At 34.2% G+C, this 144179-nt stretch overlaps 1 protein-coding gene across 1 annotated transcript; it reads left to right on the top strand.

The window, feature by feature from the left end:
* The first annotated feature begins 59585 nt into the window (after positions 1-59585).
* Positions 59586-92822, top strand: LOC149419351 (uncharacterized). Its single transcript, XM_089638247.1, has 3 exons — positions 59586-59881; positions 86854-86974; positions 88097-92822. Exons 1-3 carry the CDS (start codon positions 59840-59842, stop codon positions 88312-88314), a joined length of 381 nt encoding a protein of 126 aa, XP_089494373.1. The 5' UTR covers positions 59586-59839; the 3' UTR covers positions 88315-92822.
* Positions 92823-144179: the final 51357 nt, after the last annotated feature.

The following is a 144179-nucleotide window of genomic DNA, read 5'->3' as shown; positions in this document are numbered from 1 at the left end:
CCTTTACCGAATCCGTTACGATACAAGTAAAAAGGTTTGAATGATGGGAAAGTGGTACTAATTTCATGCAAGTAGCTAGGCTTCCTTTAGCTTTTGATTTGACGAGTTGTGAGCTGAAAATGGTCGCTTTGAACTAGAAACTTCAAAGAAAAAAGCGGTTAATCATAAGCTCTGTCTTGATTGATATTCATGTTCACACATTTTTAAAATTTTATTTATCGTTTCAATGAATTCTAGCAAACTTTTAATTTAAGCTTCAACAGAAAATTGTTGAAAACCACTTTAAAAACTGGAACTATCCCAATGTTTTGATGGGACACTTTTTACCTCAAATTAGTCCAATTTGACCTCCAACGCACTAACACCGAACGACCGGAAACTACCCGATTCGGTCCCCGTGCACTGCAACTCCCGTTTTAAAAGTTGAACACATTTTAACACTAGATGAGATAATTTCGCAATAGCGCCTCAATGACCATCCCGTGATTTTTCACGGGTCTGCGCTAGTATTATAAAAAAATACAAAAAACAAAAGAAGGGACATGTTATCATTAGTTTTTTTGTTACGTCAGTAATCCAAGAAAGAATCAGTTTTTACAGTTTTTGTAAATCTTTGCCTTTTCTACTTGGGTCTTGGGTCTTTATTTACATTAAATTTGAACCAGACGCCATAGAGAGATACGGTAAAGAGATCTGTCTTATCTGCCCAGGGGTGCAAGAGGGATGCTGACATCATCCCTCAGGTAGACAGGGAACACCCCTCAACGGCTTACAGGTGGGAGCGGTATTATTTTAGGGGATGGTTTATATTTTATGGGAGGGTGGAGATAGCAAGTGCATGGCCAAGGGATGAATTTCAGTGGCGTAGAAGCCTGTTTTTTATTCAAATAGAAATATATTATAATACGTCCGTTGCTTGTTCAGGTATTGAGTGAATTATATGCAAGACATTGCCAACAGTTTTTGGTAGTTGGCAATGTCTTGCATATAATACACTCAATACCTGAACAAGCAACGGACGTATTATAATATATATCCATTTGAATAAAAAAGGCTTAAATATATTTGATTTGATGAAAAAAAGTTGATTTAAATTTTTTGTCGGATTCCATACACAGGAAATATCAAGCTGAGAGTTTGTGTGATATCTGAAGCAGCAAAAACTCTGTAATTGTGTGCTCTGGCGTCACTTGCACAGATATTTTTGACTTATATTTGTCATTATCTTAATGAAATATGGAGCTTTGAAATTTTCTACAAAAAATGATACAAATATTAAAAAAAATTATATTCGACAAAATGGTTTTTTCAGTATTTTTCAAAGGACCAATAACGAAAAACATTTTCGAAACACTGTTAATTATATTCTTGAGATTGAGAGAGCTTTGCTTCAGATTTTTTTTGTCTTGCAAACATCAATTAACTTTTCAATGAAATGTGACGGAAGATCAAATAATGTAAACAATATAATATAAAACATGCACGGAGAAAACTATTATATTAAAAAGATTTTTTAATATTTATTAAAATCAGAAAAATCACAAAAACAGAATTGCGGGCCTTTAACGAATGAATTGACAGGTTTCCTAATAAACTTTCAGTAAAACACCCAAATGTGCTATCGCGACTTAGGAACGTTTAGTCATTACGTGCATGAACACGTGTTCCAATATTTATTATGAATGTACTAAAAGTTTATTATTTTGAACAGGGTTTTAATAAATCAGCAATACTAATTTTTCTCCGTGCTGGCGAAACCGGGCAATATGATTACTAGAAAAATAGTTAATTATTCTAAAAATATGTTAATACATTTTAAAACAAATGTTTTTATTTTTTTACGACCCACACAACGGGAACACTAGAACTTTGTCTAAAGCTTGGTGTATCTATTATGAAGTCTTCAAGTTCAGGTTGTCTTTCTTCGACTAAATGATTTTCAATTTAGTCAGAGAAGGGAGGCTGCGCTCTGTATCGGAGAAGGAGGTACCAGGGGGTGATAACTCCGAGGAGATCACAAGACGAGATAGACGGTGAACAAAGGATGTCAAAACCTAGACATGGCAATGGATTTGACGGGTATTCTTGAACTACCTTCGTACAATAGATGATAAACCAGTCGAATCGGATGAGATTTGATAGAAACTTCATTGAGAACTGACCATCTTTCTACTAAGATGGTTTAATTTTTTGTGAATACCTCAAAATAATCCGAACTGCTGCTCGGAGCTAATAGTGTAAGAGATGTGAAAGAGAAATGTTGGGAAGAACCTAGCTATTTAGAACTGTTAGTTAGAACCAGGGCGATACTCAGATTATCTAGAACTCGATCAACACAATCATCTAATAAGCCCGTCGTCCCACGGGTCGGTGAGCAATTAACATTAAGGCGATGCACTACGTCGTGTAATATTTTAAATTGAGCCGCTATCAATAACAACCCTAACGCAGATGGCGATAAGGTTTATATTCCCGCTTAACACCATCCGCCTGTTTTGATTTATGCAAGAAAAAAACATGGCCAAAAAGTGCCTTTTATTTTATTTTGTGGATGTTCAGGCATAAATATTTTTTTTTTTTAGATCATTTTATAAATAACTTAATTTTCCACATTATACAATAAAATCATAACCGAAAATGGGTTCGTAAGTAGGAGATTTTGTACTTTCAAACAGTTTTCATAGGCCTTGTACATAATTTTTTTCTGGGCTTATAAAAAGACGTATCTAAAAAATACTCGATTATTTCAAAGGCCAGGATGTATTTTACTTGCAGTATTTAATAAAAGCATCTGAAACATTTCTAGGCGACCAAATTTTCAAACCATAAACACATGATTTTGCATTACTACGTATGGCATCGCCTTAACAAAATGATGTTAGACCCTGCGAAGAAATGTTCCACACTAAACTGCGCTGCAGACTTTTACCTTACAAAAGTAAACTTATTTTTCAGTGCAGGATTTTACAGCACTCGGTTTATTGTAGTGCTGTAAAATCTTCACTCATGTGCCAAAAAATTAGACGAAACCCCGTATTGACCGTTTCGCATTTTCAAACAGACAAAAATAAATAATAATTAAATTAATAAATTAGTAAATCCGAGCATATACAAGTCTTTAAAAAAAAATAATAACTATCCCGCCAAAGTTCGTATCAGCGTGGATCCGTACTTCGGAGCTTTCAAATCGAAATAATCAATATTATGGTACCAAATACACAGGCATGAAGAATGTTTGAAAAAGTATTGTCATTGAGATGGTGACGTTTCTTTGGACAAATTTTAAATTTCCGTATTTAAAATTTAAAATTAGATTATTAAATATTTTTGATAACTAGCTGACGTGTACCCGGTTTTGCTGGGGGTTATCCTTTGGAGATAGGACATAGACCATGGCGGACTTTGCTGTAGGCCTTTTTAAGGTATACAATTTCGTACTACATTATTTTGATGTATCTCATGAGGTTTAGCCAACATCAGCAATGTAGTGCCCGAAAATATATTTTTACGACTTGATCATAAAACATCGACATTTCTCTACTTTCTATAAATACAATATGCATGTATTATAATGTAAACCTTCCAGAAGAAATTTTCTAAATGATAGTGAAAACTCTATCAAAATACGTTGCGTAGTTTAGAAGAACTGAGCTCACAAACAGACTTTATTTTAGACTATTTTTATAACTAATTAGGGAAATTTCAGTTTCGATTTTTTGAATAATAGAAAAATATAAACATTTTTTGGAAGCGAGATCTGCTCACAGGAATACTGGTAAATACAGCAACCTGTACGCATGCAAATGCAAATCTGTGCATAATATACACGTGTGTATAAATTGCATGCAGCATGCACCACTCCAATCCTGTGGGCATCTAGCCCGGGGCCAGGAAAGGTTACTGCATTTTAAGGCCATTTCCGATTCGTGCAATCATTTGAATGCACCATGTTCAACAGGTGCTGTACCATGTTCAACAGATCATAACAACACGTACCAAAACTACGCTAAAAGGGCAAGGAAAAAATGACAACCTCACAAAAAACACCACCACATAATAAGATAATATATTTTAAATCATACAGATAATTTTAAATTTTTTGTGAGTGCACTTAAGCTTGTTTTAGAAGTTTAGTATTGGATGAAAAAAATATGGAAACATTCTAGTTAAGTTAAAAATGACCGTCTCATAAAAAAGTTCTAACACATAATAAGATAATCGATTCTTGACCACATATGTGTTTTGCTTTTGTTTGAGTGTTCTTTAGCTTGCGAGGTGTTGCTTTTCGTTGCAGTATTTAATTTTAATAACATTCGCAAAAGAAACATCTAATTTACGTGAGAGATTTAATGGAGCAATCGGATATTTGGGTTTTTCATGCTTTGTTTAATATATCTGTCTATTTTTATCGGCAGGTGCATTTGAGCTATTACAGTTTAATCGCAAAGTGCCCTTGGGGCATTGTTCATGCAAAAAATACAAATTAATGCAATAATATAATCGCAGATGCTTTAATAGTACCTACACAACAGCTGAAATGTAGAAATCGCAAGTGCGTCTTCCATTGAATTTAGCAGTCACCTCTGTATAAAATACTTGAAAAAAACACTCTTAACCACAGACATAGGAATTAATAGACGAGAAGATAATGGCGAGGGGTAAAATCAACTGTTGAAGAACGAAGGGAGTAAGGCTGACTGTGATTCGTCAATAAATCAATCTGACAGTAAATAGGCATCTCGCATTATAATATCACCATTTACTTCTTAAAAGTAAAATCTGATTTTGAATGAATAGACATTTTTACATGGGAGCGCAAATTACTCGCCACGTTATGAACAAATTTGCGAAGTCCAAATTCGGCAAAAAAATTCGGTTCTATTTTCAGAGTCGAATATTTCGTTTAGTTAAGACACTTTTATAAATGTTCATAATTTACTTCCCAGCAACCAACCAGCTTGTGTTTCGCGTCCAGACGTTTCTCGATGTGATAGTATATGTTTCTAAAACTGATCTATATTATACGATGTGAATATGCTTAAAATAAAGTAAAATAATGCTTATATATGGAATGTAATACGACAATTGGGTTTATTCTCTTTTTCAAATCTATTTTTACAAGTTTTCGTAGTACAAGTCAACATTTTGTCGTGTTATTTCGTAAAATGAACCGATGATGCCTCGACCATAGTTCGCACAAGAATGATGACGTCACGTTTTCAAATTTCACTTGAGGCCATACACGAGCACAGCCGGCTCCAATGGAACCGGTATGGGGAGTGGGGATAATACGCTTTTAATCACTTAGGGCAGGTCTACTAATATTCATATGTCTATGCTCTTAACCATATTAACTCATCCCCAGTGTTAATTCAAATTAACACGAGCTGTTTTTTTACCGTAATGGTAGCGATTTAGAAATGCCATGTTTTTCTTTTCTTATAGCTTGTAATCTTTTCTGTGGTGTCTATTTTTTCCGCTCGGTTTAAATCCTATTCCCACCACAAAAACGATAAATATTTTGATATTTGCTAATTGTGAGTTTCATCGAATTTCTGCCGTCATTGAATACTTCATTTAAGGTGAGGTATCAATATATTCTATTCGAATTACAAATATTTTAATGCATAAAGATGTGTTCTATAATAATAACATCAGTTCAATTCACTGTTCACAGTCATTTGCCAGTTTATCGTAAATGAATTTAAATGTTCATTCAAATTAACACTGGTAGTGACGGACATATTTTCGACTAGTATGGCGAATTTTTAAAGATTTTTATCCTAGATTATTTCTTTATTTCTAAATGAATTTTAGTTAAAATTTTATTTGTTTCAAACCTCAGAGATTATCACTACATTGTAAATGTGCATTTTTGACATGAAACAGTTATTTGTATTACTTTTTTGTTATGTTTATTTTACCTTACTATTTAAAAAATACCCTCTGACGTCCAATAATATGCCAAATTTGCCGGCTTCTATATGTCCTCCTACAACACGGATCTCTTCAAGACTCATGTTCAGTCCTTCCTCTCCTCAAAAACACCCAACACACAGCATCCCTAAAGATGGCATAAATCCTGAGGGAAATTATTTCCCTCAAAGCCTAATAGAGTTAATTTAAAAAAACTTAGAATCTGCTACAATAATATCTCCTGGTACCTTCATATACATTGAGACTCGAGAAAAGAATCTGCGTCTAGCAACAATTCACAGGTCTGCAAATTGACATTTTTGAATTTTTTTTAAATGGTAATGGTTGAATTATATGTATTTCGGAATGCTGAATTCGAGAATGCCATCCATTTTGACCCATCACGTAAGGATTTTCCGCAAAGTGGAAATTAAAATATAGGCAAAACCCGCCTTACACTACTTCTGTAAGGAATGTTCAAAAGAAAAAAATCATAAAATTATATAAATTTAATTAATTTTAAGTCATAATATATTTTATTTACATCATATGCAATTATAAATCTTTATAAAATATGCTTTTTTAGTTTGGAAGCTTCGTTTTGTGCTTTTTAGTTTGTGGGACGTTATATTTTCCCTATGCAGCATCCAGCAGTAGTCGCCCATCATATTTGTATCCCATCGACCTTGATACCTTCTCTCCATTTCCTTGATATCTTGGTGAAACTTCTCACCTTGCTCTTCACTAACTGCACCAAGATTTTAAATCTCGGATCAGGTCATTTAATTCAGCTTGAGAAAATTGTTGAGGTCCACTGGAGTCGCCTACTTGAAACTCGTCACTAGAACTTTCTTCTGATTCACTTTCTGATGATGGCAAATCGTCCAGGCTTTGGGGTTCTTGTGGTGTAGGAATGCCAGGTCCGTGAGGGACTGGGCGGAGTGCTGAATCCATGTTTGGGTAGCAAATTGTTTTTTTTTTTTTTGGTACTATAACCTTGCACATTGCACGAACAAAAGTAGCAGTCATCGCTGTAGTTTCGAGGCTCTCTCCCAATATATATGATTCAAAGCTGACTAATTTTATCGTTATGAGTTACTAAATGTTTTGTTTCAGTCTATAAAACTTAATATTATCTTATAATAAGTTGTAAATAATAAAAAATATATATTTCGGCAATAAACCCCGTTTTGCGACTTAAGATAGGCAATCCCACAGTATTTTGCGTTTTGCGGAAAAACCTTACGTGATGGAATTTTTTTGATAATTTTCCCGAATTCAGCAACCAAAAATACATGGGAATTACCTCTTATTTCAAAGAAAAAAAACGTTGCAGACCTGTGATTATTCATGCCCAAAGTACGGCTGCCTGCTGTACTTACCGCTTAAGACTTCCATACATTTTAAAATGCAGGCATCTGCGCTTTCAATCAGTCAAATTATAATAACCTCTGAAGTAGTCTGCAAGTAAATAGCTATGTTATTGCATAATGCGCTTTGTGAGTCGCTGATATCGGATGGTTTTTCAAGTTTTATGGCATATTATTTATTGATGTTTGAAGAGCAGAATTTAATTAGAAGCTCCTACTCAATATACATATTTAGGTATTGTTGTGAATGTTTCTTGATAAATTTAATAATATTCGCCTTCTTGACTACAAAACACTTTCTTTATTTAGACTGGAAACTCTTATAATCGAGAAGGAGTGTGTAGGACTGCGTGGAGGTCAATGGCCTCTCTGTTGTGCTCTCGAAATCTCTCTGTTTGCAAGAAACCAAACTCTTAACCCTTTCACACCCGCATTATTGTTTCCACACATATAAAATATGTAATGCTTGATAATACCTCAGAAAATTATTTGAAAATTTGGCATTTAATTTTTGTTTTTTTAGATTAATTGGATTAACATTGGGCGTCAGAGGGTATTTTTTAAATAGTAACGTAAAATAAACATAACACAAAAGTAATACAAATAACTGTTTCATGTCAAAAATGCTAATTGACAATGTAGTGATAATCTCTAAGGTACAAACAAATAACATTTTAACTAAAATTCATTCATAAATAAAAAAATAATCTCTTAAAAAATTCGCCATACTAGTTGAAAACATGTCCGTCACTACCAGTGTTAATTTTAATGAACATTGAAATTCATTTACAATATTCTGGGAAATGACTGTGATCAGTGAATTGAACTGATGTTATTATTATAGAACACATCTTAATGCGTTAAAATATTTATAATTCGAGTATAAAATATTGATATCTCACCTTAAATTAAGTGATCAATGACGGCAGAAATTCGATGAAACTCACAATCAGCAGATGTCAAAATATTTATCGTTGTTGTGGCGGGAATAAGGATTTAAACCGAGCGGAAAAAATAGACGCCACAGAAAAGACTACAAACTATAAGAAAACGAAAACGTGGCTTTTCTAAATCGCTACAGTTACGGTAAAAAAATTCACAAAGTTCGTGTTAATTTGAATTAACACTGGGGTTGAAAGGGTTAACTCACGTTGCTGTTACACTAGAGGGGCGAACCTTTATACTAGAGACATCTCTTACCACTGAGAAAATTTATATATTTACTTATGTGATATACAATATTGAAAACAAATTAGTATAAGCAATAATTAGTCGCCTGAAATATCATTACAAATTGAAAATATTTCCAGAGAAAAAATAAATGCCGCCGACGGGAATTGAACCGGCACCTTCTGATGTCCGGTCAGGTGCTCTGGACCACTGAGTCACGTCGGCTTATTAATTTTGCAACCTTATCCAATACCACAAAAATGTTAATTATCTACATAATTATAAGTATAATTAGCAAACCAGTTCAAAGAAACTTCGATCAGTAGGGCACGGAGCTAATAATAGTGCTTTGAAGTTTTGTTTTAGACTTGAGAGAGCGCCCTTAATCATTAATCTATCGGAGAATAGAATATCTAAGTTCACTTTCAAAGACTACTTGCTGCGCATGCACGTATTTAGAAAAGCGTAAGATGTAGATTTGTTGGTAAAAGTAATAAGTTATAGGTATAGGTATACAAGGATTAAAATTAATTTATAACAATGTAATAGCACGTACAGACATCCTAATGCCGAGTTCACACACTGACAATACAATGTTGTCTTATCCTAGCTTCGTAAACAATCTCGACCGCACAGGACAGGACAATGTGTCAATACAACAGTTTGACCATTGTTTCAAATGGAAACCCAACGACGTTCGAGAAAAATATTATGCTACGTATATACCTGCGAGCCGAACTGCCGAACTTATTGGTAAGAAACGAAGCAACCGCAAATGGTGCGAAACCCAGCTTGCAGTTGATTCGTTCCTTTCCCGTAATTCGTGGTATGGTTCGCGTTCCGGTACGCAAATGTATACGTACCCTTAAGCCGCGTCCAAATACGTGGCAAGCCTCTGCAAGCGTCCACAAGTCCCAGCGTCTGGTGCCGCGCGTGTGGCTTGGCTTGCGTAGGCTTGCAAGAGCTTGCGAGAGCTTGCCGCCGATCCGATCGAGGTCGGATATTTTGGCCCAAGCGGCAAGCGCTTGCGGCAAACGCTGGCGTGGCATCCACACGTTGGTACAACTTACGGACTAATAAACAAAAATTAGAATATTAAATGAATTATTTGGTACGCTTTCTATGGATTTTAATCATCCACCATCTTCTCTTTCGAATTCTTCGCTTTCTTTCGTTTTGTTTCGCTTTAAAATAGAAATAGGTTAGCGCAAAAATGACAGCTGATAACAGCTGCTTCGACGTCCGCCATCTTTGGGCGCTGCGAATAGTGCAAATGTACTGGCGCGCTTGCAAGTGTGGGGTCGCCAGCCATTCGCTTGCCAGAGCTTGCCTGAGCTTGCGACAAGCAGCTTGTCGCAAGGATCTGGACGTAGCATTAGGTCTTTTATATCTAGGTGTATTGATTTGGCTAATGACCTACTGTTTTCGTGTTTACACACGGACGATGTGGCCGGGCGCAGTGGTTGTGGTAAGACAGTGTCCTGCGGAGATACGAGTAGACAATCGTAGCCTTCCCGTCTTTTTCTAGGACAATGTAATTAAATTGTCTTATTTCTATTTCTAGGACAATGAATATCATTGTGTGTTCTGTTCATTGTCTTGTCCTCTAATCTTCAGATTCAGTTTAAGCTCTATCTTAGAGCAGTCACGTTTTCCCCAGTGGTCTGTGCCGGTTATTTGTATTTCGAAAAATCGTCGTGAAAACTAGAAAAATTCTAAGTTCTATTATTGTGCTTCTCTTTTAATTACCATCCTCGGTAGTGTGTTTAAAAAAACAGTGTTTTGCCCCCAAAAAGGGGCGCTAAGCCCGGGATTAATTCTCAAAGTTTGAACAACCGCGTGGTGAAATTTAATTTTTAAAAGATAATTATTTCAAATTGACTAAAACTCTATCCGCCCGATTCAAAAATATTTTATTCAATACCACAAAAACTAACGCCATAATCTGTGTAAATATCATCTGTTACCGTTCAGCTGGAATGAGTCGGAGCGATACGCGCTCTGTCTCGTCAGTTACGGAGCTGCTGGAACGAACCTGAGTGCGTTTCATTGCACTCGCTAGGCTGTATGTAACCAACTCTCCAGTGACGACGTGTGATGAAAAATATTTTTTTTCTTTGTTTTAAAGCAAAATGACATCTACGTTTTTAACTTCAAATATACATATTTTTATAAGCAATAATTATTAGCCTGAAACACTCCTCCACATTGAAAAATCTCTTGATAAAAGATACATGACGCCAACGGGACTTGAACCCGTGTCCTTTCGATTTCCGGTGGACAGCTCTGACCACTGAGCTATGGCGGCTTATCTCTTATCCGCGAAATAATTCAATATATACTAGTGTTTCATTCAACAATTACTGCTTGTTAGTGGATGAGTGTTTCAGGCTAATAATTATTGCTTATAAAAATATTTGTTACCCTTTGTGCTATGCATAAAAAATCTTGTCTTAAACATTAGTTTACCAAAAAAAATAATCAAATATACTTAAAAAAAACTCTGGTTAAAATCCAAAAACCATATACAATGCGAAATAGCTGCATGGCATATTTTTTAACTAGTAATGTCAAGTTTTTTGGTGAAGAAATGTGAAGAAAACGAACTTTTTTCTATGTTTGGATTGTGTCAACAGTGTTGAAAGTTGTTTGTTTCATCAAATGGATAGTATTCGTAGTGTTCCTATATATTCAGTGTGGCAAAGAACAAAATGTTTATTAGCGAATCGATAAAACCACCACTGTATTAAAAACGAAAAGTAAAGTACCCTGTGAATTGAAGGGTTCTCTTGTAAATTTGAAAGATACGGAAAGGCAGATACTTCGTTTCGAAGACGTGCTTAATTTTGGTAAACTTAATGTTTCTACAATAAATGCTAGTCTATATCGATTTTATAACTGATTCACTCAGCAGAAGTTCATTTGGAATCATGCCAAAATAAACATCAATCGTCAGTTGCTAGTGTAATCCCGCTGCTAAAGTTGGACTCCTGCCACCTGGTCACTTTGGTAGGACAGGGTTCTAACTTCACTTTATCTTGTTCTTATATACGAGGTGTCGATGTTTGCAAAAGATGACTTGGCCAATTCTACTTGCCAATTAATGATTTTGAGATTGAAATTATGTAAATATAATGAAAATGTTTAAATACGACGCATATTTTGAGGAAAAATTAATAATATTGAATATTGTTAATTGATTAACACATTCTTTGCGGGAAACGAGAAAACTCGTCATACGCCTTTTTACAGTAAGACGCGGGAGACGAGTTTACTCGTTTTGTTGCGCAAAGCGGTAAGGAGCGGGAAATTTGTAAACAAGGGGTTCTAAATGGGTGCGGGGTCATGTGTTTTCTATTGTCGGCGGTACCCGATCTATCTACCGGTCAATACAAAGAGTTTGAAACACAACAAAAAATAAAATCGCTGTCGCGTATGTTCCGCTCACAAACTACGCAGCGAAACGCGATACATGTGCAAGTTTTGCATTGTGCCCCTGCATAAAGGAAAGTGTTTCGAACGCTATCACACATTGAAGCACTATTAGGTTAACGTTTTTTTTATTTGTATTGAAAATTACTAAATAATCTTGTAATTTTGTATGGTTAAAGTTATTTCGATTGTGAAATATGTACTGTTTTTTTTATGATTCCCAAGAAAGTAGAATGTTTTTGTTCATAAAAAAGGAATTAAACATACATTGCTAAGTAAATAAAGAGAGAAATCTTTTTAAAGTGAAACACTGAAAGTTTCATCGAAAAATATCAAATAGATCATAAGATATGAATATTTTGCTGAAAGTCTAATTTTGGAGCTAAAATTAAAAAAAAAACTTCCGCGCTACGCCGTGATTTGGCGGTAAAATGCCCGACCATATAGTGTCAAAATATTCTCAATCCGGTTAAAAACAGGATTGGAAAAAATGTAATTTAGAACCTTGTCAAACCAAGGTGTCGACCTGTGGCCGCATGTTGAATGGGATATCGACTCAACTAGCGGTATTAACGTAGAAGTGACTAAGAAACCACTAAAATAAACAATCAGTTGTTACGTAGGTAGGCTAACATCATAACAATGGAAAATATCACAACAAATAAATAGTACGTACGCACTAGCTATCTGCACAGTTGGGGGAATATTAGTAGGCAGAAGTGGATATTTTGGAAGCGAATATAACTTACTTGTAATAATTCTGTGAAAAGTAAGTAAAACTCGCGTTCAAAATGATTCTAATTTTCCATTATTCAAAAAAAAAACCAAAACATTATCTAAAATCATAAGATTTGTAAGTAGATACTTAAATACCTACCTAGTTAAATATAAATCACATATTTTATGTTACATTGTTTTAATTTCAAAATAAGAATTGTACAATTTGTCACTAGGTTGGAACCGTGAATACTGAGACGTCATATTGTTACCTTTCTATATTCAACAATGGTGGTGAATGGTATAATAAGTAGGCTCCGAATGAGAATTATACTGTCTATATATTGGCATATCTATGGTTTTTTTTAAAGAATTTGTTTCATACAAAAAGCCCGAAGATATCGATCTAATGAGTGGTTTATTTATGCTAGGTCGTCGGTAGGTACCGTAACATTGATTATTACGATTTTTTGGCAACTCGTAGCAGGAACCACGATCTAGCGAACTCTGGCGGGATGAAAAGTAAGTATCCAACAAGGCAAACATCAGGAACCGGAACGTAGCAAACAAATTTACAGACAAACGTTATGCCAAATGGTCGATTTAAAACAGAACTTCTCTACTCTCAGTCAATAAGTACAAATATAAGAAAGAGACGCCAAAGAAACTGTTAAATAATAAGGTAAGTTTTTTAGATTTTCACGGCCAAAAGCATTTTTGTTGTTTGTTTTTGGGGTGTTATGCCGTGTTGCGCTAACTCCTTCTTTAGCCGACGTTTCGGACAGCGTTGCAGTGTCCATCATCAGGGCAGATCCGGTAGATCCGCCCTGATGATGAAACGTCGGCTAAAGAAGGAGTTAGCGCAACACGGCATAACACCCCAAAAACAAACAACAAAAATGTTAAATAATAAATTCATTTGCAAAGTATTAGTAAAGTCTCAAAAAACATCAAAATAATGTGCTCATTATTATTCTTCGAGTGTTAGACATCAATAATGCAATATTAAGACCAAATTTTAATGGCATTAAAACAAACATTAAAAGCAATAAAGCAATTAATAGGGAAGGGTAATGGAAATTAAATCCAAGTTTTCTGATCTAATTTACAAAAGGATTACGACGCAGAATTAAGTTAAAATATGATACACGAACAATCTTCGCGTCGTCTGCAAAACTGACTATGTGCGAAACTTTAAACTTTCAACAGACCTTTTTCAGAATCAGCGATGCAGTACCATGTGACAGGTATATGTAACTATCTGCCTACCCTACCCTACCCACTAGATAAAGATACATAATAAGGTAACTGGATAAATCAGGACATGTAAAATTACAGGTTATGTTAGGATTGTTTTTTTATGTTTTTAATTTACTTTTTTTAAATATTAATCTTAAAATACAATTTATTTATGTTCTCTGGACTAACAAGCATACTTATATTACATTTATAACATATGTATACGGTAATCGTATAGGGGTTGTATTCAAATTTAATAACAAGAATAATAAATGTAGAAACAAAATATAAAAAATAACACATATAAACCGTAATAAAAAAACCAAATTAAACTGAATGATAAAAATGGAATAAACCAGTAACAGTGTTGTTTGTTTGTTCGTTTTTATTTTTACTTACCTCCAATGTACTATTTTGTCACTGTTCTGTTTTGACGCTGTTATGTTTAGTCATTGTTCCGTTTTGTTACTGTTCTGTTTTGTCACTGTTCTGTTTTGTCATTGTTCTGTTTTGTTATTGATCTGTTTTGTAACTATTCTGTTTTGTCATTGTTCTGTTTTTTCACTGTTCTGTTTTGTCATTGTTCCGTTTTGTCACTATTCTGATTTGTCGCTGTTTTGTTTTGTCACTGTTCTGTTTTGACGCTGTTATGTTATGTCAATGTTCTGTTTTGACACTGTTCTGATGTGTAACTTCGGTTTTATCACTGTTCCGTTTTGTTACTATTCTGTTTTGTCACTGTTCTGTTGTGTCACTGTTCTGTTTTGTCATTACATTGTTCCGTTTTGTCACTATTCTGATTTGTCGCTGTTTTGTTTTGTCACAGTTCTGTTTTGTCACTTGTGGAAAAATATATTATTAATAACTGAAAGCAACATTCAGAAATCGTGCGAGAACACAGATGAGCATTCAAATTGAATATGTGCGATATCAAAAGGTTATGTGGCATGTAAACCGTGAGTGCGTGATCGCATTAAATTTGTATTGCTGTATGGTGAAAAACGACATCCGCAGCAGAGTCAATATTCATGGCTCTGGACCAAAAGGTCGCGAGTTCAAAACTCATACAACGCAAAAAAAACATTTACGTGGGTTTTCATATCCAGTAAAACAAAGTAATTGAAAATAATTTCGTTTTGCAGGCGTAGATTCGGAGGACGGGGTAGAAAATACTCTCTGTTTTATACTTTTTAGAGACCACCCGCTGCTTGAAATTGCATTAGCTTTGTTTATTAACTAGGTCTGAATAGCCTGGAACCTCCCTTTTCTCCATCATCATTTTCTCCCGCTTCATAATACTACTAGATGCGATCTGGAGAACGCACATAAAAAGTGTCATAAATGAACACACAATTTACGTGTCGCAAAAAAAACTGACCGTTTTGCAATTTCAATGGTTCTACGGTTTTCAATTTTAGTGGCTGTTTTAATGGTTCAGGAAAGATTATTTTTAAATACATCGTTAACATGAATTTCACTTTTGTTTTGTTATTGAATGAATTAATAATTGAATGAATGATTGAAGTGGAAATTAACCCATTTCCCGACAACCGATCGAGCTAAAACTCGGCACTCGTTGTCGATGACAATGCATTCTATCATTTTGGGGGCACTCACGCACGCACACATCACGGATGACATTATAAAAACTTACAACAGTTAGCATAGAAATAAATCTCTGTACCGTCCAGGGGAGGAAGGTTTAATGTGAGTAAAAAAAATAAAATATATATATATATACAGGGTGTATCGGCAAGTACCCGACAAACTTTAACCAGCTATTCCTCAGCACATTTGGAGTAAAAAATGTAATGGGGGCTTTGCTGTCCGGTAACATTTTTTTTCCATTAAAAACAAAAAATAAATAAAAAAAATCCACACTCCGTCACTGTCATTTGCATTGTTTCTCGTGTTCAACAGCTGTTATTAGCAAGTGTGTCAAAAAGTGTCCTCGCTCTTTCGTACACACTAAATAATAATAGTTAAAAATGAGACTGGTGCCGTGCCATTTCGTTGTGATTGTAAAAACGCGCCAATGTAGGTACGTACGTACATTATTCAACGAAACTCGAACAAAATATTGCCAGACGGGTTTTCAAACTTTGACAAAGGATAAAACATTGGTGTCATGTGGTGATAATTTAAATAATAATTTTTTTATTAAAAAAAAATGTTACCGGACAGCAAAGTGCCCATAACATTTTTTACTCCAAATGTGCTAAGGAATAGCTGGTTAAAGTTTGTCGGGTACGTGCCGATACACCCTGTATATATATTAAATATAATCAACTATTTTTATATTAATAAAAATAGTTGATTTATAGTAAAATAAAAAAAATATATTTATGGGTTGATTTTTTCAAATCTGAAATCGTACTTTATCATTCGCATTTTTACAATATTATGGTATTGTCGTTGAGATAGTGTCGTTTCTTTAGACACATTTTATAATTCTTTATTTGAAAAAAAAATAACATATAATACGAACTTACGAATCTTAAATGATATTGATTTATTAAACAAAAGAAAATTAGAAACATGCTTTTTTGGACGCGAAATATTCTGACGACAGAACAACTAGTTTTACTCTTTAACGATACGATATATGTATACCTATATACTAATAATGCACATAGTCAATGCTGTAGGAGAAGCGACTATATTATCTAATATACCGATTGTATGTAGCAACATAGAATGATTATGGAATTTGTCCCCTGGGAAATCTCCGCAACGAATAATTTATTATCAGAATGCAAATCCAGGATAAGTCCTGAATTGATAAGACGAAAAAATATATTGAAGAATTCAATCAAATTTTGACAGCGTGATACCATGAATTTATTGTAACAATCAAAATAATATCCCTTTCAAAATTTAAATTGATTGCTTTGAATAATATTTACGTATATTCGTTGCACTATAGCTTTAAATATCACAGTTTCAATATTCTCAAATTAATGTATTATTCTAAAATCTAAAGTCTTAAATAAATATATTCACTTGTTCCTGTCGTGAAATGAATGACCCTTGGGAATAACTTACACAGAAGTTCTGTTCATATTAATTTTTTCGGGTTAATAAAAATATTAAGGCGATGCCATACGTAGTAATGCAAAATCATGTGTATTTGATATGAAAATTTGGTCGCCTTAAATGTTTCAGATGCTTTAATTAAATACTACGAGTAGAATACATCTTGGCCTTTGAAATAATCGAGTATTTTTTAGATAAGTCTTTTTATAAGCCCAGAAAAAAAATAATGTATAAGGCCTATGAAAACTGCTTTGATGTTCAAAATCTCCTACTTACGAACCCATTTTCGGTTATGATTTTATTGTATAGTGTGGAAAATTAAGTTATTTATAAAATGATCGAAAAAAAATTAAATATTTATGCATGAACATCCACAAAATAAAATAAAAGGCACTTTTTGGCCATGTTTTTTTCTTGCATAAATCAAAACAGGCGGATGGTGTTAAGTGGGAATTTAAACCTTATCGCCAACGTTGTTATTGATAGCGGCTCAATTTAAAATATTGCATCGACATATATAAAACGACATAGTGCATCGCCTTAACCCGTAAAACCTAAAGTTTAAAAAAAATTATAATACATCCATGTTCAATTTTCGACCTAGTTGCACCATTTCTTAGTTACACAATTTAAAAAAAAAGGTTTTTACTGAGGATTGAACCCTCCTCTCCAAGGAGAGTCATCCGCGCTAACAACTGCACAGAATCGTGGTTGAGTAGGACCGACATTTATTTCGTATATTAACTGCTGCAATGTCATCCAATTTCGGAGAAATTCATATATATATGTCAGCGTATGTGTAAAATGGGTAGAATTTCCACGGTCCTGAGTTGTCCCGTTATCTAAATAAATACAGAAGAGCATAATATAAGATTACAGGAATCTTTATATTATTATTATTTTTTAATTTTTTTATTATTTTTTTATTTTTTATTTTTATTTTTTTTTATTGTACGACAGACAGGTAAGTCCAATTATGGTACAATTTTATTAAAACTAACAATACATGTTCATATTTTTTTTTAAACATGGTATAGTGATATTAAACACATCTATATCCGCTGGTAGGGCATTTAGCAAGGTCATACCTCTTGTCATGCTATGTTGGGCAATTATAGTATACTTCGAAATAATGACAAAATATAATGAAAATAAAAACGGTAGGAGACTTTTAACTCTTTTTGATGTCCTGGTCATATGAAATAAAATAACATCGGAGAATCATTTTCCACAAATAAAATACCAAAGTTTTCAGCCAAAAAGATACCCGGAACTTCTTGACTTCCCATGTCATCAAAACGGCTTCTTTGTCCGTTATTTTAATATGACTATGATCAGTAAAAACCTTTTTAGGCATTGAAGCTTTCCAGTTGCCAGTGTGTGTATTTTGAAAGATAATGTAAATAAGCAATAAACATAATTAAAAACCATAAATCATAAAATACAAAATTTGTAAATATTGAGAATCTGTGAATTCTTCAAAAGCAGGTAGTGGGTTATTATCATAAAAAGTTAGAATTTTTTAGTGATGTTATAATGAACACATTATTTACCTATTATCGTTGATTATTATTCGATTTACCGTTGAATACATAAGTATCTGTGAAAATAAAGAATACTATGTATGTTATAACGCTACCAAATGAAGTAACTCGGGTAAAAGTTCATTGGACACTAAGTAGTTCAATCAAAAGATATTAAAAATCATTGTTAAAGATTTACTAGTTTCTACTTCTAATACAATGTACGTGTAATTTACTAGTGACGACTTTTCCTAGTACAAGATGCGTTTAATTTACTAGTACCTACTTTTCCTAATACAATATGCGTGTAATTTAATAGTACCTACTTTTCCTAATACAACATGCGTGTAATATACTAGTACCTACTTTCCGAAATACGATACACGCAAAATGCGTGTATTTTACTAGTATCTACTTTTCTCAAAGCAAAATGCGTGTAATTTACTAAGATTTACTTACGATTCAGTCATTCCAAAGTTATGTGAGTTAGAAGCGTCCCATTTGGGAGCGCTGCAATATCATAGGAGCTCAAACATATGCTATGCATGTGTTATTCTAGTGTTCTCTTCTTACTCATAGTTGATTACAGGTAACTTGTTTATAATTAACAAACTAACCATCACGCCATTTTCTCGCAGGGGTAGGCAAAGAGGACAGTCTGCCAAACCACACAGTGTTGGCACTCACTACTTGCATCGTTCACACTCATGCATCGTCTCATACATACTCTTCAGTTATTCTGACTCTTTAAAACGCCCGACTCAAGTATTTGGTTCACTTGATCGTGCCATGTCTTCCTCGGGCCTTTTGTTAATATCTACTACTGACAATATCTTACTGCTTTGTATGCTTGGTGAAAAGATCCTATAAATTTTGTTGTTGACGGCTTTTTTGTACATAAATATAAACGTACGAATAATCCCCGAAATCCAAATTAAAACTGCGTATAATTTCAGAAAAATAATATTCGTGATCCGAGGAATTAAGAATCCCACGGAAGTCGCTTATTGTGTTTTAAATCAAATTCAAAATTGGAACTCGGACAGATGGACTACGAAACCAATTGGTTCTGGAGAATTTTTTTCAACTATTTACAGCAAAATTTTAGTAATTTATCAAAAAGTATTGCATAGGCCGGTATATCACTTGCTATGTATGATTGCTAAGGGAGATATTGATGTCAAGTTGCTCTCTGGTAGGAAATGGCTAGATAAGCTTATTGATACCATTACTGTTAATTACTGATATACCGGGCCATAGTACAACTGACTCCAGAGGGTCTAGTCATATTCGGTGATGTGTCCACCAAACATATGGTCATTCAAACACATTCATACCCCAGTGGGATTAATTGGGGAGAGGGTTCTAGCTTTAGAGAGTTTTTTCATAAAAATGGGTTAGATTATCTGAAAAACGAGGTAAGAAGCTAAACCACTTTTTTAGGAGCTGACAGCCTCGATTTAGAGCCAAATCTAGCTTTATGAGAGCAAAGTCTTTAACACTGCTTGGATTGACAGACCTAGATTTTTTTTCCTATGACCTCCCATCATACAAAAGAAGAAGTCAAATACCTTAATTCTTACTAGCTAATTGTTTAATTATAAACCATAAATATTTTACGTAACTATAACAAAATCTCAAAAAAGAAAATATACAATTTGTGAAAAAGAAACTTAAATATCCAATGACAATAATTCTTTTTTCAAACTTTCTTCAGGCAGGTAGGTACCATAATATTGAGAAAAAAACGAATATAGAGCCTAAATAAAAGTCCATTTCGCACTTGATTCCATACTGCAACACTAAAACGGCAGCCATCTTGAAACGGAAACGGAACGTTCAAACAAATGTACACACAAAATGCAATACGGTCGAGTTAAAACGGGACTTCGCTACGCTCAGTCAATTATTATGATTGACTCTAAATACGGTTTACGCAATTTTTTAGTGTTTAGACAAATTTTTTCAACTTCTTTACCTGAAATAAATCCATTCATCTTCTTTCATCCGTATCATCAGCCGATCTCGCACAGCCTTGGTCCGTTCCGCCAGAGATAGCATTTCAGCAGCAACAGGCAAACAGTTACGTTCGCGCGGAGCAGTTATAATGGCGGAATAATTTAATAATAACCACCGCAAGACTAATAAGAGGAAGACATACAGAATTATTTAACAACTTTATTATCAGTTATTTCTGCTTCTTTCTGCGCATCAGACGCACAGACTTACCATCTTTAAAATAATGCTGGCGCTAAGCCAAAGGGTAAACCTCAAGGCAGAGCCAGAACAATGTATGTTTGCGCCTATTTAGGTGACAATTTTGTTTGTTTGTTCAACTGTGTGGAGCCGTTGAGACTATGGCATCCCGAACTGGGGTATATTGTGAGGTAGAAGGTAGTGGGTAGGGGGAAGGAGATGGGGGAGAGGAAGGTGGGGGAGTACCTGGCTATTCAGACTTGTCACCAAACGTGGCTAGAGCCATTTCAAGCAACGTTTCAATTCTGAATGGTGGTCTTACACCAGGGCGATACTGAGGGTATATTCCACTCTTTGTTGATATAAAAGAAAACTGATGTCACCAAATTAGATAGATACTCGTATATACATATATTAGACTATTCGACTCCTGACAGGCCAATCAAATTTTTCATCTTGTCATGGAAGATTTTCGATACTTGAAAAAAATTACCCATTTCAATATTCTTTTTAACTGAAGTTGTTAATATTTTTAATGCATTGATTGAGAACGTACGTATTTGATGTACACGGAGAAAAATGAGAATTTCCGATTTATTGAAATCCGATATAACTTTTAGTGCATTCGTAATATATCGGAACACGGGCGCATGCACCTGCATTTGTCGTGACGCGAAAATATTTGAATTTTTATGGAACACGTGTTCCGACATCGCGATAACATTTTGTCTTTTACTGAAATCACCTGCAATCCCAAACACAATCACCCCAAACGCGTGCCAAACATTTGTACGTCTCGTCAAGACCCGTGTTCACTCCTTCCTCTCCTTAAAAAGACCTTCCACACAGCATCCCCAGAGATGGCATAGCCCCTAAGAGAAATCATTTATCTCCTGTGTGGAGTTAATATAAAAAAATCCCGTTTTAACCGGATTAAAAATAATTTGAAGAGATTCTTAATAAATTAGCAATATTTTACATCTGTAAGTTTTCTTTGAGTCCTAGAAACATGTAGTTATTTTGTAAAATGGCACGCATATGTAACGGGATACAAATTAACACAAGAAATTTTGTGAAAATAATGGATATATTTTGTATGAACCTTCCGTTTCCCCAGAGTCAGGTTTCCCCATTTGGGAAATTTTGTTTTACAGCTAATTAGTTGATACTGCGAAAACTAAAAACGTTAACTCATTTTATAAAGATTTGACAAATAAACATCTAACCGTAGTTTCGGTGTCAACAAGCAGACAGCAAATATAATGATAACTATTTAAGCTAATTAAAACTCCCCTAACCTAACCTTGTTTACTCAAATTCCAAAGGAAAATTATGTAAATATGCACCACATTGACAAAAAATTGCCATGATTGACTTCTTATACAGGCGGTGGACTTTAATTACCTCAGTTTCTCGATTGAAATATTTTTTTTTTGCCCTTCAAATGTCGCGCCTGGCCACGGCACCAATTTCCTGTTATCAATTACTCAGGCATGAATTTCAGCCCACACGGAGAAAACTTACTGTCCGATTCCGAACACGTGTTCATATAAATTCTAATATTTCGTCATTATAATAACAGGATAAAGGCAGTTGCATGAACCCGTGTTCCGATATATTATGAAAGTACTAATAATTTACTAGGAAATGGCCTTCTGTCATCTTTTTAACAGGATTAATCAGCAAATATTCATTTTTCTCCGTGTAGTAATTATACTCTGCCAGTTTTGCACGCGGAAGGAATTACATATGGCGAGAATTACACCCACTGGAATAACACACGTAAAAAAACTTTTTTAATGGTTTATGTTTTACACTATTAAAGTGCGTGCTAAATAAATTTCATATTAATAACGTCGTGAAATTCATGTCTGTGTAATTTCGTCATGTAAGCCATTTTCCTCCTTTGTACCGGCTCTGTCTATGGTTCATTAATTAGAAGAATTATTACTAAAGAAGACAGATATAGCATTACACTTAGAGAGTAGTCTTTTCAGCACTATGCAATCTTTTATGTTCAAATTCGGAGTAAAAAGTCTCGAAATTGTTTTGTAGCCAATGAAAACTGTCGTGGCAACAATGACGTTCAATTGTGACACTTTAATTGGAGTAATTGGCTTGAATAAGACTTTGAAAGAGTTTTTCCTCCCATTATTAAAATGACATTTACATATATATTTATTAGGTAAGTGTTAAGTGTTAGACGTTAGAAATAATGAGGATTAATCAAACACTAAAGGGAAGAGATTGGGTACACTCTCATTCTACGACGATTGTTTCTTTCACTGTAAACAGTGTAGATATTTCTATTTTTACTTAACATCACGTTGTTCTGTAAAAGTGATGGATTTGACGTAATGTACGATTTCGAAAAACGGCGTTCGAATAATACTTCGCATTGAAGTGATGTAATTGTAAGTGTTATAATAAAAAAAAATCATCATACCAAAATAACGACGCAAAAGCTTTTATTTATAGAAAACAAGTAGCGTCGCATCGAATATAAAGAGGATAATGTTTCTTTAAAAAATGAAATCTGTATTTATCAAGTAAATATTTGGTCAATTCAAAAGTTTAGTTTCTCGATAATGTGATATGCAATAAGGGCAACCAAGATTTAAAAAAATATCGTTTTTACAAATACAGTAATGTGAATAAATTATCATAATAATCAGTCACTTGTAAGTGCTAATGTATACATACATTACGTTAAAAGCAGTATGTAAAAGCATTTGTGGAAAATAAATAAATACATGATAGGACCAATTTACTGGGTCCTTAAATAAACCCTTGTCGAACACTGTTTCCCATTTCAGTTTATTGTAAGCTTCTAGAGAAAAATAAATAAGGGTTAGAAATAATAGCATTTGATAAATCCTACAATAAAATTCGAACATTATAAATACTCAGCTAAAATCCTCTAAATGTCTATTCAATATCCGACATTTGAGGACCAACTACACACAAAGAACGTGCAACAAATAATACAGAGACAATTTCACAGACACTGATATTTTCTACTCACCCTCAAGACAATATTGTAGTACATATCTTGAACAATCTGAACCACAACAAATTTAATTATGTACCTATGAGTAGGTACTCTTGCTGTTTGATGTGGAACCTGTTTCATGCGTATTATTCTGCTTTTCTTATTGCCCACTATTATAACCTAACCTAACCTATTTTACCTATCAGCATATAACATTATGCTATACTATTTATTGTATGATGCAAAATATACTCGTATATTATTTTCCTTATTTATTGTTGATCGTTTCTTAATTGTAATGTTTGCATTTCATATTTTCATTTATTCATCTTATTTCTAAAGTACTGTAAAATATATACTAATATGCTTATTTCCCACTAAAAAACCCAATCTCAAATTAAAAAAAACACAATTTTTTTTCAAATCAACCAGTAAAAAACGAAGTTTTTTTTTTACTATACTACATGTATTTTTACTAATTGGTTGGCCTTAGGATTGAACCTTCCTACCCAGGGAAAATTCTTTTCTTCAAATTCAGAAAAATGCGTGCGTGTGCATGAGAGGCACACAAGGATTCATAAGGAATGCATTGTCATAGACAACGAGTCTTTCTGCCGAGTTTAATCTCGATTCTAAGTCGAGAAGTGGGTTAGTTTCCACTTTCAAGATTCCACTTCATTCATTAATTCAATCAATCAAATATGAAGATGTTTTTAAAAATACTAAACTGAAATATAATAAATTTGACTGGAAATCACAGTAGAAACACTTTTCAGTTTTCTCATTATCCGTAGTTTTATCATATTCATAGCGTTGCACTATCATTACATCAGATGGTAGAAATCAGTCAGGGATAAAATTACTTTATTGGACAGAGCACCTTTTACATAAAATGAATTTGTAACAGACTGATTATTGATGATTTCCAGTTCGATGGGCAGGGGGTGTGACCAATGACGAGGTTAATTGTTTTATTATTATTGTTGAAAATTGAATGGTGCATGACATTAAGATGGATTCTCTTATGCAAATAACATGATTTCATCATTTTTTGTTAAAAAATAAACACTCAAAATGTTTCGCCGAGACAATCAGTGATATTTTTCGGTTCCAGTTCTATTTCTTCAATATTAATTATTGCGCAGTTATTGTTTAGATTATTTTTTACTGTGCAGTTGTCGAATTCTCCTATTACCAGTAGGCAGGGCCGGCACTGGGCCAAAAGGCGCCTGGCGCGAGTTAAATGTTGTCGCCCCTTGTCAAAACCAGTATAGGAATAAGTAGGTGATCCACAGACATAGGAATTAATAGACGAGAAGATAATGGCGAGGGGTAAAATCAACTGTTGAAGAACGAAGGGGGTGAAGCTGACTGTGATTCGTCAATAAATCAATCTGACAGTAAATAGGCATCTCGCATTATAATATCACCATTTACTTCTTAAAAGTAAAATCTGCTTTTGAATGAATAGACATTTTTACATGGGAGCGCAAATTACTCGCCACGTTATGAACAAATTTGCGAAGTCCAAATACGGCAAAAAAATTCGGTTCTATTTTCAGAGTCGAATATTTCGTTTAAGTATTTAGTTAAGACACTTTTATAAATGTTCATAATTTACTTCCCAGCAACCAACCAGCTTTGTGTTTCGCGTCCAGACGTTTCTCGATGTGATAGTATATTATGTTTCTACAACTGATCCATATTATACGATGTGAATATGCTTAAAATAAAGTAAAATAATGCTTATATATGGAATGTAATACGACAATTGGGTTTATTCTCTTTTTCACATCTATTTTTACAAGTTTTCATAGCACAAGTCAACATTTTGCCGTGTTATTTCGTAAAATGAACCGATGATGCCTCGACCATAGTTCGCACAAGAATGATGACGTCACGTTTTCAAATTTCACTTGAGGCCATACGCGAGCACAGCTGGCTCCAATGGAACCGGTATGGGGAGTGGGGATAATACGCTTTTAATCACTTAGGGTAGGTCTACTAATATTCATATGTCTATGAGGTGATCAGTTATCGCTGTAATTAATAATATTCGGACGATTTGTATTTTGGGTAGTGCCATTTTAATGAAAAACAATGTCAAGGACGAAGTGTTAGGACTGTTAGTTGTCAGGTATTATCAGCGCCTTGGCAATTTTTCTATTTTCCAGCTAATCTGACGAATAATCTGACAATATTGAATTCCTTCAACTTCTCTGTTAAGAACCAGGATTGCAGGACTGAGGGGAAGGATAAACCATTCCAGAAATATTCTTATCATAGAATCCCGTCTGACTTCAGTATCGAGCATTGAATACCATTAGAGAAAGATACTTGCTCCCACAATCTTAGATCCGATGGATTCCCGTGCTTCTCTGCTTTAATCTCATTTTTTAAATTTTTATTTTCATTTTTAATCTATTTTCTTTATTTTCCTATTATGTAAATATTATCTGTACTTATACCTTCTATGGGATGTGTGGGATTGAACTCACCTGCAATAAAGAAATTATTTATTTATTTATCACCCACATCCTGGAATAAAGAAATTATTTATTTATTTATGAGCAGTAACCTGCAACTCCCGGGTTTGAACCCGACACATTTTTACGTTATTATTATGTCCACAGCCGATACTGGCATACTTTATTTATTTATTGAACGCCGTAGGGCTTTTACAAACACAATACAAGTCAAAATTTTAAATAATTTAGGGCTATTCTTTCTCTGTTATTTGAAAAAATATATATCTTTTGTATGTTAGGTGTTCATAATTTTTAATGGAAATAAGTATATTTCTTGAAGTATGTATCTTCTCCCAACCACAAAACCACCACATTAAACCACACCAAACAGTCACACGTTGAGGATAGAGAGGCTTTTCAACAATAACTCTTGGGTTTTCCGAGCCCCAGATGCGACAATTTTGCTTGTTGACGAAGCCACCGAGGTGAAAATAGGCCTCATCACTCAAGATGATTTCCATTTGATTCATTCAAGTGAATTTTAATAATTTCAATGCGTTGTTGAAGCGTGTATCGTTCCATTTTTATTAATGGCGTAGTTTCTACTTGTCTAATGTCAAAAAATGACAGCTTCAAAAGTAACATCTACCGAAATAGCGGGCTATTCAAAATAACACCTCTTATTGGAAAACCCTTTATAAGTGATATAAATTTGACATGATGCATAATTTAGAACGAAAGAACTAATAAAAATAAGATTACATTAAATAAAAATTAGGTTCCAAGATAAATCAACACATCGACAAAAAGTGATATAAAGTCATTAGAAACGATGAAAAAACAAAAAAAATTAAACCTAACCCAACCTACTTAAGCCAGTTAATAAAGTTTTTGTTTCATAACTTTCCATGACTTTTTTATAACTTTTTAAAGATGTGATGAATTATTATTTTGATGATTTATCCGATCACCAAAAAATACATACAAGAAACAATTTTTTTAAAAGAAACAGGGATCGGATAGGTTAATAAAGAGACAACCAAAGGTTCAAGAATAGGTTTTTAAGATGATCCACAAAATTAACCAAGTTAACATTAAACATATCAATATCTCCTAAGTATTGATTACCCATAGTGTGAAACCTCTGTATCGGGGAATTAGCAATGTAAAATTATTTAATTTTAAAATTATTAACCTCAACACAGGCCTCAACAACAATCTCACTAGGAGTGAGGGAATTCTAAAACGTAAAAAAACATACAATGAACAATGTAGTTGCGCTTCTGCACACTGCGATGGAAAAGAGTATTGTGTCGTGTTGTTATTGTGGGTATGTTTAAGTTTATAAGTTGCAGGAGTTCGGAACAGTCTAATTTTGAGTTAAGTATTTTAAATAAGAAAGTTGAATCATTTATTTTGCTTCTGTTTTTTAATGTGTGAATTTTAAGAAAATTTAATACGAAAGGATAATGTATGTATTCTAGCGGTATATTTATATTAAAATTTATTTATATATATGTCACAGCCAAAGAAATAAATCCGGATATTATATAAACTATCCAGCCGTTATTTTTAATGTCTACCCAATTTAGACAAAGTGATAATTGACACAGAATTAATCACATTAACTAGCCATTTTATATAATATCTTCGAAGACTTTGATAAAGTAATAAAACAAGTAGGAATAGGTAAAGATTCCAAAATTATATTTTAATTTGCCTTTAATTTATAAGGTTGGGTTAGTATAGGTTAGGTTAGGTTGGGTTGGGTTAGGATGGGTTGGGTTATTATAGGTTAGGTTGGGTTATTATAGGTTAGGTTAGGTTGGGTTGGGTTAGGATGGGTTGGGTTATTTTAGGTTAGGTTAGGTTGGGTTTGGATTTTTGGGTTTTTATAGGTTAGATTAGGTTAGGTTGGGTTAGGATGGGTTGGGTTATTTTAGGTTAGGTTAGGTTGGGTTATTATTGGTTAGATAAGGTTAGGTTGGGTTAGGTTAGGTTAGGTTAGGATAGGTTACATTAGGTTGGGTTGGGTTAGGATGGGTTTGGTTTATTTTAGGTTAGGTTAGGTTGGGTTATTATGGGTTAGGTTTGATTGGGTTATTATAGGTTAGATTAGGTTAGGCTGGGTTAGGTTAGGTGAGGTTAGGATAGGTTAGGTTAGGTTAGGATAGGTTAGGTTAGCTTGTGTTAAGATAGGTTAGGTTAGGTTAGGTTGGGTAATTATGGGTTAGGTTAGGATAGAGGGTAACAAGTCAGTTGGACCGTATTTATAACTTTGACTTTGACCCGATATTATGAATAATATCCGGATAAAGTGATTAATTTATCACATTGACTAAACAATTTTGTTATTATACACATATATTATAATGACCAGTCGTTGTGTATAATATCTATTTAATCACTATGACTGTAACATATATACGAGAATATATACCTACTCTTTTCGGAACAAGTTATGCTTAGTGATAAAGTCTGTAGATACCGACTATAAATCAAAAACAAATTTCAAAAAACAAGGGTAAAATTAAAGCAATATTTCATGACTTGTCAAATTAAGTTAACCAAAAATAGATGGCATTATTATTACGCGGGCTTTGTTGTAAGTCTGTAAACGCGTTGTTGTAATGTCGGTGCTTATCCCATGAATAATTACAATAAGTAAGTAACGTAATAACGCTCCAGGTAGGTTGTGTGTCACATGAAACGGAAGTCCCGCCATGTTTATGGTAATTAGTCGACCTGAGGCTGCCACGAAATAAAGGTAACATTTGGCTGTTATAGCATTTAATCAATTTACGGCATCGTTATATTATTGCTTTAAATAAGATGGTGATAAATTATTGATAATTTACGTCATTTAGGGATTGTTTGAGAAGGGTTTAATCCACACGTAACTATGTGTAAACTAAATTATATTAATGTGGAAACAGGATTATACAATTATTTTGCAGATAAATGTATCATGATGTACATATAATTACTTCACGAATCACTTGTAAGTAGGATAAAATATACATTTATACAGATAATTGTGATATTTAATCCTTGAACACAATCTTAACGACTTTCAAACGAAAGAAATGAAACAGAAAAGATTCAGTAGCATCTATGAAGAGCTCCTGGTTTCAATTCCTAGATGCGACTGAAACTTTTTTCTATATTTTCAGTTCAAGATGTGAAACAGAAAAGATTCAGTCGCATCTAGGAAGAGCTCCTAGGTTCAATTCCTAGATGCGACTGAAACTTTTTTCTATATTTTCAGTTCAAGGTGTGAAACATAAAAGATTCAGTCGCATCTAGTAAGAGCTCCTAGGTTCAATTCCTAGATGCGACTGAATCTTTTTTCTATATTTTTAGTTCAAGATGTGAAATAGAAAAGATTCAGTCGCATCTAAGAAGAGTTCCTGGGTTCAATTTTCAGATGCGACTGAATTATTTTCTGTCCATTCTTTTTCATATCTTTCGTTTGAGAGCCGTTAGAATTGACTTCAATTAGAAATATTTTTAAACCTCATTTTTCTTCCTAATTATCCGGAGCCAGTGGGACTATGGAATCCTCAATTGTTGTATGTTGTAAGGCTGAAAAGAGTTAATACAGGAAGGAGACGATGGGGAGGAAGGTTGGGAAGTACTTGGCTATTGAAAGCTAGTCACCAAACACAGCTAAAGCCATTTCAAGCAAAATTTCGATTCTGAATTGAGGACTGAGAGAGTCTACAACTCTGGGTCGAGTCATTACATTTGACTAATTTATTGTAAAACGCCCTTGAAGAGATTCTCCACAAAAAAACACCGACAAATAAATCATAATTTTACTATCAATATTATTAACAATAACAACCTATTAACTTTTGCCATGAAGTATTCGGTTATATTATGGTAAATAGTGTTCATCTGATTCTTATAATAAATTCCTACAAATCTGCAAATAGCCATTCGGTCTACGTGCTATTGCCTTAATGGCTACTTTGCATATTGATCCTACTCAGAATTTGACGATTAACCATTTCTGTGAAATAATATAACTTCCGAAAGGATGTGATATATTGCTCCACAAAGGATGCTGCCTGGCGAGTTTTTAATATACCTACTCTCTGTTTGCTAAACGAAATATGAATTTGCTAACAATCAAAGGAAACGTACTCAAAGAATATTCTTCGAAGCAAATATTACATTCAGTTTCATTATTTTTTTTCTCCTGAAACATCCCGAGATGATTTACATTATTTACAAGTACCATCTTCTTGGAAAAGGTAAAATAAAATTCTGTGAAGTATTTCTTTAAGATATAACTATTTTTAAAATGATTAGAAAAATAAAATGCAATGTAATTTGTTTTATTACAACATAGCTTGCACAATTGATTTTCATCAAAGAGTTGTACTCAATGTTTACTCAATCTTCAAAGTTTGTTATTATTAGTGCCAGGAGTGATTAGAGAGTGGTTTGAACGATAGAAGAATTCGGGTACGCCTGATGACGACTCGAAATTTGCCTTCAAACCATTAATAACCGTGAGCAACACCGGGCACACTTCAGCTACAGGGTTTTCCAATAAGAGGTGTTATTTTGAATAGCCCGACATTTCGGTACATGTTACTTTTGTAGCTGTCATTTTTTGACATTTGATAAGTAGAAACTACGCCCTTAATAAAAATGGAACAATACACGCTTCAACAACGCATTGAAATTATTAAAATTCACTTGAGTGAATCAAATGCAAATCATCTTGAGTGATGAGGCCCATTTCCACCTCGGTGGCTTCGTCAACAAGCAAAATTGTCGCATCTGGGGCTCGGAAAACCCAAGAGTTACGTGTGACTGTTTGGTGCGGTTTATGGTCCGGCGGAGTCATTGGACCTTACTTTTTAGAAAATGAGGCTGGAGCAACAGTTACGGTGAATGGATTGCGCTATCGAGAGATGATTAATGATTTTTTATGGCCGGAATTGGATGGTATTGATCTGGAAAACGTTTACTTTCAACATGACGGCGCTACGTGCCACACAAGCAACGAAACCATTGATCTTTTACGATTGAATTTCAAAATAACACCTATTATTGGAAAACCCTGTAGTTATGCAATAAAAAAAAATGTGTGCACCTATTGAAAAAAAAAGAATGAAGCAAGGACCGGTGTGTGAAAATGCAGAGTGTTTTTTTAAATATATTTAATTTATTAGTTTTTACTAACTGTTGAAAAGAATGTTACCTTACTGGTGTACCCCGTTCTAAGGTCACATTGTACATAGTTAGCAAAGTGTATTTTTAAGTAAGTATCTTCATTATTTTAAAGTAAGGTTTTGTAAGCGAGGCAAAATATAAACAAGTTATATGGAGGTCCATCCGTTTCGCCTACCCCCGGGGAGAAATGCATGACGGTTAATTAATTAAGACCCGGTTTAAAATCTTTCAATCGAGTAACAATTATGTTAGAGACGTCGCACAAAAAAATCATAAAGTTCACATATTAGTGACCCCGGTGCGTTGTAATATTTTGGTCAGCGACCAAAATTAGACGCCTAATTTTCAAAAATCCCACGTCGCGCGTCGTCACACACCGTGGGATTTTTCGTGCTGAGAAGCCGTTTTTATTTAAATTCTACGTGAAAAAATTAACATAAGTTCAAACTAACCTAAACGTGAACTGAATAAAAACAAAACAAAAACGTTTTAATGTAGATTACATAAACTATTTGTGCTTCCGCGTATGTGATATAAACTACAGCTGATTCAAACACCTATTATTATTTTAATTAGATAACTTTGCATGTAATTATGGCAACAAATATTTTAAATACCCATGATTAAATATTAAAAGTAACTGGTTTTTACTGTCTCTCGATAGAAATATACAATTTAAAATGATTTCATGGGAAGTGCATTTATTTAATTTTTAATTGAATAACTAAAAGCAAGCTTCTAAAAACGTATTTTTAAACATGCGTAATTATTAGGAAATATTGATCGATTTTTTTTTAAATTATCGTATTCTTGTAAGGTTTTTTTATATCTAAACGGGGTCGATATTTTAAGTGATTATGAATAGTAAATCTCACGTAACGTCGTTTATTCCGATTTGACGGCTCAACACGGCTACCATCTTGACAGAATTGGAGGATGGGAGGTTTAAACAGTAATCATTGATAGCTGAATAAAATGCGAAGAAGATGAAAAAACACCAATTCATCTAAGTGTAAACATCCCACCTTGTTATGAAGAAAGCCATATGAGTCATGTTGTGGAACCAGGGAACATAGCTCTAAAACCCAATGACAGAATAGGTGAACTTTATGAAAATGGGCTGCAGTAACTATCAAAGGAATATAATGAAACATGAAAGATTGGATAATGATGGAACTGTTTATACCCAGTTCAGACAATCAACATATTAAAATATTATAAACGGGTTTAAATTTGTGTTCTAAACAAAAGAAAACAATTAGGTAGATAGGAAGTTGAAAGCAAAAACAAAGGTTTGAAAATGGTTAGAAGGTAGTATAATGTGTTTATGCAACAAGTGTAATTTGAGGAGAGCAAAAAGGAGCAGAAGATAACACGTGAGATATTACAAATCAAAATGATCGTGTACTGTTAACACGCAGAACTTATCGTCTTAAAGTCAATAATTATGTGTAATTCAACTGCTTCCAAAGTGAGACACCGACTTCCTAGTAAGCACCTGTAACACGCTCAGCTTCTGAATTAGCAGTTGCCTTTTGATTGATCTTTGATACACCACGACATCCTGCATCATCCACATCCGCATCCGATTTAATAATAATGAAGTCTAGTCGGTAATACATTGCACCTGACTTTTAACTTCGAGCCATCGAATTATTCAAATGCGTCCCCAATTTGCATCCATTTTATATTTAGATTTGAAATTATCATCTGGAATCGGTTCCCATACCACGACCTTTTAAATTTAATAAAGCACAAAATATGAGAAACATCATATTGTAATAAAACCTTTCAATTAAATTTACATAAATACAAAATCGGTAGCGGAAGACGTGAGAAAGCCCTTAAGCTTGATTTAATGCCAATACGGATCGGATTTAGACCTTAAACAACCCAATTAAGTTTAATTACAGAAGTTTTTGGAACAGGTGCCTCTTTACTGATTTGATACAGGTTATGGCGTGATGAGTTAAAGTGGATTTTTAATACAGATTCTAGACGTTGGAAAATAACCCGGATCTGGAGCATGGAGCAGTGTAGAGCAAAGTGTTTTTGCCCGGAGCTATTCCGAAGCCGGAGCAATAGAAATGGTATTTTTCAATAAAATCATATAAAGTTTTTTATGTGAGTACTTTACGGGGCACAAGAGTTCCAACTGCTCCCAACGAAAACCTGAAGGATTCCGACATATTTTTTGTTACACACAATTATTTTACAAGAAACTTAAGAGGAAGCTGCAAGTCAAAAATGTGTATATTCTTGGTATACCTTATATTGTAGGTAATAAGCATTAAAATCGCTTGACAAACGGAGTCTAGAAACGTTCGATTTCAAGCACAAAACTGTTTTTTTATTTATTTTGTAAATAATTTTATAAGAAAGCAAAAAAGTTAATCAAGTGAAACTGTGACAGATAATCTTAGCTATAATACTGTATTTTTTAAAGTTGTTTCCTTTACGCGTTCATACATTTCTATTGAAAAAATATATTTTTTAGTAGTTTACATTTATATTTTTTATTGAGTAATTTATTTTTTTATTTGTATTCTACTCGAGCGAAACAATACGAAAACCTTCAATTTATCTAAAGCATATTTTTTGATATTCATAATTTACACCGATTCGTTATAAAGATTAATCAAAATAGTGATGTGAAAGCAAAAGCTGGTAAGGAAAGTAAGATTAAAGGTAAGTAAGATTAAGGAAAAGTAAGATTAAAGAAAAAAGGTAAGGAAGATTTGGATGTGGTCACTAAACACGGCTAAAGCCAATTCAAGCAACATATCGATTTTGAATGGTGGTCTTTCACTAGAGCGATACTGAAAATATCAAATATTCCTCAGGGCCTCATGTGTGAAGTTAATGAAAAAAAAACAATAAAGTCGCTTTTGGTGACCAGAACTAAATAGTCAGGTACTTCCCAACAATCCCCTCCCAAATCTACCCCCCCCAATCCCTTAAACCTCACAACATACCCCAATGGAGGATGCCATCACCTCACAGGCTCCGGGCAGGTATTCTTTTGTAGTTTTTTCGGATAAATAAATACCCATTACGTATAAACTTTGGCTAAACTCATTAAAATATTAATTGATGCATGAAGCAAAACGGTTTAAGGTCGAAGAATACCAATTATAATTGCTTTTTGGGATTTGAAACTAACCATTTTATTAATTATTAAAATAATGGTCTGTAACAAATCCGTATTAAAACGAAATACAGTAAAAATAATTAACTAAACGTTTAATTGGTTTAGTGTTTTACTAGAATATACGACTCTACTAGGGTTAGTAATTGAAGTATAAGTTGGATTCTAATAATATTGCTTAGCCTAAGAAAACATTTAACCCGTCCAAATATTATTTTGTGGTTATTACATCTGAGAATCTAAGGTCTATTTTCGAAGATGTTTTTTGAAGGAATTCAACGTTTTCTGAAGACAAATGGTCTATGAGAAAAGTTAATATTGTTATAAATTAGACTAAATTAAACATAAATAAAAGGATCATGGAAATTCTTCAATTCAATGAAAAAATAATAAAAAATTGAATGTATGACTTTCTGATAAAAAATATTGATAATTTATTAAAAATTCTCTCAAATTATTCGTAAGGATTGTAGGCAATTGACGAATGAATTGATAGGCATCCTGATAAACTTGACTAAAATAGCAATGTTTTGTCAAGATATTATTATGAATTTACCAACACTTCATCAGGAAGCGGCTCGCAGTCCCGTTTTAAACAAGATCAATAATAATTTGAAGAGAATTTTAATAAATTAGCATTACTTATTTTTCTCGATGTGAAAAAGATTTTCTGAGGATGTTTTAAAATCAAATATCATTATTCTTTATTCCATTGTTCAAAAAAAATAAATATGTCACATTACCAGAGCTACATTCATTATATTTGACGATCTTAGGACGGGTTGTTTCAGAAAATTTTAACAATTCATCAAATTTCAAAGTTAATTTTTAAGTTCTGTGAAAGTTCTATTCAAGTTTTGTTATTATATCAACATGTTACTTCACAGAACTAAGATAATAATAGAACTTCCACAGTCCTTGAAAATTAACTGTAAAATTTGATGGATTGTTCAATTCTCTGAAATAACCCGTCCTTAGTGTCAGATCAATAGGTACATATTGGTATATTTATGTGGTATATTAAACATTTTATAATATAGATTACTTGCGTCTCGATCCAGAAGGCTAAATATCCCTAACATCAATAAAAAATATCCATGAACATCCTTAACATCAATAAATATCCTTAAATATATATACATATGGAGAAAAATTAGTACTTTTGTTTTATTAAGAATCTCTTTAAATTATTGGTAATCCAGTTAAAAACGGGATTGCAGGCCCTTACCGAAATAATTGATAGGTTTCAGAAACTATTATCACGATGTCGGAAAACGTGTTTAATAAAAATCCTAATATTTTGGCATTTCGTCTTGATATATTATCAAAGCAAATTCAGGTGCATGAACATGTGTTCAGATATTTTAGGAATTTACTCAAAGTTTATAAGGAAACATCCACATATACATATACGTACAGGTCCATTAATATCCGTAAATATCATAAATATCCATAAAATTTCGTACATATCCAAAAATATCCTAATATATCCATAAATATCCAAAAATATACATTAATATCAAAAATATCCATTAATATCAAAAATATCCATTAATATCCATAAGTAACCATACATATCCACAAATATCCGTAAATATCCTAAACATCGATAAATATCGGAAAAATTTAGTACGTATCCAAAAATATCCTAGTAAATCCACCATAAGTAATCATACATATCCACAAATATCCATAAAGGTGGAAACACATTATTAAAACCCGACGCGACCCGATGAAACGCGATGCGTGTTGAGTCGAATCAAATGTATTGTTTTCTTATGACCAGAATCACACTATGAACATCCGACATGGCGTCGCGTCGGATGTTCATAGTGTGATTCTGGTCATAAGAAAACAATACATTTGATTCGACTCAACACGTATCGCGTTTCATCGGGTCGCGTCGGGTTTTAATAATGTGTTTCCACCTTAAATATACATAAATATCCATAAATATCCATAAATATCCATTCATATGACACAAATATCCCTAAACTTTACTTTTCCGTGCAGTGTCTTACGGCACTCGGTTTTGTCGATTCCTTACCGGCCCATGAGGAAGCCACGTTAGACAAATTAGTGTGAATGACGTATAATCGTACATACAGAAAATCCTCTTATTCCATTTTTAAAATAATCGAGGCTATTGTGACGTATGCTGTCCTCATCAGTCAAAGTTATATTTATAAAGCAGCAAAGGACGCCGTTCAGAATTGATTAATTACAGAAGTTCTATGAAATCTGAGTGAAAGGTCAAAAAACAGTATGTCGGTCGTCGTTTATTTTACATCGCATCACGCTTGGCAAGGACGGGTTATACAGTGAAGGTATTGCTATTAATAATAAATGATAATATTTGGATGATTCGTATAGCGCTGTTTTTGTGCAAAATCACCTCAAGGGCGCTGTAACTATCCCATGCAGGGGTAGGCAGACAGGATAGATCACCACGTACTTGTGGTTTGACACATACTCCTTGCGTTATTCACGTTCACACATCGTCGGATACATACTCTTCTATTATTCCGACTTTTGACATGACCAGAGGGGAGTATTTGAATCAGTTGATAGTGCTTGAAGTCTTCCTCAGGTGTATATAATCTCTGCATCCCTTTCTTTGTCATACTCATTACAGTCATTACGCTTATATCAACCTTGCATAATTTCCAGATCTCATCAATTTTGTCACACTTTACCACACGTACGCCTCAGAGATCTCATTTATACAGCATTCAGTCTACTTTCTTTCTTCCTCTGCCAGTTCCATATATCAGGGTTGGCAACCATTCTGAACTGCTTCAGTTCTTTGGTCAATTTTTAAATTCATTTGAATTCAATTTTCATTTCTTGATGAATGAATAAATAAATGACATAATGAATGAATGAAGTGGAATTAACCCACTTCCCGCCATCCGATCCAGCTGAAACTCGACAGATAGTCTCGCTGACGATGACAAGGCATTCTATCAACTTTTAGTGGCGCTCACACGCAAACACACACGCATTTCTCTGAAATCAAATAGCATCCAATTAGGATTTGGTTTAAGTGATAGCTCGGTTTACTCATTCTAGTCAGTCCCCGGGGAGGAAAGTTCAATTCTTAGGGCCCGTTCCCACTTCCGTTTTCAAATCGGAGGCGGGTCCCGTTTTAAAAACGGATGGTCAATGGCCCTGTTCACACTACCGTTTTAAAAACGGACCATACTCTACGAAAAAAAATAATTGTCGATTCAACAAAAACATGTTATTTGCTCATTCTTCAGTAATGGTGCGCAATGGACGACGATGAAGCTCTTGTTGTACTTATTAAAAAGAAGGAAAAAAGTGAAAAGAAAATTTTGGGTACACCCAATCATAGCCGAATGATTTTCTGTAGGAATTTTCTAAGTGTTAATTGGTGAGTTGAGAAGTGATGAACTAAAGTTCTTTAATTATTTTAGAATAATAATGATTGGATTATTTATATAGCGCCGTTTTCACCATGAAAAATCACCTCAAAGGCGCTTAATGGCTTAAGAGAATGTCTATCACTTCCTTTAACCATCTACTGGAATGAGTTTCAGAGAGCTTAACATATCAAAATACAAAATTGAGAAAGTGCATTTGTCCTGAAGAAAGGCTATCGATATTTTAAAGTAAGAAAACAATAACAACTCAAATATTTTTTATTATGTGTTTATTAAACTAATACGCTCTTCCGTGCATCTCATTAAAGCTTTAAAATTTAAAAAAAAGTCAACTAAAAAAATAAAAATAAAAATTTTGATGTACAAAAGTTGTGTACACCAAGTGTTTTGTTTTTATTTAGTTAAAGATAAAATATTACCATACTCTTTCTTCGACCAGTGGTATTAAATTTTCGGGATTTATTTCCTTATCCATTATTGTAGTTTTGATTTATTTACTTAACAAAATAACCAAATACAAGCCCGCAGCGTGCCTGCTTACTTGCGACAGGGAGCGGGCGGGGAGGGGTCGGGGTTTGGCGGGGACTCTGCCGGAACGACTGGACGACAAGTGTGAACAGCTCCATACAACACTATGAGCGAGCGTGTTCCGACACGATTTGAAAACGGACGCGCTGCGTAGGCGAGCCATCCGACAAAAAATGTCGGATGGCTCGAACGGGCCCTTAGGGCCCGTTCCCACTTCCGTTTTCAAATCGGGGGCGGGTCCCGTTTTAAAATCGGATGCCCTAGTGGCTGTAGTGGATGTATGGAGCTGTTCACACTTGTCCGACACGATTTGAAAACGGATCCGACATTTTTTGTCGGATGGCTCGCCTACGCAGCGCGTCCGTTTTCAAATCGTGTCGGAACACGCTCGCTCATAGTGTTGTATGGAGCTGTTCACACTTGTCGTCCAGTCGTTCCGGCAGAGTCCCCGCCAAACCCCGACCCCTCCCCGCCCGCTCCCTGTCGCAAGGAAGCAGGCACGCTGCGTGCTTGTATTTGGTTATTTTGTTAAGTAAATAAATCAAAACTACAATAATGGATAAGGAAATAAATCCCGAAAATTTAATACCACTGGTCGAAGAAAGAGTATGGTAATATTTTATCTTTAACTAAATAAAAACAAAACACTTGGTGTACACAACTTTTGTACATCAAAATTTTTATTTTATTTTATTTAAGTTTACTTTTTTTTAAATTTTAAAGCTTTAATGAGATGCACGGAAGAGCGTATTAGTTAAATAAACACATAATAAAAAATATTTGAGTGTTTATTGTTTTCTTACTTTAAAATATCGATAGCCTTTCTTCAGGACAAATGCACTTTCTCAATTTTGTATTTTGATATGTTAAGCTCTCTGAAACTCATTCCAGTAGATGGTTAAAGGAAGTGATAGACATTCTCTTAAGCCATTAAGCGCCCTTGAGGTGATTTTTCATGGTGAAAACGGCGCTATATAAATAATCCATTCATTATTATTCTAAAATAATTAAAGAACTTTAGTTCATCACTTCTTAACTCACCAATCAACACTTGGAAAATTCCTACAGAAAATCATTCGGCTATGATTGGGTGTACTCAAAATTTTCTTTTCACTTTTTTCCTTCTATTTAATAAGTACCACATGACAACAAGAGCTTCATCGTCGTCCATTGCGCACCATTACTGAATAATGAGCAAATAACATGTTTTTGTTGAATCGACAATTATTTTTTTTCGTAGAGTATGGTCCGTTTTTAAAACGGATCCGTTTTTAAAACGGTAGTGTGAACAGGGCCATTGGCCGTCCGTTTTTAAAACGGGACCCGCCTCCGATTTGAAAACGGAAGTGGGAACGGGCCCTTAGTCAAACCAAAAAAATTATACATTTTTGAATACATGTAAAAATAGATGTATAATGGTAAAAACAATAATTTTTATGGATTGATTTTTTATTAAATCTAATCGCATTCAGTGCTCTAATTAAAAATACAATAAAAGTCATTCTTTCTTCCTGCAAAATGATGTGCCATAATTATTGTATATATGTGAATGTGACAACATTAAACTTCTATAAATATTTTAAATGTAGTCGAGCGTGTATATTACAAATAAAACAGTATTTTTCAATCGTACAGAAGTTATTATGTGTATTTTTGTTAATTATAATCTCATTGTTCTCGAATTCAGTGAACGTAAATAATAATACGGTGGGTAGGTACCTACTCACGTAGTATCTACCGAGGTAAATATACAAACGAGAACACCTGCACGATTCTACATAGACAGGTTAATTCCTGACGTTTTTAAACTAGGTTTATTTACTATAGACTTGTTATATTCATTTGAATAGCAAGTACAGACGTGAACGCAATGCGTAAAAATAGTTTTAAATTTATAGACATTATTATTTGTGTGGACAGATTACCACTTGCCAATGAAAAGCTAAAATTATATGCAATTAAAATGATTTCATCCACGGATAAGTCCAATCCAGTATATCATTGAAGGTTTTCTATTGTATTCCGAGAATAAAGTGCAATGCTTTGCGGAGGTTATTCGCTTGCAAAACTAAATTACCATAGCAAATATGGTTGTGTTTAGCATTCCGCAGCGTTCTGATACCGATTCCAGACGGATTAATTCAGATCGCAGTACTAAAACAATGTAAAATGACTTACCTCATAACGAAGTTCAATGCGCAGACTAAACAGCTTCCACGAATGCAAATATTTGCATAAAACACACACGAATCTATACCCTTTGTTTATGTTGAAGAACAACTTGAAAAAACTGTATATTTATCACTTATCAAACGTTGAAGAGGAGTTGGAGACACAATTCATCAATTATTGATCAATTTAAACACAAGTTTATTTCAAACTGTCACAAAACTTCACTTTAGCGCAACTGTACAACTGTTTGTACAATATTATCAAATAGCATTCAGTAATCTATGACTTACACTTTCGGGAAACACTGAACTTGTTAAGTCAAGTTATCGGAAAGATGTTAATGCAATTTAAGCGTAGTCAGATGATAACACATAATGTAATATGACTTCACGTAGAAGTTTTATACCTTATACCAGGTCAAACGTCAACTTTATCACCGGCAACTTTCTAAAATTGGTAGAACTGCACTGATAGCCGTCGGATATGCTTTTTAATGGTCGTTCGGGAACTGTTTTTATTCATAAAAGCGACGAATTCAGCGGTAAGTTTATAACACGAATGAACCGCGGACGAGCGCGACGAAAACACACCAACTGACAGAAGTAAACAGCTGTTGCTGGTGACTTGGTGAGGTGAGTGCTGAACGCTGGTGGCTGCCTTTCCCCTTCCAACTCACAGCCGCGACAAAACGGGATTGCCCATTGGCAGAATCGTCGCGAGTCGCGGCTTCGACATTACTACTTTGTTTTCAATTTGTTTTATTTCAGATTTATCTTCGTTCTTGAGGCCGCGCTCCACAAATAAAACAAAACGATACCTTTTGAATAAAATACAAATATTATTTAATAGTAATAGTGTCCATTGTAGTAAAAGCAGGAATCTGGTGAATCTGCACCGCAAAGAGAACCCAAAAAACTTGTTAAATATCTAATATTAACCTCTTAGCGACAGATTTCTTTTCAAATTTTACCTGAAATATTCCAACTGGATTTACTCTAAAACTAAAGCTCAAACAACAAAATTATACCACATAATCGACTCCAAATGTGATAGATCCACCAGTTTTCCACTTGTGTTACAAGTTTCCGGACACCCTGAATAATATTATGACAGGAGTATACTCAAAGACATAACTCGGAGATGAATATGTTTATTTTGTAGACCAACATTTTTTTTTATATCAAAATCACGAATTCCATAATTTTTCAATCATCCGAAGTATCTTACCTCGAAGTATTTTAGGTTTATTAAAATAAAATACGAGTAAAAAGCGTCTAGTAGAAAGTTGTATGTTTTATATCTTTTCACAGCTTAAATAAAAATTATCTGGTCTGAGAAAATGCGTTCAAATTTTAAAAACTTATTACAGTATTTTTACAAGGTTGACAGTTCCACATGAGAACGGCCGTTCTAGAGTTCAGCTTAGGGCTCGTTCCCACTTCCGTTTTCAAATCGGAGGCAGGTCCCGTTTTAAAAACGGATGCTTTACGGCCCTGTTCACACTTCCGTTTTAAAAACGGATCCGTTTTAAAACCGGATCATACTTTACGAAAACAAATAATTGTCGATTCAACCAAAACAATTTATTTGCTCATTCTTCAGTAATGGTGCGCAATGGACGACGATGAAGCTCTTGTTGTCATGTGGTACTCATTAAAAAGAAGAAAAAAAGGGAAAAGAAAATTTTGGGTACATCCAATCATAGCTGAAAGATTTTCTGTAGAAATTTTCCAAGTGTTAATTGGTGAGTTGAGAAGTGATGAACTAAAGTTCTTTAATTATTTTAGAATAATAATGATTGGATTATTTATATAGCGCCGTTTTCACCGTGAGAAAATCACCTCAAGGGCGCTTAATGGATTAAGAGAATGTCTATTACTTCTTTTAACCATCTACTGGAGTGAGTTTCAGAGAGCTTAACATATCAAAATACAAAATTGAGAGAGTGCATTTGTCCTGAAGAAAGGCTATCGATATTTTAAAGTAAGAAAACAATAACAACTCAAATATTTTTTATTACGTGTTTATTAAACTAATACGATTTTCCGTGCATCGTGCATCTCATTAAAGCTATAAAATTTAAAAAAAAGGAAGCTTTAAAAAATTAAATTAAAATTTTGATACACAAAAGTTGTGTACACCAAGTGTTTTGTTTTTATTTAGTTAAAAATAAAATATTACTTTACTCTTTCTTCGACCAGTGGTATTAAATTTTCGGGATTTATTTCCTTATCCAATATTGTAGTTTTGATTTAATACAAGCACGCAGCGTGCCTGCTTCCTTGCGACTGGGAGCGGGCGGGGAGGGGTCGGGGTGTGACGGGGACTCTGCCGGAACAACTAGACGACAAGAGTGTGAACAGCTCCATACAAAACTATGAGCGAGCGCGTTCCGACACGATTTGAAAACGGACGCGCTGCGCTGGCGATCCATTCGAAAAAAAATGTCGGATCCGTTTTCAAATCGTGTCGGACAAGTGTGAACAGCTCCATACATCCACTACAGCCACTAGGGCATCCGTTTTTAAAACGGGACCCGCCTCCGATTTGAAAACGGAAGTGGGAACGGGCCCTTAGAACGATTTGCCGGCCTCTAAGTTTCCTCCCTCCTATGACATGAATCTCTTCAAGACTCACGTTCCCTCCTTCCCCCCCCCCAAACCGCATACCCAAAGATAACATAGGCCCCGTGGCAAATTATTTTCCTCTTGTGTGATGTTTCTATTCTAATATTTTTGATCGGATAACACATAACTTAACACACACTCATAAATATTATGATATACCCAAATTCTCAAAGTAAATGAATTCTCGAAATAATTCGAGACTTTTAAAAAAATCTCTGCATCTCAGACAAATTCTTTATTTTTTGTTATCATTACTCATACCTAAATCATTAAGGCGAAGCTTAATGCTAAATCACTATTTTGATTAACCTTTATAAAGAATTGGTATACCTTATGAATACCCAAAAATATGCTTTAGATAAATTGAAGGTTTTTCTATCGTTTCGCTTGAGTAGAATACAAATAAAAAAATAAATTACTCAATAAAAAATAAAAATGTAAACTACTAAAAAAAACATTTGTTCAATAGAAATGTATGAACGCATATGGGAAACAACTTTAAAAAAATACAGTATTATAGCTAAGATTATCTGTGACAGTTTAACTTGATAAAAAAATTTGCTTTATTGTCAAATTATTTACCAAATAAATAAAAACCATTATTTGTGCTTGAAATCGAACGTTTGTAGATTCCGTTTGTCAAGCGATTTTAATGCCTATTACCTACAGTAAGGTATACCAAGAATATACACATTTTTGGCTCATAGCTTCCTCTTCCCGTAGTAAGAGGTCAAAGATGTTTTGAAAGGGAGATATGTAAATACGAATGTTAGAGGGAGCGCGCTAATATTAAAAAAAAACGATAACAATTATGCGAAAAAGGTGAAAATATTTAATAAAACACGACTCGTTTGAAGTAGAGCAAAATTATTTCGACAACTCCTTTAGTTGCATTTAAAGAGATATTCAATATATTTCATACGTGTCGGTCTGAAATTCTTTCAAATTAATTATTATCATTATACCCACAGTTTAATGTCATTATCTTCATCGGGCTAAAAATGCATTCGCATAATTTTATTTGCGTAGCGCGTGATTTGTCATCTTGTGTGCGCTATCTTTGTCCCACCAAAAGTGCATCGTCGGGTTTTGTAGGAAAAGTCACGTTTAAAAATAAATGAAGTGTGCTTTTAAAAATGTATTTATCTGATCCGGAAGTAAAAAAACAATGAATGATCAGATGACTGCGAGAAAATGCTTGATTTTTGTAGAAAGTAAATTTTATTGTATGTGCTTGTCAGAAAATGCACTAAATATAAATAGTTGAACAATCATTTTTGTTGTTTGTTTTTGGGGTGTTATGCCGTGTTGCGCTAACTCCTTCTTTAGCCGACGTTTCGGACAGCGTTGCAGTGTCCATCATCAGGGCAGATCCGGTAGATCCGAAGATGTGTCACATCTTCGGATCTATCGATGGACACTGCAACGCTGTCCGAAACGTCGGCTAAAGAAGGAGTTAGCGCAACACGGCATAACACCCCAAAAACAAACAACAAAAATGCTTTTGGCCGTGAAAATCTAAAAACTTACCAGTTGGACAATCAATTGGTTTTTTTTACATTGTTGATCCGTTCTGTTCCTTGGGGGAGAGCATAAATCAACTACAAGGAATTAAATCCAGCACAATGTTACGTTACTTATTTGACGACTTGTAATTAAATTCAATACTATTTTGATATGAAAGAAACAAATGAGTTTCGACGAATCCTTTTTTGACTTATCTGAATTGGTGATTTTTTATAAAATACAGTGGCACCTATTGATTTTAACTCGAAGCTTTTAGTAAAGCTCAAACACCACTGGCGCCTTCTTATTTTATTTTATGAATGCTAAATAAATTCATCGATTTGTGTCTAGATGGCGGTAAATAAAAATTTAAATACTTATAAAAATATTTTTCCTCTGCGAATTTTAGATGTGACACCCAGAGGCCAGAAGTATTTCACTACGATGTTGATAGCTTATGGCTTGTAGCTTCCTCGGCCCCGTAGTAAGCGTTCAAAGATGGTTTGAAAGGGAGATATAAAAATATGAATGTTAGAGGGAGCGCGCTAATATTAAAAAACGATAATAATTAAGCGAAAATGGTGAACTATTATTACTTATTCCTTAGCACTTTTTATAGGTGTGTTGAATTGTCATTTTGAAGAGTTATCATGGAACCTTTCATAACTTGTACTAAAATGTACTGTGAATGTCCAAATATACACGGTGTCCGGAAACTCGTAGTACAAGCGGGAAACTGGAGAATCTACACCACATGGGGAACCCAAAAAAACATAAAGTTTTTTGATTTGAGCATTTTCAAAAAAAAAAAAAACCAAAAAAAAATATTTTTCGGCTATTTTAGGGTTAAAGTTTTTTCTGGTGTTTAGGGTTGAATAACAGATGTTTTAACCCTGCAGAGCAGAAATATTTTATGATTACACCGGGTTAAATGAAGGGTGATTTCAAAATAATGCTTCAAATCCGAGTTTCTTCATTTGTTTTACTTTCAAATAGTTTTAATTAGTTGGGTACTTTGATCTTCAGTAATAATTTATAAGAATTTGATTAAAAAAAAATAATTAAAAAAAAAAAAAAATCAACTTCAAACTCGATTTACTCGATAACGAAAGCTCAAATAAAAAAAAAAATATACTACAAAATCGACTCCAAATGTGATGTAGATTCACCAGTTTCCCGCTTGTACTACGAGTTTCCGGACACCCTGTATATATCAATAAAAATAAATATATTATTAGAACAAAACATGGAATGGTGACATATAATTACGCTGGTATATTATGATAAAAATATTCAGACGATGTTAATTATTAGTATTATTACATATGCATGGATAGTAAATAATATTATAATGAAGTCATTTAATATCGAATGACCTCATCAATGTATCATGTCCCCTTGCTGACTGCTGACAGAACTAATAGATTCCTGACGCAATTCGATCAAAGAAAATACAAAATCGTCTGTTTTGGTTTGAAAATTTGATGGCTTCGGAATATTTTAGATGCTATTTTTTATAGAAAATAATTTTCTGAACATCGCAAATTTTTTTCTTTCGTTTTTTGCCTAAAACCAAACAGGCGTCTGGTGTTGAGCGGAAATTAAAACCTTATCGTCATTTACATAAGGATTGTTATTGTTAGGGGCCCGATTCCAAATTTTATCGCATTAAAATCGAATTTTTAACATTACTAGCTACAGCTACACCTGCCACGCGTTGCTGTGGCTTAGTCTGTGTGTGCAAATAGAGAAACAATAGCGTGTGTCGTTTTTACGTCCAACATTTGGCGAGGAAGCTACAAGCCAAAATGTGTATATTCTTGGTATACCTTATATTGTAGGTAACAGGCATTAAAATCGCTTGACAAAAGGAGTCTAGAAACGTTCGATTTTATGCACAAAACTGGTTTTTATTTATTCTGTAAATAATTTTATAAGAAAGCAAAAAAGTTAATCAATGGAAACTGTCATAGAAAATCTTAGTTATAATACTGTATTTTTTTTAAGTTGTTTTCTTTACGCGTTCACATATTTTTATTGAAAAAAGTTTTTTTTTAGCAGTTTACATTTATATTTTTTATTGAGTAATTTATTTTTGTAAATTGTATTCTACTCAAGCGAAAAGATAGGAAAACCTTCAATTTATCTAATGCATATTTTTTGGTATTCATAATGTACACCAATTCGTTATAAAGATTAATCAAAATAGTGATTTAGCATTAAGCTTCGCCTTTAAAAAAATTACCTGTCACAGGTGACATCTATATAATAAATGTATATAAAACACGCGTATTGGAATGTAACGTTGTGTCAAAATTTTAAAACAATCTGTGAAGAACTTTCGAAGATTTAAGATTTTGAACACACGAACATTTACATTTTTTTTTATATAGAAGATATAGAAGTTATGCATTTCTACTATAAAAATACTATAGTCGTATAGTCTATTGAAACTCATGTTGAAAGGACGATTTTTAGCTATTTATTGAATGATGGATGCAAAAGTGGGTATGCATAAATAATGCTTGAATGCAATTTTTTTTTTTAATTATTTTAATTGTAATGTTAGAGAAGAAATTGTGTTTACCTGACTAAAGAATGCACGAACCATTTCAAGTGCTTAGTCGATATTCAAAATATATACTAAATGCTGTGTTGTTTTATAATGATTTCTGTCCGAGTCACAGACATAGGAAAATAGACGAGAAGATAATGGCGAGGGGTAAAATCAACTGTTGAAGAACGAAGGGGGTAAAGCTGACTGTGATTCGTCAATAAATCAATCTGACAGTAAATAGGCATCTCGCATTATAATATCACCATTTAGTTCTTAAAAGTAAAATCTGCTTTTGAATGAATAGACATTTTTACATGGGAGCGCAAATTACTCGCCACGTTATGAACTCATTTGCGAAGTCCAAATTCGGCAAAGTAAATTTCTTCTGTTTGCAGAGTCGTAGTTAGTTTCAGAGTATTTAGTTAAGACACTTTTACAAATGTTTCATAATTTAATTACCCCAGTAAACAACGATGAGCACACTTGAGAATCGCTACATTGTGATGTGATAGTATATGTTTCTAAAACTGATCCATATAATACGGTGTGAATAAGCTTAAAATAAAGTAAAATAATGCTTACTTATGGAATGTAATACGACAATTGGGTTTATTCTCTTTTTCACATCCATTTTTACAAGTTTTCATATCACAAGTCAACATTTTGCCGTGTTATTTCGTAAAATGAACCGATGATGCCTCGACCATAGTTCGCACAAGAATGATGACGTCACGTTTTCAAATTTCACTTGAGGCCATACGCGAGCCCAGCCGGCTCCAATGGAACCGGTATGGGGAGTGGGGATAATACGCTTTTAATCACTTAGGGCAGGTCTACTAATATTCATATGTCTATGGTCCGAGTTTGAGAGAACTACCATGCAGTCGCTGCTTGAATCTGTCGATATCGTCTGCTTAGTAGTCAGCAAGTGAGTACATTCATGGTCTGTATTTTGTATTTTCTATTCAGATTTTCAAATTACGTTTTAACCATATCAGTTTCATTACGAGCTATAAAGTTTTGATAAGGTGCGTAGATCTGATGTAAAGTTTTTGATTTAAAAATGTTGTATGTTCCTGCTCAACAAAACTTTGAAAAAAGTGTACTGAAACTTGTATAGTAAAGCTAGTTTATCCTAAAATACATTCACGTCCCTAATATAAGTCAGAATTTTAATAAAATCTACCTAATTACTTAAAATGTTGTTTAGAATGGATATAATAAAAATGATTAATACGGTTTTCCATCTCTAAATTTAAATATTTCCACAATAACTGTTCCTAATTGGGTGTGTTGAAATGATGACTTATACTTCAAATGCTTTCCATTTTCTTAAAAAAATCGATTAAAAAAGTATCAAATCATTTTTACGCTCCCACCCGCCTTTTTTAGAGTTTATTTGTTTTTTTTTCATTAAAAGCCATCGTTTCATGTGTGTAAACAATTATTTACGTGGAATGCATTAATTTTAAGATTTTTATGATAAGACAAGGTTTTATGCATAGCATAAAAAATGAGAAATAATTATAAGCAATAATTAGTCGCCTGAAATATGAATACAAATTGAAAATATCTCCCGAGTAAAAGTAAATGCCGCCAACGGGAATTGAACCCGTACCTTCTGATGTCCGGTCAGGTGCTCTGAACCACTTAGCTATGTCGGCTTATTTCCAACCCGCCAAATAATTTAATATGTACTAGTACCTCAATCAACAATTACTGCTTATTATACATATATATATATTTATATTTTTAATTATCATCTGAAAAGATCTAATTGTACTAACTTTCATATTGTGGTTGTAGGTTGTAAGACAAATGAGCCAATAGCGTTTATTTTATTATTATATCAAAAGAAAAAGTTATTTAAAAAATATATTTGAAAATATGTTCGCTTTTTTATATACCTACTTATTTTTTATTTAACATTTCATTATGTTATTTCAGGTTGAATAAGATTATTTTTTTAAATAATTACAATTAACAAAGTTGCCTCTAAAATCATGAAAAATCGAATTCCTTCCACTAGAACGATGAGTGACAACGGTTTTTGATTTGTAATATCATTAAAATATTCCTCAAAATATTAATTTAGAATAATAATATGAACTGCTTACTACGGTTTAAAGACAATGAATCCATCTAGATTTCAACGTTTATCCCATATTTTCAGACGTTTTGCAAACTTGCCATAATATGCCAAGAATCATTGGAGTGGTTGTTTTATTTTATATTTTAAGAAATAAATAAATAAAGTAAGTCACATTCTTTAATAGATATAGCCATATCATTTGATTTTTTTTTAAATATTCAGTTTGTATGATTGCGTAAAACCCAAAATATATATGAATGGTCGCTAATAATTGTAAGCGATTTGTAATATTTGGAGGCGAGGTCAAATCCCATCTTGGGATGTAGATACGTGATGATGTTGATATCAAACCCTAACTAAAATATATATTTAAGAGTTCTACTACAAATTGTTGAAAATAGTTGTTGACTGAAATTTAAAAATTTCTAAGTACCTACTAAGTATCCCGATTTTAATCAAACAAATCACGAAATTTAATAAATTAAGATAACATAACAATAAATCGCAATCAATGCATTCCCTCGGAATTAATTAATGATTACCATAAATTTATGTATTTTAGGAATTACATTTTGTACTTACCTAATTTATAACTCTGTTATCTTTATGATTTGGTTCTTATGAATAAAATACCAATGTTGTTGATAATTTTTAATTTCAACTAAACATGCTTGTATTTGTAGGAATTTACAATCTCTTTCACGCTAGGAATTCACCTGGAGTTGTGAAGAACATTTTACAAGGGTAAGTTGTTTTATTTGATGGGAACACTTAAAATTATAATATTACTAATTGAAATCATATGTACATGATAATTTTCCTCTTATTTTCAAGGTCAAGTTAGTGCGCAAAATTTAATCAAAATTCTGCTTTGGGATTGGAAAAAGAGGATTGGGTGGTTTTCAGAAGTCTCGTGTAACACTCTTTTATATAAATCGATCGAAAGGTTGGATAAACAATTCAATTTAAAAAAAAACTTCATCTCAGGTTTCTTTGTTTATTAAAATATGATATTAATCCAATGATTTTAAATTTTCAATACAAAACTCGGTGTTATTTTTGGTATGGGCATGTAGAGCGAATGAACGAAGAAAGGTGGATAATGATAATATATGAGGCGAATGTGGATGAAAGAAAAGGAATACGACAAGACACGATCAAGTGAACCAAATCATCACTCGCAATAAAAAATATGCAAATAAACCCTGCGCAGAAAAGTTCCACACTGAACTGCGCCGCAGACCTTACCATAACGAACTCAATTTGCGCAGGGTCTTACAGTACTCGGTTTATGTCGACTGCTTACCGACCCGTAAGAGGACGGGCTTAGTCTGTATTTGTCAGTATGTTTGTAGTAGAATCGTAGGTGATAGACACAAAGGAATATAAATGGCATGTAATCGTGGAGACTGTCGCCGAGGTATGACACGATATCGAGAAAACGTGTTCTTTTCCTAATAGATATCATGACGGAATGCGATAATATCGGTATGTCAATTTCAATATCAGCATTTTTATGAACACGTGTTCCGCCGTCGTTATAAAACATTCGCTTTTGGCTGATACTTGTTAGGAACTCTTTCAATTAATTCATTATAGGCCTGCAGTCCCATTTTTAACAGGAAAACGAATAATTTGACCAGATTTTTAATAAATCAACAGTATTTCATATAAGCAAGTTATCTCCGTGTAATATTGGTTAATGGCCTATCTCCCTTGTTCCTGTTATCTATGTGGAGAATAGTGATCTACCCGGCCGTCAAAAGGCATGTGGAACGTAATGTTGTGTGGGCGTTATAATATATTTTTTACAACATTCGGATAAAAATATCTTCACACCTCAGGTGCTACTGACTATGTCAAGAGGTCAGGGATCAAATAAATTCACTGAAGAATGTTTTAACGTTCATATCGACCACGACCAATGTAGCCTTGATCAATTTGGTTAACGTAAGCGATAATGGATTATTTATCCCGGTGAGAATTAAACCGCTGCTGATAGCTCCGTTGTAAACTCTATCTCTCTCTTTCTCTGCAATGTTGGATAAGAATGGTCTGGATTCTGTGGACAGCTAAGAGTAATAATCTAACCATTCTGGAAGAGTCAGACATTCAAAATATACTTCTGACCGTCTTCTCGTATCGAAGACACTTTGGGCACGATGCGCCCCAAACTGATAGAACTCTAAGGCACTTCGTACACTTACAAGCTCCGTGACTGTGTGCAATCACAAATAGCCTACCGACATGCTGCTCTAGTTGGTTTATATGGAAATACACCCGAATTACAGGGTTTTCCAATAAGAGGTGTTATTTTGATATTCAATCGTAAAAGATCAATGGTTTCGTTGCTTGTGTGGCACGTAGCGCCATTTTGTTGAAAGTAAACGTTGTCCAGATCAATACCATCCAATTCCGGCCATAAAAAATCATCAAACATCTCTCGATAACTCAATCCATTCACCGTAACTGTTGCTCCAGCCTCATTTTCGAAAAAGTAAGGTCCAATGACTCCGTCGGACCATAAACCGCACCAAACAGTCACACGTTGAGGATAGAGAGGTTTTTTTAACAATAACTCTTGGGTTTTCCGAGCCCCAAATGCGACAATTTTGCTTGTTGACGAAGCCACCGAGTTGGAAATGGGCCTCATCACTCAAGATGATTTGCATTTGATTCGCTCAAGTGAATTTTAATAATTTCAATGCGTTATTGAAGCGTGTATCATTCCATTTTTATTAATGGCGTAGTGTCTTCTTATCAAATGTCAAAAAATGACAGCTTCAAAAGTAACATGTACCGAAATAACGGGCTATTCAAAATAAAACCTCTTATTGGAAAACCCTGTTTAATGAACTTGATAATTTTTTAAGTGCAGCCGTGTTTAATTATTGTTGGCTTAAAAGTCCATTGATATTGAATTTGAATATTTTTACGTATTACGCAGGACTATTTCACATCGCCAATGCATGCACCGACAACCGAGATTTGGAGATATGACATGGAAGCGAGTTATCGTCGAGCTACGACCAAACTGTCAAAGTGACGGAGCCAATAAATGAGTGGTACCTACTTACGGGTGAACAATTTGGGCGATGCTTTTGTGCGCGGGGTTTCAATAAAAGTTCTTCGCCCATCTCTCTTGTTGCCTATCTCTCTATGGTGTAAAACTGCGAACATTGACATTTTACTCTCGTTGTTGGAATAATTCTTACCGGAAAATAATAATGCCCGGGCTATAAATCATTTCCACGTTATCTTTTTATTCTAATCACCTTTTCGCGGCAGTTTTTGGTGATTGTGTAGTGCAAATAGTACCCAGTTTGTTAGTTTAACTGGCTGTACTTATGCTCTGAGGTATGAGATTAGATAATATCACATAAAAGTTCGGTGTTTGAGATATTCGTCAGTTTGGTTTAACCACAAAACGTTAAATTCGGAAAAGATATTATTTTGTGCTTTGCAAAAAAAACACATAAAAATTATATTTATTTGTAATTACATGAGTAATCTGAACCATAGTATAAGGCAAAGCACTAAAAAAGTAATGCAAAATCACGTGGCTTAGAAATATGTTAGATGCTCTAATGATATACTGCAAGTAGAACACATTGCCTTCGAAACAATCGAGCAATTTTTAAAAGTCTTTTTGCAAGCCCAGAAAAAAGTATTACGCTGACAGAAACGGGAGTGTTTCCGATTATAATAAAATTCAAATAAATGGAATATTTCTGAACTTATCAGGCTTAAGCTTTCAAATATTTTTATTAAAAATAAAGCTTAGTTTCTGAAATATTAGATTTTGAATGCTGATATAAAAAAATAAATAAAAATGGCACACTTTATGTTTTTTCTAATTAAAATTTCTGATAATAAAACAAATAAATAAAAACACACACATTAAAAATATTATTAAACCAATGTATTGCAGACTTTACCATCACCTTACTTTTTTGGCGTTTCAAATAACAATAATAAATAAAAATTTCAATTTTCATAATTTATTGTTTCATATTGCGTTCTGAATCTTTGGTTTCCTATAGGCTTACTTTTTAATTATTTTGTGATTAACTTCTAGATTTGAATATATAGTGTGGTGTTTTCTCTTTCTAATACCGTTTAAATTATATTTCTCACCGTGACAATAAGGGAGATACAACGATTTCTGTAAGACCATGTGAGTTGTTGTCCCAAAAGCGAACAAATTAGCCTGAAAGGGTTAAATTTCAAAATATCCTACTAATGAACCCCTTTTTGGATATGGTTTAATTGCATTATGTGTAAAATTAAGTTTTTTACAAAATTATAAAAAAAATTAAGTATATTTATCTGAACTTTGCAAAACAAAATAAAACACACTATTCGGCAATGTTTCATTCTTCCTGAATCAGTGTTCAAAGGAAATTTAAACCCTATCGCCGTTTACATAAGAAGTGTTATTGTTAATGGCCCGATTCCAAATGTTACACGACGTGGTGCATCGCCTTTAAGAGGTTAGTTTCTCCATCTAATATCCTTATTTTAATGTAAAACAGAAAATCTATCCGAGGCAGCAAAAACTCTTGTATCATGACATTATACAACCCTTTTACAAGCTGGAATTTCCAGGGAAACTGTAACATGATTGTCGATACCATCAAGAGCAAGAGAAGGACTGTAATACAAAAAAAAATAAGACAAAACTTAATAGGTAATACGGTACTTCTCTACATTCCTCTTCCCCATCTCCTTCCCCTCCCCAATACCTTCACTCTCACAGCATACCCCAATTGGGGATGCCATAGTCTCGCTGGCTCCAGTCGTTTGGGAGCAGTTGGGACTTCGGTTGGGATGTGGGTACCGACTTGGCAATCGGTACCCACATACTTACAGCTAAGATTTCTACTAGTGTTGGCTTACAACTAAGATTTGTAAGTAGCGACTTACTTACAATTAAGATAGTTAGCAACTAACTACTGAGATTTACAACTAGTAATTGACTTGCATGTATTTACCTATATCTAATATTGCGTATAAGAGTACGAACCTAACCTAACCTAACCGCGAATTATTTTATTTTATTAGGTTTTACGCCTAGCCAGGCTTTTACATGCATTTTAAAACAGAATACATCTAGTAATCCATCAAAAACCATACAAAAAAATTAAAGCTAATGAATACAAAACAACACTAGCAAAACATGTAACAGTAACATAAAATATTATAGAGACTAGAACAATACCACTACCAGAGATGTGCTTTATTTCAAATAAATCCATTTCAAATGGAAATGCAAAATGCAAAATAGGTATTTTCCATTTTGCATTTTAAATGCTTTTCTAAAAACCATTTTGCATTTTGCATTTTAAATGCTTTTCTCAATGCATTTCCATTTTAAATGCTTTTTTGCAACATTCTTCCTACTATCTCCACTCATCTGTTTTTCATAAGCCCCAAATATCAGTCGGTCCTCAACCTCGCTATGAGAGATAATTTACATTTGTCAAGTTGCTCCCTGGTAGGAGTCCTGGCAATTGAGTGATACCATTACAAAAAATACTGAACATGGGGCCATGACGATGTAATATTAAATGTTAGATAGCAGTTTCTATGTTTTTACGTTGGCAACATTAATCCCGCGCAAATTTTTTATGGTTTCATAATCTGTAGTCGTGGTGTTATTGGATTTACCATCATGTAATATGTTTGTTCTACATTGATGTCCATTATTAAATGACAAAATTGTTTAAAAATTCTATAATTATTCTAATTGTTTGACCTGGGAAACCATTTTGCATTTTCAATGCATTTTGAAAATAGGTATTTTGCATTTTGCATTTCAAATGCTTTACTAAAAACCATTTTGCATTTTGCATTTTCAAATGGAAAAGTTTTGACCCATTTCCATTTTGCATTTCAAATGGTTTTGGGTACCCATTTTGCACATCTCTGACCACTACATATAAGACTAATCACTAAAACTACATTAAAAACGCTACTCTAATTTGTAGAATTTAACAAAGTGCTGGTATAGATTACGATTAATTCTATAAATGAAGTCAATAAATATATCAATACTACACCCATACTTGTTGCCCAGATCATGCATCCTATTGGTCAGTGAGTGTGTCTGATAGTTGGTTGTGTATGTATTGCAGAAGAATGTTACATTTTGCCTTGTATTCCTAGTCGGCACATGGAGAATTCATTAACTTCAATTTTTTTCATTCCTTTCCCATAATTCATGGCTCGGCTCGCGCTTTAGTTCATTCATGTATTTGCAGTTTAAGATTTTAGCGATGGGTGGTTTTTTTTCTAAAAAAAGCAATCACTTATCAAAATGATGTCTACGTTTTTATTAAACCTTTGGTTTTATTTTGTTTAACCCGGATATTATTTCTGAAATGATTAATTATATTTCTTGTATTGCACAAGATTTTTGAAGATTAGCCTTTACCTCATATGATTACTATTTATAAATTTTAAATGCGGGAAATGACTCTCATTTGCGATAAGGATTTTAACAAGAATTTAATAAGCGACAATACTCATGTTTAAATAATTGGAAGCACATCTTGAAAATGTCATTAATACACAAGTGCTCAGTGAACACTATTTCTTAATAAGATTTTGTGCATTACAGATTGATACAATCCTATTACAATACACATGAAATATACAATGAAACATTTTACAATAACCAACATTTTAACATTTTAGAGTTCTTGCCTAAAATGACTTTTGAATTCTTGTTGAAAATGTCAAGAGACCTAGAGGTATCATTTAGCAGCACCATACCTCTTGTCATGCTATGCTGGGCCATAACGTCCGTTCTTCCGTGTGGAATACAGAGCAAGTCGTGGCGTCGACACTGACGGTAGTTGTTCGGTACAAATAATTTATAGCATTCCAGGGGTATGGGCTGTCCATGTAAAATCAGTGGCTGCTGGTTACATTTTATTTTTATTTTCCCACATGCTTCCAACCATCTAGAGCCAGTGAGACTATGGCATCCCCAATTGAATACTCTCAGTATCGCCCTGGTGTAAGACCACCATTCAGAAATGAAGCCTTGCTTACAATGGCTTTGTGCGTGCTTGGTGACCAGATCTGAATAGCCAGATACTTCCCCACCTTCATCTTTCCCATCTCCTTCCCCTCCCACTAATTTCAGCCTCACAATATACTCCAATTGGAGATGCCATAGTCCCACCGGCTCCAGACGGTTGGGAGCAGATGGGACTCTTGAGCGGTTATACACACATAAAAAATGTCACATATTTTTCAAAAAGAAAAATGTTTTTAATGATAATAGGACCTAACCTATAACTTGAGACGCTTGTACCTTGATTCCTGTCATGTTAAAATTAAATCAATATTTTGCAGCCCAAATTTTATTTTTAACGGTGTTAAAATACGTTCACAAGATTATTTAGGGATTTAGGCCATCAATGTATAAATTAAGGTCAAATTTTTTCATTCAGTTTTCCATACAGTACACCGACGCAATTATACTGAGTTTAACAGGTACAATAAATTTTACAACCTTCTGATTTGTTGTATAAATCAGATGACGTCATTTCTATATGCGAATATGATGCTATTCGCATGAACTAATAAAACTCGGGTGACCAATTGGGCTATAGTCGGTGAGAATTAAATTACACGCATCGACGTTGTTCGGTGCCAAGTTCTCTAAGGAGAATGAATCACTTTTCCAAAATCGATGTTCTTAATCACCGGAAATACTGTTCTAAGAAAATAATAATATATTTGTATAATCTTAACGGTGAAATAAATTATAAAATATTCTTGTTTGCCTCTGAACATCAAACGACGATTTCTGGCTTTATGAACATTTCACAGCTTTTAGGGTTTGGAATTTTCAGGCCCACTATTTTCAGCACGTAATTTCAATCATGAGTTATCAGTAGAAAATTGTAACTAAAAGATACAGCCATTAAGGCCCTGTAGCAAGCGTTCAACTGTTGAAACAGGGATATGTAAATATAAATGTTAGAGGGAGCGCTTTTATTAAAAAACGAAAATAATTAAGCGAAAATTGTGAAAATATTGAATGAAATGACTCGTTTGAAATAGAGCAAAAATCTCTCGAAAATGCTTAAGTGGCATTTAAGAATACACTGTGAATTTTTCATATCTATAAGATATTAAATAACAGAACAAAACGAGTTTTAAATAATTTTCGGTGCTTACTTTGTGATTTTTTTCTATGAAGGGAATTTCACGTTATTAAAGTTTCGGCATAACAAATGTAAAGATATTATCTTAAAAAATAACAATAATTTTTTTAGATCTTAAAATTTTAATTACGATAAACTTGTTATAAATCGGTAGAAATTGGGTTGGCGGGGTTTAATTATTGCTGATACCAATGCAGTGTCGATCCAACCGACTGCAAAATTATCAGTGTCAAGCTGCCGGTAAGGTGTCTTCCTTTCAAGTGTCTTCCTTATATATTTATATTTGTGAATACCGCATAAGAGCTCCAATTGCTCTCAACCATCTGGAGCCAGAGAGACATGCCATAGAAGGTCGTGAATACCTGGCTATTCAGATCTGGTCACCAAACACAGCTAAACCCATTTAAAGTTTTGAGTGGTGGTCTTACACAGGACGATACTGAGAGTATATCCCAAAGTAACATACTTTCATGATTTTTACATGATTTCTACCGTGCTTCGGTATAAAGCTAGCTTAGTAACAAAAGGGGATTTCGTAAAATTTTTCTCTGGCTAAATCTCACTACATTCATCGTTATCAGAAATGATTGATTGATTTTCCCTAATCTTTCAGTGATTACGAGCTCTATTTTTAAAATAATTAATACAGTTTAGTCCCAGGGTCAAAAAATAACTTCTGGTGTAGTTTTTTTTTTTTAATTTATTTTTTATTATATTCAATAATATTGTTATGGGGTTTATAAAAACAGTTCATTTTTAAACAAGTTCTGCTGTGTAATTATTACTACGCGTGACAGCTGTTTCGCCCTCTGAATCCATTATCAAACTGTCAGGTGTAGTGCTTATAGACAGATTGCATCCAATGAAAATTGCATGCATGAAGATGACCAATAATGATACAGCACTTAATTTTTACAAGTGCATAAAATGGTTACAGTAAAATTTCGTCATCATTATCTATGCTATGACTCTTGAAGGTACTGGTCGCCACTAGGAAATGTTTTTACTGCCGCAAATCTTCTGCTGTATTCCTACAGTTGCTTTGTACCCATGGGTGTGGTTTCCGAATTCCTAACATTCAACAACGTGGCTGGCTTATTATACATACGCCTCTTTGGTGATCGACCATCTTTCATCCTGTCAAATGTTATTACTGCACTGTCCAACTGCTTCCCATTGTCGGGAGCTGGTGGGGCTATGTCACAACCAATTGGAGTCAGGGGTGGTTCTAGCTTTTCGCGAATTGAAGTGTTACGATTGAAAGTCCCCAGATTAAAAAAAAAAACAATTTTTTTTTTTCAATTTTTCGAAGAAAATTTCTTCTGAATTTTCAATTCTGGAACTCATCTAGTATCCATATATAATAAATAGGTGCCTTACAATCATGGTTGTATTAAGTCGTTACAATAATATTACTACCGATGACCGAATGCAATCTATAAGTTGGTAAGTTAATAGATTATCTATAGTTTGTAACAAGACAGAGAATTGAAAAAAATATTTATACAGCATCCTTGAAGTGATTAAAAAAACGGCGCTATACAAATCATTAAAATATTGTTATTTATTTCATGACTATAATAGGTCACAATACTGTTATCTTTTTATCATGAACCAATCAGTACAAAGTCTAAAAGGTGTCAAGAATATTAATGAATCGATTAAAATAAAAAAAATCCTCGGTAATGTTTGGCAAATACACAAATTCATATTGCTGTTATGATCTGCCAGCGTTTTTTGGACTTCGTTAGTGTTTATTTGAATAAAATCAGCAAAGAAATTAAAATAAATAAACATATTCCATTGCACGCCTAAACATTGGTCATCGGATTGAAGTCGTTTCGTCTATAGAAAGTAAACGGTGACATCATAGCCACCGGTAGAGACGCTATATCCGAATGTGTCTACACAAATCCTCAGACAATCCACAATTTAAAAACACCTCACAAAAAATTAATTCATTATAACTAGTAATCTATGAATATGCTATGACTTTTTTACTCAGGTTTGTTAGACTAGATGAATTCTCTTATTTGTGTAGTCGTATTTAGTTGATGAGTTTTGTTTACTACGAAACGTCAGTCCGTTTTCGTTCTTCGCTCTTTAGTTTGCCGCCGATTTTCGACCAGTTCAGTCGTTTCGTAAACGTCAAATACGCGTTTTCTTTTACGATTCGGGTGACGCCCTTCTTAAATTGTCCGTTATTATTTATTATTAATACAATCTCAATTAAAATACCGATATCTTGATTATTCATAAACAAACAGAATTGTTTGAGCTGTTTTCGTTTCCTAATCGAATCGACGCTATTTCGGAATTATTCATCCATCTTGTTTGTTGTGATTTCGAAAGGAGAATAAAAAATATACAATGGCGATCTCCCGTCTCTCTATCATCAAGTTTTTGGAGCTGGTAAATATAATATCTTTTTATTGTACTATAACTTAATTATTGTAATGTTTAACCAAATTATCCTTATTTTTGGAAAGCATGATAGGCTGCTACTAACTATGTGTGCTGCCATGCGTAGAACCGCTTCGGGGTATAATTATTTATCATAATTTCGGCTGCAAACAACTGTTGAATGCGTATAAACTAGGAACCTTTAACCGAGATGTGTATTTGTAAACATAAAATAAGACAAAGGAAAATTCAGTTATATTTAGAAAATAATACTATCAAAAGAAAAAAACAATCAGCACACGCGTATTTAAGTTGATATATTTTGATGATACTGCATAAGATTTTAAGCTGTCCAGAACTAGTGGAACTACGGAATTTCTAATTCAGAATATTATGATATTGAAGGAAATAGAGGAATCGGAATTTTTTCTTTTATTTTAATTAAATTGTGTTTTAAGTTTTATGGGGGTAATTTTCATTATATGCGATTTGAGCGGAACACCCGTTTACAGTAAATGTTGGTAACATGAGAACGAGTCGTTTTTCCAACTCTTTTTCACTTAAAATGATAAACACGTGGAAAGATCTACATCCATTCGTCTTTCTTCCCTTGTTTAACCCTGATCGCTTCAAATCCCTTTGTACATCCGTTCATGTCGCCCAATTTGGTTTTAATATACAGGTTTTCCAATAAGATATGTTATTTTGAATAGCCCGCTATTTCGGTAGATGTTACTTTTGAAGCTGTCATTTTTTGACATTTGACAAGTAGAAACTACGCCATTAATAAAAATGGAACGATACACGCTTCAACAACGCATTGAAATTATTAAAATTCTCTTGAGTAAATCAAATGCAAATCATCTTGAGTGATGAGGCCCATTTCCACCTCGGTGGCTTCGTCAACAAGCAAAATTGTCGCATCTGGGGCTCTGAAAACCCAAGAGTTATTGTTGAAAAGCCTCTCTATCCTCAACGTGTGACTGTTTGGTGCGGTTTATGGTCCGGTGGAGTCATTGGACCTTACTTTTTCGAAAATGAGGCTGGAGCAACAGTTACGGTGAATGGATTGCGCTATCGAGAGATAATTAATGATTTTTTATGGCCGGAATTGGATGGTATTGATCTGGACAACGTTTACTTTCAACAAGACGGCGCTACGTGCCACACAAGCAACGAAACCATTGATCTTTTACAATTAAATATCAAAATAACACCTCTTATTGGAAAACCCTGTAGTTCCCGATAAGCTACACTTAAAGGGGCCTATTGGGGAGGTGTCGCATAAAAAAGTAAAAACGTATCTTTAAAAACAACCCTACCTTTGCAGTTGCTAGTAAAGATTGTGTTGGTATAAAAAAATCAACGAATTTAAAAAAAAGTTTATGCATTAGCTTTGTCAACTTGTACGTTCATTTTGTATGCGAAGGTCGTTTGGATTTTAAAATCGAGCGTGGGTAGAAAAATTCGTTTACGGATTCGAAACAATATGAAAATTGGCGCTTAAATAATCCTCATTCACTATCTATTGTTGCCAGCTTTTAGGTAGTACTAATTATATTCTTTTTTTTTTTAAATTATACAATATGGTTTCCTTGTTTTATAGTATGGTATAAACATTTTCAAAATTGCAACTATGTAGGTAAGCACCTATGAATTAAGAAAATAATCAAATTATGAAAAGAAGCTTTCAGATCAAGTGAAAAGTACCTACGTTTAATACATTTACGAAACGATTATTTTAATTCTGTATTTGAAATCAGTAATCTTTTTTATTTCTGTGTCAGAAAATTTTCACAGTTTTCATTTTCATGTAAGAAGACTTTTTATAATAATAATGTCTATAATATAATGTTGGCAGTAGTGTTGGCGAAAATAATACATCGTGAAAGTGGAGCAGCCAATAAAAAGAGGGTGTGTACTCGTAAGTACTCGTACGTACTGAAGTGCTATAAAATTTTATATAAATCTACCAGTTGCGACGGTACTTGCCCATTAAAGATTAAAGTAACGTCATAAAAAATCGATTGGCAGTATTCGCTAAACTTCTTTCAACACATTACAAAATTCCTCAGAGAATCTAGTTGGATATACTTGTCCCAGAAAGAGATCGTACGTGACGCATCGTTCTAGTATCGTCTGTCTTTTTCGTTTTCAAAGAAGCGTGAGAAGGAAGAGGACGAACGTTGATGACATCCGTACAATCTCTCGCTGGGACTAGTTTACTAACTATTACGTAAAAGTTACATTGGAGCATTTATTTTTAAAGGGTGTGTATATAATTAATTTTCTTAGATGGATAATTTTAATTGGGACACATTTTTCGTTAGTTATGTACTAACCAGTCTGTGGCGTGAAATGATATTTATTTATTGTCTGAGCGTAGCAAAGTTCTGCTTTAAGGCGATGCCATACGTAGTAATGCAAAATCATGTGTTTTTGGTTTGAAAATTTGGTTGCCTAGAAATGTTTCAGGTGCTTTAATTAAATACTGCGAGTAGAATACATCTTGGCCTTTAAAATAATCGAGTATTTTGTAGAAAAGTCTTTTTATAAGCCCAGAAAAAAATAATGTATAAGGCATATGAAAACTGCTTTAAAGTTCAAAATCTCCTACTTACGAACCCATTTTCGGTTATGATTTTATTGTATAATGTGGAAAATTAAGTTATTTATAAAATGATCGAAAAAAAATTAAATATTTATGCCTGAACATCCACAAAATAAAATAAAAGGCACTTTTTGGCCATGTTTTTTTCTTCCATAAATCAAAACAGGCGGATGGTGTTAAGCGGGAATTTAAATCTTATCGCCATCTACGTAAGGGTTATTATTGATAGCGGCTCAATTTAAAATATTACACGACGTAGTGCATCGCCACGTGACCGTTTTGCATTTCTTTTGTCTGTAAATTTTGTTTGTACGGTTCGTATCCATTTAAAAATGGTGGACGTTTTAATGGTTCATTAAAAATTCTTTTAGCTAATGTGTAATTATTATGTTTATTTATACATTATTTTCAATATGTTTCTGTGGACAAATTCCATAATTCCAGAGTGGAAGATACTCTCAATATCGCCCTGGTATAAGACCACCATTCAGAATTGAAACGTTGCTTGAAGTGGCTTTAACCGTGTTTGGTGACCAGGTCTGGTTAATCTCCCACCTTCCTCTTGCCCATCTCCTTCCCACCGCCAGTACTTTCAGCCTCACAACATATCCCAATTGACGATGCCATAGTCTCACTGGCTCATATAAAAAATATCACATTTCTAGGGATTAGATTTTTCTGTTCATTATTTTGTCAGGGACTTCTCGGACTCGGTGATAAAAAATTAATGTATTAGGAATTTATTGTTTTAATCATAGATAAACTTGTGGAATTTGATAATTTTGTATTATTATTAATTATTAGAATCGTCACGTAATGCGATGAATTACCTTAATCTACGTTATATCGCAGGATAATAAAAATAACTTTATGTTAGTAATCTAATACAGTAATAAATAGAATTTCAATGAGTAATCTAATCTTTCCCAAAGTATTTTTATTTAATCGTATACTTTTGGTTAGTTTCAAGCCCTGTTTAGTTTTCGCATATGACCTTTGGTGACCTTTTAATGTCGACTTCACCCATTTATCCAAACAATGTGGTAAGTAACCCCACCTTACTGAAAATATACGATAAGAAGGTTCAAATTAGAATTTACCACAGTCCGTTATGTTTTATTATTTTTTTGTTTGTTTATACCGTACATGAGTCCAAACTGACGGGAAACAGTGGAACTACTGCATCCTCAATTGGGGATGTTTAGAGGCTGAAGGAATGGCGATGTAAGGAAGTGAGGAAGTAGATGGTTGGAATACCTGGCTATTCAGATATGGTCGACAAACTGGGCAAATGCCATTTATATCAATATTTCGGTTCTGAATATAGTAATCTCCCACTGCGAAATGTAAATATATTCAAATATGTTTTATTTTTTAATTAAACCTAAAATAACACAACAGTAATTAGATAAAACTAGATGACGTTTACCCGGCGTTGCTCTAATATTCTCCGCTTTCTATAAATAATTATATTAATATATTTAATTTAAAAAATTTAATTTAATTTTTTTAAAAAGAAAGACAAACATTCCCGGGTTACGAATAACCTGACAATATTTGAAAATCTCCTACTACCACCACAGTAAGCTGAAAATGTTGCTTGTGTTGTGATGGAGGAGCTGTTGTGATGCTTGTGTTGGGATGGAGTGTTGTGATGTTCCTTAGCCAGCCGAGGAATTGAACACACTACGCCTGAGTGGGACCCAAGCGCGATGTCAACTCGGCCACCGACCGGTCTATATATGTATAATAATTATATATATAATTATTTATTAATTATAACACAGATTTAATACTGTTACAAAGAATACTACATTTTAAAATTGACTGTACCGAATTACTTCAATGTATCAATATCCACGTTCCCAAAAAATCATGCCGACATTTCTTACCTTTTTACTTCAGTAACACCTGGACACTAGCTTACCAAAATTCGCCGATTCCGATACTTCACAATCTCGGAAACAAATATTCTGATCTGGGTGATATATTTCATTTGAAAACTAATCAGTATAAATGTTGTATATTCTATCACTTTTATTCTTCTAGACACAAATAGACCTATGTACCCATATAACTTCTCCGCTTCTACTATTTTGTTTTGTTGAATCTTTTAAACTCAATTATATGAGTGAGGATTCATTTTTGCCATTATGTTTACATTCTTCTTTATTGTATTAACTTTTAAGTGTTTACTCTGATACAAAATGATTGTATTTTTTTTTTAAGAAAAGCCCACTAGGGCGTGTAATAAATAAATAAATAAATAATATAAACCTATTATAAGTATATATAAGGGCGTGAGCACACAGAGAGCGGTCAGAGTTCTGCGTTCTAGTGACCGTTGACCGCTCAAGAGTTCCAACGCACACAAGCGGCGTTCAAATTCTCGCGTTCTAGTTTCGTTTGGGTCTTTGCATATGCAACATGTCACTAGAAAGTTCATCATCCGTGAAAATATATTGCTCTTGTGGAGCTTAACAGCTTCTAAAAAGAAAATAAAGTATTGGGTGCACCCAATCAACACAACGCGAGAAGAACAAGGCGAATTTACTAATAATAAAATTTACTTAAAATTTAAATTTACTAGTAGCAATTTCAAACCAAGCTTCGACTTTTTTTTCGCGTTTTTTATAATTTACATCACTTAAATCGTATAATAAACTCCTTTCCCTAACCAATTCAATTAACTTTTCTGTGTTTGTAACCTCAAACATCGCGGCGTTCTGGCGTTCTCTGCCTCGGCGGCAAAAGAACTCTTAGAACGCGGCGTTCCGTTTTGACCGCCGCGGTCTGACTGCCCGCTGTGTGCGTTGTTGTTATAGTATCAGTACATTCTAATGAACGCCGAACGCGGAACTCGGAACTCCTGACCGCTCTCTGTGTGCTCACGCTCTAAACCTTCCGGAAGAACTTCTCTAAATTAAAGTGAAAACCCAATATTAGTCAATAATAAATCATCAATATTAGTTGCGTAGTTTAGAAGAACGAAGCGAACAAACAGACAAGTGGAGAAAGCAGACCTCATTTTAGTACTAGCTCACAGACATATGTACTAGCTGTACACCGCTACGCTTTGCTGTGACTCAGTCTGCCTGTGCAGATGGAGAAACAATAGCACCAACAGATGGCACTGTTTAAACGCATGTCTGTCTAATAGATGGCGCTGTTAAAAATAAAACACGTTTTTACCTGTCACAGGAGACATATCTATGTAATGTAAGCATATATAAACACACGCGTATTCGAATGCAAAGTTGTGTCAAAATTTTAAAGCAATCTGTGAAGAACTTTCGGAGATAAAAGGTTTTGAACAAACGAACAATTACATTTTTCTTTATACATACATATAGATAGATGATAGTGATTTACTTGCGCACGCCGCAAATCGAAACCGACTTCTGGAATCGAAGTCGAGAATCGACAACGGATTCATCATGGTACAAGGTTTTAATCAAGCTAACAAGCAACAATTACGCAATCAAGCTACAATTACAATCAAGCTTAAATATATTTTTTACTGATTATACCCCGGGTATAAGATGAAAATACTGTGCAATATTTTGAAATAAAAATCTTGCGTAGGCAACCTAGACCCATGCGATCAACTATTTTCACAGCAGCGTCTTAAATACCATAACCTTGAGTTTAATGTTCTAGTACGACCAAGGAATAGATAAGTAACTACAAGTACTAGTCTATATCGAAACAATGCGTGTTAGGTATTGTATTGTTTGATGTCCTCTTGTAACTTCGCGGCCATCCAACACCCAGATTCCTGCCAATTTGAATTTAATGGTTTGTTCAAGGCCAATAATGTTTCAACAACACAATATTTTATTTACAAAATTACTCATCACTTTGATAAGAATGTCTAGAAGTTAAGGGTCAAAATGATTGCATATTGTTGTCATTACATTGTTAATAATAATAATTGGATCATGGTTATTGTAATGAACGTGTGACTAAAGTCTTATGCACGGAAAAAAAACCTACTAAGAACGTGATGGCAGGACATTTCCCAACAAACTATCAGTACAATAAATATATCGGAACACGTGTTCATACAGCTGCGTTTGTCCTAATGAATATAATGATGAAATACGAAAATATTATAATTTTTACGAGCACATGTTCCGACATTCCCATAACACATTCGTGTTTTACCGACAGTTTGTTAGGAAACCTGTCAATTCATTCGATAAAGGCCTGCAGTCCCATTCTAAACAGGAATACGAATAATTTGATCAGTTTTTAAAAAATAAATTGCCAATATTTTATGTCAGTAAGTTTTCTCCGTTTGTGAGATATACAGGCGGTATGAAAGTGAGACAACTGTAATATATTATGCGTATAATGGTGCTGACACATTACGCCGTACGCATCAAAGCGTTTTTAGGCGTGGCCTATTTCACCATATCGCTCGCCATATTATAATCCCATACCTGTCACACCTGACAGATGATGTGTTTTAAGTATGGGCGTGGCGATGATGATATGCTGTAATCTGCAAGCCAGGCGATATTTGAAAACGACGAGATCCCCTTAGGGAGCTGCCTCGATCGCGCGGCTGTGATCTGTCAAGGTGACAGATCCCGGACAAAGAAGTGATATTCCGCGGCAGCTCCCCAATTAATCTGACCTGAAAACCTTAATATAAAGGGCCATTACACAAAATTCGAATAATTACTTACACTCATATGTAGTATTAGGTACTCCCAAGCCCCCAGAGTAGGCTTTTGAAGAAAACCCAGTCACTAAACATTTTTTTAATCAATTTATAATTATAAAAAAATTTATATTATTTTTTTTGATTATTTTAAATAAATCAAAATTTAATAACGTTGTCACAATACTAACGAAACTAAAATACTCGCAGAACTTAATAATACCTGACATTTCAAATTTTGATTTTCCTTCATATTTATCATATATTTTTTTATGGTAACGATAAAAAAATCAATATCATTATCAACTTAATATATATTCAATTTGGATAAAAAAACCCTTTAATTTTACAGAATAAATTTTTAGCAAATTTTAACAGCATTTGGTTCCTTAGAACGGGCAATCTGCTTAGCTAGGAACTAATATCGACCTATAATTCATAAAAACACTTGTACTTATTTTTAATATTTATTTATTTATTCAAAAAGTAGTTTTTGACATAAAAAACATACTCTGCACATCTCACTAGGGCATTCCTGTATCAATATGTGCAGTTTTACAATTACATCATTTAAAAAAATACGTATATGTAAACTTAATATAATAATAACATTAAATTTAAACCCGAAATTGAAAAGTTAATGACACGGTTGTTTCGAGACCGGTAGACAAAAATAAACAAAATTTTATTAACAAATGTACGAAAAAAAAAACAAAAATGTCAACAAAAGAAGCATTGGGCAGTACGTTTATAGTCAGTTGGCAACAGTAATATTCTTCTAAAGTACAAGGTACCTGTATATATATACTTATACAGTTATTGCAATATTATTATTTTGTCATTTTTGCTATATACATGTATCTAGGGTTGCCATCCGTCCGGGTTTCCCCGGATTTGTCCTAGTTTAGAAGGCGTCCGGGGAGCGTCCGGGCGGGGTTTCATTTGTAGTCCGGGTATAAAAATTTAAAGTCTTGGGACTCTTGGGAAATAAATACAAAAAAACTGAAAAGTAAAAAGGCAAGAGGCTGAGGAAAATTCTTTAATAGCTAGATAATCAAATAATGTACTTACAAGTGCTATAATTTCTATTCATTTTTGTAGTTAAAGTTATGATTGTTTTTATTACGTAAAAGAAACGTAGAATTTTTTATTTTTTATTATTTCATAGATTTCTTGAAATTACAAATGTTATGTTTTTTTTACAACCATACTAGGCTAATACCCGTGTTAAGGTAATATAGCTGTTGATTAAAATGTAAGGTGATATAAATGAGAATAGTTTTGGATATTTTATGTTTTAAAAAATTAATAATGTAACTTACATTCCAGTAAGTCTAAACTTTAAAAAGGGTCAGTTTTGTTGCTTAAAATTTAATAAGACTGAATTTAGTTCATATTATGTTAAGAGGTATTTTGTTGTGTAAATGGCTGCTGATACAAATTTAAAGAAGATAATTATTATTCAGTTAAAAGAGTTACCTCAAAAATTGTAAGACTGAATACTAAAATGGTCTCAGTATTTTTAAGATTTTTGTTTAAAAATTTAATTGAATTTTGTTAAGTTTAATATTTTAATAAGGTTTAGTTTTCATAACAGAGTATATTAATAATTTTTGTTTTATTTTAAGAATGAAAAAATTCTAACTGATTATTAAAACAATGTGTAACAAACTGTAATAAGATTCTGTTTTGTTAGGTACATTTAAAATGATGATAAAATATGACAACATTCAATTTTAAGGTCTGAAAATAAATAAAAAGGTGATTTATGACATTTTAAACTGTTTTTATTACACTGACTGTGTTTAAAAAACCTGTTGACATGTCCGGGTTAGGGGCTCTAAAATCCGGGGTTTTCACGCCTCTTGTCCTGGTTGCAAAATTTTAGAGATGGCAACCCTACATGTATCTAATGTAAAAAAACTTATATTTCAAATTTCTTGAACGAATGTTCAAAACTTGTGCTGGATTCATCAATTTAGCATAATTTAAAATAAAAAAGTTGCTAATGACTTAAGCTGTGTCCAGTGACCAGATCTGGACAGCCAGATATTCTTCAGCCTTTCTCTTCCCGTTATCCTTCCCCACTTTATTCAGTCTCAACCAAACTTTCACGGGATAGGTGGCTAGTTAAGTATACACAGTATCCGGAAACTCGTAGTATACACGGTATCCGGAAACTCGTAGTATACAAGGTATCTGGAAACTCGTAGTGTAAGCGGGAAACTAGTGAAACTACATCACATAGAGTAACCATGAAAAAAAATTACGATCTAGAAATTCGATATACATATTTAAAAAAAAAAACAATTTTTACGCTTCGACCATAGACATCCGAATTAAATAGACTTGCAATAACATGAATTATGGGTACCATTTATTAGTTGTAGTTATATTAAACAATGGTTGGAGGGCAACCACGTGACCCTATTTTTAACACCAGAAGGGTTCGAGAATGCTTTGAGTAAACTACGACATCAGTTGAACAGTGACCACCGAAGAGCGCACATTGAAATAACCAGACCATGCGCAGAAAAGTAATGTTCGCTACATTGTGGGACTTTTCTGCGCAGGATCGGAATGTTCGTAAAAAACGAACCGCCTTCAAATCGGGTTGCGTAGCGAAGCTAAAAATGTATGAGTTGAATAAATTATAACACATTTGTAAAAGTGTCTAACTAAACAGTGTAACAAATTATTAAATCTTATAAACAAGCCCTAACTTTTGTTTTCCCGAATTGAATATTATGCAGCCAGCAATTAGCGCGTCATTGCAAAAAGGACTAGTAATTATTTGTAAGCGGGGAATTTATTTTCGAGGACCGAATGGTGATATTACAATTCGATTTATACTCGATTTACTCGACGAAGTAATCCCAAATAAAAATGGTGTATACGAGTATACGACAAAATCGACTCCAAATGTGATGTATGATCACCAGTTTCCCGCTTGTACTTTGACTTTCCGGACATCGTGTATAAATATATAATTACATATTAAAATTATCTTTATACTATTGATGCACCCAAACCATTGAGGCATCCGCCCAACATCCGCCGCGCTGGTTTTTTTCGGTGTTAAATCGGTAAGTAGTTACCTACCTAATCAAAATGTCCAAACATCCGGTAAGTTTACTATCTTCCAGCATGGATCGGTGAACTTATGCCAAGAAAAGATTTCAAGTGAATTGATGGACTTAATAGGAACGATGGAACGTTTCAAGTTTCCATGTTTATTTAGACTCGTACGTTTATGATACGAGTGCCTCAAAACGATAAAGATATTAATATCACATACCTAGCTAACCATCACACCATAATTGAACGCCAAGTTAAGACTCCACAAGAATTTTTCAAGACTTCAAGAATTAATTCCGACAAATTTGAAAATATCAAATCTATTTTTAAGACGAATGCCCCACGGGGTGTCAATTATTTATATTTAAGATGAATAAAAACACTACAGTGCCATTAAAATATTTTAACTAAAACTTTTTGAAATTTTTTAAAATGTTTTTTCAAATATAAAATTTGCGATAATAACCATTTTATTTTTATAAACGACGAATGCGTAACTTCCCGAGGGATTCAGTTAGAAATATCTGAGATTTTTCTAATACGTGTAGCAGAATTGATTAAAATATGCCCTGTGAGAAGATCCATTTTCTAGGCCTGTTAGGGCAAATTCGACTGTAGATCCGTTCAATGCGCAGGGGCCGCGCGCCGAATATTTTTGTTCACGCCTACTTCACTTATGTCGTTACGATTCCCACTTTATTTTAGAGTTGGATGCAAACGGAAATTTAGCTAAAAATTGTCATCAACGAATTTTAACTCGCCGTTCGTCAACAATAAGAGCATAAACTAGCCTGTAGACATCGCGTCCAAAAAAGTTAGTTTCTGATTTTCTTTTATTTAATAAATGCAAAACAATATTCTGAAATCGTTAGATTTGTAAGTGGGTACTTAAATACCCACCTACTTAATAATAATATATTTTTAAATTTGAATTAAGAATCATCATTTTCCAAAGAGACTTCACTATTTGCATGACAATTCTTTTTCAAACTTTCTTCAGGCATGAGATTGTAAAGCTAAGTCAATGTTAGCCATCTTTTGGAGGAGATCCACCACTTTCTCAACGGTATAATTATGGTTTCCTCCCTCACTGCATACGTCAAGACTAATGTTTTATTTATTAAACGAACCTATATTTATTTTGTTCAACGATTCGTATTCGTGAATATAGTAATGTTTTCCTTAGCCCCGATTAGTACAAAAATATGCGAATATCTACATTAAGTTAATTCATGTAGCCATATTAAAGCGTTAACGTATTTGAGTACACCTACCTTAATAATATCGATGATGTAAACATACCATATCTTTATGGCATGATTAGCTGCATGTCAACGTCAGGTTTAGAAGACATAGATATGGATATTTGTAGAGAGGAACATCCAATAAATATCTAGTTCTATTTTACAAGAACTTGCTTTTTAAAGTTTTTGTTCATTGAAAGAAATAATTATTTACAGTAGGTACCTTACCTATCATTCAAATCATTCTCATAACTTTGGCAACACTAGCGGCGAGTCTCACAGAGAAAATAGCCTTGTAACCGCATGGAGAAAAAATAGTAATGTATATTCAATTTTTTAAAGAATCTCTTAAAATTTTTGTAATCCAGTTAAAAACGGGATTGCAGGCCCTTAACGAATGAATTGATAGGTTTACTAATAAACTTTCAGTAAAATACGAATGTGTTATTACGATGTCGGAACACGTGTTCATAAACATTCTAATATTTTCGCATTTTGTCATTGTATAATGTCAAGGAAAATGTATGTGCATGAAGACGTGTACCGATGTATTATGAATTGACTAAAAGTTAATCAGGAAACGGCCTGCAATCCGGTGTTTTAACTGGATTACCAATAATTTGAATAGATTTTTGATAAATTAGCAATACTTATTTTTTTCCGTGCGCCAGCCGACAGCTCTAAACATTTTGATATTATTCGGGCTTCATCATGACCATGACACACGGGATTATTAACACTGCAAAACTGCACCAAACGTTGTAAGATGGTACAAATCAAAATACTATATATTGGTATCTTGAAGACTATTATAGCAGGGACTGGCTAAACATACGAGTGATGTAATTAAGCCGGAATGTCTGTATTCATTGAAGAGGTGTGGAGAAGTTCTGTTCTAGCCTTCAGTTTTGACAGGGTTACCGTTGGGAAAACACGTAAACAATAATTACATTCAATTTAATGGATTAATGTCAGGTTTTGGTTGGTGTCTACCCACGCACTTGATAAATTACTGTCATAAATTACGGATATGAACTCTACATACTTGATACAGTTTTTTTGAAAAGTTACTTGAATGGCACTTTTCTAAAAATCGATTAAGTGAAAAACACGTTGTTTTAGATTCCCGTATTAAAGCGGATTGATTGCAATATTTTGTTCTGTTTTTGTTGCTAGTGGCGGCTCGTGACTTTTGGGTGTACTACAGTGCTAATATTACAAAAAATGGCATTATTGATGTTGCAGCTGAAAACGATTTAATTTTTTTTTTCGATAATTCGATTTTTTGTATGAAGATTTTCAGGAAATTTCAGTTTGTCTGATTTCCTGAAATTCTCCATACAAAAATCAAACTATTGAAAAAATCGTTTTCAGCTTCCCAAACGACACGTCACGAGCCGCCACTGGTTGTTCTACTGTTTTTGGAAGCCCTGAGTAAAATATTTTCCGTTATTACCTATGTAATCTTTGGGGATGCTGTGCGGAGGTTATTTTTAAGGAAATGAATAAGGGGAAGTTCTTGGAAGGATATAAGTATGAGGGGTGGGTAGGAATCTGGGGGTCAGTGTGTCCAGGAGGTATGAATCCTGTTGGAGAGGTCAAAGGGTCTCCGTCAACCAGTGTCTCTCGATCTTGCCCGCCACGCATCCACCGTCAAGATCTAGACAAACCTCACCCCCTGAACACGGCCACCCCTGCTACCAACCAATTTGGGCGACATATGGCGGAGGTGTTGGTTATCCAATAGATGGTTCCCGGGGCAGCGGTACCCAGCCTCCAACATTGAAAGGAGGTGCTCCGAATTACGTCATTGATTCCTTCGTCACCCATGAACAGACTGAACACGCTAATCGCTTGTCCGATATTCGTTCACTGTTGATATTTTCGGTTCAAACGGTTGTTTTGTATCCAATATCTTGAGATGATTTGGTGTTTCCTCCTTCCTACAACTTTCTTCAAGGGTCTCTTGAAGACCCACGATCACTTCTTAAAATATATCCTCCCGGAGCATTTTCATTTGTGACTTGAGGTGATATTCCAAAAAAATTATTAGCCATGATTACAGGCAAAACAAGGTTATAATTTTTACGTGATTGAAACTAAGATAATCACGATGGAATAAAAAGTTCTATAAATTTTGTTTTAAGAGTTTTATTTCACCTGAAAATTTGTTAGTTGTTTTTTTTATTTATTTATTTGCTACCGGTTTCGACACATCCGTGTCATTCACAAGCAACTAACAGTTTAGCAATCTCATAACTAGCGATTAGTTTTAAGATTGCTAGCGAATACACGGGTGTGTCGAAACCGGTAGCAAATAAATAAAAATCATGTAACAAATGTACATGTGAAATAAAACTCTTCAAAACAAAATGTCTAAAAATTGTTACATTGTCAATGCCTATGAAATACAAAAATTTTTTTAAAAAAAGTTCTATTTAGGGAGGTACCTAAAATATATCTTCACGTCTACCACTCTGATACTGGCTTCTTTTCGCCAAACATTTTTCTATATGTTGTCATTTTGTCATCATGTTTAAATTGTTTTATTTGGTTTTTCTTATAATATTAGTCCCTACCTAGTTCCAGCATCTCTGACTCAGCAGGCAGCCCTATTCACTGATTCACTGACATCATAAATCTGACGTAATGAGCCAACCGGTACAGAAAATGTGAATAATACCCAACGATAATAATAATAAATATATGTATTTATATTTTGTTGATTCAAGCCCACGAGACTTTGATTTGTAAATAAATGCCTACAGATTTGTGAGATCATTTTGTATATTGTGTAATCGTGTGTTTTGTAAACATGATGTTCATTGAAAAATATGTGCAGATGTTTTCATTGGCATTTTAATTAATTGGTATTGATAGACATTTGGCTAATGTTACAGTGCGCCTTTCTCGAGATATATGGTTCATGTTTGTTTTATTGATTTGTTTATTTAATTAAAAGGCAATGTCCGTATGTCTGTGCCCCATAAACTCAAAAACTATTTTACCGGTTTTGCTGAAATGAAAGTTTGTTTTTACTAGTGGTAGGAGTGCTTAGAGAGTGGTTTTAATGGTATAATAAGTTTGGGGACGCCCGAGGAAGACTAAAGGCATGTCTCTGCACTACAATATCGTATACAGAAGTGAATGGTATAAAACTTCGGAGACGCACAATGATTCAAATACTTACGTGTGGTAAAATGTGGCGTGTGTGGTGAACAAAGACATAGGTATACCTAAGGAGAATGTATGACGTAAAAGTAAAATATAGAAGACATCGAGGACGCCCGAGGAAGACATGGCACGATCAAGTGAATATTACAGTTATTTACAATAATATTATCTCTACCTTGAAATTGCACCCTTCAGATACAAGAGATCACCTAATACACCGAAGAAAACACGCAATACACCTAACAAAACACCTAATACATCCAAAAAACCCAATACATCCAAAAATACACTCAACAAAACACCCAATACACCTAAGAAAACACGCAGTACACCTAACTAAACATCAAAAATACCCAACATACACCTAAAACACCCAACAAAACACATTATTAAATAACACCCAACATAATGGTGTACTTCCTACCCATACTAAAAAAACAACCAACACACATAACAATACATCTGACGTCTCACAGAACACCTAATACACCTAAAAAACAGCGAATACACCTAACAGAACACCTAATAAATCACTCAATACACCTAAAAAAACCGCCTAGTAAAAACCAAGAAAACCTAATAATCCAACAATACACTCAACAAAACACCCTAAGAAAACACACAATACACCTAACAAAACACCTAAAACCATCCAACAAAACAACTTATTAAATAACACCCAACATTACGGTCCTGACTAGGATGGTACCATAAAAATCGTAATCAATTTTCAATAAGGAAACAACTTTGAACTAGACTTCACTTACTTTTTTCATTATAGATTTGTTATTTCAAATAGCCAGGACAAAACGGTTTGAAATCACATTAGTTATTTCTTAAGTACTGGTAGTTCTGTGAATGACCTCGCGTAATTTTGATTATTCCGTTTTCACAGGTCGTAACTCTCATGTGAACTCTCGCGGAGTAAAAATGTACTCTCCAACACAGCTACCATATTGACAGGATTGACCGTACACAGAACATACAAACAAATTTACAGAGAGACGAAATGCAAAGCGGTCGAGTTAAAACGAGACAGAGCCTACCCTCAGTCAATTATTAGTATGAAGAAGTTGGATACCGCTTATCATTCGTCTTATTTTTAGGCGTGCGTCAAAGAGTGGCTCTGTATTCATTGAGCGTAATGAAAGAACGCCTCTCTATATACTGCACATGTCCTACATACCAAAGTAGTAATAAGACGATTGTGTCACACAGGACATGTACTTGTACATATTGATTGTACACTCATACAACCGCAAGCGGCGTTTCGCGCCATTTGCGGTTGCTTCGTTCTTTTCCCATAAGTCGTGGTTTAGCTCGGCAGTTCAGCACGCATGTTTAAAAAAATAAATTTAAAAATGTCATCTTTGGGGATGTGTGGAGTTTTACTTAGAAGCCGGATAATATTTTGTAAACATCTCAAAGTTAAATTTAATATTGAAAATTATGCATGAAATAATTGACAGACATCTACAATATCGACGTTTTACTTGGGAATTTTCATGGACAGTATTGTGAAATGCGTTCAAAACTTCTAAAACCTAGTTCTACACACTGTACTTTGCAGTGCACCTGAAGGAAGTCATGATTTCATTGAACTGCTATTGTAGTTGGTCGGATCCTAAGAGTTAAAGAAACGAGGGAGAGGAAGTACTGGGAAGGAAAAGGTATGAGGGGTGGGTAGGAATTTTAGGATTAGTGGGTCTAGGAGTGGCGGACGAATTAATATGTCCCTCCCACAGCGGCGCAAGGCGATGGGTCGAGAGACCAGATGGAGAGGTCAAAGGGTCTCCCTAAACCAGTCTCTCCCGATCTGGCACGCCACGCAGTTGGTGGGCAGGCGCATCCTGAACACCAGAGATGTGCAAAATGGGTACCCAAAACCATTTGAAATGCAAAATGGAAATGGGTCAAAACTTTTCCATTTGAAAATGCAAAATGCAAAATGGTTTTTAGAAAAGCATTTCAAATGCAAAATACAAAATACCTATTTTCAAAATGCATTGAAAATGCAAAATGGTTTCTCAGGTCAAACAATTAAAATAATTATAATTTTTTTAAACAATTTTGTCATTTAATAATGGACATTAATGTAGAACAAACATATTACATGATGGTAAATCCAAAAACACCACGACTACAGATTATGAAACCACAAAAAATTTGCGCGGGACAAATGTCACCAAACGTAGCGAACCACCTATTGCAGAGGTGTTGGTTATCCAATAAATGGTTCCCTGGGCGGCGGTATCCAAACCCGCCTCTCAAACCCCTAGGTTGTTTAATGGTTTAATGTAAATTGCGAGTGATCTCACATAAAGCAAGAGTGCTCTGCGTTGTTAAATGAGAATAGTAGGTCATCCGTCCATTAACTGAGCATAGTGTTAGAACTATTAATTGGAGCATGTAGACAAGCTGCAAATTGCACCTGTTAGCAGTGCAAGTAGCTAAATGAAAACAAAGCTTATCCGTGTCCACATCTGTATATATATATATATATATATATATATATATATATATATATATATATATATATATATATATATATATCAATTGCACGCATCGGTTGCAAAAAATCCTTGAATAAATAATAATATTCAATTATTGTATTTTTTATTAACTCAGCGGATGTCATCATATTATTATAGTATGCATCGTAACCATAACCATAACCGGTTTTTGAAGAGGTATTTTTTTTATTGCATCATAACTACTTGACGGTGAATATTTGTGATTGTTTATGTAGTAGTGACCGGCCGAAGTTTCAGTTTCAGTTTTGGTTACGATCGGTTTCGCCTAGTAACGAATTTCGGCTGCGATTTCGGTTTCGGCCAAAAATTAGCAGAAACTTCGGCTCATCCGTAACCTGCGTTCGTGATGTGTCGGATCACGTTCGCCTTTACTAGGAATCGTTTGTATAACTCTAGAATAACTTAAAATATTATTTTAAAATAAGCTGTAATAAAAGGTCACAGTCTTAGGCACAGTTGTTTCGCAAAAATTCAAACGAATTGCCTCACAACGTCATCATGCCATGGCCATTCAGCGCCATTTTTTTCGATTCTGGATCCATTTCAGCTTTTAAACACATTGTGATCAGCAGGAGTATTCTTTGGTTCAGCTTTTCAGCTTATTACAAATTGATAGAAAGCAGAAACACACCTAGAATCGGTGTTTAACGGGGACCTTTCAAATTTAAAAAAAACCAAATGGGTATCGAATGTACATTTGATGAATGTTACATTTGAATTTCTGCGAAACAACTGGGCCTTTCAGTTCTAAATGTAAGGAATTTGTAATTTTAATACACGTATTATTATTATTTTTTCAAATATTGTCATTTCAATAATTAGTAATCTGACAATGACTATTAAAGACTAAACTGATTCGTTTGCGTAGTAGACCGACCGAAGCTTCGGTTTCGGCCAGTTTCAGCCGATAAACGAATTTCGGCCGCGGTTTCAGTTTCGGCCAAATGTTCAGCCTTACTGAAATATATGAAAAAGTGTAATTTTTAAATATTTAAATATTTTTTAAAAAGTCACATAGCACTCTCTTTAGGGTGAATTGCCTAATACAAAAAAAATATTTTAAAAGTGTTAGTGTCAGTTTAAAAAGTATGTTATAGAGTTAAAAGTTGTCATAGGGTTCCAAGTTCAAAGAATTTATAATGTTAAAATTATTATTAATATTTTTTCAAATCTTGTCGTGTAAATAATTACATATTAGATATTGTATTAAACAGTAACTTTTAAAGACTAGACTTATTTGTTTAATATAGTTAGTAGTTTTAAGATCTCTTGTATTATCGTAATTACTAGTTAAAGTACGTACAGCGTGCATTTCAAAACTATTGCATAATAGCGAAGCAAAAAGCGCTAAAAGTAAACCAATTCACTTAGTAAAGTGCTGTTTTTTTATAATTTTAACTGAGCTTTTAATTTAACACCATCTTTAATGAATGCTTACAAGTTTATCAATAAAAACGCCTAATTTCAAGGTATAGTGTTTTAAACTTATTTAAATAAGTATCGGTTTCGGCCGAACCTAGAACAGAAGCCGAATTCCGGTTTCGGGTTCGGCTAAACATCTAGTTTCGGTTGATAACTATCATTTAGATGATCTTAATCCCAAACGAATTATGCAACTGTTCAATATAAATAGAAACTCACTGGTGGAGTTAGGTAGGGCTATTAACAAGACGATGTCATATTAGGAGTCTCAGGCAACTACTGGCAGTGAAAAGAACCAATAACTAAGAAATGTGAAGAGGATTAAAAACCGAAATTCGTCTAATTATTATTTAATGGGAAGAGGGCTCAGATGCCAGGGGAATTGAATAATTACCAGGCTGTACCAGAAGACGTTGCCAAACACCCAATGACAACCCCGGTATACTTAATCAATGGAGCTGGACAGTGGGTATTGGATAAGGGATAAAGTGAAAAATAGTAGGTAATGGGCATATGGTCCGAGTGCTTATGGAACGGAAGCTATGCATACCATTTGCACAATGATCATAAACTGTTCTCACCTATGATGTCATAAGACAGGCACCACCTACATCCAATATCAGTTAAATTGGACTATTACGTAACGACACAAGGTCGAGCGCACCAGATTTACTACACTGAATATATTAACTTACGCGAGTTGCGATTTTTATTCCGAGAAAACGGGTTTAATGTTTTTTTTATGCCTTTTTCCGTCATGGAAATATTTAACATCTTTATGCTTAATGACTTCATTCTTCATATCTTCCGACGTTATCCGAATACTAAGCATATGTTGAAAATATTACGAGAACGTAATGGCCTAAAGATAACTATTTTTAATTAAATTATGTTATATCGCACAAGAGTTATTTGATGCCAGTTGAACTAAGGCTTTCAATTTTGGAGAATGTTGTGAAGCTCACAAGAGGGGAGAGGAGAAGGATGAGTAGAGATGATTGGGACGTACTGGCTTATTCGAAATCTTGACACTAAAGCTAAATTTTGATTCTGAATGGTGGTCTTTGACCAAGGTGATTCTGAGAGAATCTTTCACTCACAAATCTCCATAAATTATCTCCTTGTTGTTTTTCAACCTTCGTTTGAAAAATCCTATTAAAACCGTGAGAAATAAATAACTAATTAGTATCGTACAACTAACAATTTAAGCATTGACCTTTGAAATTCTCTGCAACGTATATTACTATAAAATGATATTTGGTAATCGGACTTTCGTAAACAGCATAGTGCAATGAAAGAAGTCAACCAATCAATCATTTCCTGGTCAATTCACTCCGGATCTATAGATTATTATAACTAACTAACTTACTAACCATCACGCCGTTTCCCCGATTTTGGCCCACGCATCATTAACTCATTCTTCATGCATATTTCGTTCATTCTAGACACGAGCGACTGTAGATCATCTATACTATTTGCAATCAGCACTGCATCATCAGCATACAACAGACAACATACTTTCAGATTACTCAAATTCGCGCCCAATCCCACCTCTTTCAATTCTTGCATACAATTATCCATGTATAGATTGAATAACCACGGTGACATTACGCAGCCTTGTTTAACACCTTTTGTGATATCAAACCACCCCGTAAAATGATTATTGATATAGAGACAGTGTGCATTGCTTCGTAAGTATATTCATAGGCCCATTGCGCATCTCCCATGTTTTACCTTATTCCTTTGACATTAGACCAGTCCCTTAAAAGTAAAGTTCAGTAAAGTTGTCATTGGGTATTTTGTTGTCTCAAGGCTAGACAACGTGTCTTCCCAGGTATCTGAGCATCCTTTCCTCTATTTGAGTTTGTATACAAGATTAGGTTAGGTTGGATAAGTTTTGGTTAGTTTAGTTTGTTGTCTTTCCTCAATTTAATATTCTGTTTTATCATGGAACCTTTAAAAGCATATTTCAAAAGTATATGACTATTGTTGATCGTCTTTTGCGTTTTCCCGAGGTCGTCGTTAACTGGGCCGATCGTTTTCCGACCATCGACCATTCATAGCTCATAGCCGGCCTTCAGGGCCGCACCTGCTACTTTGCCCGCTTACTTCGTTTACCTTGTTGTTATTTATAGTAGACACGGTATGTAGTATTATTCATAGGCGAATTGAAAGACCATTATTTTCTTCAATTTATCACAGTTAATAGGAAAACTACATATGAAAAATTGCATTAAACACACTACAAAACAGGATGGTTATGATTAACTTGGCATTAATTAGTACTTCAATTGAAATTACGTTTGATTCACACTTAAGATTAGGTACCTGTTCTCATAAAAACCTTATTCAGAAGGGCCTTGAGCTTAGACTGCATGGATTTATGCTTAACAATACCAGGCAACTTTGATGTGGATAGCTTACTTTATTAAAATCAAAGAGAATTTAAAGTAATCTCTTATTTCTCCTATAATAATAATAATAATAATAATAATTGGATAATTTGTAGAGCGCCGTTTTTGTGAAAAATCACCTCAAGGGCGTGTGTGTATGTGTTGTAACTAATAAATTCCATCACCTATTTCAGCTTTTATCTTCACCAAAATAAGCACTGTGTCAATTTACCAAGACATATTTATTTATTGTTCATGATAATAATTATTATTTTCGCCACTACGTGCAGCACCCTTTGCCTGTGAGGGGTAGTCGAACTGCGAAATTCAGCCGTGGGAAGTGACGAATGCTGAGTGACGATGTAGTTATATCGGCGCCTACGGAACCTCGCAGAAAATCAATATTCCCCGCGATTAAGTGTCTACTTTACTTGGGGTACGCCCTTAGTCCTTGTGCCTTTGTCTGGCTTTTATACTGTGGTCGTATTAAACGTTTTAAATTCATATTTCTATTAGTTTTGTTAAAAAATGCACTATGTTGGTGAAATATCAGGTTGAATGCAATTTCGAGAGCCATAAAAAAATAATTGAGCCTTAATGTCTTCCCCGTTTTTTTCGAATCTTCAAACCTCATACTGGAAACCTCAACTGGACTGCGACAGGTTCCTCCGACTTTCCACATTTTCATCTAAATGTAAATTAGACCTCATCTGTAAATTATAAATAAAATTAGACCCAATACCGATCCCTGAGGAACTCCTAATCATCGGTGTCCTAACGTTATTGGGGAAATTGGAATTTAGGTCCTTAATTCCTATAATATGAGGCTCTATGGGCATGTTGGTTTACTCTTTCCTCCATCATTTATCCACACCTGCATATTGAGAATTGAAATTCTCCAATCGTTTTATAGCCAAAGACATTCTCCAAAAGAGCTGCCAAAGGTAGTCACTGTTGCCACGCCAGTTATCATTATTTGTCACCGTTGTCAAAATAAATATTCGGATATCTCTAATACAGTACTTCTAAAACTGATGAGTTTTGAAGCTCCTTCCTGAAAATATTTCAGTTCTTATTTGAAGGTTTTTCTTTTCGTAATCTCCGACGCAATGGAATAAAGCAAAGGAAATTGAAAAAAATTGTATTCGTTTATTTTAAGACCGTAGCAAAATCAGCTTTATTTTAATGTGAATACCGCACAAGAGTTCTAAATGCTCCCAACTACTACTGGCCATGGGACTACGGCATCCCTAATTGGAATTTAGTATATGTACTGAAGTGAGTGGCGGAAGGAAGGAGATGAGCAATATGAGTTCGAAGGGGAATGTCCCACGCTCTAGGGAACCCGCTTGCACAGCGCTAATTTAATAATAATAATATATGGGCCTTACTAATAAACGTGTTTTTAATTTTACTCAACTGATAAACAACCATTTTCCAAACATTAATGGTTGTTTATCAGTTGTGTAAAATTTTAAGCGTGTTTATTAGTAAGGGGGGTAAATCTGTGTACAAGCCTTGTTTTCAGTAAAAATGAACTTCATTTAATTTTTTTGATTGTTTGCTGTTTCGCAATCCAAAGACATCATCACACTAATTGATTTGGATTTTAGTATTATTAAATAATTACCAATGTAACTGTTTTTTACGAAAAATATGTGGAGATTTTTTTAAAACAGAGTACGGGAACTGTGAACGAAAAAAGAATGAAATACGTTTGGGAAGCACTGCTTTAGTACACAGTCCTAGTGTTAGCAGACAGTACGCCTGACGCACAATTTTCCCATAAAACTCGATAGTAATATTAGGATTCGATTCGATATTATGACAGCAGAATTTAGTGTTTTATTATCGTTATCTAATATTTACCATTCTTATCAATCTGGCATACCTACATACATACATACATCATTCGATACACCTATTTATACTTGAACATAATCTACCGTATATCGATAAAAAAGTTAATGTTGTTTGTTCAAAATCTTTAACCTCCGAAAGTTCTTCAACTGATTGCTTTGAAATTTTCACACAGCGTTGCATTCGAATACGCATGTGTTAATATATAATAATTATAAGAATTTATTCCAGAATGTATAAAATACATTCCATATTTGAAGTAATATACATAATTAGAGTTAGAACAATAATAATAATATATAGGTGATTCCGATAGGCACAAAAAAGCGGAATTTAAGTGAAAAAAAACATAAAATATAAACACAAAAATGAGTATGAGCAGCCGTTTATGGAGGATATTTGCACATCTCCCATCTCCAGAGGGCCATCAGAGGGGATTCCATCCAGGCAACCATGGCAGTGATGATTTTGTTACTTGATTGGCGTAGTCTGCGCCATAAGCTTCCCACGTGATGGCGGAGTAGCGCTCTGAAAGAGTGTACTCGTCCTTCCGGGAACCTTCCCGTGGCGCTGCAGTATCTCGGTAGGCGGAATAGTTGGCGATAAGCATTATTGTAAGCACAGCAACACAGTTCTGACGGGGACAGCGAAGTGCAAAATGCGTTGAAAAGTATCTTTTCACGGTTGTACTGCAAAAGTGAAAACGCCTTGACAGCTTACCTGCTCTAACGGATATCGCTCTTCTTTATATATATATATATTTTTATATACATATATATATATTTTTATATAAATATATATTTTTTCAGTTTTATCAATCAGTAATACATACAACCCCACATTTTAACTTCTCTATTCCCCCCTCCCATCATATATATTTTTTTATTCGATTTTAATGATTTTTTTTAAACTAAAAGTGTCGTATTTGATTTTTAAGTTGTGTAAGCTTTATCTATTCTTATTGGCAAAATACGGATTGACAAAAGATATTGTTCACCAAATCGTACTGCATTAAATTGAAATTCCCTGCTTATTGTTTAGATTTATGAATCAATCATTATTTACCTCATTTATAACATTTAATTTTTATCCATTATCAATTAACAATTTTATTTATTACATCGCCATCTATTGGACAAATATGATTGTTTGAAAAACAGCGCCATCTGTCGGACGTAAAAGCAACACGCGCTATTGTTTCTCTATCTGCACAGAAAGACTAAGACACAACAATGCGTGGCGGGGTACAGCTAGTCTCCAAATACATAATCATCGAGGAAGTTAAAACAAAGACTTCGGATCTGCCAGTCAGAAATTAAATAACTGAAAGTTATGAAATATAATAATTATATGCCAATTTTCGTTTATTGCTAAATTAAATTGCAAAGAAATATGACCTATGGTTTGTTCAGATTGTAGACATTTTTATTAGTGCGATACACATTAATACCGCAATCTGGTATTCATTTAGTTTTTGATGGAGTCAGAGTTTTAATCGGGTTTCTAAATTATTAAACATTTTATCTGGCAAGAAATAATCAGGTTTAAAAAATATTAATGAAATTTTTAGCTCATATTTTTTTCAAAACCAACAAAACAAAATTGTTTCACATGTCTTCACTCGTCACACAGACGTGTAACTGCCGAAACCCCTTCCCTGACCCCATAAATATACCACTCTCCCTGACCCCAACTCTCCAATACCTAATGATTCTTATTTGGACAAAAAAATTAACCCGAGTCCAAAATGTCATCTTTTTTTAAACTCCGCACAGGAGGCCTTGAAGAAAATAATTTCTCTAAATTAAATATAATGGTTGTTTATTCTGGGTAGGAATTAAAGACAGATATAAATACTACACAGAGGTCTAACACAAGGACTTCCCTAGCATGGCAGGCGAATAATGATACAAAAATGTTAAAACAACCTATATTTCATTTGATAAAAATAAAATAAAAGGTTTTGTTAAAATTGTAGAATTACACTTACTTGGTAGAAGAAATACTTTACTAAAAAATATTTAATTTAAACTACTAAAAAAATCAAATCTGAATACTCCACTGCCCAACATAAATACTCAACCAGGGCAATACGCCAAAATAAACTGGTTACTCGTAGTTTGAATACATCTTTTGGACAGAGAAATATTAAATATATGCTACGAAACTATATGTGCAATGCTTTACCAAATCATAGAAAAAATGTCGGAAACTAATATTTTTAACACAAAAGTAAAATCATGACTGAGAGAACAAAGTGATAATCAGCTTAAAAACATTTTGAAGACGATTTATAGACAACAGAAACCAAATGCGAAAATGTAAAAAAAAACTACCTCCTCGGAACAGTCCTCCCGAGTCCTCCATAGTGCGGAGGACTGTGAAAACTACAGGCTGCCTCGGAACACTACTCCATGGTGAGGAGGACTGTGAAAACTACAGGCTGCCTCGGAACACTACTCCCTAGTGAGGAGGACTGTGAAAACTACAGGCCGCCTCGGAACAGTCCTCCCTAGTGAGGAGGACTGTGAAAACTACAGGCTGCCTCGGAACAGTCCTCCCTAGTGTGGAGGACTGTGAAAACTACAGGCTGCCTCGGAACACTACTCCATGGTGAGGAGGACTGTGAAAACTACAGCCTGCCTCGGAACACTATTCCCTAGTGAGGAGGACTGTGAAAACTACAGGCCGCCTCGGAACAGTCCTCCCTAGTGAGGAGGACTGTGAAAACTACAGGCTGCCTCGGAACAGTCCTCCCTAGTGTGGAGGTCTGTGAAAACTACAGGCTGCCTCGGAACACTACTCCATGGTGAGGAGGACTGTGAAAACTACAGCCTGCCTCGGTACACTATTCCCTAGTGAGGAGGACTGTGAAAACTACAGGCCGCCTCGGAACAGTCCTCCCTAGTGAGGAGGACTGTGAAAACTACAGGCTGCCTCGGAACAGTCCTCCCTAGTGTGGAGGACTGTGAAAACTACAGGCTGCCTCGGAACACTACTCCATGGTGAGGAGGACTGTGAAAACTACAGCCTGCCTCGGAACACTACTCCCTAGTGAGGAGGACTGTGAAAACTACAGGCCGCCTCGGAACAGTCCTCCCTAGTGAGGAGGACTGTGAAAACTACAGGCTGCCTCGGAACAGTCCTCCCTAGTGTGGAGGACTGTGAAAACTACAGGCTGCCTCGGAACACTACTCCATGGTGAGGAGGACTGTGAAAACTACAGCCTGCCTCGGTACACTATTCCCTAGTGAGGAGGACTGTGAAAACTACAGGCCGCCTCGGAACAGTCCTCCCTAGTGAGGAGGACTGTGAAAACTACAGGCTGCCTCGGAACAGTCCTCCCTAGTGTGGAGGACTGTGAAAACTACAGGCTGCCTCGGAACACTACTCCATGGTGAGGAGGACTGTGAAAACTACAGCCTGCCTCGGAACACTACTCCCTAGTGAGGAGGACTGTGAAAACTACAGGCCGCCTCGGAACAGTCCTCCCTAGTGAGGAGGACTGTGAAAACTACAGGCTGCCTCGGAACAGTCCTCCCTAGTGTGGAGGACTGTGAAAACTACAGGCTGCCTCGGAACACTACTCCATGGTGAGGAGGACTGTGAAAACTACAGCCTGCCTCGGAACACTACTCCCTAGTGAGGAGGACTGTGAAAACTACAGGCCGCCTCGGAACAGTCCTCCCTAGTGAGGACATCCTTCAGTCAACATAAGCGGCCCATTCATGGGCGAGCATGTCCACGGCGAGCAATCCGAGCATGATATCACACGAGCATGTCCGCACGTGTGGATTGATTTATCCGGCGGATATCCATCCAAAAATACTTGTCGCTCGCCTGCAACGTCTAATCCTAATCGTTAGATGTTATACCACAGCATTTAAAATAAATTAATCTTCTGAACATTTTGTAGAAAGAATCGTAATCGACTCTAATCGTTATCTTGTCTATAAAGTCTTGTACTAATCGTATCAACTTTCTTCTGTCCTCCAGGCCCTGACATGCGTCTGCATCGGAATCCACTACAGCAGTTTCGAGTGTGATATCACCATCGCCATGATCACCACAGGCACTTTCGTGGGATACATCATCATCCTCGCTGGATGTGCTGCAGGTAATATGATCAAGCAGTTTTTTTAAAATCAGTGTTGACTTGCTTTAATTGTAGGTATATATCACTGAGACTCTTTATCTATATATTTGTCAACATTTCAATGTGCTTCATTATTGGTGTCAGTTTATCAGAAGTTTGTGGTCCAAATTAACGATTACCATATACATATAACGAGAATAAAAAATCTGGTGACCTCGTTAATAAGCACTGCTAAAATGTTTAATTAGTACAACTTTTTACTTCAGTAGAGGCTTATTAAAAACATCAGCTAACACAGCATAAGGGTTACCAATGGTGTATAATCTATTATTACAGAATTGTAGCACGAAACCATTGTATAATTGTCGTAAGAGAAATATGAAACTGTACAATGCTCTACCAAATCAAGCAAAAAAAATAATGACATTGATTATATTCAAAACAAAAGTAAAGACATGGATAAGAGAACAAAGTGATAATCAACTTACACACATTATCATCAGAACATGTAAACAGTTTTATGACCCAGATGCAATACATAATAGTCACGTTCCGATAGCCTTGTAAAAATCTTGCAATACTTAGTTTTTATGTAATTCATACCCTATTGATAGCCCTTTTCTCTTGGAATGCTATGGCTTTCACCTGTTGTACAATAATTATAAAAAATAAAATTATGAAGACAACATAAAACTAAATACAAAAGTTTAAAAACTACAGGCTGCCTCAGAAGAGCAAACCTTAGTTAGAAAAACTGAAAAAAAAAGATTTATACTTATATTCTAATTTATACCTAAATCATGTACAAACTCTGCCATTGAGACTAATAAACAAAAAAAAACAATAATACATATATACTTATAACATTGATCAAATGGTAGAAACATGAAAAAGTGAATCAAAATTAATATATCCGAGCTATCCAATTGATAAATTACAATTTTGTATAATAAACTTCAATAATTTGCATTGAACTGAAATGATATTAATGTGATTATTAAAGACAGGTGATAAAAATTAAAAACATGTCCATCTCTTGCTAAAAAATGAACCGAAACGAATTGAATAGTTAATTCCTAGCATTATATCGTTGTCCGTAGCCATTTTACTGTCAATATGTTAATTTTCTTTTGTAATTTTCAGGATACCTTCTGCAAACCCCCATCAACCGTCGCATAGACATCTTCTTCTCTCTGGCTGGCTGCGCCCTCTTTGTGACCTGTGGTGCATTGATCATCGAACGCTGGCAGAACGCCTACAAGAGCGATGCCAAGGACAAGCAGCTGGCAAAGGCATCTATGGCCATCATCAATGGAGCCATCTTCCTTGTAGATGCCCTGCTAACCTTCCGAGGAGAATAATTTATAAAATTCCCCGAAAACAGTTTTTTTATCAAGTTGAGAAGTTCTTTTGAATGAGTTTTTTGTTAAGATAATGTTGAATGAATCCAGTGCATCGCGTTGATAATTTGTTGGGTTTTTTGAACAATCATATTTTTGTTTTTGTAAGAAAGATAGTATTGAATCGATTCAGTAATTGGATTAAACAGAAGCTTAGAAGCATCAAGCTGGGATCATCATCATCATCACCATCCTGTATTTTGAATGATTATTTGTGTATGAAAGAAGAAAATGCATTTAATTACATATTTATAGATCTAAATGAATTAGAACCAGTAAAATAAATGATTGATTGATTGTTTGCTTTAATTATTGATTTTGCAAGATTGTAGTCTAAAAATGCCATTTGGGATTTTGATCATGGTCTAGATTGAACCTGACTAAATAATTTGACCTATTTTTGAATTATTACATATTGGTTTTACTTTACCTTTTACCTTTACTTTCTATTTGTTTTTTATTTTACTTCAATCTGCTAGTGTTGTTTATTATTAACTAATATCATATCGGTTTGTAGCAAGTTTAATTATTTATTAATTAACTAGCTTCATGCCGGTTTGTTACAAATACAATTTATTAACTAGCAATATGCCGGTTTGTTTCAAATACAAATACCTCCAGCCGGTTTGTTACAAATACAATTTATTAACTCGCAATATGCCGGTTCGTTTCAAATACAATTTATTAATTAGCATAAACTAGCATAGTAAGTACCAGTTTGTTACAAGTACAATGTATTAACTAGCATCGTGCCGGTTTGTTACAATTACAAGTTAACTAGCGTATGTAATTCCAATTTGTTACAAATACAATTTACTAACTAGCGTCATACCAGTGTGTTGAAAAAATACGATTTCTTAACTGGTAATACCTCCCACACAATCATCTCAACTTAAACAGCTTAATATATAGTGTATTTAATGTGCATTTAATATTTTCAATGCTCATTGAACGAGTGTCTTATTTAATTAAATATGTATGGAGATCTTTAAATTCAAGAACATAACTCAAATGTTAAAGATCTTTAAATTTAAGAACATAACTCAATTGTTAGAGATCTTTAAATTCAAGAATATAACAAAAATGTATGGAGATCTTTAAACTCGAGAACATAACTCAAATGTTAGAGATCTTTAAATTCAAGAATATAACAAAAATGTATGGAGATCTTAATTCAAGAACATAACTCAAATGTTAGAGATCTTTAAATTCAAGAATATAACAAAAATGTATGGAGATCTTTAAATTCGAGAACATAACTCAAATGTTAAAGTATTTTAAATTGAGCTTTTGTATTTGCCTTTCCTTGATGTTTTGGTGTTCATTGCAAAATGCCTTCTCTATTCTATGCTCTGATTGTATTGATAAACCAGAATAATATAAATATAAGATTAGTTATCCGTCTTGCAGCTTTATTCGTGTTGTCCAGTGAAAATATTACAAGTTAAAAAATATAAATGATATCTGTTGATTTTGAATAATTATGAAAATTAGTTAAATGGTACATAGCAACTGTTGTTTCTTTTTATCGTAGACTATTTCGCTGATTTTTTAAATTTATTTAACCCCTCCGACTTTTCGCGAACTTGAAGCTAAAATGTCTTTATCGAAATGTCAATTTCACGAAAACGTTGTGTTATTACCGCCTCACAATCAAAGGCTCTATAAATGAAACATTACTGAACGGAGCCGAATAGTAAAAACTGTTTTAGAAAGGTTACAAAATAGGCTTTCAAATTGTTGTATCATAAATAAATATTAACATTTGTAAATATTTAAATTTAGAATGGAAACATGAAAAAATTGTAAAAATGACTCACCTGTAATGTTTTATGTAAAAACGATACTAAAATCACGGATAATGTAAAAAAAAAACACTTATTTCATCGTACAAATGTACAATAAACAATTCTGTCACTTCACTTTTTGACCATTTCATACAAAATATATTTTTAAAAAAATAATTAAACTTGCGAGGCGGGTCGGCACGTCAAACGGCTTTCTTGGCGTCGTTTTACGATTTGGCGGGTAAAATTTGCTTCCACTGAGTAGGTCTTTTTACGGGTTTCTATGGATAACTTTGAATAGAGATGTGAAGCTTCATTCAATACGAATATTCTACTTTTTGTTTTAGGGATGTCACTAGAAGAATAACGGAGTTATGACGATTTTTGTGGAAACACACGCGTTGACGTGTAAACACGCTTATTGTACTTGACTGCTATCGTTATTTTATCGTGTATATCTGCTTACGTTGCTGACCGGTTAAAGTCAATAAATTCACAGTAAACTGGTAGAATAGAAGGTTAAGTACAATTAGGATTTTTTCTTGGGTTTTAAGTGTTTTTGTTATAAAGTTTCTAAAATAAACGTATTATTATTATTAACTCTCACATAATCATAAATGTAAAGTAAATTCAGTTAAAATTTCATTTTTATAATTACTATTCATAATAAGCATAGACTTGGCATAGACACAACTAACACCGTGCCGCACCGTCTGGTGTACGGGAGGCGGGTGCCAATAGAAATATATGGAACGAAGCTCTCTCGCCTTTCTTTTTTTCACTCGGTTTACATCGATTCCTTACCGGCCCACGGGGGAGCCTGCTAAAACTAATTTTGCTTGCAAAATGAAGAAAATTGAAAGTAATGCAAACTTGATTTTCTATACTGCTGCAATCTGTGACCTTGATTCCAAATGATTATCCAAGAAACGCACATTAATATTTAAGATATTTGATCAAAACATGACATGTATGCATAATTTATTATTTGAGCTATGTTTTAAAAATATGCTTTCACTTTTCTGCTGTTCACATTATAATTTATTTCAAATTTTCTATTAAAAGATCTATAGCAAGTTTCTGATCGTCAGTAAAGTTCAAAACAGTTGCTTTTGCAAAGGGTTTTAGTTATAAGGTTAAGGTTAAACGCGACGCTCGTTATATTCTACGTGTTTATAGATGGCGTAATTGATTAATTGATTTGATCAAAATTAACTTTTTGCAAGGTATTACTTTACAGTATTAAGACAAATTATTTGTTTGCGCCCGCATATACGCAATATGAATTTGAATAAATAGTTTTGTCCACATAAAAACTCGATTCTATCGAGAAAGGCATACGAATACAATATTGGATTGAATCATCGGTACAATATTGTATTTGTATGCCTTTCTCGAAAGAATTAAGTCTTTAAACGAACAAAACTATTGATTTATATTCATATTGCGGATATACGGGCGCAAACAAATGATTTGTCTTAATATTGTAAAGCAATACCTTGCAAAAGCGTATTTAAACAAAATTAATTAATTAACGCCATCTGTGAACACGTAGAATACAACGAGCGTTGCGTTTAACCTTAAACGCGGCGCTCGTTATATTCTACGTGTCCATAGATGGCGTTAATTAATTTATTATTTTAAAATACGCTTTTCGCAAAGTATTGCTTTACAATATTAAGACAAATTATTTGTTTGCGCTCGTACATTCGTAATATGAATATGAGTAAATAGTTTTGTTTGTTTAAAAACTCAATTGTTTTGTGAAAGGCATGCAAATACAAGATTGTACCGATGATTCAACGCAATATTGTATTTGTGTGCCTTTCTTGAAAGAATTGAATTTTTTACGGACAAAACTGTTTATTCGTATTGATATTGCGTATGTGCAAATAAATAATGTATCTTCATACTGTAAAGCAATACCTTGCAAAAGCGTATATTAATAAAATAAATTAATTATCGCCATCTATGAACTCGTAGAATATAACAAGCGTCGCGTTTAACCATAAAGTCACGTGCCGTAATCTATAATTTAGTATTTTTGTACGTACATGAAAAATTGTGTAAACAAGAATATGAAGCATTTTGTGAATTGGCTTACTAGAGATTTATGAAGTGAATTGAAAATATGTGTATTTTATGATAACTTTACTACTTATAGTCCCCCTTTTCTCTCAGTTATATGTGTATACAGCCATTTTACTATTAAGAAAATAAAAATGTTGGAAGATGACTGACTATTTACATTCTTTTGAGAAAATATTGTACTAATACAATTTCACAACTCAATCTGTCACGATTATTCATTACATTACCAAAGAAGTAGGTCTGCTGCTAACACAAAACGGAATCCACATAATTTTTTTTTTTTTTTAAATTTCATTTATTTATTTTTTATAAACCTACCTATACAATGATTATTGAAGAAAAGTGATGTTATTTTTATAACTTTTTAGTTAAGCACTGACACATTAGAAGCAGCGATAAAACTATTTTTATATTGAATTTAAAATTTAAAACTATTTAATATTTTTACAGCCTTTGAATATCGATGTTTCACATTGTATGTAGTGTTAATATTTGATATCCGTATATTTTCAATAAGCCTTATATGTATGTGTCTTGAGTGAAATGTGTATTATTCTTAATTAATAAAATTAATTACAAATACTCTTCTAATTTGTTCTATTTAAATTTTTTTAAAGAACGACAAACATTCCTGGGTTACGAATAACCTGGAAAAAATTGTTAATCTCCTACTACCACCACGGAGAAAGGCGGAATGTGTTACTTGTGTCATGAAGGAGGACTTGGGGAAGTCACTACTTTTCACGACGTCTGGGAGAGACCTAAACACAATGTCAACACGGCCATTAAATGTCAATAATTACCAGCATTTAATTTAATCATTTTGCAGTTGAAGCTTATTTTCCTAAAATATGTAAAACAAAATGGTGTCGTCCGTTAATACACTACATACTTTTGATAAATTCTGCTTTTCCAACTATGTACTTGCAGTCATAAATTTTTCATCGATTTGCAATTACTTTATCTTAGGGTTAAACACAACATTCATTATAAACTACGTGTTCATAGATGACGTTAGTTTAATTATTTTATCAAAATACGCTTTTGCAAGTTATTCTTTACAATATTAAGACGAATATTTTGTTTGCGCCCGTACATACGCAATATGAATATGAATAAATAGTTTATTCCTTATAAAAACTCAATTTTTTCAAGAGGGGCATACAAATACAATATTATATCAGCATTTCATTCCAATTTTTCTTGAAAATTATTAATTTTTCACCAAGCTTTATTTATACAAATAATTGTAATAATACATTTCCATCGGTAGTAGTACAAATACTGTAAAAAAATCTTATTTGTATTCCTTTGTATTTGAATTTTACCAAGATTTTTGAAGAGGTGTCATTTTCTTCACTGCCACCTGTGGAATAAATATCTCAGCCTTATCAAAGACACACACCATTTTTAAGAAGGAAACGTTTTAGTAGCACTTAAACTCTTAATTAATCATAAACTGCTCGTTCATAGATGACGCTAAATAATTATTTAACTAAAAAACACTTTTTCGCGGGGACTTTGACGAAGATTAGAATAATATTTCGGGGTGAGAGTAATGTAATGAGGTACCTAGCGGAAGACGTTTCGATTTTAATTGATCGACAACACTTGAAAGCATATTGACAAGGGTGAACCTTCTTTCAACAAAGTTGATCATGTTTTTAGTTACACACTTTGTCGTTCAGTAAAAGTTGATCAACTAAAATTGAATCGTCTGAACCCGCTATAAAGCATTACTGGATGGGATATTACAATAGGACATGAATATTTTTAATAGAAAAGAAAAAAATACTTATTAGATTTTTAAAATAAAATTTTGAATTGGGTTTTTCAAAACGATAAAGGATTTTTTTTTAAATGATAGAAAGTTTAAACCAATTTTTGCAAATCATCGTTTAGATGTAAAAATTAGCATCGGTATAAACGAAGTATGTATGACGAATGAGTTAATGATGAAATTAAGTCTAAAGTCATGGTGTTAGAAAAAGAGAGTACGAAAACAGTGTGCAATATAATCGTGAATAAGAAATATTTGGAGTAGGTGGATGAGTTTGTGTATTTAGGACGTATGTTTACGAGAGACTGGAAGGCTGACAGAGATATTGAAAGAAGGGTAAATGCAGGTAACTCCATTAATGGAGGACTGAATGCAGTTGGCGCTAACAAAAAATTGTCCAAAGAAACGAAGCTAGCAGTCCACAATGGAGTCCTGGTACCTACCCCGATGTATGAAAGTGAGGCATGGAACTGGCAGAGAAAGGATGAAAGTACACTGAATTCTGTAGAAATGAGATCCCTGAGGCGCATGTGTGTAAAACCATGTGTGATCGTGTGAGAAATGTGGAGATCCGCAAAGAGTGCAAGGCTGATGTAAGCGTAATGAGTAAGATTAAGAAAGTGACGTTTAGATGGTTTGGGCATATAGAGCGAATGAGCGAAGAAAGGAGTGTAAGGAGAATATTTGATGCGAATGCAAATGGTAGCAGAAGTTGGGGACGCCCGAGGAAGACATGGCACTATCAAGTGTATCAGAAGCATGAGTCGGGCCATGTCAGAATAATAAAAGAATATGTATGAGACGATGTATGAATGTGAATGAGGCAAGAAACGTGGGAAAAAAATCGGTTTATGGGAGTCACTCGAATAACCGAAATTGAACTTGATTTAGACTAATTTAGGGCTGGGGAATCCGATTCTGTAAGAATTAGGTGGGGGTCGGCACTATTAACTGAGTTATAGGGTTTTGAAATTTCGTACGCGATACATAGGAACCATGTTTTATTTATCAATTATGACATAAGAAAATCAAATTAGTGACTATTTATTAGTCTAAAAATAAAAAGTGTTGCCATATAATAATAATATCAATGCATGGAAAATTCAGAAAATTAAATATCATTTGCCAGATTTGTAGTTTATTATTTAAAATCTTGTAAATATTAAATTTATATATATATAACCTAACCTAACTGTGATTTTCTATAACAAAAAAATGACCCTTTAATAACGCCCACTCGCGTCCCCTTTAGAGTTATATTCCAGTTTTCAAGTAATTTGTGGGCTACGCTAGGTTTGTATAGACTGGTTTGTGATTTGATTCTAATACCTTTTTTCCATGTTATTTCCTGTTACAAAAAATTGCCCCTTTAATAACGCCTGCTCGCGTCCCCTTTAGAGTTACATCCTAGTTTTCAAATAGTTTGTGGGCTACGCTAGGTTTGTATAGAATGGTTTGTGATTTAATTCTAATACCTTTTTTCCATGTTATTTCCTGTTACAAAAAATTGCCCCTTTAATAACGCCTGCTCGCGTCCCCTTTAGAGTTACATCCCAGTTTTCAAATAGTTTGTGGGCTACGCTAGGTTTGTATAGACTGGTTTGTGATTTAATTCTAATACCTTTTTCCCATGTTCTTCTGCCTACTCTAACCCAAACTAAAAACCTAACCTATTTTGTAAAAAAATATTATTATTATATGGCAACACTTTTTATTTTTTGGTTGGCACTTCTGAAATGTGAGACTAATAAATCGTCACTAATTTGATTTTCTTATGTCATAATTGATAAATAAACCATGGTTTCTATGTATCGCGTACGAAATTTCAAAACCCTATAACTCAGTTAATAGTGCCGACCCCCACCTAATTCTTACAGATTCGGATTCCCCAGCCCTAAATTAGTCTAAATCAAGTTCAATTTCGGTTATTCGAGTGACTCCCATAAACCGAATTTTACCCGAAACGTGTGCCAAGACCGAGTTGTTTTGCGGTCCGTCTTGTCTGCCTACCTAAACGGCGTGATGGTTAGTAAGTATGTAACGTCATCGGATAATGGTATAAAGACAAAATAAAGTCAACTTTTACGCTGTTCAATTGTTTGCTTCTGGTAAAAATTGGGGGTGATCCTTTTTGAATAAAAACTGGTTTTCTTGACACGACTTTACATTTATTTCAAACTATTGAAACAGGTATAATATTTATAAAGAACTGTGCAAATAACACTGCTACGATCGCTCTGACTTATGAGCTTGTTTATTATCGAGTTATTGTTGAGAAAAGAACGAAAAAACACATAATGCGAGCCTTTTTAAAGACTTCAAAAACCACCACATGTAAATAAACCACTTGTCATCGTGATGTCTAGCAGTAAAAATGAAACCTGCTATACCGACCAAATTGACAATATTTTCTAAGCAAGGACTCACACCATTTTGGTTAAACGTAGTAACTTCAAATTTCTAGACTACAGATGTCGGTAGCCTGCAAAATTGAACATATTGCCAGGGGGCGGGATTCAAAAATTGCACTAAATTTTTGAATGATAATCTATTTAAAAATAAACTATAAAACAAACAGAATAAACTAAAAATTCTTAATCTAAATATACCACAAAAATACTAACAAAATAATTCAAAATAGCAGAAATTAACAAAATAAAACCCCCTTTTTTTTATGCCCTACTGGTAAACTTATAAATTTAACTGTATAAATGCTGTTGAATTACTCTATTAATTAACTAAAAATAACTAGAAAATTATTAATCCTATTAAATAACCAAAAAAAATTCAAAAATGACTAAATTACACACGTCTGCATACTAATTTTTACATATTTAAATAGTTCAATAACACAAATAATATAGTTCACACTGAACACAACACAATTATTGTTCCTTTTTTTTTCTTCTTTCTTCTCAGGTCTTCTGCTTGATCCATCCAAGGTGGAGTCGAGAAGATAAGCATCATAGTGTAATGTACATAATCAATCCTTGGTAAGGTCCGGGACGTCAATTACAGGTTTAGTGTCTGAATCCAGGGGCATCAGACATATCTTTGTGATGGGCCTCACAAAGACTCCTTGAGGTGTTTTTAGGGTAACAACTCGTATTACTCCATCCGCTCCAGGGTGTGTATGCAGAATTCGGGCCATTTTCCATAAAGGTGGAGGTAAATGATCTTCCTTTAAAATCACCAGATCGTCTTTTTGCAGTGCCCGTTGAGTGCTGGTCTGCCATTTAGTCCTCTTTTGTAGTTCCATCAGGTAATCTTGCTTCCATCTAGACCAAAAAGATTGAATTAGCGAACTGATCCTCTGATATTGAGTTAGTCTGTTGTCCGGTATCGCCCGGACGTCTCTCTCAGGAATGATACAGGATTCAGTGCCTATAAGGAAATGGTTTGGGGTAAGAGGTTGGTAATCATGGATGTCGTCGGATAAGGAAGTTAATGGACGGGAGTTCAAACAGGCCTCAATCTGACAAATTAAGGTATACAAGAGTTCAAATGTTAATGAAGAATTGTTAGTGATTCTATACAAATGGAACTTTGCTGATTTTACTGCTGCTTCCCACAAACCTCCCTGATTAGGGGCTCGAGGGGTTATGAACTTCCACTCAATACCTCTGTTCACTAAATAATTTTGAATATTGTCGTTGTTTTCCCTCAAGCTGGTGTACAGCTCTTTGAGCCTGCTGCTAGCTCCTTTAAAATTACTAGCATTGTCGGAAAAGATCTTTTCAGGTTGTCCCCTACGGGATATAAACCTTTTTAAACTGTTCAAAAAAGCATTGCTAGATAAATCCGAAACTAATTCCAAGTGAACAGCCTTGGTTGAGAAGCAAATAAAGATACATAAATACGATTTTACGAGGGAAGCCTTCCTCAGCGTCCCACTTTTAATTAGAATTGGTCCGGCGTAATCTATTCCGGTGATAGCGAAAGGACGACTCGGCGTAATTCTTTCGGGTGGCAAATTTCCCATGATTTGATGACCGGTTCGGGGACGACATCTAAAACATACAATACATTTATGTAATATCTTTTTAATAGTATTTTTACCAAAGATGGGCCAAAATTTTAATCGTATTTCAGCTAACAAAGCTTGAGGTCCTGCGTGTAGGTTTACATAATGGTAGTGACGTATTATCAATTCAGTTAGCTTATGTTTAGCCGGCAAGATAATTGGGTGTTTTTGTTGGTAAGATAAATGTGTAGCCAAATTCAACCTACCGCCTACATATATTAGACCATCATGTAAGAAGGGATTAAGAGATTTTAAATTACTTTTCTTGTTGACGATGCCATGGTTTTTTAATTCTTTCAATTCCTTTTGAAAGGCGTGTATTTGAGCTGATCTCAATAGACATTTCAAGCCTGATTCCAATTCAGCCACACTTAAATTGTCTGAAATTTTACCCTTAACACTTCTGCAGTTATTGACAAATCGCAATACATACGCAGTAACTCTTTTCAATTTAATAAATGATGAGAATTTTTCAAATATCTCCCATTCTTGAATATCTGTGGATAATAGAATATTTTTGCCTTTGAGTTCCGGAGGGTTTGAACACGAAATATTTGATATAGGCCAAGCGTTGACTCCCTCGGTCAACCAACTTGGTCCATTCCACCATATTGCAGAATTTATCAATTTATCTGTAGTGGTTCCTCTTGAAAGTATATCTGCTGCATTGTCGGCTGATGATACCTGTCTCCATAGATCTGGATCACTAAGTTCTTGTATTTCAGCTACTCGGTTTGCAACGAAAGTAGCCCATCTCGTAGGTTGACCTTTCAGCCAGCACAACGTTATCATGGAGTCACACCAATAATGTGTGTCGATCTCCACTATATTTAGCGCTTGTTTTACATTTTTAATTAATTTCGCCAGTAGCACAGCACTACAAAGCTCCAACTTGGGCAGGGAAATACACTTCAATGGCGCCACTCTTGATTTGGACGTTATTAAATGTGAATGCCGCTTACCGACATGGTCCACTGACACCATGTAAACGCAGGCTCCGTAAGCTTTCTCAGATGAGTCGCAAAAACCGTGTAGTTGTAGATATGTAGATTGCCTGCAAATAATTTTTCTTGGTATTTTCAACACATTTAGTTGAATTAATTCTTGAAGGTAGGACCTCCAGGGTGCTAATATTTCATTAGGCAATGGATCATCCCACGCTGCTTTAGACTGCCATAACTTCTGCATTATCAATTTGGCTACAACTATAATCGGTCCTAGAAGACCTAATGGATCGAAGGTTGATGCGATGCAAGATAATATCTGTCTTTTACTCTCGGTTCGACTTGATGGTTTCATTATTACATAAGAAAAATAATCAGATTCATTATTCCATATTAATCCTAATATTTTCTCAGTCTTTGGATTGTCAGTAATAATTTTTTCAGAATTGCCTGATTCGGCGATCTTAGCTTGGCCCGACTCGGCTGACAACTCCAAGACATTGGACCTCCATTTCCTCAAGGTCATCCCCGCAGACAAAAGGATGTTGATTAATTGCTCTTTTAACTCTCTACAGGATTCCATGTCATCTCCTCCGGTTAACAAGTCATCCATATAGAAGTCATTTTCTATGACCTGACTAGCTCTAGGAAAATTTATATTGTTATCCATACCAATTTGCCGTAGACTTCTAGTGGCTAAGAAAGAGGAAGGCCCCAGACCATATGTGACTGTCCTCAGACGGTAATGCTTGAGCACCTCCTGCGGCGACTCGCGCCACACTATCTTCTGCAGGTCACGGTCCGCTTCACACACGTTAATCTGGCGGTACATCTTCTCGATGTCAGCCGTCAGTACTACTTGATGTTTCCTGAAATGCAATAGTTGGGTGTATAAGTCCTTTTGTATAACAGGTCCTGTCATCAAGGCGTCATTGAGAGAGATTCCATTTGAAGTTTTGGCGGAGCCGTCAAAAACGACCCTCACTTTAGTAGTAGTGCTTGATTCTTTTATTACAGCGTGATGAGGTAAAAAATAGGATTCACGATCCCCCTTTGACTGGTCACACACCTCCATATGACCTAATTCCTCATATTCACGCATGAATTGTATATATTGTGTCTTCAATTCGGGATTTGACACAAATTTTCTTTCTAAATTTTTAAATCTTTTTTCAGCAGTGAGCAATGAACTTCCCAGCTGATCAATGCATGCTCGACGCGGTAAACTTACTACGTATCTACCGTCGTCTTGTCTAGTATGAGTACTAGCAAAACTGGCTTCACAAGCCTTTTCTTCATGATTTAGAATCTTAGTGGGATTAATCTCCTCCAATTTCCAAAATTTTTCTATTTGATGACTTATTTTATTTATAGATAAATTACAACAATCTGATACAGGCCTTTGCTTTGGGTACATGTGGATTGGTCCTGATATGATCCATCCCAGTTGCGTACGTTGAAGTGTTGGTCCCGATTCGAGTTTCAATCTATCGTTGGTTAGGATTTCCCAAAAGCTCTCCGCGCCCAACAGGATGTCGATGGGTGCAGCTATATTGAAGTTCGGGTCAGCTAGCTCCAATCCTCGTGGTAACTTGAAGTCTTTTTTCGCCATTGTCACTTGTGGTAAATTTGTTGTAATCTCCTGTAAAATCAGACATGATATTTCACTTTTATAATCAGTATGAAGCGAATTCATCTCCACTGAAATTCTCTTTTTTATGTGAGTGATGTTATTATGGATCCCAGAAACGGGTTTGTTTATCAATTCACATGGTAAATTTAATTTATTAGCAAATTCTGCTCTCATAAAATTTGACTGGGCCCCTGAATCAATCAGAATGCGGGCTTTAAAAAATTTATTGTTACTACCCACAACTCCTATGTTGGCAGTTGACAATAATATTATTTTTTCTGCTTTATCCGCTGCAGAAAAATTCGATACTGAAACCTCGTTATCAGCATCCATATTGGAGGCCTCCCGCAGAGGTACCTCATTGTGTAGCAAGGTGTTGTGATTATCTTTGCCACAACGCCTGCAAGAAAAGGTTGCCTTGCAACTCTGTGCCTGGTGACCCACCTTTAAACATTTAAAACAAGCTTGGATTGATTTCGTAGCATCAATCCTCTCATGTAATTTTAATTTTAGAAATTTTTTACAATAATAAATATGGTGACCTTTCTCGTTACAATAAATGCAGTTGTTAGCCTTTACCGCTAAAAATACTGATGAATCTTTTTTGCAATTATTGTTGCCTAGTTGTGTTTTATGTAAGCTAGAAAATTTTTTCTCAGAAGCGTTCATCAGTTCCAATACTTGGGCTCTAGCAGATAAACATTTTAAGAATTCCTTTAACGTAGGTAATTCGTCTTGTAATGTATATTGTTCCCAATTTTTTCGGGTAGCTGCGTCTAATTTATTTGATATTATATAAATAACCAATGGATCCCATTGATCTACCTTGACCCCGATATTTTGTAATGCCTTTAAACTAACGTTTGTTTCATCAATTAGATACCTCAATGCTACAGGCTCTTCTTGTTTCATGTCTTTTAATGAAAATAGAGCTTGGATGTGTTTATGAACGGTAGTTCTTAAATTTGCATAACGTTCATTTAATAATTCCCAAGCGGAAATGTAATTTAATTCAGAAATTTCTAGATTAGCAATTATCTTTAATGCGTTTCCCTTTAAAGTTGATTGCAAATAAAAGAATTTTTGTACGTTGCTTAAAGTACTATTGTTATGGACTAAAGTCTTGAAGGTTTCGACGAAATTAACCCAATTTTTCTGATCGCCATGAAATTCCCGTAATTGGAGGTTGGGTAGTTTAATTTCCACCTTACTTTGATCGACGGATTCGATCGCACCTTTGGCCGTTGCCAAAACTGAGAAATATTGGTTTTCGAAAGCTTCTCGTTGACTATAATTTTCAATTTCGTCTGAATCCGGTAACATTTCAATTTTCCGTTGAACTGCTTCGAATTCATCTAACAATGATTTCACCCGCTCATATCTTAATTTAATTTCATTTACCGACAATGCATTTAAGGAATCCGCGAATCGGGTTAGTTTTCCTTTGATTACGCCGCGTTTGTTTATTAATGACTTCATATTTTCCATTTTTAATTATATTTTGTTAATATCGGTTGACAATTATTTTATTTTAGCAAACACCCGTTTGAAAGAATACCACGACAACCTTGACAATTCTATTTGAGAACACTATTCAATAATATTATATTCTTATTTTCAAGTGGGTAGTGATTTTATTTATAATATTGACTCTATTTAAGATTAATCTCGTTTAAATTACATGAGACCTGAATAAACATAAAATGGATGATAGGAAGGAAAGCACTGAATACTTATCTCAGATTTGCGATGTGGTCCACTTTCCTTAATGATTTCCAGTTTCAATCAATTTTGTATCCTTTTGGCTGCTGGTTCTTTGTTTTTTTTTACATACAATCTCCTGATCGTAATCCGGTTGAAGGATCAAATGTTAAAAATTGGGGGTGATCCTTTTTGAATAAAAACTGGTTTTCTTGACACAACTTTACATTTATTTCAAACTATTGAAACAGGTATAATATTTATAAAGAACTGTGCGAATAACACTGCTACGATCGCTCTGACTTATGAGCTTGTTTATTATCGAGTTATTGTTGAGAAAAGAACGAAAAAACACATAATGCGAGCCTTTTTAAAGACTTCAAAAACCACCACATGTAAATAAACCACTTGTCATCGTGATGTCTAGCAGTAAAAATGAAACCTGCTATACCGACCAAATTGACAATATTTTCTAAGCAAGGACTCACACCATTTTGGTTAAACGTAGTAACTTCAAATTTCTAGACTACAGATGTCGGTAGCCTGCAAAATTGAACAGCTTCCATTGAATTTTCGGACTCGTTGTTTGCTTGCTCTTTTCGGCAGTAATGTCCACTACAACATCAACAACGGCAAATCAAAACAGCAACCATTATGAAATATGGTACTCATAAATAAACCACGCACTAGATCGATATCATAATCAACTATATCGATATCTTCGAGCTTTTCGTATGTCAATATTTAGACAAATTTTATGCGTGCGACAATACTACGTCACACACCATAGATGAGGATAGAGGAAACTAAAAAAGGCGCCACCATAGACAATATAATTCTAATTCAGAGCCCATTCTCTAGCCTAAAATATTATTTTAAAAATAAAAATGTTTGAAATGTCGAAATATTCCCTCACAACAGGCAAGATCTAGTGAAAAAAGAAAAAAGTGCTATCTTGCGAAAATGAGCTTAAAGTATTTTTCTTTACAGGACAGGTCAGGTCAGGTGAAATCCTGTTGTTCTGAGAAGAACAATCGATCTGTCTTAAAAATAAACTAAAATTACTTGAAATTTGAAATCCTAAATAAAGGCAGAACATTTTTAAGATTATCTTATATGAAATGTGAATATTTGCTTTCTACGACAGTATCGAATTTTGACATTTCTCTGCTTTTAACAGAAAAATGATAAACACAGTTAATTTTTTATTTTGTTTTAATATGAGTTACATTTTATGTGTTTTGCATAAAATATAATTTTTTTGGAAAATGCTCAATTTTATTTATTTGTTCTGATTGGTTGATAATACAGCGCAATTCAGAAGGGATATTATTGTAATTTTTTCTATAGGTTTCGATTTTATTTTACCAGTTTTGATGGCAATGTATCGTAAATATTTCAATAAAGAATACATTGATGATTTTTTTTTGTATTAGGCAATTCACCCTAAAGAGAGTGCTATGTGACATTGATGATTAAAACTATTGCATATGTAATAACAGGAAGTGCTCTAATAATACAGAGACAGAAAACAAATAAATGACTTATTATCATTGCACTCTTCTCTTGCCATAGCGCATCCCATGTTAGAAAGAGAATGACATAGTTTCATCACCCATGTTCTTCTTTAAAAATTACATGGTCAAATATTTGTTGTCCTGTATTATTATTTTTTTTCGAACTGTTAGTCGGATAATCAAAAACAATATAAATTTTAATAAAGAAATATTCAAGATGCCGCGAAAGTGTTCAGTCAACGAGTATAAAGTGTGTCGATTAAAAAAGGCGGGAATATTATTTCACAGGTTAAAGATTAGGAAAGCATTCCTTTCAAACGTTTTTTCAAATAATTTTATCGTTCATACATCTTTTGGCGTGTATGTTGTTAGTTAACATTGTATTAACCGAGGATCTTATTCTTTATGATAATAAAACCGGCCAAATTTCAGATTTCATCAATTAAACCATAAACTATAAATAAACCACTCACTAGATCCACGTCTTCTGGCTTTTTGAATGAAAAAATTGGACCTAAAAACCCATAGATATGCCAATATATAGACAGTAAAATTCTCATTTGGAGCCTACTTATTATACTATACACCAATGAGAAACTCTGAAATTTTATTCCATAGACTTTCAGATTTTTTCATTGGTGGATATAGATAGGCAATCATATGACGTCACAATATTTCCGTACCAATATTCGATAGGAATTATACCCCCTTGCAGGCAATCGTCGTAAAATATTTGCAGTGCACAATAAAAATACAGAGGCTCTCTGTATTTTTATTACTTCTGTGAAAAAGGTTAACAAAAACAAAGGAAATTATTTTCTTTTCTTGATTACACTTCAAGAATGGAATATTAAGAAATCACTATTCCAACTGTTGGTGATAGTTCCTACCCAAATTGCATTACCATTTGTTTTGTTTAATACCTTCCATTTTCACAGATATTTTTGTGTATAAATAGGTTTTAATAATAACAATGGAAATGGTCTGGCGTTGCCGCCATTTTGGTAGCAATTATTTTGCTACTGTTTGGACAGATTTGTTATTGATATGCCATGTCCTCTTTTGGTAACTTATTTAGTCATGATTGATGAAGTGTGATTTTTTTTATTTGACTATGGACAAATTTGAATGGCTATGAATTTGACAAAATTTATACATACAAACTATCATCATGTTTCATGAGTCCGCATCTTATACCAGACCACTTCAGTTGATATATTTCATGATTGATTGCTATAATAATCATTATTACACCAAGACCTTCAACACTTTTAGCGGTCGAGAGGTCATTGTGAATAACCATCTATACAGCCCGTTATTAAATATTATATTGCGTGAACAAACTGGAAGGTTAGGCTTTTTTAATAAATTGCTGTAGGTAGTCTTTCAAATTGTGAAATGTAATAGTTTGATAATTTTACAAATGTATGTTACCATTTAATACCATTTGTAACCTCAGGACTTTTTTTAGATATTTATTATAATATGACCACTTAACGAAGGTAAATTAATTATGTAAATGGATCTGTAAAACAGCTTGCATAATGAAATGAACACATTGACAACACGTCACTCACGAACATTCAGCCGATTCCCAATAATCAGGTTGACAAATTAATAATATTAATATAAAACGCCGGAAAAGATGATTAAACCATACAATAGTGGAAGTACAAAGTTTTTCCATAACATGATGTACAATTCTAAAATTCCTAAATCAGTAATAATAAAATATTCTACTATATCCGTAGAGATACCTACAATACGCCTGTTTTTAAGAAATATCAAATTTTACGATGGTTATTTTATTTTAGTGTAATTTTCATTTCAATTGTAAAAAAAGGCAGATATCTACCAATAATGTCTGATGTAGGTAATTCATTGTGTTTTGATACTGTTGGAAACTAGTCTTTATGATGCATGTAGCAAACAATACTTTGAAAAAATCCTGTCATTTAACTTAAAGCAATAATAATATAGAAAGAAAAAATGTTTCCCCGGACGATTTTTATACTGTTCGGTATAGTATTATTGAGTCACTCATTGTCACTTCTGGAAGACGATCAGATAAATAAAATATCGTCTGTGACCTTCAACGTTTTCAAATACATTAACGTGATAGGAGATGTTAACGTTGCTTTTAATCCAAATAATGAACATATAAAGATAACTGCTTCTAAATTAATCCAGAATATATCGTCATTGTATAAAAATCGAATCGAAATTTCTTTGTTGTGCTACAACGACAGTGTTTTACTAAACAGACAAGGAAGGAATTTAATTGTGCTGACTAGAAATTCAAAGGAACTGTTTGATGTTTTGAATAATTCTTGTGTGCAGTATCAAAAGCGTCCCAACAAGGTGGTCATCGGAGTTTTAAATCCAAACTGTGGACATGAATGTGCAGAGGAAGTAGCAGAGTGTAGTTGGAGATTCTTTCTGATGAATACTTTCATTGTGACTGTGGACGCGTTGACTATTGGAGATGAATTTAACGTTTTCACATACAGACCTTATGTCGACTCCTGCGAAGCCATTAAAATAGAAAGAATATCAATGTGGAACGATGAACCTTTACAATTTGTAGATGATCGGAAGGCAAATGTGGACTTTCTGAATTGTTCCTTGAATGTTATTACACATACCCAGCCGCCCTTCATGATAAATACTACACATAAAAACCATACAGAATATTACGGAATCGAGGTCAATATTTTGAAAATATTGGAGAAGGCTTTTAATTTCACTGTCGAATTTAAACCAGAAGTTGTTAAACCAGGACAACTAATGACTATAAAACCATTTGAAGAAAAAACATTTCTCGTGTCATCTACGCTCATCTTAACCAAAGATCGATTGAAAAAACTTCATCTCATTACCTATGATGCAATTGACTACGTTATGTTCCTTCCTCCACCAAGACGATTAAACAATTTACAGAAATTATTAAAACCGTTCACAGGCGATGTGTGGTTTTTATTGTTTTTCGCGAGTACGATTGTCACTTTTATTTATTGTTACAGCAGTAAGAAGTTGTCCAAACGAAACAGCGGTTTTGATAAGATGACTTCATTAGACATACTGGGTGTTATTATGGGCATGAGTGTGGTAGTACAATTCAAAGGAAGTAAATTTAGTAGGTTTTCCTGTTCATTTTATATAATTTTTTCATAAGAAACATTTATTTAGGAGCATTGTTCAAATATATTGTTTCTGATTTGCGGATTAGTGGAAGTGACGTTTTTAAATATCTTTGTGATGATGAGTCGCAAACCGGGTTAATTTCTCTTAAACTTGACGAGATAGACAAAAAAATGTGGAACGTATCAAACGGTGAAATGTTTGCGATGATTTTTAACCGTAAAACCTTACAGATAGAACTGGCAAAGTTTAATAAAACATTAAATGACGTCCATGTAGCTGAAAACCCAACCGTGAGGGGATTTTCCAATATGATGATGGCTAAAAACTTTCCTCATGCCATTAAAATAATAAGCAAAATAAAATTAATGGTAGATACTGGTTTGATTTCCAAATGGATGAATGATGCAGAAAATAAATTAAAAAAAAACAAAGTTGATTTATCGGGATGATACCATTATATTGCAAATGGAGCACATTCGGGGAAGCCTTTTCATACTTCTAATTGGAAGTACTGTCAGCATGATTGTATTTGTCAGCGAAATATTTTGGTGGAAAATCGAAGGCGTCTTAAAACGGTGGCGGATCCCGCTGTCTTGTTTATAATAATATTGAATTGAACCAATTATAATACAGTATTATCGTGGTTTATTTTTGTGTTATTATCAAAGATATGTAACATCTTTGGTTATTATGCTGTGTTGCACTTTGTACACAACGTTTCGTACACCGTTCATCGTATGCTACGTATACATCCGCGAGCCGAACTGAACCTCAACTTATGGGAAAGAAACGAAGCAACAGAAAATGGCGAGAAACGATGCTTGCAGTTGATTCGTTCCATTCCCGTAATTCGTGGTACGGTTCGCGTTTCCTTAAAGTGTCCATCAGGGCAGATGTCTAAATCTAAAATGATATCATTTTAAAAATCGCTTACAAGCCTTAATGGATGGAAAAATAATCTAACACACTTTTCAGGGTTCCCCAGGGATCCGTTTTGAGTTCACTTCTCTAAACAAATGTCGCATAATTAATCGATACATTAGGAATTTTTCACTGTTCGCAAATATCTGTAGTTTAAAAAAAAATTATATATTAAAACACTTTAATTACTTTTTTATGCTAATTAATTCACGTTTTGTACTTCAAGCAGTCGAAGACTCCGAAGATTTCTTTGGACAGATGCTAACATTTCACAAATAATATCAAACTATTTTGCTATTTAACAGCAATTACATCTCGGTTTTAATCTTTATCTCATCAAATACAGAAAAATTTCGCAACTGATCACACTGCTAGACGCGCGACGGAGATACGCGCTCTCTCTGTTACCGTTATTCTGGAACGAGACGGAGTGCGTATCACTTATCCGCTAGGCTTTACCCAACGATATGTAGTAAATATATATTTTTGTTTTTAATATAATTTTTAATAGAAAAATAAATATAATATAGCAAAATGACATCTACACTTTTAACTCTAAATATGCTAGCACGGACGATCGATAAACCCCTATGTCAATATGATATCGACGAAATCCGTGATGTATGGTCAGTTAGTGATATTTGCGAGCACGGTCCGAATATGATTACGACAGTCATTAGTTATGAAAATAAATGGCTTAAGAGACGCTCACATTTTAATTATTTCGGATGAACGTTTTACTAAAATTTCAAATTTTTCTAGAGAGATCCCTACGGATGTAAGTTATTTGTATTTAAAATTAATAAAAACAGGACCATACCAATAAAATATTTTATGTAAAACTGTTTGAAAATTTTATAAAACGTTTTTCAACTATAACTTTAGCAGTAAGCACCAATTTTTATTTTTCTAGGTGATAAATTAGTAACTTCCCGAGGGATCGCTCTCAAAAATCTTTAAATCAAAATAACTCTATTAAATGATATGCCGTATGTAATTAATCAAGAGAATTAGATGATGATAAAGTAACAGATCCTGAAACACATCTGAAAATAAACATCTACCTCCTCACTCGGAGCCACCAGTCAACGAAATGACCACCGCCAAGGAACTGCTTCAGGATTTATTTATTTATTTATATATATATACGCCTAAAAAGGCTTTTACATAGAAGTGATACATGATGCAGTACAATAAGAGAATATGTATTATACAGGAGATATTGACAGAAAATAGATGTAATCCATTTTAAAGAAGGTAAAAAATACACACTTGTAAAATTGTGATTACAAGTATAATGAGAAAATATTAAAAAATATGAAGCAATATTAGTAAAACGTAAGAGTAACATAAAGTAAAAAAGAAATTATAACAACACTACATATAAAAAAAATCATTAAAACTAATTTACCAAAGCTACTCTAATTTGTAGGATTCAACAAAGTGTTGGTGTAGATTATGCTTAATTCTATGTATGGAATCAATAAATAAATCAATAACACCCCCATACTTGTTGCCCAGATCATGCATCCTTTTGGTCAGTGAGTGTGTCTGATAGTTGGTCAAGTATGTATTACAGAAGAATGTTATATTTTGTCTTGTATTCCTAGTCGGCACATGGAGTTTAATAGTGGCAAGGATGGCAGGACTATCAATTAAGTTGTTAATGACTCTGTGTAACACAACCAGGTCTGAAATAATTCTCCTGTCAGACAGTGTTATTAGATGCAATTGATTCATCAAACTGACATAATTAATGTAATAAATAGGAATTCCGAGCTTAAAATTTACGTACTTAAGAAATTTGTGCTGAACTCTTTCTATATTATTGGATTGAACTTTATATAAAGGGGACCAAATAGGTGAATTATACTCCAATTGACTTCTGACTAATAAAATATAGAGGGTTCTCATACAATCTATGGACTTAAAATCGGTTAAAGTTCTGCAAAGGAAGCCAAGCATCTTTAAAGCCTTATTAGTTATATAGTTGATGTGTTCAATGAATGACAAGTTTTCAACGAATATTACACCCAAGTCACGAATATGTGATACTGGTATTAATTTAATATTATTTAATGTATATTCATGTAATATATTATAACGAGTTTTAGAAAATCGTATTACTTGACATTTCTGAATGTTCAAAAATAAAGCATTTTGTTCACACCATTGATGAAGTTGTTCTAAATTACTCTGTAAAATTTGACAATCGTATACATTTCGTATTCTTTTATATATTTTTAAGTCGTCAGCAAATAGCAGAACTTCTACATCATTAAATTGGTCAACAATGTCATTGATGAATAATAAGAAAAATATTGGGCCGAGGTGGGACCCTTGAGGAACCCCACTTGTGGCCTCGAATATATAAGATGTACAGAATTAATCTTTACACTAAGCACCCTATGGCTAAGATAACTAACAATCCAACTCAATAATTTACCTTCGATGCCCAACAATCGAAGTTTATAAATAAGTATGTGATGTCGAACCTTATCAAAAGCTTTACTAAAGTCAGTGTATATACTGTCCACTTGTTGTTTGAGACCCAGAGATTCAGATATGTAATTTTCATAAATCATTAAATTACTTAAGGTAGAGCAACCTATGATGAAGCCATGTTGGTTAGGAACAATAATGTTGTTGATAGGTTTTACAATGATATCTAGGACTAATTTCTCGAAAACTTTCGGTAAAGCAGACATTATACAAATTGGTCTATAGTTTGATATATCGCTTTTATCTCTCTTTTTTATGAATAGGGGTTAAATAACTCTTTTTCCACTGAGCTGGAAAAGAACCAGAACTTAAAAAATTGTTAAAGAGTTTATAAAGAGGATATATCAGACTACAACACAGGTTTTGAAAAATATTGGAGGAATACCATCCGGTCCAGCAGATTTATTGCTATCTAATTCTTTTATGACTTTTCTATAGATTCTTTTTTGATGAAACATTGGCTTAGATTTATTACCTCTTCCACTGAAATATCGGGAATCGTATTTACACGAATATCTGTGTCGTAAATACTTTTAAATGAATCAGCAAATAGATTAACTATACCTTCGATACTGTCGGCACATTTTTCTTTTAAGTACATGTTATTGGGAAATCCACAATCATTTTTTTGTTGACTTTTAGAAAAACTCCATAATTTTTTAACATTTTGGTGTACCTCTTTTTCAATTAGGCTTACATAATCACTATAGCATTTTATTGATAATTCTTTACACTGCTTACGTAATTTAGTAAAAGTTATGTAATCATTAGGATTTCTGGTATGTTTATATATTCTATGGATATGTTTTTTATAATTAATATGTTTTTTTAATTCCCTCGTAAACCATTTGGGATAGTTAGATGGTGTGAAGTTTGACCTTAGGAACAAAGCGCTCTATCGAGGTATTTAAAATTGAGTAAAATTGTTCTAATTGATTATTTAAATTATTTTCGTTGTCTAAAAATGACCAATATCTAATGGTGGATGGTGTTTATCTAGAGGCAATAATAATTCGTCAGATTTCTCAACCACTATTTTTGAATCACTTGAAAACACTAAATCTAACATTCGATTATTAGAATTAGACACATTGTTTGATTGAGTTAGTCCTAGGAATATGGACATATCACGAATTTCACTGGATTTAGCGCACTGTAATTCAACTTCGTTTGTGGCAGATCCGATCTCATCTTGGCTGGTCCAGTTCGGCAGATTATACTCACCAGCAATTATGAATTTTGTTTTCGGATATTTGAATTTCAGCATTTCTATGTCCTCATTGTGGTTTTTATATATTTGAAAATCCGATGCAGGTGGGATGTAGACACAACCTATAATAATTTTACTATAAGGTATGTTGAGCATTAAAAAAATTGTTCAACATTTGTGTGCTTGACCAGTAGTCTACAGGATGAGATATTTTTAGACACACATAACATCACGCCTCCTCCGTTAGACTTATTGCTCGAATTAGGACTTCGATCAAGGCGATAGATAAATTAGTATTCATGTTGGTCCCCCTCCACTACTTACCGGAGGGAATTCCAAAATGGCCGACACCTCCAACTAATCACAGCACAGCATAGATCATTGATATTTTAATCAAAAAATAATTACATATTCAAAATAACAATTTGTGATAATGTCGGACTCAACTTACGGGAAATTAGTGGATATCAATAAACATAAAGAAATGATTATACGCTAACATAATAACATGAAAATTTACACTTAAATATATTTATTGCTCGTTGGGAAATGATAAAACCAAAAATGTCTAACTTCAAATCCAATATGTAAAACTGTATATTTTATTACAAAATAAATAAACCAGACTTTAGGTGATGGTTTAGGTAGGTTGAACTGACTTGGTTAAGGTATCACCCCACAACGTTACATTCCTCTAAAGAAAAAAATACCTAACCAATTCACTCCTCACTAAAGAGGAGTACCTCCTTCGGGAGGGCCCGATTTGAATATGCTCTATAAATAGAGAGCCAAATTCTGTGAAAATCAGTTCAACAACTACCTCTGAAAGAGAATCCTCTCTAAACTTTCGCCACACTCCTCGAGACTGATACGTGACAAGTGTGTCCAGCACCTATTTATCTACAGTATCTGTGCGGACGATTAATTGTCTCGTACACTGTATGTTATTTTATTGTTGATTTATGCGTTGATATGTAACTAGTTATTAAATATTATAATAATTCAATATTTAGAATTAAGTTTGTTTTAAGTTTTATTAATTAATTTGTATTAGGTGTATCTATATCGGGTTTCTTAATATTGGTTATTGTAGAGCGATCTTTATATATTATATAAATTAACATTATTGGTCACATTTTATGAAATAGAAGGAAAGCTTTGCATCTAACTCCTAAATAAAGTTCATTTTTCGGTTGTACATATTACATAATGCTTTAAAATTTCTAAGGATTCTTGTTATATTCGTCGTAGTTACTCCTAATAAAATATAAGTTGTATATTTTCTCTTGTTTTTGATTTCGTCAAACTGTGAGTTTGTCAAAACTTACCAGGGAATGGAAAATGGATATTTGGATAAGTGTCGCACGATGCGGCACCAAACTTAAAATGCACTTGCTATTTTGTCTTTTTTACATTAGGAGGCAAAAAGCCTTCGTTGCCTTCTTCTAGCAAACTCACGCTTGTTACCATGATACTTGACATTGTTGTAATGTTGATTATACCAATACCCGCGATAACAATCGGTCTGTTAACTACGGATTGTAAATCTGACGGACCACCCTATTTGCACAAAATCTAGTGGATCGATCCCAATTTCCATTGTTGGACGTACTTGAGGTTTGTAGAGGGTTAGCAGCTAGCCACTATTGAAGAACCTGCTAGCACTATGCAGGACGCCCAGTTTCTTAGAAGTCATATTTACTCGGTCGTCTACGGAACCCCGATGCTTAAGGTTAAACGCAACGCTCGTTGTATTCTACGTGTTCACAGATGACTTTAATTAGAGAAGGGCATACAAATACAATATTCGATTGAATCATCGGTAAAATATTGTATTTGTGTGCCTTTCTCGAAAGAATTAAGTCTTTAAACGAACAAAACTATTGATTCATATTCATATTGCGTATATACGGGCGCAAACAAATGATTTGTCTTAATATTGTAAAGTAATACCTTGCAAAAGCGTATTTAAACAAAATTAATTAATTAACGCCATCTGTGAACACGTAGAATACAACGAGCGTTGCGTTTAACCTTAAGAGTCCCATCTAATTGCACCAAACAATGATCGATCTCCCCTCTGGTGTGTAAAAGATGTTATGGTATGTTCTTTATGGAGTGTAAAAAATGTTTGTCGAAGGACCTTGAATATTAGTGTAATTACCACTGCATATAAGACAATAATATGTGTTTATAAGGAAAGACTCACCGTTAGAAAAGGGGCACTCGTTTATCCTCCTCAGGGATCACGGCGGTGGCACTGAACACGAAACGGTTTTGCACGAGATGGGCGCGGATGTAAAATGTAATAAGATAAGCGAGATAAGATCTTGCGCGGATGCGGTTCATAATGAGTGATTATTGTAACAGACTGAGTACACACTATGCAGCGAAAGAGTGCGGAAATAGAATGAAGGTAAGACAAAGGAACAACAATATTATCTCAGTACAGTGGTCGCATGTATATATATATGTGTGCATGAGATGTATGTTTAAATTATGTATAATGCGTAATGGCGTAACCACCCTTTTTGCCGAAATCAGACACGCTTGGGTTTTTGAGACGTTGAAATGACCAAGCGAATATTTTGAAACCATCGGAGAAATCTTTCAATTTTACTTCACTATCGAAATTCAGCCAGAAATTATTTAACTAGTGAATTTTTAAGACGGATCTGGAATGACATTGCGATTGAGTATGCTCGTAAAATTGAAGGGAAGTCGATTCAGATGAATCTTTTCTATGACACTTGTTGTCTTTGATTTGTATTTTATTTGAGAGCATTGTTCCAATATTATATCATTTCCTGTTGAATCAATAGGAGAAATTATATAAAAAGAAGAGGCGCTGTGTTGGGTGTTTAGTATAATCAGCGCCTTGGGTCCTTGGATTTTTGATGCCTTAGCAAGTAGGTGCCCGAAGCGGATTGCTCAAAAATAATTTATAAATTTATCGGGAATACATTAAGTATTTATTATAAAGGTTTTAAAATGTTCAATGAACTCCCTATCAATGAAAAGTATTTTATTTTCTAAAATTTAACAACGGCACCTAGACAGGGCCGGTCCTGCAAATATAAATTATATGCGTACAGAAAAGTTAAGAGATGTGCATACAACAAATTTAAAAGATGTGCACATAGCAAAGTTAAAAGATGTGTACATGTAGCAAATAAGATGTGCACATATATCAAAGGGTATGACCGGATAACTCATCAAAATGACAATTCAATATACCTATTAAAAGGTGCTATAAAGTTAATAATCTATTTAAACTAGCTTTTGTTTCATCACTTTTCATAAGTTTATAGCACTTTTTATAAGTGTGTTGAATTGTCATTTTGATGAGTTGCCATGGGACCCTCGTGATTTTTCAATTTTAATTTTACAGTATAAATATATATTAATAACTGCTTGCACTTAACATTCAAAAACTTTTATTTTAATCATTTACAATACGTGATCTTCGTGTACTTGTTGATTAAAAAAAACTCTTCCTTTCTACACACACATTTTTTCTATTTCGTATTATTTTTTATCCACTACTCAAATCTACGAAATCAACTAGACATTTTAAGGACATACGTAATAGGTATATTAATTATGACTAATTTAATTTGTAACAGTTAATCGAACTTATATACAAACGAGTGAAGAGATAGTACACAAATAAAAACCATTTTTAATAAAAAGAGCAGAATATTTCGCTCATAACGATTTTCATTCGGAATACAAATACGCATGCCGCGATAATGTTTTTCACAAATTTATTTATACTGTTCGCTGTAATATTTTTTACTCAATCGTCGCCCCTTAGAGAAGAAGATGTTCTGATCAACAAAGTGTCATCTCTGACTTTCGATGTTATGAAACATATCAAAATGACAGGAGACATTATTGTCACTTTTGATTCAAAGAAAGAGGATATTAAAGTCACTGCTAATAAATTAATCCAAAATATAGCCAAACTGTCTCATAGCCGAATTGAAGTTTCTTTGAAGTGCTACAAAAATAATGTTATACAAGACAGACAAGGATGGAACTTAGTTGTGCTGACCAGAAATTCGAAGGACCTGTTTAATATTCTTAATGAAACTTGTATACAGTATCACATCCATCCAGATAAGGTGGCCATTGGGGTTTTAAATCCAAACTGTGGACCTATATGTGTACAAGAAGTAGCAGAGTGCAGTTGGAGGTATTCTCTGCTGAATACTTTCATAGTGACTATGGACACAATGACCATTGAAGATGAATTTAAAGTGTTTACATACAGACCTTACGTCGACTCCTGCGAAGCCATTAAAATTTACAGGATTTTATTTGGGAGTGATGAACCTTTACACCACTTTATAGATGATCGGAAGTCAAATGTGAACCTTCTCAATTGTACCTTGAATGTTCTTTCACGTACCCAGCCACCCTACATGATAAACAAAAGTGATGAAAATCATATAGAATATTCCGGAATTCAGCCGAATATATTGAACATTTTGGAAAAATCGTTCAATTTCAATGTCCAATTCAAACCAGAAATTGTTGTACCAGGAAAACTAACTATAGTGAAGCCATTTGAAGAAAAAATATTTCTTGTTTCATCGCCTCTCATAGTGACTACAGAACGGATGGAAAAACTTCAAATCATTCCTTATGAAACAATTGAATTTGTGATGATTCTTCCTGCACCAAGAAGTTTAAATAATTTACAGATTTTATTTAAGCCTTTTAAAACAATTGAGTGGTTTCTAATACTTTTTACTTGTTTTATAGTCAAATTGTTTTTCGTTTACAGAAATAAGATGTTAATCAAAAGAAACGAACGTTTTACTAAGATTACGTCTATAAACATTTTAGGTATAATTTTAGGTAATTGCGTGATTAATATTTTTAAAGGATCTTCATTTAAATGCTTCACAATTTTATTTATATTTTTTAATTTTTTTGTTAGGAACATTTATTTGGGATCACTCTTCAAATATGTTGTTTCTGATTTGCGCGAGGTGCCTGCAGAGTCCATAGAAGAAATAATCGTAAAAAAAATCCCGTATGGAGGATCTTACTCATTTGAACTTGTTATTGATAAAACGATGAAAAAAGGGTTCATCTGTCTTCCAACGGCGCAAATAGACGAAAAAATTTTGAACATTACTAACGGTGAAATGTTTGCGATGTTTATTAACAAAAAATACTTGGAGGTAGAACTGGAAAGATTGAATAAATCATTGAAATATGTACATGTAGCTAAGGTGCCAGTTCAGCATATATTGTTGACTATGATGATGGCTAAGAACTTTCCTTATGGCAATAGAATTACTAGTAAAATAGCAGCCCTTGCAGATTCTGGTCTCATGTCCAAATGGATGAATGACGCTGACAAAAACTTTATTAAATCCAAGCGGATTTATCGGAACGATCCCATTGAGTTGCAAATGAAGCACATCCAGGGAAGTCTTTTTATACTTATTGGGGGATGTGTCGCCAGCATGATTGTGTTTTTCATTGAATGTTTCGAGGAACAAATGAAAACAATCGTAAACCGTTGTCGGATCTCATTATCATTCTCACCGTGGAAATAGGAAACTGAAGACATCGTTAGCTAATAATTTCTAACAAATGACCTGAGAAGGCACACCTTGAAGAACTCTACCTGTATCTAGGAACCCACACCCGAATGGCGAGTATGGAATTTGAAGACATTATTAAATTCTTTTGACATTATTCAGTACCACCAATGTTGGCATAATTATTGTTATATTTATTTATTTATTAAACGCCATAAAAGGCTTTTACAATTTTTTTTTTTAATGCCGGTAACCCGGGCGTTTATTGACATCAAAATTGTTTACAAATTATGTGCGCTACCCGACTCACTAGACAATATCTGTTCTGAGCCGGGTAGCAGTATCTACCATTACATATATCAATAATAATAAAAGTGAATAAAAAAACAAAGTAAATAAATAAAATACAAAATACAGGAAAAAGAAACGTAATTAAAAAATAAAAGATTACCTAGATAAAATAATCTAAATATAGATTATTACATACATATGTGACAGTAATTGAACATTTTTTTTTATTTTTTTTTTTAGTGTGAATCAAATAATTGAACATTTTTTGGTGTGAAAGTTCCTATTTTTGGTATTTTTTTATTATGTCATATAAAAATTAGCATGGAAGGTTTGCAAGTAACTTGTTAATGCAATTTCTTTTTTTGTTCATTAGCCACGTATTAAAGTATTTATATGTACATTTTCTGTTGGTTTGAGTTGTATGTTGTGTTTCTTTTAAGAAAATATTGAATATGGAAGGTGCGAGGTAAGATTCATGTTTTTTAGCAAGAGTGGATTTAATTTTTGGCACTTGTAAATGATTGTTAGATTTAGCTCTAGTGTTCTGGGAGTGAGATATGTGTGAAGGTGACGATTTTATGCAATTTGTATGGATAATTTTTTTTATGAATAGCTTCCTGATATCAAGTATTTTATTTTTAATTAAAAGATTTTCAGTGGGATAAAGATATGGTTTTTTGAACATAGTTCTAATAAGTGCTTTATGAGCTGTATTAAGTAGCTTGATGTATGTGTCTGCGGCACCACCCCATGCCGATATACCATAAATTAAAATGCTTTGACAAAGGGAAAAGTAGACATTTTTTAGTAGTTTAAGTGAAATAATGTTTCTAATCGTTTTAAAAATGTATATTTGTTTCCGGATTCTCATTGCAAGTGAGATTATGTGAAGTTCCCATTTTAGTTTGCAATCCACTTCTTCTTCTTCTTTCGTATGGTGAGGGGTCAGAGGGGGACATCTAGATCTGCGAGCCATTTTAGGGCCTCAGGCGTCGCCATGTGAACCTCATCAATCCCGCCCGGGAATGAATGGAGCGGGCATTCGTTGACCACATGTTCCGTAGTCTGCACCGCACCACATTCACACATCGCCGACTCTTTAAGGCCCCATCTGTGCATCATGTGGGCACAGCGGCTATGGGAGCACCTTAACCTATTGATGGCGGACCAGGTTTTGCGAGGCAGTGAGAACCCAGGCTGTCTCTCGGTGGGGTCCTGTATGAGATGGGCATTTCCCACGTTGGCCGTTTGCCACTCAAGTTTCCACCTATCTTCTGGGGTGAGAGGTAGTCGGAGGAGCCTCTCTTCTTCCGCCCAGAAGGGCTTTCGGGACTTCAAGCGGCATGACGGGTGGGAGACGACATCTTCGTGTAGAGGTATTGCGCTTTTTTGCAGCGCCTTCTTGTATTCCCTCAGTGTTGCAATTTCTCGAATGATGTTTGGCGGGGTTATGTTTGCAAGTACGGGGAGCCAAGGGAGAGGAGTAGATTTTAAAGTCCCGCTGATGGTTCACATTGTGGCATTAAGCTGAACGTCTACCATGGAAGTGTTGGCGCTTCTAGCCCATACTGGAGCACAGTATTCAGCCGTTGAGAAAACCAGGGCAATGGATGCTGTTCTGAGCGTGTTGGCGTCGCATCCCCAGCTAGTTCCAGCTAGCTTATTAACTAAGTTAATCCTTGTCCTGGTTTTTTTACCCACTGTTTCCATGTGTTGCCGGTAGTTCAAGCTCCTGTTCAAAGTAACTCCGGGATAGCGGGGGTGGAGGTCATGGTAAATATTTTTTCCATCAAACTGAACACAGAGTTTGGCATCCGCTTGTGAATTGCTAAGATGAAAAGCTGTCGCAACTGTTTTCGACCCATTTGGCTTTAGTCGCCAATTGAGGAAATATTCTTCCAAAGCCTTTTGGTCAGAATTGAGGATATCTTCTGCTGCTTTAAGGGTTTTGGTTTGAGCTGTGACGGCGATGTCATCTGCGTAAGCAAATTTTCTGCCTTCAGTGTAAGGGAGGTCTCGAGTGTAGATGTTAAATAGCGATGGGGCCAGCACTGAGCCCTGGGCAAGGCCATTATTGAGGGGTATTTTTTTTGCTTTTTCGCCCTCCTAGAAAAACCCTGAAGGTACGGCCAGTTAGCAGTTGCTCAATGAGTCGTACTGTGTTGCCATCCTCTATGGTGTCGTACAGTTTAACAAGGAGGCTTTTGTGCCACACCGTATCGTAGGCCGCAGAGAGATCAATTAAACGCTGCCGCAGTCTTCAGCCGTTTCTGGAAACCAGATTCAATGTGTGTTGTCAGTGCTAACACCTGATCGCAACAGTTACGGCCTGGTCTGAAGCCAGCTTGCTCTTGTGGGACCACTTTCTCCAAAATTGAAGTAAGTCTGCGGAGCACAACTCGCTCTAGAAGTTTGTACATGGTACTTAAAAGTGAGATTGGCCGGTAGCTGTTCGGATCCTCTGCTGGCTTGTTGGGTTTGAGGATCGCAATAACTTTAGACTTTCTCCAGGTATTTGGTATTTCTCCAGTTTTGAAAATTTCAGTAAATAGTTTTGCGATCCATATTTTTGTCCGTGGTCCAGCATGTTTCAGAAAGTCTGGGAGAACTCCATCACATCCAGCTGCTTTCCCAGCTTTTGTTGAAGTGAGGGCGATATCTACATCGTCAGCTGTAACGGCGACCACAGTGTTGGGGTTCACCGGCCATTTTAGCCGCGCCGCCTTCAGAGATTTTTGGACCTGGTGGTTTATGTTAGACCTTGTTGTCGTTTTTGAACTACGGAGTAGTTGCTGAGCAACAGCATTTGGTGACACTTTGGGCATTGTTTTAGTTGGCTGATCTGCAGCTCCAAGTCGCCTTCTGCTCGAGTGCTCGAAATTCATTTCCTCCATTAATTCATTCCACCGTTTCATACGCCCGTCGTCCAGAGACTGGAGAAGGTCAGAGGCAGTGTCTGGGTCATTCGTCCTCTCGAATTCGGCTAGAAGCTGTTCACTTTCTGAGCTCCATGTTGGAATATACACTTTTCTGTAGCCTCTAGGTATAAATTTCTTTGCGGCTATAAATAAAAGGTTTGAAAAACGGTCGTAGGAATTCGGCTTTGGTGGTATGTTATGTTACAACAATACTAAGTGTCACAGTCAACACGTAAATTTTTGCTCCACACAAATTAATAATTATATTAAAATTAAGAACTTAAAGTAGTGTTTTTCACCCACGAGTACTTTACCATAATCAAAAATTAACATTGTGTACCAACAGTTGCAGCGGCCTAACCGGTAATTCTTTATTATTAATTTAAAATTTCAACTGTCACTGGATTCCATTAGACACACACATACAAAGCCGATTAGAAGGAAGAATACTAATACAATCAAAGTTTCGAAGAGTACAAGTGAAACGCCCACCCACTTCTCGCCATAGACAACGCATGAACAGGGTTGTCACTGCATCTTATATAAATTATTAATATACAAAATCCAATTGCAAGATGAGTACCACTGATGAACTATCATATATCAACAAGGCTAAGGAGGAAATTAGTGCTTTATATAGTAATATTACTGATCCGGCACTAAAACTAACTAAAGATCAGATGACTAAATTACTCAACAAACTTTCCAACCTCTCTGGCACCATGCTAGATGTCGGTGTCAAAGTTGGAATCCTCGAGGGACAGGTTAAGTCGTATGAACACATGGTCTCCTCAAAATTGATAGAATCAACCTCACAACATGAATCTTCATATTTACCAAATTTAACAATGTGCGAAGCTGCTGACGAGCTCGAGGAGAGGAAAAAACGTTCGAAAAACATTATTATTTTCAATTTTCCTGAAAGCTTGGCCTGCTCTCAAATTGACAAAATTACAGATGACACGACAAAAATATCAAATACACTAACGGCCATAAACTCAACCATCACCAAGGCCAACATCACAACCTTTCGTCTGGGGATAAAAAAAACGGACAAACCCAGACCTCTCAAAGTGATGCTTGACAATCCCACCCAAGCCATTGATATTTTGCGAAAAAAAAATAGCATCACAGAGTACCCTGGCATTAAAATTTATTCCGACCAAACTCCAGCCCAAAGAAACTATCTCGCCAATTTACGATTAACCCTAGACCAAAGAACTCAAGACGGTGAAATAGGTCTCACAATCAAATATAAGAACAATAAACCTGTTATTGTAAATACAAAAAACTCCCCACGAAACTAACATTTTACTACCAAAATGTTAGAGGTTTGCGTACCAAGCTCAACACCCTAAGGTGTAATATTCCAACGATAAATAACGATGTGTACTGCCTAACAGAAACCTGGCTTCATGAAAATATATCTTCCCCTGAATTAGGCTTCACCAACTACGATGTTTACCGGCTGGATCGTGAAAATATTATTGGCGGCGGGGTTTTAATATCGATCAGAAAGATGTTCCATTCAAAACTATTAAAACTAAAAAATAAAAACATTGAACAAATAGCTATATTAGTGAAACTCAAAGCAACAAAAATAATAATTGTGTGTGTGTATATCCCCCCCCCAAGTTAGTGCTGATGTGTATTGTAAACATTGTGATGAAATTGAATCTTTGAAATTGAAATATCCTGATGCAAAATTAATAATTTTTGGGGATTTTAATCTCCCAAATGTAAACTGGGTACAACCCACCGAGTCTTCAAATCCCATTTCTGCTAAAGCCCAATTAATCATTGATATCATCAACTTTCTCAACCTTAAACAATTAAATCATGTTAAAAATATAAATGACAGAATTCTTGACCTTGTCATATCAAACATTAATAATAGTAATGTCAGCGAATCGCGTGAATCAATAGTATCTATTGACTCTCATCATCCCCCTTTACAAGCGATCATTTATTTGGCACCCATTGAACTCCTTAGTCCCCAACCTCCCGTTCACGAACTAAACTACAAGAAAGCCGATTATAATCAAGTGCGCTTATATCTTTCTTCGCTCAATTGGTCCCGCATCTTTATGTCTACAAACGTAGAAGAAGCAACAAATGTGTTCAACTCAAACCTTTATGATACTATTGAAAATTGCATACCAACTTCTATTGTAAAACGTAACGACTGTTACCCAAAATGGGTTAGTACTGAACTAAAAAAACTCATTCAATGTAAAAAAATTGCCCACATTAACTTTAAATCCAATAACTCCACTGACTGCTATAAAATTTTTTCTGTTTTACGAAATAAATGTAAAAGTCTGTCTAAAAAATGCTATTCAGATTATATTACAGATGTAGAGCAGACTATCAAGTCAAATCCAAAACATTTTTGGAATTATGTGAATTCTCTTAAAGACAACAACGGCTGTCCTCGATCAATGTATTCAGGGCGAAAACATGCTGACAGTGATCAAGAAATAGTTGACCTCTTTGCTGATCATTTCTCAAGTGTTTATGAACAGAAAAATGATAATGTAACTATACCTGAATTTAAATACACCAATGTAACTGACATATCAACATGCCACATTTCTCTGGATGATGTTAATACAAAGATCAGATCTCTAGATTGTAAGAAGGGGTCAGGTTCTGACAAAATTCCACCGGTATTCATAAAGGAATGCGCTCAGTTTATAGCAGCTCCACTTCAACACATATTCAATCTGTCACTTCAAACTGGAATATATCCTGATCCTTGGAAACTTAATCACTTGACACCTATATTTAAATCAGGTGATAAAAATTGTGTTTTAAATTATAGACCAATTTGCATACTGTCTACCACCCCGCAAATGTTTGAAAGTATTGTCTTAGATAAAATTGCTGTTAAGTTTAGGCATATTATTACTCCAGAACAGCATGGTTTTGTGACCGGTCGGTCTACCACAACCAATCTTCTATTGTATGAACACTATATCTGTGAAGCTTTCACGTCTCGTGCACAAGTAGATTCAATATATACTGACTTTTCAAAAGCCTTTGATAAAGTAAATATTAATATCCTTCTCGCGAAACTGCAAGCCCTTGGTATACATGGATCATTCCTAAAATGGTTGAATAGTTACCTCTGTAACCGTGAACTGATGGTAAAATTAAATAATAAAGTCTCATATAAATTTAAAGTAACATCGGGAGTTCCTCAAGGCTCTCATCTGGGCCCACTTCTCTTCGTATTGTTTATAAATGATTTATCTTCATGTTTCGAAAATGTCAAATTCATTCTATTTGCAGATGACCTAAAGCTTTTTAAGATTATAAAATGTTTAAATGATGCACTTATCCTTCAGCATAATATAGATAGACTTGCTAGCTGGTGTGAAATAAACAAATTATTCCTAAACGTAAAAAAGTGTTTCCACATGTGTTTTTACCGTTCACGGACTCCAATAACCATATCGTATTCAATAAACAATAATGAAATTGCATTAGTACCATTTATCAAAGACCTTGGTGTTATTTTTGACAGAAAACTTACCTTTGATCGTCACTGTGAAACAATTTCCAATAAGGCCATGCAAATTCTAGGTTTTGTAATGCGTAACACAAGGACTTTTCAAAACATTGAGTCAATTAAATTACTCTACTGCCCTCTTGTGAGATCGCACCTAGAATATGCATTTCCTGTATGGTCTCCGATTTATACCTGTAACTTACACCGCTTGGAGAAAGTACAAAGAAAATTTCTTCGATACGTTCAATTCAAATTGAGACCGCCTGTAATTGATATCTGCTATAATACATTAATGTCTGGTCTAAATCTACCACTTCTTTCTACCCGGCGAACTATTAATGACATTCTTATACTTTTTAAATTACTGAACAATCTCATAGACTGCCCTCAAATGTTAAGTGTTATAAATTTTCGTGTCCCTGTTAAATCAACTCGACTCCACCATCTTTTCCACAGTGACAATCATAGCACTAACTATTTGTATCATTCACCGTTGGCGCGTTTTCACCGCACTGCCAACACGTATACAGACCTTTTTGATATTTTCAAAACCTCACCGTCTTGCATCAAGGCAAAAATACTTGGTTGTGAATGTAACTGATATGTTTGTGAAATGTTAAATGTCTGTTTGTACTGCATCATACTGACTGTTGTGTTCTTCTTTATGTGTAACATATATATGGTGTTCTATACACATACATTCCACATATATACATATATGTGAAATGTATATGTATAGCATCAATAAAAACTGCTTGTGGATGTATTATTTTAATGAAAAATGCTATTTCTAATTGTCAAGACTCTGACAGCCCTGAACTGTGAACTTATAATCCAATGTTTCACATTACTGTAGAAGCTTTTTATATATATACATATATGTGAAATGTATATGTATAGCATCAATAAAAACTGCTTGTGGATGTATTATTTTAATGAAAAATGCTATTTCTAATTGTCAAGACTCTGACAGCCCTGAACTGTGAACTTATAATCCAATGTTTCACATTACTGTAGAAGCTTTTTATGGCGTTTAATAAATAAATAAATAAATAAATAAACCCTGTCAACATATTCCGAGAAGTCTCGCCATTCTGCCTTTCTTAGATTCCATCGCGGCAACGGATTGCTGGAAATACACGGAATCTGTATGCCTAAGTTTAGCATGACTGGCCTGTGTTGGCTATGTGGGAAACTGTTCAATATAGTTCTCGAAGCCCTCTTAATTTTTCCGTCCGGCGCTGTAGAGACAAAATACAAATCTGGCGTATATTCACGTCGCCATCGCGCAGAGAAAAATGTTCCCTTTTGCTTAGCATCGTAAATAAGTTGGCAATCCTGTGCTGACGCCCAATCCGTGATCTGCTCTCCAGCTTTATCGGTCGTCGAGTAGCCCCATAGGAAGTGGTGGCTGTTGAAATCTCCCACATACACCGCCGGGTGATTGTATGCAGGAAGAGCTGGTGACTGCCATAGTTCATTGGGAGGCAATCCACTGTTAAACCAAGATACTTAATACTATCCGAATGTTCAATTTTTTCGCAGTCGCAGTTTGTGGTTTGTGGTGTAGTACATGGATACAGGTGTAAAAGCGGGACGGTTTTTGGTTGCCCAATATTTGTTTTATTGAATGTTAGAAATTTGGTTTTCGAGGTGTTTAGGGTAAGAAGATTTTTGTCGAGCCATTTTTTTATCTCCCTCGTACCAAATTCGGCGCTCTTAAATGCCTTTTCCCAAGTTTGCTCTTTAAAAAGAAGTACAGTATCATCTGCGTAGCTGATCACATTATAGCAGAGTGTTGGAATTTTAATATCAGTGAGACCATTAATATAGATAAGAAAAAGAATAGGGCCTAAGACACTACCCTGAGGCACTCCGTACTTTATTTCTGCTGTGTCACTCAAGCATTTATTAAGTTCAACTATTTGTTTCCTATTTTTTGTATAACTGATGAACCATTTGAGCGGTTTTCCATTGATGCCAATATTTTTAAGTTTTTCGTATAGCATATCATGAGAGATGGTGTGATACATGAGATTATAAGTACACAGTGGTACATAGGCGAATATTAGTATAACATTTAAGAACACAACAATATGTATACAAAACGACATTGAATGTGATTACAGCTGAAATTTTCTTAAGGCATAGAATGCTACAATAATAGAAAACAATTTATTTAAACAGGATAAAAGGTGACTTGCTAACAGATATAATCTAGCAAAATATTATAATAGCGCAAATAGTAGTGAGTTTATTGTTACAATCAAATTTATCTCCACTTGGCCACTACGGTCGGAGGGTATGGCAAAGTAGCTTCAACAATTCAGGGCTATCAGAGACTTGACAATTAAAAATAACATTTTTTATTAAAATAATACATCCGTTAGCCAACACTATAAGACATCTGAAGCAAATTTAGTTATATCTCTGGCTCCAGAATTGTCTTTGCCTATTTCTTTATGTTTGACTTTACAAGATTACTTCACCCACATGTCAACATATTTTTTTCATTAGGAACATTTATTTGGGATCACTCTTCAAATATGTCGTTTCTGATTTGGGCGAGGTGCCTGCAGAGTCGATAGAAGAAATAATCGTAAACAAAATCCCATTTGGAGGATTCACCGGAAAAGGTTCACCGGTCTTCCAATGGCGCAAAAAGACGATATTTTTTTAAATATTACTAACGGTGAAATGTGAAAGGTTGAATAAATCATTGAAATGTGTACATATAGCTAAGAGGTCAGTTTGAACTTTATTAGTGACTATGATGATGGCCAAGAACTTTCCTTTTGCTAATAGAATTACACACAAAATAGCAACCCTTGCAGATTCTGGTCTCATGTCCAAACGGATGAGTGATGAATACTTTATAAGAACCAATCGGATTTATCAGGACGATCTCGTTGTGCTGCAAATGAGGCACATCCTGGGAAGTCTTTTTATACTTGTTGTGGGATGTGCCACCAGCATGATTGTTTTCTCTATCGAATATTTCGGGGAGAAAAAAAAAATCGTAAGCAGTTTTTGGATCTAATTATCGTTCTCACCATAGAAATAGAATTTGAAGATATCGTAATGATATCGTCGATATCACAATGTCAAGATTACCTAAACCTACTTAGCTACCATGAATTGATATCTACAATAAATCACCCAACTAGGGTCACCAAAGAATCGAGCTCTGTTTTATCATATGTTGACCAAATTATGATAAAAACGAACAATCCCTATAAAACACTTGTTTTTTAATGTACCATTACTGATCACTATGCGACTATGATTTCATTAAACATATCATCTAAAGATATAAAAATGAAACGCAATTATTGCATAAAACGAGTTGATTATGAGAATCTAAAAAAATCCTTTTCCAATTGGCACAACTTAATACACATACTCAACGCTGATTATGCATGGAATTACTTCATAGACAAACTACAAACTGAAATAAATAATAACACTAATTATATATTAAAAAAAATCCCTCACAAATTTAAACCTCTAACTCCCTGAATAAATCACACCATTATAAATTGTATAAGAAAAAGAAACTTCATTGAATACTTCTGACACTATACTTAACAACTTTTACAAAAGATACAGAAACATATGTACAAAAGTCATCAGGAATGCTAAGGAATTATATTATAGACATTAAATAGAAGAAAGCAAAGGTAATCCAAAAGAAATGTGGAACATTCTACGCGAAGCTACTCATACTAAGCCTAACATAAACACTGACCTAAAACAACTCAATATTGATGGACAGACCGTCGACTTCTGAAAGAATCCGGAAAAAATCCTAAACCATGCCAATAACTTTCTCACTAATGTCGGGAAAAAATTTGCAAACAAAATATCCTCCCCGAATTCTAATACCAAATTACAAGCAAAAACACATACCCTTTTCTAAAAAAATTAAATTTCAAAGGGTTGCACATGACGATATTAAGAATACAATTAACACAAAGAAAACACAAAGTCCGCCGGTATGGATGGTTTCACCATAAACTTACTCAAGACACTTGTTCATGAACTATTGGAACCTCGCACTTACATAATTAACCTCAGCATAACACAGGGATGTTTCCCTAAACAATTAAAGCAAGGGCTCGTCATACCCATATACGAAAGTGGTCTGATAGTGGACTTTAACAATTACAGGCCCATAACAGTTCTTAATTCACTCTCGAAAGTAGTTGAAAAAATAACAACAAACAACTGAAATCATTTTTGGAAAGCAAGCAGCTACTGCCGATGCTATTACTGCTGTTACAAATTTCTTGTTTCAAATTTAGATAAGGAAAAAAATGCATTTGTATCTTCCTAGACTTCTCAAAAGCTTTTGATACTATCTCCCTTGACATTCTTATTGATAAACTAAATGCCATTGGTATAAGAGGGAAAGACCTAGAATTTCTTAAAAGTTAGTTAACTAATCGAACCCAAAGTGTCAAATTCGAAAACAAACTCAGCCAACCCCTCCCTATAACCCACAGAGCTCCCCAAGAAAGCGTCTTAGACCCTACTTTGTTTCTCATCTACATAAACGATCTTTGTAACCTAATGATAGATGGAAAAATTGTAAGTTTTGCTGACGATACCGTGCTACTCATTCAATCCGACACTTGGTTAGACGCATACAAAATGGCTGAGAAATCAATTAACTATGTTAAAAAATGGCTAGATATTAACTCTCTTGCACTAAATACTTCCAAAACCAAATACATCACTTTTAGTATGAATATCGTTGGCCAACTTAATGAAGATGTTGAAATAAAAGTACATAAATGTTGTTTTTTTTTAAATAAATTTAAAATAAATCAAATTTAATAATGTTCTAATAATTATTAAGTTCTGCAAGTATTTCTGTTATTTTTACAGTTTTTAATGTGACAGCTGTTTCGGCTTTTGAGGCCATTATCAAACTGTCACACAGTTTGATAATGGCCTCAAAAGCCGAAACAGCTGTCACATTAAAAACTGTAAAAATAACAGAAATACTTGCAGAACTTAATAATTATTACAACATTATTAAATTTGATTTATTTAAAAAAATTAAATGGAGTTCTACGAATTAAACACCAAAACAATAAATATACATGAATGTTCTTGTACTCACGATGCATTCTGTCAATGTCATTGCCTAGATCGAACGGACCACATCAAATACCTTGGTCTTACATTTGATCAATATCTTAAGTGGAATACATATTGCCTACTTATCACGAATAAACTTAGAAAACATATTTATTTCTTCAAAAACATTAGAAACCTACTAGACTCCAAATCTATGAAAATATTTTTTACTCTTTGTCAATCTATCATTGAGTATGGAATAATCGCATGGGGATGTGCAACACTATCAACTATAGATTTCGAAGGCAAACAAATTAATTATGAAAGTTATTCTTAAAGTTCCCTTAATAACAAGTACTGTACATATATTCTAAAATTAAATGTATTAGATATTCGACAAATTTACACAAAAACTATCTTAACTCATCTGTTAAAACACATACACCTACATTTTATAAAAATCCCCAAAATATTGTAAACACGTGACACAAAACCAAAGAACTCATACGAACACCTAAAACAAACACAACATTTGGTCAAAGAAATTTCAAATGCATTGCGTCTAAAATATACAATAACCTACCTGAAAAAACAAGACAATCGAATAATATTAACAAATACAAAATCCTGATCAAACAATGGATCATCGTAAAAGGTCGTGCAATAACTAGTCACCTCACCCAAATATAATCCTCATTATTGTAACCACTACCTACTAACCTGAAAATTTTTGTCAAATATTTTAGCTTTATTGAAAAATATACTTTATTGTAATATTTAACTAGTCTGTCTCGACACAGGATTTCCTAGTGAGACAGGCAAAGCCAAAAAATATATGTAAACCTTTTTATATAGATGCACAAAATAAATAAAATAAAATTTACACCACGTTTTTGTAAGGCCGTAAATGTTTCTTTACCTCTATATTTAAAAAAAATCTTTCGAGTTTGATAGAGCGGCGGAGGGAGAGACAGTTAGATAGTCAATAACACTTTTAATTTAGTAATAGTTATAAAAAACTATTTAATAAGTTAAGAAGGTATCTGAAGATTTGGAAACTAGTGTGTTTAAACCATCAGCGCCAGCGGATACCATATATGCTATCTGGAATAGTGTCGTTACTTTTGTCGTCGCAATTTTGAAAGATCTTGTGAGAGGTATGTTGTGATTGGTCCCATCAGTGTACCAGAGGTGTGAGAAGACATATAATTTGACCGGCAGTTCATTTTTGCCGCCAGCGAAGTATGAATGACAGTCAATTTCTCATAAAAAATTAGTGTGTCCGAAAACGCGGACCTGAAATTTGCGTAAGCCTATGTTTTTTTACAATTATGTATGGTTAAAATGAGTTAAAAATTGAAAATAAATACTCCAATAAAATATTTACACACAATACGGTCTCACAGTGGCAGGATACCATATGGTATCGGCGGGAAAAAACTTAAGCAAAAAATATTTGCCTTGTATATGTACCATTTTTATTTCCAGCCCTTTCACCATTTTAAGCTTTTTGACAATCCTAATGAAAACACCGATTGTAACAGACGTTTCATCGTTTTCAAAAAAATAATATTTTTTATACAATATGTCTATTCCACGCCACTGGCCAATTCCAAGCAGATTCTAGCCTGAATTTTTTTTTTTTTTTTGATTTTATGGATTCTTTCGTAATCCTCTAACTAGCTAGGGCTTATAACAATACCCTTCATGTTTCTAACTAACTAGTACTGCGGCTGATTAGCCTTATTACTATCACCATCTGATGGTTGTATTTAATTGACTGAATTTATGTTACATTAATAAGTTTTATGAGGAAAAATTCTTAACTGGATAAAAAACCTCATACAAATGACAAGAAAAAGAAAACAATAAGTTCTGAACTTTTTACGCTGTTTGACTTTGTGATTTACTGAATTTAAGTATTTCATTTTTTCATGTTTTGGCTGCGTCCTTTTCGCTTCGGTGGTCCTGCAAAAAAGTTTGTTAGAGAATTCCTGTGGAAGAAAAAACATATTTTGTTATATTTAAAAAGGATACTATTTCTTCGTCATCGCTGTTATTTTTCTCATGGAACTTCACGGTGTGATCTCCTTGAGGAGCTCCATTAGGATAATCAGTTTCTCTGTCTTTGATGAGCAGGAGGCCAATTTTTCGCGTACCCTGATGAGGCCTCGCAGTAGGATCATTATGTCCTCGTCATCAGAGGATCCGATGTTTGGCGCTTGGCGTTGTTCTGGTGTGGTTCTTGGTGGTTCCTGTTGTTCAGGAGCCTGTTGCTGGTGGTTGCTTCGGCCCGCTACGTCCGCCCAGGATCGGCCGTCAACTCTGGCCGCGGGTCTCTGTGCCCGGGGCTCTGCCTCTTTGCGCCTCTGGGCGTTGGATTGCTCCTGTCTGTGCTGGAGAGCAGCTACGTATGCCACCCTGTTGGGGCATTTGCCGTAGTTTGCGGGATGGGCTCCGCCGCAGTTGCAGCAGACGGCCGGCTCTTCTCGATTTGTTTTCGGGCACTCCGGTGTGGCGTGACTTCCTTCGCATTTGACGCAGCGAGCGACGTGTGCGCAATTTCTGGACCCATGTCCGAAATTTTGGCACCTGTGGCACTGTGTTTCGTGTTGTAGATGGTTGCTTCGGTACTTTCTTAATGTAATCCTGCAGTGGCACAGGTAGATCACCGCGGCTCTCAGGTGGCCCATGTTTGTTTCCTGGCCAAAGTGTGCCAGGTAAAGCGGGTATTCTGTTCCCGGGGTGGTCATCATGACCACAGTCCTTGCCGGGAAGCCTTGATTCTCAAGGTCTTCCATTATGTCACCTGGTGACAACTTCGGGAGTCCCCTGATGACGGTCTTCTTGAGTTTCTCTGCTTCTGTGGTGAAGGTGTGGAAAGGCTTCTCCTCTCCACGTAGGGCTGCTGTCAGTTTTTTGTGGGCTTCTACCGAGCTCACCACAACGCTGATTTTGCCTCCTTTGGCATACCGGAAGTTGAAGTGGGCACTTCCAATGTGCCTCTGAACTTCCTTCGTGATGTCTCCGTGCGTCATTGACCCTATGGTCATGATTACGGGCGGGACTCGTGTGCTCTTCCCAAGAGTCGGTGCAGTCGTTCGGCTGGTGGGCGCCTGGTCTCTGCTGGTGGACGCCACTGGTCTTGGTGGCGTCGGGCGTTTCTTCATCGGTGGCGACGGGATATCCTGGGCTGGTTCGCTTACTTTATGTAAGGGTTCATATTTGTTTTCGTGAACCAGACGAAAAATGGGCTTTGGGGGGGAATGGGGGCGCTTTGAAGCCGTAGCCCTCGTCCATTCCTCTACCATGGGTGATGTGGCTCTTGGTGATCCGGTTGCCGATCCGGAGCCGGTCTGTGATGATCCAAACACGAATTCCTGCTCGTGTGTATCTGGATTGAATCTCCAGCCTGTGGCACCCTCCGGGAAATCCATGGACAGGGGCTTGTTGCGCTTAAAAGTCGCTATTCCTCTTGGCGTGCGGTGGTACGGCATTTTTGGGTTGAATTATTCTGAAACGAGAAAAATTTATATTAGTTGCGTAATTTGCTGAATGCCTTGAGAAAGGCAGTTGGGACGACGTAAGTGAATTGCGAAGATTGCCTTGAAAAGGGCAGTTGGGGCGCGTGCGCCTGCTCCAGGCCGGCTGAATTTCTCCGGCCGGCTGTAAGGTGTTGGGGCCTGGCTGTGTGAGCACAAGCCAGACGGAAGCAGTTTTGTGGCTATATTACAAGCCACGAAAAATCCTCAAACTGCGCAAAATCCACAAACTACGCAATCAATCTAATCCTCTCTATCCTATCTATCATTCTATCTTCTAGCCTGAATCGGCTGAAATTTCTGACCCCGAAATGCTCGGCTACCGCGCCGCCGACATACTGTGGCTGGATCGATCCATTTTCGTAATTCCCATTATGATGAATTCTCAAATTTTTGAGAAAATCAATCAAATCATTTATATTTCCTTTATATCTTGTATATCTCCCCAGCGGCAGTAAGAAAAAAAAATATTTCGGATACACTGCCAATGGAGAGGTAATAAACTCTTTTTGGTAAAAATGCATGTTTTTAATTTTCATTTTTATTGTAGTAAAAACTACATTTTTGCGTGTACAAAAATTTAGGAACCTCCTAGCGTAGTGAAATAAACATATTTAGAGCGCTACCCTACCGGAATCACGGAAAAATAATATTTTTACGTGTTTGATCGAAAGGATCAAATTTATAAATTTTTTTACAAATGTTTCTTATTTTCTCTTGTTTCTTGACAAACTAAAAATCTGGTTGTCAAGTCATGCCATGCAATATAACCAAACTCTGTATATGTTATACAGGTTAGCCTGAATAATTATTCTTATAAAATCATTTAAAGCGACTGCCTTCAGCGAGTACTCTGACAAAATGACAAAGCAACAACTGATCTAACGAATAAAGGTGTCTCACATTATCAAATTAGTATCCAGCATTAAAAAATTATATAAAGTAATTTATGCATGAATACTGAATGCTTGCATACGATTCGTGGTTTTTGTTCCGAAAAAATAACGATGAAGTATCAAATCTGGAATTTCGGGGAGAACTCGTTCAAATTTATCTTGCAAGTTTTGATACCCCTTCTTATGGTCCCAGAAAAAAAACATTGGGAGTTACTAACATGAGATTCGACTAAATGGACCACTTAGTCATTTTATGTGATCAATGTCGATGTGCTAGAAAATCTTGCGATTGTTAGAACGGTGTGCAAAAATGTAACTATTGTATTGCTTGTTTTACCACATAAAACCATGACAGGTTAAAATAATATTAATAATAAATAATAACAATGTTACTTTTTAAGTGATTGTAATATTGTAAAAATCTTGAAAAAATATTCTTTTAACACGTGATAATGTAACACGATCTTATTTGTACTGTAATGAACTCTTCTTCTTAATTTAAATATCTCGGTATGATCATTGATCAAAACCTGAAGTGGAACAGCCACATTACAGAGCTTGTAAAGAGAATCAGGAAATGTATATTTATATTTGTTAGGTTAAGAAATATTTTAAATGTGAACAATTAGAAATGTGTAATATGCCCTTGTCCACTCATTGCTTATCTACGGAATCATAGGCTGGGGAGGATCCTATAAAAACCATCTAAACTATGCAAAAGTTTCACAAAGAATCATCATAAAAGTAATACTAAAAAATAATTCTACCTTCTCAACAGAATCACTATTTAAATTGTTTCCAGTACCAAATGTCAATGAGATATTTAAGCAAGCTTCCATTGTAAAAATGTGCAAAGAAAAAATAACAAAGAATACCAGGAATTTTACAAACTAATGAGAAATGGAAATCAATTTAATACACCAAATTTTAAAACAGCACAATTTCAAAACCATTATATTTACCAAGCCATAAAAAACTACAATCTGAACTGCGCTGTATTGTCAACCAATCTGAACAAATAAATGAGATAAGGTTAAAAAAAAAAAAAACATAAATTAAAAATTACATTGAAAAATCTATATTCTATTCAAAAATATTATTACAACATAATCAATGATTATTGAATGACAATTTTCTGATAAGGTATACATAATCAATGATGATCTAAAATGTAATATTGTTGAATATTTATGTATCTTTATTCCTTAAAAATATTTTTACTATATTTTTATTCACTAAAAAAAAACACTTTTTTTGAGATTATTACACTTTTCACTTATTATTAATTTTTGCACCAATTGCACCCATTTTCGCCCAGCGATACCTATTATTTCAGTGAAAAATAAAATTCAGCAAAAAAACAATTTAAGTGGATATTTTATTTTCGGTCTTGTTTAGTTAAACATAAAAAATAAAGGAATAAATTGATCCAATGAAACATAATCTGGGCAGAAATGGATTAAATTATGTGCGAAATGGAGATTTTAGAAATACTGTTTTTCTACATTTGCCAATTTAGAGGAAAAAAAGCAAAAGTTGCACCAGTGGTCTGAAAAATGAATGTTTTACGAAAATTAATGTAACATTACAAAAAATTTGCACTTTGCGTTTTTTCCGGTCTCTAGTTACCTAAAACAATTACGTCGCTATGACATGCAATATTAAGTGATTAAGGAACGCATAGGCTCCAGTGTGGAAGAACAGTTTTCCAATATCAAATTATTTTCATACAATTTCAGTCATTATTGATGAAAACACCATTTGAGTTTTTATAAAAAAAGTTCCTGCAAATATTCACGATATACGCAAAAGTTTTTTTAAGGACGCGAACTTCATTGTTTTTGGAAGAAAAGAAAGTAAATATCTATTCAATGATAGGTACACATCCTTTGTAATTTTCGCTTGAATATCACTTATCATTTGGTTTACGTATTTCACTTATAACTCGATGCCAGACGGAATAAAAAAATGCTTATCGGAAAAGTGACTATCACAAAGATTTTTATACCGTTTATCTTAATACAATATACTCAATCGTTCTCCCTTCCGGAAGAAGATATTCAGATCAACAAAATATATTATGCGACTTTTAATGTTTCGAAATACATCAACATGACAGGAGATATCAATGTTGCATTTAATTCAAAGGAAGGAGATATTACAATTACTGCTACAAAACTAATCCAAAAGCTTGCGTCATTATCTCGAAACCGAATTGAAGTACTGTTGAAGTGCCACAAAAACAATGTTATACTTGACAGGCAAGAATGGAACTTAGTTGTGCTGACCAGAAATTCAAAAGAACTGTTTGATGTTTTTGATGACACTTGTATGCAGTATCATACTCATCCAGACAAGGTGGTAATTGGAGTTTTAAATCCAAACTGTGGACGTAAATGTGTGCAGGAAGTAGCAGATTGTAGTTGGAGGTTCTCTCTGATGAATACTTTCATTGTGACTGTGGACGCGATTACCATCGGAGATGAATTCAACGTCTTTACATACAGACCATACGTCGACTCATGCGAAGGCATTCAAATTAACAGAATATCAATGAGAAATGATGACCCTATAAACTTCTTTATAGATGATCGGAAAGCAAATTTGAACCTTCTCAATTGTACATTGAATGTCATTTCGCGCATCCAGCCGCCCTTCATGATTAACAATACAGATGGAAGCCACACGGAATATTCCGGAATTGAGGCGAACATTTTGAAAATTTTGGAAAAATCTTTCAATTTCTCTGTTGAATTTAAACCAGAAATCATTGAACCAGGAAAACTGACTATCGTGGAGCCATTTGAAGAAAAAATATTTATTATTTCGTCGTCTCTCATAGTGACTACAGAACGGATGGAAAAACTTCATTTCATTCCATATGAAATGCTTGAATATGTGATGTTTCTTCCTGCAGCTAGAAGTTTAAATAATTTACAGATTTTATTTAAGCCATTCAATTCTGTTGTGTGGTTTTTAATATTATTTGCTTGCTTTATTGTGAACATGATTTACGGTTGCAGGCGTAAGATATTGTCTAAAAGATACATTCGTTTTAATAGAATGACATCTTTAGACGTATTGGGTATAGTGTTGGGATCATCTGTGACCGTTAAATTTGAAGGAAGTTTTTTTCGCAGGTTGTCAATATTTTTTATTTTATTTTCTTTTTTTGTGAGGAACATGTATTTAGGAGCACTATTCAAATATATCGTTTCTGATTTGCACGAGGTGCTCCCTGAATCGATAGAAGAAATAATCGAAAACAATATTACATTTGGCGGAAATTACGCTTTTATACATGTTATTGATGATTCTTTGAAAAAGGGGTTCACTCGTCTACACAACACGCAAATGGATGATAAAATTTTGAACATAACTAACGGTGAAAAGTTTGCCATGTATTTTAATAAAAAAATCTTGGACATAGAACTGGAAAGATTGAATAAATCACTAAGACATGTGCATGTTGCTAAGAAGCCAGTTAAGAAGGCATTATTGACTATGGCGATGGCTAAAAACTTTCCTTATGCCAATAGAGTGATTCATAAAATAGCAGCCCTTGCAGATTCTGGTCTAGTGGCCAAATGGATGAGTGACGCTGACAAATTTATAAAATCCAAGCGGATTTACCGGGATGATCCCGTTGTGTTGCAAATGAAGCACATTCGGGGTAGTCTTTTTATACTTGTTGGTGGAAGTGCTGCTAGTACGATTGTGTTCGTCTTTGAATGTTTCCTAAAGAAAAACCACAAACCTAAAACGGTGACAAAACTAACCATGTATTCGTAATAAATGTGTTTTTAATTTTGAACAACTGATAAACAGCCGTTTATGTTAAAACCTTACTAATAAAAACTAAACCCTGGACTGAAAGATTGTTTGATATAGATTTGATAAGAAGTTATACACTTGGAGGAAACTTCTTCTACCGAGGTTTAGCTGTGCTCCACAGAGATGATTTTCAATATGATTCTGACTCACTTAAGTGGTTGATTTTGGAATTCTTTTTGTGATCTGTGCATTTCCTACTTGTAATGATAAGTTATGCAAACTTGGAAAAAGATCATAAAAAATGTTTGCCAAACATCCCCATGTTTGTTCTGGTTGTTCAAACGATAATTAAATTCACTCTATTTTTAAGAAAGTGGATGATTTTTTTGAACATCTTCGATACATTATTACAAATATTAATAAATGATTCATTGAATAAATTACACAGTGCATTCAACTTAACGTAATAATAAAAATTTCATTCCCAGCTCCATGAATGAGATTTGAAATCCAATTTATCCATATTGGGGTTATAGAAACAATAAAATATTGAAAAATATATGATGGGAATAAATGCATTAGTGTAATACCCTTAAGTATAACTAATACAAAGAAGGGAAAAGAGAGAAATAAGGTATTCATACTTGCCTAGAGTAATTAGCTAAAATCAACATTAAAAGAAAAAGTAAGTTGGGCAAGTTGTAAATATTTAGTATTAGCGAAACAAATTTTCAGATATTTTAGTAAGGAATAAATTAATATTTCAATCGAACTGAATTTATTTCCAAGCCTATATGTATAGCCTTTGTACTGGTGATTGAAAAATGATTTGTTTTAGACGAATAAACAAAGAACAACTCAGTAACTAGTGTTACGATTTGGTACTCAAAACGTTATAAGCTTTGTTAGGTCAGGTGCATCCATTAACTAATTTCTATACAAGTATCAACTCGCTCATGGCCTCGCCGATGGTGAAGTTGTCGGGCTACAACTTAACAACACAGTTACTAAAACCGTACATAATGTTACTATATCTTATGTGAGGGCCATTGCCCAAGCTCTGCCTACGCCCACACCCCCCCCCCCAGTCAACTTCCCATTTACCTTCCATCACCGCTTCAATATTTAGATTTTCTTAAATTTTCATTTTCTCCAAGGTTGGCGAACTCCTTGCCGACCTCATCCCCAAATTTCAGCCTGCCATCTCACCTGCAGAGTACATATTGATCATTTTCTCCGCCGGTCCTCAGATATTTTCTCTTTTTTCAGTTTAAATGGCTACTACCATGCCCTCCACGCTACGCATGGCATTTTGGAATGCTGATGGTCTCTTAAAATATTAACACGAATTCCGAATTTTTGAAAATACACCCGCTATCTACATTTACTCGTTAATGAAACCCACCTTAACCCATCACAAACGCCAAAACTTTCAAACTTCACATTAAACGACCGACAAGACACACTAGGCGGTGGTACTGCCATTTTCGTGAAATCGAAAATCGCCCACAAATACCACATTACACCCACATTCACGTCAATAGAGTCAACATCATCTATAAAAAAACATTCAGTCCCATTAAGAATAAACTCTGACTCCATCGTCCGCAATATGATTTAATCTGAATCATCTGTACCGAAGGGCCATCAAACACCAGATCAATAAAAAAGTTCCGGATCAATATGGCATTACAAACTTCGCCCTTAAAGCCCTAAAAGCATTTTAGCCTTTGTGAGCCTCATCATTTCCGCACACGGACTGTGTTAGTTCCCCAAAAATTGGAAACACGGGCATGTTGTTCTCATCCCAAAACCTGGGAAGGACTCCAAATTCTGTGAGAACATGGACCAATCAGCCTTCTCTCAAATATTGGTAATATATTCGAACAAATTCTCCTCACACGGCCCTTAAAGCAACGAGATGCCAACCCTCCCTGATGAGCACCTTGGTTTTAGACGTCAACTCCTCCTGATGGGCACCATGGTTTTAGACGTCAACACCCAACCCTACACCAATTACTCGGAGTCTCAGAACTCAGTTGCTTCAACTCAAAACGATCTACTGGCGAACAGTAGGTTAGTAACTACTGATAAAATATCATGAAAGCGAATAAAATGTTAGTTATTTACCGTGTTATTATCAGGAAGATTCATGATGAAATGCCAAAATATTAAAATAAAATAAAATATTCGGTATTTACTACAAGTTTATTAGGAAATTCTTAAATTTTGCGTCCTAACATTTGTTAGTCGACCACTACATTTTGATTCATTCGTAAGGCCTGAAATCCTGTTTTTAACCGGAATCCCAAATAAATTGAAGAGAATTCTTGATAAATTTGCAAATACATTTTTCTCCGTGTGGACTTGAATGCGACAGCAATCTTTTTATTTTTTCCGTGTCTTGTTCTATTTCATGCTTCTTTTAGATTTATTAGCATTGTAGTACTGATAATATTATTCTTCGATGATATATTACATTGATGGGTATATCATTCAAAAGTTGTTCTAATAAAAAATGTTATATGTTAATATTATATGAAGACAATATTCGCGACTCCTAAAGGAAAAATGTTATTTATTAATCATTGAAGAAAATATTCGCGACTCCAAAGGAAAATTGTTATTTATTAATCTTTGAAGACAATATTCGCGATTCCCAAACAAAAATTGTTATTTATAGATCATTGAAGACAATATTCGCAACTCTCAAACGAAAATTGAAACAGAAAAATCAGGAAAAGATTCGGTCGCATCTTAATGTTTTATCTATCTGGGCAGGTTTCAATTTTTCGTTTAAGAGTCGCTAACATTGTCTTTAATTATTTAATTTTACAATTTACAATTAGAGGTCTTACTCATACACTTAATAATTTTGTTATCTATATATACACTGGTATTATTTATTGTTTAGTCCTTAAAATTCAACCCACGTGTACCGTGTTCATTATGGATTTTTTTACGCAGTTAGATTTTTATCGCGATGGTAACGTTTCCTTTCCTGTCTGATGTACTTGCAGATTAATTGTTTTATTGTGAAGCATGTCATAAATAAAAACTCCAAAAATTGTCAAAAAATGCAATTGCTTAGAAAAAAATTAAGAAATTAAACAAAAAAAATTCACAAAAAGAATTAAGTATTGTTTTAATTTTGACGATTTTTACATAAGGAAATCGAATCCAGGATCTCTGTCATACAACAACAATGCCCCTAACCACTCGGCCATTGTAACCTAATTTTTTATTTTTTATTTTTATTTATTTATTTAGAAATCAAGACAAAAATATATACAGCAAATAATAAGATAAAATACAGAAAAAAACAGAAAAGTTCCAATAAACTACTTTTCAGTGGTTTGTCGATGGCAACTTTTCACAATTATTATTTTACTTATTTTTATTAATTAATATTTTATTAATTTTAATTAATATAAATCATATTTTGTAATTAATATTTTATTAATAAAAATAAGTAAAATAATTAGGTTACAATGGCCGAGTGGTTAGGGGCATTGTTGTTGTATGACAGAGATCCTGGATTCGATTTGCATAAGATTTGTATTACCATCTTCTTCGAAATTTAAGAAAAACTATTTTTATACAGTTACTTAGGACATTTACCATGGAAAACTGCCCATTCTAGAGGAAAAGTGCAAAAATTGGACCAATTGTCTATAAAATGCATATTTACCAAAAATAATGAAAAAATGCACACTGCTTTTTCTTCGATCTCTAGTTACCTAAAGCAATTTTATTATTTATTAATGAAAACACCATTTGAGTTATTATGGAAAAGTTACAACAAATATTTATGATCATAATACCAAACCCTCAATAGTTTTCCTTAATAATCAATAAAATATTTACTTTGACTTTTAAAGTTTAAAAATATATCAACATGGCATGAGGTATTTAATTTAAAGACCTTTCTTAGATATTACAATTGCTGCCACAAAATTAATCAAAAACCTAGCTTAATTATCTCGAAACAGAATTGAAGGTTCGATAAAGTGTTACAAAAACAGTGTTGTATTTGACTAGAGCGGGGAGAAGACAAAAAAATCGTTAACCGTTTTCGGATCTCATTATGGTTCTCACCAACTAACTAACCATCACGCCGTTTCCCCGCAGGGGTAGGCAGAGAGGACGGACCGCCAAACAACTCGGTCTTGGCACACACTCATTGCCTCATTCACATTAATACATCGTCTCATACATACTCTTCTATTATTCTGACTCTTGAAATGGTCCGACTCGAGTATCTGATTCACTTGATCGTGCCGTGACTTCTGCCACCATTCGCATTTGCATCATATTTTTCCTTACACTCGTTTCTTCGCTCATTCGCTCCATATGCCCAAACCATCTAAGCGTCCATTTTTTAATCTTACTCATTACGCTTATATCAGCCTTGCACTCTTTGCGGATCTCCACATTCCTCACACGATCATACATGGTTTTACCACACATACGCCTCTGGGATCTCATTTCACAGCATTCAATCTACTTTCATCCTAGATGCTAACTCCGCTTCTTTGGACATTTTTTTGTTAGAACCAACAGCGTTCAGTCCTCCATTAATGGAGTTACCTGCATTTACCCTTCTTTCAATATCTCTGTCAGCCTTCCCATCTCTCGTAAACATTACTTCTGGTAAACAGTTCATACCATATAAATAAAATATGAAGTAATCGTTGGGTGCTAATTTCTAACAAATATCCTTGGAAGGCACGCTTTGATCTTGAACTTGGATCACATTCTTCTTCCCCTGAGAAAGTCCGCAATCTAACTTTGCATGGTTGGATGGATAATAAATAATATGATTGTGTTGTGAGATACAGTGGCAAGTGATTGATCATCCCGTTATCCTTCTTTCCTTACATACCTTGTTCATTCCTATATATACTATCTCCCAATTCCAGCAAAATAACAATTCATTTGGTTTTGTTTACATTATTTATGGTGCATTCTTAAATGAATCTGAAGCTGTGATTCGTATACAGTTTCGGATGCAACATTTGGTTCTTCAAGCCTGATATCTTAGTTGGTGATTTTATTCGTTTTGTTTGAGTTGGTTGCTTGTATATGTTCTTCCAATAACCTCATCCCCTTGTTCATCGTATTCCTTGCATTTCAGCCTTCGAATTAAGCGTGTTGTTCTAGTCAAAGGGAATAGTTTCGGAAAAGAATAACAAAAAAATAATAATCTGGGCAGTAATGGGTTAAAATAAAGTGTGTAGTGGAGTTTTTAGAAATACTGTTTTTATACAGTTACTTAGGTCATGCCATCTTTAGAGAAATAGTGAAAAAGTTGCACTAATGGTAAAAAATGTTAATGTTTTACGAAAAAAATGAAAAAAATGCACTTTGCGTTTTATCCTAACTCTAGTTACCTAAAACAAGTATGTCGTTATGACATGCAATATTAAGTGATTAACGAACGCAAGAGCTCTATTGTGGCAGCAAAAAAATTCAATATCATATTATTAACATACAATTTCAGTCATTATTAATGAAAACACCATGATAAAAAGAGTTCCTACAAATATTTACGATACACGAAAAAGTTTTTTTGTGCGTATCATTGTTTACTTGTAAAGCAAAAGAAAGTAAAAATCCATAAAATGATTGGTACATCTTCTTTGTAACTTTCGTTTTTCGCTTTTATATTTTACTTTTATAAGAAATAAAAAAAAATGCGTATCGGCAAAGTACACTTAAAATATTATCACATACAAACAAATTTAGAAATACACAAGAAAGTTGAGAGTAAACAAATAAAAACCAATTTTGTTTAATAGAGTCGAATATTTCGCTCATAACGATTTTCATTTGGACTACAAATACGCAAGCGGCAATAATGTTTTTCACAAATATATTTATACCATTCGGTGTAATATTTTTGACTCAATCTTTGCCACTTCCGGAAGACGGTGTTCAGATCAACAAAATATCTTCTGTGACTTTTAAAGTTTCAAAATACATCAACATGACAGGAGATATTAATGTTGCATTTAATTCAAAGAATGGAGATATTACAATTGCTGCTACAAAATTAATCCAAAAGCTAGCGTCATTATCTCGAAACCGGATTGAAGTATCGTTGAAGTGCCACAAAAACAGTGTTATACTAGACAGGCAAGGATGGAACTTAGTTGTGATGACCAGAAATTCAAAGGAACTGTTTGATGTTTTTAATGACATTTGTATGCAGTATCACACTCATCCCAACAAGGTGGTCATTGGAGTTTTAAATTCAAACTGTGGACGTAAATGTGTGCATGAAGTGGCAGAGTGCAGTTGGAAGTTCTCTCTGTTGAATACTTTCATTGTGACTGTGGACGAGATGACTATTAGAGATAAATTCAACGTTTTTACTTATACACCTTACGTCGACTCCTGCGAAGGTTTTACAATGAAAAGAATATCCATGAGAAATGACGACCCTATAGACTTCTTTATAGATGACCGGAAAGCATATGTGAACCTTCTTAACTGTACATTGAATGTGATTTCACGCATCCATCCGCCCTTCATGATGAACAATACCGATAAAAACCACAAAGAATATTCCGGAATAGAGGCGAATATTTTGAACATATTGGAGAAGTCTTTCAATTTCACTGTTGAATTTAAACCAGAAATTTTTGAACCAGGCAAACTATCTATCGTGAAGCCATTTGAAGAAAAAATATTTATTTTTTCATCGTCGCTCATAGTGACCACAGAACGAATGGAAAAACTTCGTATCATTCCATATGAAATGCTTGAATTTGTGATGTTTCTTCCTGCACCAAGAAGTTTAAATAAATTACAGATATTATTTAAGCCATTCGATTTTGTTGTGTGGTTTATAATATTATTGGCTTATTTTATTGTGAACGTGATTTACGGTTGCAGGAGTAAGATATTATCTGAACGACACATTCGTTTTAATAGTATGACTTCTTTTGACATATTGGGTATACTGTTGGGATCGTCTGTGACCGTT

The sequence above is a fragment of the Hesperophylax consimilis genome, chromosome 12 (genome assembly GCF_061612785.1).
Source record: "Hesperophylax consimilis isolate HC1 chromosome 12, BYU_Hcon_1.0, whole genome shotgun sequence".
Taxonomy (NCBI): domain Eukaryota; kingdom Metazoa; phylum Arthropoda; class Insecta; order Trichoptera; family Limnephilidae; genus Hesperophylax; species Hesperophylax consimilis.
The sequence above is the reverse complement of the archived record's forward strand: the minus strand, read 5'-3'. Positions and strand labels throughout refer to the sequence as shown.

Coding starts and splice junctions, on each gene's coding strand:
- LOC149419351 (XM_089638247.1), top strand. CDS start 59,840: ATGGCGATCTCCCGTCTCTCTATCATCAAGTTTTTGGAGCTG. Junction 59,882..86,853: donor TCATCAAGTTTTTGGAGCTG/GTAAATATAATA, acceptor TCTGTCCTCCAG/GCCCTGACATGCGTCTGCAT. Junction 86,975..88,096: donor CCTCGCTGGATGTGCTGCAG/GTAATATGATCA, acceptor TGTAATTTTCAG/GATACCTTCTGCAAACCCCC.